The 120,596-nt window shown below is 35.7% G+C and overlaps 6 protein-coding genes and 2 long non-coding RNA genes across 15 annotated transcripts in view; 5 read left to right on the forward strand and 3 right to left on the reverse strand.

Annotated features, from left to right (window-relative positions):
* Positions 1 to 2,176: 2,176 nt before the first annotated feature.
* LOC125665176 (protein white-like) lies at positions 2,177 to 31,408 on the forward strand. 4 transcript variants are annotated; one of them, XM_048897795.2, is made up of 23 exons: positions 2,180 to 4,303; positions 10,794 to 10,889; positions 11,221 to 11,347; positions 14,065 to 14,220; positions 15,358 to 15,406; positions 15,651 to 15,840; positions 16,610 to 16,675; positions 17,150 to 17,248; positions 17,730 to 17,896; positions 18,565 to 18,636; positions 19,817 to 19,919; positions 20,056 to 20,130; positions 22,675 to 22,746; positions 22,931 to 22,950; positions 23,120 to 23,225; positions 25,242 to 25,379; positions 26,066 to 26,158; positions 26,450 to 26,507; positions 26,636 to 26,713; positions 28,914 to 29,019; positions 29,832 to 29,932; positions 30,501 to 30,568; positions 31,253 to 31,408. In XM_048897795.2, exons 3-23 carry the CDS (start codon positions 11,299 to 11,301, stop codon positions 31,352 to 31,354), a joined length of 1,968 nt encoding a protein of 655 aa, XP_048753752.2. In that variant the 5' UTR covers positions 2,180 to 4,303; positions 10,794 to 10,889; positions 11,221 to 11,298; the 3' UTR covers positions 31,355 to 31,408. The 4 variants fall into 4 exon arrangements, 2 of the variants coding, with proteins under 2 accessions (XP_048753753.2, XP_048753752.2); XM_048897796.2 differs by lacking the exon at positions 25,242 to 25,379 and having other exon boundaries at positions 2,177 to 4,303; XR_007366138.2 differs by lacking the exon at positions 31,253 to 31,408 and having other exon boundaries at positions 2,181 to 4,303; positions 28,914 to 29,024.
* On the reverse strand, positions 4,904 to 7,331 carry LOC130051011 (uncharacterized). Its single transcript, XR_008799383.1, has 2 exons — positions 5,252 to 7,331; positions 4,904 to 4,972 (listed from the first exon to the last, which is right to left on the reverse strand). It is a non-coding gene; the product is annotated as an uncharacterized LOC130051011 (long non-coding RNA).
* A 1,587-nt stretch (positions 31,409 to 32,995) lies between the features above and the next one.
* On the forward strand, positions 32,996 to 34,708 carry LOC125666408 (uncharacterized). The gene has a single exon (XM_048899577.2). The coding sequence runs from the start codon at positions 32,996 to 32,998 to the stop codon at positions 34,706 to 34,708; it is 1,713 nt and encodes a 570-aa protein (XP_048755534.2).
* A 3,620-nt stretch (positions 34,709 to 38,328) lies between these two features.
* On the reverse strand, positions 38,329 to 67,663 carry LOC125667484 (uncharacterized). Of its 3 annotated transcripts, none has more exons than XM_048897797.2 (13): positions 67,611 to 67,663; positions 67,380 to 67,468; positions 67,220 to 67,286; positions 62,981 to 63,019; positions 61,167 to 61,364; positions 60,144 to 60,308; positions 59,266 to 59,490; positions 58,865 to 59,065; positions 57,767 to 57,940; positions 57,611 to 57,682; positions 54,441 to 54,531; positions 52,664 to 52,748; positions 38,329 to 39,136 (listed from the first exon to the last, which is right to left on the reverse strand). In XM_048897797.2, the coding sequence occupies exons 3-13, from the start codon at positions 67,263 to 67,265 to the stop codon at positions 39,083 to 39,085; spliced, it is 1,350 nt and encodes a 449-aa protein (XP_048753754.2). In that variant the 5' UTR covers positions 67,266 to 67,286; positions 67,380 to 67,468; positions 67,611 to 67,663; the 3' UTR covers positions 38,329 to 39,082. The 3 variants fall into 3 exon arrangements, with proteins under 3 accessions (XP_048753754.2, XP_048756967.2, XP_056008098.1); XM_048901010.2 differs by lacking the exon at positions 38,329 to 39,136 and adding an exon at positions 50,731 to 51,539; XM_056152123.1 differs by lacking the exons at positions 38,329 to 39,136; positions 60,144 to 60,308; positions 67,611 to 67,663 and adding an exon at positions 50,731 to 51,539.
* LOC130051009 (uncharacterized) lies at positions 39,813 to 43,772 on the forward strand. Of its 2 annotated transcripts, none has more exons than XR_008799380.1 (6): positions 39,813 to 39,824; positions 39,953 to 40,030; positions 41,306 to 41,416; positions 42,224 to 42,324; positions 42,895 to 42,962; positions 43,654 to 43,772. It is a non-coding gene; the product is annotated as an uncharacterized LOC130051009 (long non-coding RNA). The 2 variants fall into 2 exon arrangements; XR_008799381.1 differs by having other exon boundaries at positions 41,306 to 41,407.
* A 3,421-nt stretch (positions 67,664 to 71,084) lies between the features above and the next one.
* Positions 71,085 to 84,862, forward strand: LOC125667480 (neuropeptide FF receptor 2-like). 2 transcript variants are annotated; one of them, XM_048901007.2, is made up of 6 exons: positions 71,085 to 71,152; positions 73,692 to 74,206; positions 76,547 to 76,980; positions 79,009 to 79,110; positions 79,578 to 79,746; positions 84,677 to 84,862. In XM_048901007.2, exons 2-6 carry the CDS (start codon positions 73,852 to 73,854, stop codon positions 84,790 to 84,792), a joined length of 1,176 nt encoding a protein of 391 aa, XP_048756964.2. In that variant the 5' UTR covers positions 71,085 to 71,152; positions 73,692 to 73,851; the 3' UTR covers positions 84,793 to 84,862. The 2 variants fall into 2 exon arrangements, with proteins under 2 accessions (XP_048756964.2, XP_048756965.2); XM_048901008.2 differs by lacking the exon at positions 79,578 to 79,746 and having other exon boundaries at positions 71,095 to 71,152.
* A 16,913-nt stretch (positions 84,863 to 101,775) lies between these two features.
* On the forward strand, positions 101,776 to 108,083 carry LOC125667482 (tachykinin-like peptides receptor 86C). The gene is made up of 5 exons (XM_048901009.2): positions 101,776 to 102,189; positions 104,197 to 104,591; positions 105,312 to 105,419; positions 105,828 to 106,011; positions 107,078 to 108,083. Exons 1-5 carry the CDS (start codon positions 101,847 to 101,849, stop codon positions 107,218 to 107,220), a joined length of 1,173 nt encoding a protein of 390 aa, XP_048756966.2. The 5' UTR covers positions 101,776 to 101,846; the 3' UTR covers positions 107,221 to 108,083.
* Positions 108,084 to 117,029: 8,946 nt separating this feature from the next.
* LOC125666407 (uncharacterized) overlaps positions 117,030 to 120,596 on the reverse strand; it is a 14,391-nt gene continuing 10,824 nt past the window's right edge. The window contains exons 5-7 of the mRNA XM_048899576.2: positions 119,903 to 120,126; positions 119,057 to 119,283; positions 117,030 to 117,587 (exon numbers count right to left, since the gene is read on the reverse strand). Of these exons, the coding sequence (XP_048755533.1) occupies positions 117,542 to 117,587; positions 119,057 to 119,283; positions 119,903 to 120,126 (497 nt within the window). The 3' untranslated portion in view covers positions 117,030 to 117,541. The remainder of the gene's footprint in view (positions 117,588 to 119,056; positions 119,284 to 119,902; positions 120,127 to 120,596) is intronic.

Genomic DNA, 120,596 nt, shown 5'->3' on the forward strand with positions numbered 1-120,596 from the left:
TAGCTCGGTAGAGCACCTGACTAGAGATTCAGCGCGCCCGGGTTTGAATCCCGATCTGGTCGGTTGCATTTTCTCCCTTCCTGCTACATTCTAGGTGCTGTAGACCAGCCTCTGGAACTATATACAGGTGAAAATACCTAACAGGGGATAACATATAAGATGCTGGATTGATGTGGATCTTCTTGTTTAAGATGTTAGAAAAATGAATTAAACGACATCAAAGGATGAAAATATGATAATAAAATTAAATTTAAAAAAAAAAAGGTAAATTAGAATAATCCTCTGAATTCAAGGACCGAGAAATTAACCAAACATGTCCAATTTTAGGAATATTATACCTTTTCGTTGCTGAGTGTGTATCGATTTTTCTTGGCATGTAAATAAAATCCATTATTGGGGAGTGGTCCAGCTAATGACCGGTGTGTTTTATTATTAGGCATGTACATCTGATACAATACACTCCTCTATCAACGTCATTCTTTAACTACATTTTCTTTTAACATGATAAAATCGAGTCAGTAAAATTTACTACGATTTCAGGAAAAGTAATTTGTCCTTTAAATGGCTTTGTTCAATCGCCATTGAACTGTAAATATTCCCTATCCTCGAACATTGTTTACGAATGCAATTAGTCTACGTCAGAAACACCTGAAGGCCGGTCACTGTGTTACGTTGACCGCCATTAATGTCCATTTACACTGGGAACCCGATTTTCGTTTGTACAGGGTAAGTTTTCGTCCATCGTTTCTCACATTCTGTGGTCTATTTGTCTTACAGCTCCCAACGTTTGATCGACTGTGTGCATTCTTACAAACTTAAATCCGAGGGTCTTACGATTTCAAAGCTTCTTAGAAATGAATTTCAATTGAATTTATATCTATCACTGTATTGGAGCAAAAATTTCTTCACACAATTTGATTTGGCTTTACATATAGGGGGAGGCAAGTAAACGACACCTCTCAAACACTCGATGTAAATGATTCAACTTTTTAATAAAATGTACATGCACAGTGATTTCTTTATATCTTTAGTATTTCCGTCAATTCAATAGCACTTTCGTAACTAGTACTTAAGTTTAAATAGCTTAGACTATTTTTAGAGAAACATTTAACCTCAGTCTGTTCTAAATATATACTAATAATGAAATATAAGATGAATAAAAATATAAATATCAGCAATACTTATTTTATTCTACGCTAGCTAAGTGCCTCAGTAGGTTAACGTGTAGACTGCTAATCCGTAGATCATTAGTTCGTGTCACTTTAAACCCCCCCCCCCCCATAAACTATATATTTAAACTAAATAAGGTAAGAAAATTTTGTATTTCAAAATATTATTGTACATATCCTCCCCTTTTCATCCATATTTTTTAAGACGCGCCTTTGCAATCGATTATCAGGTTTACTTTTCCGGGTATAACCTAGTACGGTCGAGAAAACACTGGGCTTTTATACATCTGTATGCATGTATATCCGCTAGGAAGCACTGATGGCTTTGTTATAGTTACATATGTATAGGAATAAAGTAATCGTCACCCCCAGGAATCAGAACAAACCGTTTACCCGGACAGTACTCCGATATTCATCAAATGAGAACAAAGATCCTAGCTGGACAGTACTCCGATATTCATCAAATGAGAACAAAGATCCTACCTGGATAGCACTCCGATATCCATCAAATGAATCTGATTTTCTTGTTCTAAATTAACCCATTACCTCGTAGTTACCCATCCATAAGCAGGTTTTAAAAAAAAATTAAATGGTTCAGCAGAATTTGAAAAAGAAGATGCATCGAAAGAATTGTCATTGTGTACATGCTGCAGTTCGGAATATTGTAATTCATTTATTTTGAACAGATTATAGGTATTTAATAAAACAGAATAGTTTTTGTAGAGATTACCATGCGTAAAATAAATTCGTCATATAAACACCACCCGTATTGCGTGTCGGTAATCTGCTTACCGGTAGTGCTTACATGTATAGTAGACATTTTAGCTTCCATATCAAACGAATGTTTGAAAAAATCCATATACACTATACATCATAAAGCGTACATTAGATCAAAAGTTACTATTGGAATGTTGATCGACACCAAATTCGGATTCACAAACTTTAAGTCGCTTTAAACTGAAACTGTTTTTATTTGATTCAACGCCTAATTTTACACAAAGTATTCAATGGCGTTGTACATGTATAATATAAAAAGCTTTAAAAGAATAAACAATACATCATATACATGCAAACACACTCTACATATACTAACCTAAAAACATGTACATTAAAACTGTCTAAAAAAAATGTGAAACATGGGAAACATCTACAAGAGATATACAGAAGAAAAAGACAACTTAATGATAAATGTAATTAACTCGTATTTCTAAACCGGGCATTCCTTGTATCTTTGATTTAAGGTAGTACTCTACATCGTCATAATGGCTGACTTCCTTTAAAAACATGGATGACAAAATCGATATCAGCAATATTTGACTTTTCCTTTTCCATTTAAATACGTAGCCGAGTAGCTCAGTAGGTTAGAATACCGACTGCTGAACTGTAGGTTGCAGGTTCGAGTCCAGCAAGGGTTTTAAATTTTTTTCAGATTACCTTCTACTAAAACTGTATTTTTTGACAAAATAAAGTAAATTTGAAAATTTTCAAATTCAAAATATTTTTGTACATATCCTACACTTTTTATCTACATCAAATTTCTCTGGTGTAGCATAACTCCTTAACACAATTCAGCCGAAAAATAGACTGACTACCGATCACCAAGAGCAGCTCTATACGTATAGATACAAGGAATGTCCGGTTTAGAAACACAAGGTAATTATATAAATGTAAACGATGTATATAACATAGACATACTACATATATATATATATGAATAAGTATGGATTGTGCGACATTGTAGCCGGATCACTATGTTATATACATCATACATTTATATACATCATATAAATGTAGTATATCCTTATTCTATATATGCCATCATGTACATTATTTAATGTCCCTCTCGAGAATTTTTCACTCATGGATGTGGAGACGTCACCATGGCATTGCCGGTGGAGGGGTGCAAAACTTATGAGCACTGAGCGGGACGGTTATTTATTGTGCCACACCTGCTGTGACATGGGGCCTCGGTTTTTGTGGTCTCACCCGAAGGACCGCCCCATTTAGTCGCTTCTTACATGTACATCAGTATGGTATATTATATTGTTATCATTTCATTGTATAATCTGTTGTAGTATGATATACTTTATACATGCACCTATTAACTGTATGGTTCTTGGTCAATAAACAATACAATACAATACGACAAACAAAGAGGTAGTGAAGACCTATTCTAATCCGGATCAAGCAATGGTAACATCTCCTTGTAAATCTATAAACAAACATAATATATTGGCGAAGGGGTTTCATTTTTAAAATGAGTACATGATTCACGATTTCCCCCAAAATTTTGTTTTTCACTTTTGATGATCAAAATCTACTGTCTTTTGTGTTTGAAATATTTCACATGAAAATTAAGGTTATATATTATCACAGAAGCTCATTTTAGAGAGTTTATTATTTGTTTTGTAAACAAAGATTGCGGTATGCTATTGTTTACAAAATTTTCAAAAGAAATGGATATCGATCAAGTTTATTAAACCTTTCACATTTCAAGCATTTTTGGGGTAAAATGTGTCATCTAAAAGTTAAAATTTGTGACTATGCAAAATTAAGATGCATTATATTACAAAATCAATATTTCACGTGTTTGTTTACATAAAAAGACTCGAGTCTTTGTTTACATAACACAGATTTAAGGCTAAAATATTGCTTTTATTCTGGCATTCAGAAGGTCAAAATTTTGGCTGTCAACATTAAATGAGTTATTTTTTTAATGTTTAACATCAAAAATGAAAAATATTTTTAACAAAAATCGTGAACCAGTCCCTTTAAAGACGGTATTCTTTCAAATTGCTGACATATTTGTGCAAAGTTCCTATGATGTAATAAATGAAATAGGTACACTTAGCGTTTATAAGATGCGCTATATGATATATGTATAGTTCTAGCTTGCGGCTGGTTCCGATAGGAACTGTAGTGTGTGTATAGAGGAAGGAGGATCGATAACACACACGTTGGTCTCTGAGAACACGATACACACTCAGCATGGGTGTTAAATTGAGGCAGACGCGCAGCCAAATAAACGGTACGAAAAATCCATCTACATGACAGTTGTATTGTATAACGAGGTAGTGCCGTGTGATGTTCAGTACGATACACAACAATACATTGAACGCTGGCGTCGGATTGAGGTAGGTTATGACCAACAAATGAACATGCTCACGTGTTTTCTTGTGCGAGTTGGTTTGAAAGTGCTTTCTAATTTATCTCGTTTAGTATTCTATAAACAAAGGGGCGTGACTGATTACAGCCACCTCGACTGGCCGATATCTCCTTAATGCGTCGGGTTTTTGACGGCCCCCTTCCCAAACCAAGATGCTCTGATTATGATTAAAGCTTTTCAAGAACACCTTGAAATGCATACGTGTTGACAGGTCTTACGATGTACCAGCGTATCTAGAGCTCATAGAGCGTTTCCTTCTATTTCATTATATGTCATGACGAACGTAAAATTATTTTGATGCAAGCGCTGTCAACAGGAAGCGGAATTAACTTAGATAACACGGTTGCTCAGTGGCAGAGCGTTCGCTCCTTAATCGGGAGGTCATCAGTGCGAACCCCGTTCGCGTCATTGTCACGTCATACTTAAGACGTAAACATTGGTAGTGATTGCTCCTTTGCCAAACGCTTGGCAATTACGGATCTTTCGGAATGGATGTCCCGTGTCGCGGTAGATGTTGGTATATGTGTAACAGGTTTCTCTTTCCCTTAAGTAATAACAGGAACACCTGTTTGGGTTCTCGACAAGACGTTTATTCAGGAGTTACCATGCAATGCACGAATTGTCCAATGATGAAACCCTATAACAACAATGTTTAACAATTTTAAGTAATATGCTATATAAAACATGAATACTATAATTTCACATAATTACTGATGTACAACCAATATACGATTATAGCATTACATGGGTGATCTATATCAAGGGAGATAACTCTATACCTGTATACATCACATATTAAATCTCCCAAGTCCTATAGACTTTAACTTCATCATAAAAACTTTACAATAATTATCATTATAATATGTATTAACATTATTAATTATTGAATTAAATAAAAACCATATGGTGAGCATACCATTCTATGGGAATAGGCTCGAGTGAACAATATTTACAGATGACACCAAACTGGTCTGATCTATAAATTAATTATGATATCTACAATATCTTGTAAGTCATAAAACATACTTTTACTTTAAAATAATATCACAGTGAGACGAATCATATACATTACTATCACAGATATTTACATTATATAAGTCTCACTCTCACTGATCATTTATTCCAGGAATGTGGCAACAAAAGGAATTTTATGCAAAATTACAGATTTAACATTTAGTAAAGGAATTATAGAATAGATTAGCATTAGTAATAAATTATTAACTTACCATTCAAGAGGAAAAATGTCGGTCTATGTCTAATTGTCAAAATATGTCAGATCTACTGAAATCAACTCTCTTCTTCAAAAACTGAATAAAAACTGACCACAAAGAACAGAACTCTTGGAGGGAAAATCTCCAAGACCAATCCAATGACATGAGACAAACTAAAACACCAATGAAATTAAAAGACACAAGGGATATTTGGCCAAAATATAATTATATACCCCAGGCCATTACACTGGGAAAGTGACCAAATTTATATGCTTGACTGCATGTTTAAATTACATTACCTTGCCTAAGCATTTTATTCAATGAACCGATTCTTTATACATATACCCATCATATTATACAATATACATGTATAATATGAGTCTGTCACATATGTACGTTATGGTAGCTCATTCTCAGTGGCCGAGTGGTTAGAGCATCGCGCTCAAAATCAGACGGCTTCTCACCTCTGTCGGAGCGGGTTCGAATCCCGATCGCGCAGGTAAGTGAGAAAGTTTCCCAGTTTACTTTCGGAAGGTCGGTGGTCTCTTCCCAGGTACATTGTATCTTCCACCAATAAAAACTGGGCGCCACCAGATAACTGAAAAGTTGTTGAGTGTGGCGGAAAACATCAATCAATCAATCATTACACTAAAGTCTTATTCAATGGCTCGTTAAAACACCCTATGAAGCATGATTTCGCCATCGAAAGAGTGATACAAGCTATCATATATTAATTTTTTGTGATTTTTCACGGAATGATAAAAAATGTGTTTTGTTTGCAAATAAGAAATTCTTGAGTCAAATTTCGCTGTGATTTGGTGTATGATAAGAATATCTAATTAAACATGCCTAAAAGATTCAAAATTTGTGGTACTTCGCCTACAACTGGTGACAGTGAAAATTTCTCGAAGGCACGTGAGAAAACAAATAAGAAAAATAATTCAATAATCATTTTGATGGTCATTTTAAACGAGGTCCTTGGGTCACATCAATCGCCTGAGTCATCTTTGCCCTGCTGCTGTTCAGCTATTGTAATTTTAAACAGATTGTTTGGCATTCTTTATTCCCATAAAAACTTTTAAGCTTTTATGTTATGACCCAAACTTAGCCCATTAGTGTCACAACATATAGCCATGAAAGATTTAGTTACAAGGTTAAAAAGCATGCCTTGGTATGAAATGAAAGGTCTTGTAATAAGGCATTTTTATATTTTAAAATACAAAATGTGAAAGCCGTACCTTAAACAGTTCAAAAGATATTGCTTAGGTTAACGTTTCTTAAAAGTAGATCACAATCCAAGGTCAAGATTACAAGGTAAAAAACTTTGATTCCAAAAGAAAGGTCTTACCACAAGGAATACACACATCAAATATGAAAGCTATATCACTCACCATTCAAAAGTTATGAGGATGATTAAAGTTAATTTCTATTCAATTTTGGAATTTGGGTTACACATCAAGGTCACACATAGCATCAAATGATATTTCTTGCCATAAGAAATCTTTGTACAAAATAAGAAAGTCCTACCTAAAACCGTTCAGGAGATATTGCCTAGATTAAGTTTTCTTAAAAGTCCGTCAAATGTCAAGGTCACAAGGTCAAACACTTTGGTACAGGAAATGTCCTCTATCACAAGGAATACACATATGAAATATGAGACCCCTATCACATCGAACTCACGACCTCCCGATTACGAAGCGAACGCTCTACCACTGAGCTACCGCGAACGTGAACAAAAAAGGTCCCTCCTTCATCCTTTATACGTTCGGCAATATTATAAGTGCAAACAAATTGAAAACAATAGTTTTCATTGTATGTTGTTGTAGACCGCAAACTGGTTTACGTTCGTGCTTAAAACAATCGCAATTGTCGGTATTGTCCTGGGATGACAGTAGATATATATATATATATATGTATATATTATTTCTGATACACGTGCACAACAGAAAACGTGCCAGATAACATCGTGTTCAATCTCAAATCAAAATTAGTAGGATGCACTCATCCGGCTTTTCCTAGCCATTCTTAAAATGATTCAAATCTTCATTTGATTCCAGAGAGTGAAGTGATAAAGATATACTTATGAAAGTATACTATGCTGTTTGTTATTATATCTATGTCCTTTTTATGTATTCAATTATTCCTAAGGGTTGTTTTAAATTGTTTCATATGTTATTAGGGTAATCATATCATTACATTGGCGCTATATATTAATAATAATATTTATGCATTTTAATTCTGACACTATGAATATTTTATTCACATGTATGTGCACATCGATTTTATATTATCTTTTCTTTCACATTTGTAATGCGCTTTAGAGAACTAATGTTGGTAGGGCGCTATATAAATCTTTTAATTACAATTACTAGTAAACCCCACCCGAGTACGCGACGTTGTGAACAAAGGGAAAATCCCCTTTGATTTACTAGCAAAATATATTATGCATACTTTTTTCTTAATTCTTGAATCGAAATACGTGGTCATCCTTTTCATTTTCAAAGTTAATTTCTTGACAATTTTTTTTAAAGTACGCAATAAGATAATGCTTCATTTCGACAATCACATGTTAAGAACATTGCAACAGTCTACAATCCGTCGTACTGACCATGTGTCCAGTCCATGTACCTCCCGTGTAATACCTTAACAAGGTGGATTCTAATTACAAAATGCACTCTTCGAAAATATTGATTTTCTTGATATCCATATGAGTGAAAAATTCTCGAGAGGGACGTTAAGCAATAAGCTTGACCTCTAACCGATATGCGAAGGTTACAATGCGCAGACACCCTTATCCCCAAAAAATCAGTAGCGGGTCGGTTTCATGTACAGATTCTTATTGATTTTTGTTTGTACTAATGAATTTCTTAATTATGCAATTTATTACAGACGTAGATTAAAATGAAAATTTCTAAAGAATGACCTGCTTTTTTGTGTCCCACTATTTCCCATAATTCCAATTTCACCGATAGGTGGCGGTTATCCGGAAACGCGAGAAACGGAAGTAGAAATGTAGCGACAAAAATGTGCAATAAGGATATAATTGTTCGCTATAGGACTCTGACCGGACGACTTCCGTTATCTGGATTGCCTCTAAAGCGTTTGTGCAAATGAATCCACATAACTTAGGGATGTTTGCATTTGGATATAATTTAGTGTGGCTTTGCTAGTCTTGAAAAGAATTTGTTTTCATTAATTTCTTGTGTGTTGCCACATCAAACTTTGATATCCAATTATGGCCCCACCTTACTACTGATGCCTACGTATCTCTCATAGAAACTTGTACTGACGAGTTTATCACTCACAGTCCCCGGTCGAAAACGAACCTCAGCACTCTATCACTCCCCACCGCAACCTTGCTCTTCTTCGATAAGTTTTGCTTGGCCCTTTACGTTGGTTGGTTGCATGTTGTTTACCATCCTGCGAAATATAGGCCTATGCTCGGCGCTTACAGCCTTTGAGGAAGGATCGTAATTCATTTAGTCGCCTCTTACGACAAGCAAGGGGTACTGAGGAGTGAAGGGCGGACCTATTCTAACCCGGATTCCCACGGGACAGCCGTTTACGTACGTTGCTCAGTAAGCTATTCACAGCCCCATGACTTTCACTTTCTCTGCTGGAAGTAAATTTCTTCGAGAATTCTCGCAGGTCACGTTTCTAGCCTAATGGACAAACTTGAATTTGCACTATCTGAAGATGCTTGCACCTAAATATAATCAATCATGGCCCTGTTGTTCTTGGTAAGATGTTTGAAACATCAGCATGCAACACATCGATCCCCTTATTGTGACCCCATCCTGCCCCCGCGAGTCATTATTTGAACAAACTTCAATTTGCACTACCTAGGGATCCTTGCATATTAATACGAGTATTCATGCCGCTGCTGTTATTTAGAAAAAGATTGTCTCTATACATGTATATCCCCATGTAAAACTTTGATCTTCATTGTGCCCTATCCTACCCCTGGGGAACACAGTTTGAACAAACTTGAATCTGTACTACATGGTAATGCTTGTACATTAATATGAGTACTCATGTCCCCGTTCTTGAGAAAATTTTCAAAGATGTATCAGTTATTTAGATGAAGATTTATCCTATATACATCTATCCCCATGTAAAAGCTTTATTCCCTATCGAGATGTTTTAAAAACTTCGGAAACAAAAGTACCTGGTTTGTCATTTATTGATTGTCCTATTCAAATTTCTGTCTAGTAGGTACTAGTATATACATGTTGTCATCCTTAAATGATAGTTCTAATTGTTTTTATTATAGGATTAAACATTCTTTTTGAAGAATTTATCGATGTATAATTCCAATGTTATTTATTACAAGCGTTTTGATTGGACAAAAATAAAGCTGAACAAGAGTTTATACATCAATAAATCCGAAAACGCGATGTATTTATACACGCCTGAAAACAAATAACATAGTGCGGGGAAACTATTCAATTTTTTGCAATTGTTAATGAAGTGAAAGAATTGGAATTATAAGAATCAAACATTCTTTTTGAAGAATTTATCGATGTGTAAACTCCGGTCATTTTACTCACAAACTTAACATAAAAGTGCGAAACTGAATAAAAGTGCGAAGCACTTTTATGTTAAGTTTGTGAGTAAAATGTCCGGAGTTTACACATCGATAAATTCTTCTAAAAGAATGTTTGATTCTTATAATTCCAATTCGTTCACTTTATTAACAATTGGAAAAATTTGAATAGTTTCCCCGCACTATGTTATTTGTTTTCAGGCGTGTGTGAATACATCGCGTTTTCGGATTTATTGATGTGTAAACTCTTGTTCAGCTTTATTTTTGTCCAATCAAAACAATTGTAATAAATTATATTGGAATTATGAATATTTAATTATTAACTTACACAAGAAAACAATTACAGTTTATTGGATGTTTCGTGAACTGCCAGGTAATCTAAATCTGCCCACTGGTAACTGCCGAGTGAGAAAGAAAGTTGTGATTAAGTTGAAATACAGTGATGACGCAATGCTTCTTCATTACCCTAATCTGAGGAAAAAGAGATATGAAAGTAATAACTTAAAACTTTACGCTGACTTTGCCCCGTTTGGTTTCGATTTTGGGTTTCGTTTGGTTTCGATTTCCTTTCGCAGTTATCTACATGTATATAATATTTACATCCTTGTATGAATGTGTAGGTAATTAAATGATGCATAATTAATTTCATGCACCTACCAGGTTATGTTTAGTACACACAATCTGACACTGTATATTCGTAGGTCACGGAACACTGGCTTCCTGGTCCTTGAGGACATCAGCTCCGTCATTCGGCCTAACGTGTGATTATCAACAACAAGGACTCGATGTTTCGTAAGGTATTTAGCTGTATATTTCATATCAATGCTTATTTTCATGTTTGCATATTTTACAAGTACAGTTCATTTAATATCACTTTTATATGGATGCTCAGAATACTATACCGTGTGTATTTAAATGTGGATTTAATATAATATAGTAGTTATATTGCCATTTTCCATCTTCATTATGAAATACATCCTGATAAAACATGCGAACATGGAGGTATATTTTCCCTGTATGTTCGGGACGAGCCCTGGGTGACGAATGGTCAACTTTAGCAATGTGAAGTTTATATCTGTAAGTGCATGGCCAACATATTATTTACGATTTTTTTTTTGTTGATAATAGGTTATGGCTGGTCTGTAAATGTATCAACCCTGAGCAGATGTTTCATTTTACCATTTGTTGCTAAACTGACGTGGGACCATGTCGAATGCTGAATGCTTCGATAACACTATATTCGAACCAGCTTTAGGTAAGTGATTTCACTTATTTGTTCCCCGAGTTTCCATGCCAATATATTAGTAATTTACAATATGCCATTACATGTGTTCAAATATAATTAACACATCCTCTATTTGACGGATATCGTTATTTTACACCTAGACAGGAGACCGCATATTTCTACAATCGCCAGCCTATCCAGCTGAGAGCTTTGACTCTTTGTGGGGGTTTTCAAACAAGATCATATGCGAGCTATCTCTGACACCTTACCACATAACTATCAAGAGTATACTAAACCATTGTGAGATACATGATCATACAGATATATTTACTAAAATTATTGTCCGTGAGAAATTTCGCCGGGAGTCGGAAATCTTAAATATCAGTTTGAAGTAAACTTGATTCCCATTGACAGAAACTTTTTCAAATCCCCCCCCCCCCTTCAAAAAAATAAGTTTTAAAATTTCAAAATTAGTCATAAGATAAGTATAATGTCAATATCCGTCAAATACTACTGATATTATTTATCAATTGATCATTTTAGCCTCTGTTTTCTATCATGGTTGACCAGTTCTCGCGGAATCTCGCAACTCGGTGAGATGCAGTTTCTGATTGTGTAGTAGAAAAACATACTCGTCAGAAAGATACATATCTTGGTCTCAGTAGACCATTAAATTGTCATATTGTAATTTATTTGTATTTACACCCAACCAGTAAATTCAAAACCTTTTTGCATGATTCAATTAGATTTTTTTTTTCATTACTTTCTTAATCAATTTAAGTTAACTTTTTATAAAATGTTATAAGAAATCTATAAAACATGGCATTCGATTTTATTTTCAAGCTACATGTGAATGTCTATGAATTTATTGAATGTAAAGCTAACACACTACAAAGAGTTTAACGGATTTAACAAATTATTTAGGATCATAGAAATCTTAACTGTTCCGTACAGGTGACTCTCGATAACTCGAAGTTCAAAGGACCTTGATAAAACTTCGAGAAATCGAGAGTTCGAGAGATCGAAATTCGGAAATTGAAGGACCGCCGGTATGGTTCAGATTTTACAGTAACCGGAAATGTATACCAACAAGATCATATGATATCGTTTTGACATGTTTTCCTTTTGTACTTTGATATCAAAATATAAAACCTTATTTTGCATTAATAAAAACATTTCAAAGTTTATGTATTTATTTGTTCTTTAATCATGCTTAGATAGGCATACAAAACCAAGTTCCGATGACGCTTTACTATCGCAAAATGTTATGTCGCTTTACCCAAAACACAAATTCTAACGAATGAGTAAAACGATGTTTTAGAATAACTTTACACAAAGAACAAACTCGAGAAATTTAACAGTCTGTAGATCTCTAAATCATGTATAAAACTTACTCTCTCGTTGTCACGTCAAAAAAAAATATAGATTTTATTCATAGTCGGATTATATCTAATTTTAATCATCACGACTCGAACCCCCAGTGCAAGGTGTAAACCGACCAATTAGCCAATTATATACTCAAGGGTGTCACCTCCACAAAGAAGCACCGACGAGGTTTCAACTATGTAAACACCTAATTACCCCTCCTGCAGTCAACAAAATACGGGTAAGGTCCAAGCGGAAATTATTACACGCTTGGGTAACGGTGGGTATACGCTACCACCACTTCGAGAGAACGAGAGTGAAAAACTTCAATGTGTTTTATAGGACCCAACTTCACTTCTCGAGATCGAACGTTCGAAAGCTCGATAGTAAATTTGCTGTGTTTTGTAGAGAAAAAAATCAGGACCATGATTTCACTTCGAGAGACCGAGAGTCACCTATATATGCATAATTCACAACCTGTTAGTGTGTATATTATCTCGAGATTCCAAAAATGGTAAAATTTCTTTAGAATATTTGTCAGGAATTTCGGCATGCATAATCCAGACCTTCAAGCTTATTGGTCCATTATGAAAACATAATTACCTTGTTTCACAAACACTTTTTAGTAGGAAATATATTAATTTTGGGCTTTTTATCAGATAAACGTAAAACCATCACTCTAGGGATTAAGATAAGGTGACACTAACAGAGAACGCCATCCTGACAAATTAACATCTTTTGATCAAACTGTTTATTCTCGGGATGAACGGATGTTAACTAAGTAAGTTCTATGTAGCTGCAAGCGGTCTTTCTTTTTAACCTGACATTTATGTAATTATAAATCAAACTTGCTGACAAATTATGAAATTAGTTTTTCTATCACATGACTCTTTTTGGAAATCTTGATTGGCTTTTTAACCAATCTGTCGGAGTTGTCCTCCGTGTCCTCCATGTTGGTTTCTTTTCTTCGATCATTGAAGTTGCGAGCGCTAGAGTACAGGGATTGTTGTCACTTCGTTTTCATTTAAATAGTTAATCAAAAATTAATGTCCCCTGGACAGCTAATTCTCCAATCAACAAAATGCACCCTCCCCACCACCCCACCCCCGAAGCAGGTACCAAACTACAGCTGGATGGTCTAAGACAATGTTGATAAAGTGCCTTGTCCCAGGATATACTAAGTATAGTAACCGTATTGGGATTCGAACTATCGACCTATCAAATGCTAGACTAACCTAACAGACCACTAAACCACATATTTCACATGTATAATAAATAAAGAGGGCGTTCTAGGAACTTGTGCCCAATCCTTTTGTCTTTAATATCTTGTCAATAGAAGATGTTTAATTCGATAAATACATGTATTTTGTGTTCGATTTCAGGGACAAATAACCACAGGTTCACTGATCGAGTGGGAAATAATGTTATACCACAATGGCAACAGGTGACGTTGTCATGGCATGACGTCACTGTAACTTCCATACCCAGGTGCATGCGAAGAAAAGGGGAATCTCCTAATAAAAACATTCTGAATAAAGGTGAGCTTCCAATATGCCATTGCCAAAATCCTAAACAAACTTTTGATGTTCGTCATAATAGCTTTCTTTTTAAAAATTAAATCAATTTGATGACAATATTTGATGGATGACAATATTTGATGGATGTTACCGATGGTGGAGGTTTAATGTTTGGGATGCTCGTTTCACAGCTGGCATGTCACATGTTCGATTCTAGAGTGAAAGCTACAGGTTTTTCATATGTGACCTTAAAAGCAAAAGCCCCGTTTCGCGGTAGTCGTTGCATCGATAAATAAACCTGAATACTATCATGACTTTGAGGACCATGCATTCCTAAAAAATTGTGGCACTTCATCAACAACTGGTGACGTCTCTTTTTTTTTGGGGGGGGGGGGGGGTATTCGTTTGGTCAGGTGGAGATCTACATGAGGGATCCTAACTTGCTCGTTTGCAGCTTGGAGATCTCCCGTAGATCTCTTTCGTCTACTTCTCAAATAGCAAGTAGAGACTGGAGACGTACTGGTGATCTCCTGAACCAGCCGTGGAGATGGGAAACAAACAGACTCAAAGTTTAGGTGTGAATTTTTTTGGAAAGGAACGTAAAATAACAAACGAACGAAAGGCTCTATGGTCACGTGGTTTAAAAATACGTCGTATTTTCCTTCAAAACACTTCATTTTCATAAAATAGACGCCAGTGTTACAGAAACTGTATACCTTTGAATGTTTATCGAGTACATAAAAGTATCCTTGTAATGTATCTGTACGTGAATAGTTTATAGCTTTATTATCTAATTGTCTATCAATAGATAAATTAACCATATTTGACTTGTTCCTTCTTAAATTATCTGTGCATTTTTAAGACAGTTACATGTATACTACTAACTAATCTTGGCATTGCACATGGATTTTACTGCATTGTACAAATGCTCTTTATCGAAATGAATTGCATATCATTATAAACTACAACATCGTGGTTCTTTTAATTGCAGATAAACATGTTCCTCGGTAGAGTGAAAGACCCCATAGACTATTTACCTCGGCCTTTGGCCTTAGGCAATAGTTCATGCATGAGGTCTCCCACACCACACCAGGGCAATAGTTTTGATTGTGTCCCTGACATACATTAAATATCACTTTTCGTACTTGATTTTGACAGTCTGTGGAGTAATTAAGCCGGGAAAATTGGTAGCCATTATGGGAGCAAGGTACATGTAATATAGAGCACGATTTGTTGTCACGGTAATCAATTTGAAATCAATATAAGTTTACTTTGAAGAACTTTGTCTCACGAAGGTCATTTAATATTTTCAGTAAAGCAATTTTTTTAACGATATATGTACATTGAGAACATTAAGCTGCCGTTGTCTGGCTTGTCTTATAATACCAGTATGCCTTTAAAATGTTTTTGGGGTTTCATACATAACACAAGCTACATTTATCACGTGATAGTGGCGCCGGAAAAACAACACTGATGAATGTCTTGACTTTCCGAAACATCCGCTCTTTGTCCGTGTCGGGGGACGTAAAAGTCAATAACAGAGTTGTGGACAGAGAAGAAATAAACAACGTATCCGCTTATTTACAACAAGAGGATCTATTTTTAGGAACAATGACCGTTCGGGAACACCTTACATTCAAGGTAAAAACGCACAAACTCCTACACTCACAAACAAGCTTATTTCAGTTCGTTAACCACCGTTAAATGGCTGAAATAATACCAAAACGGCGTAAAACCATAAACAATCAATCACAGACTATTTAGATTTATGTTTTTGCCGTCCCGGTGATATTTCGGTCATTCTTCAACAGATGCGTAAAGGAATATCCAGTCAGTGTTCTTTTTAGACATCAGTAGCTTATTTGTGAAACAGTTGATTATATACATGTACCACACTATTTACCTGGTGTAAGAATGTAAAACGTATACGGTACCAATTTTGATGCACCAGATGCGCATTTCGACAAATAATGTCTCTTCAGTGATGCTCAACCGAAATGTTTGAAATCCGAAATAACAAAGTTTTAGAGCTATTATAGGGGAAAACAGTGTGCCAAAAATAGTGGAGTCAAATTCGTCTAAGGATAAGAGCTATGTGTGAGGGAGATAATCCTTAATTTTGAAATGATTTTCTAAATTTTAAAACAGCAATTAAATATACATCCGTATTTTCAAGCTAGTAATGAAGTACTTAGCTACTGGGCTGTAGAGACCCTCGGGGACTAACAGTCCACCAGCAGAGGCCTCGATTTAATTTGATAATTTCATTTCATTTCATTCTAATTTGATAAAAATTTACTTGCATGCATCCGCATATTTTTGTGAAAATTTATTAAAATCATTAAAACTCATGACAGTATATTGTCATCTTCGATACTTTTATAATCTTAACTATTTCTGTCTTCTACAGAGCTGTTTACAAGTGAATGCAGATACGAAAGCTAGACAAAGGAAGGTGGACCTAGTCATTGCTGAGGTGTGTATGCATCACGAATAATAGAATTGGTGTATTTCCCATGTCGGATTGATTTAGTACCACAGGAAGTTTTAACAAAACATAATCAGTAGTCATTATATCTCCGAGAAAGACGATTAGGGCAGGTTGTTTTGGTCTGCCCGTTTTGTCTCTCAACAATAATACTTTTTGTAGTAAATAATGTACTTCATGGCATACCAATAAATATAATTTTTGCCGGAATTATTGGTTATTGGAATTCTAGCTAGAATTATTGGCATTTTAGCCAGAATTATTATACTTTTAACAAGAATTATTTAAATTTTATCCAGAATTATTGGAATGCCAGCCATAATTATTTGAATTTTTGCAAGAATTATTGCAATGTCAGCCAGAATTATTGAACTTTTAGCTAAATTATTTGAATTTTAGCCAGAATTATTGAATATTTAGCCAGAATTACTGCAATTATAGCCAGAATTATTGCAATTTTAGCTAGGTTTGACAAAATGCGCCGACTCCATGATAGGCATTCCCTTTTCCAATCAAAGAATATCTGGAGGCGAGAAAAAACGACTTGCGTTTGCTTCAGAGGTAATTAGATTTGAACTTTGTACATGTGTACATTTTATGATATATGTTAAATGCGTCTCTCTCTCTCTCTCTCTCTCTCTCTCTCTCTCTCTCTCTCTGTGTGTGTGTGTGTGTGTGTGTGTGTATGTGTGCGCATGTGTGAACAATATGCTCACTAGAATTTCATTTTTATACATGGTCGCAGAAATGTTGCATTGATCAATATGCGGGCTAGAGAAATCTAAATGTGAAAGATTCACAGATTGAAAGAAGAAGCTAGATATGGGGACTTTTATTAGATCTAAATGTTTTGTTGAATTTTATGCCTTGTTTCATTCTGATATTCATAATATCTTTCCATGCACCAGGTCAGGAAATAGTGGTAAATTTCTAAAGAATAACTCCATGTTAATTGTATGGGAATGTTTTAAACCATTATCTTAAATAAAAAAAATGTACATACATGTGTATTGTCTATGAATAAATTAATTTTTGTTGTCAGTTGCTTATGAACCCACCACTGATGTTCTGTGATGAACCTACTTCCGGTCTAGATTCCTTCATGGCAACAAGCGTCATCCAAAGCCTAAAGATGTTGGCTCACAAAGGTCACACAATAATGTGTACCATCCACCAGCCCTCCTCTGAAGTATTCGCCCTCTTTGATGAGTAGGTACTCTGAATTCATAAATAGCTGACTTTTGAGGTACTACTGTCGGAATACGGTTTTTATCTGAATTCAATATACGTCGTTATATTTTTTAAGGGGGCATGGTCACGATTTTTTGATTGATTGAAATTGACAGTTGTTATAGGTTTATATGTTTATGGATAAGTGGATTAAAATATTTTTACACGGAGCATGTTTTGTATTTACATACAACCCGGCTCCCTTAACCGTGTTTACAAACACGGTGTTTTGAGACGAATGTGCGCGCATTTCATAGGACCGTAAGCCAGTTTTACTAAAGTCAACAAAGGTCTTCGTAATCTAGAATTTTGTATAAAATCAAAATTGGCATGGATTTTATGCAAGGGAGTTATTAATAGGGGTGGGGGTGGGGTGGGGTGTAATATTCAGGAAAAAGCCCACTTTAAGATAGCCAGTACTTCGTTTGGGAGACTTTATAATCGGCAGATTATAACCATGTCTTGATACATGCAACACCTTTTTTTTATTTCATTTACTTTCATCAAATATTTACTGACAATTACACGTACAACATTGAAACATTTCTCATTGCAAGGTTCATAATACTTTCAGTAAGAAAACATACATAAACATATGATTTTATGGGATTTTTCTGATACTTCATGATAAGTTTATTGTATTGTAGGATTTACCTATTGGCAGAAGGACATTGTGTATTTAGGGGCTACACGATGCATGCTTTGGACTTTTTTAAACAGTAAGGCAACATTTATTAAATACTTCTCCGCCTTTAGGAAGGGATGGCAAAGGCCATTGAAAAATAATGGCCCAATGGTTTTATTTACATGTATTGTAACATATCATGAAACTATCAACTGTGATTTTAACCGTAACTATGGTGTTACGAGTGGCGGATCCAGGATTTCCGAAAGGGGGTATGTGAAAGAAGGACAACTTTTGATTTACCAAAAATAGATTCAGAACGATTATATTGCAAGACCTTGACTCTCATTTTCCTGGTCAGAAAACCTAATAAAATTACTGATATGGAAATTGAAGTGAAGGATAATTTGTTTGCTTATATTCAATTAAGTTTCAAATAAGTGTACGTATAATGATTATGTTGCTGTTTTAGAACTTTTGACAGAGGAAATTCAGATTATTAATGTCAAAGCATCACGTGCTTTCTGTAAGCTTAAAACGTATCGTCAATTGTAATAACAGGGCGCCTTTTTCAATAATTACAAGTATATCATTACCTCCCATGATATCGAATTCTATTTTATGAATCGCCTAACACCTAGCTTGCAAGACGAGTTTTGAGTGAGGCCGACGTTTTGAAGTTGAATTGATTTATTTATGGGTAATCCAAACGGATGTTTTCTAAACGCATGTGCATCTTTATAGCGTGTATGCACTTCAAACTATACACCCCTTTAGTCGTTGCAATGAGACGTTACTATATCCCCCATATGTTGTTTATGTCTCATCTGATTCGATACACGAGAACATGTTCTGCGTATGATCAATTTGTAAATGGACCACTCGAAATACCAGAGATGGGATCAGGTGTCTAAGAGGAGTAAGCATCCCCTGTCGACCAGACACACCCGCTGTGAACCCTTAATATCAGGGTGTAAAGAACGACCTCTATTGGTGTGAAACATGTCGGACAGTATTTTACCCAATGATAGGTTGGATTGGTAAATTAAATCGTTATCATAATAACGAACTTAAAATTTGCGAAAGTTTGACTTGAAATAAGACTGTTGAAACCCATGTAATAACTCCTTTTGTCAGTAGGCTGCCTTTATTTAAAAAAAAAAACAACTGCCTATAAGCAAAACAAGCTCTTGCCTATTTAATCAATTGAGAGACATAAACACCATATGTAGGTGATAATGGAATATTGCTATAATTAAAACTTTTGTTTGTAGACATGGGTACCCTTGTCCAGTGAACTATAACCCCGCCGACCATTTTATATTAACACTGGCGACGATCCCCGGACACGAACGGGCATGTCATGCAAAACTTCACGTGAGTTGAATAGTTATTGAATTGAATATTATAGTCTGTAATTTAACGCTCTACTAAAAATTCGATATATACAATGGTGAAAAGCCAAAACTAAGACAAACTGAAATCTTAATTAATAATTTTCCTTTTCCTTTAGAAATTGCGCTGTGAATTTGAAAAATCTCAGACATTGCAACTGGAAAACGGAAAACACGATTCAGCACCTCCCACGGTAAGAACCTTCGTGAAAATGATTTAACAGAAATGCAAAACTAAAATACTTGTATACTTCTACAATAGAAATCTGTATCTGTAAACGAATCATTCATTATAATATCTGTTGGGATTTATTCAGGAGCTCTTACGGTTTGTAGTGAGCTTTTCTGATCACTTTTTGGTCTGGCGTCAGCGTGTTCACCCGTTTACGTTTTACTGTACATTTTCGACTTCTTCTGCAAAACCACAAGACCAATTACCAAACTTGGCACAAAACATCCTTGGGTAAAGGGCTTTACGTTTATTCAAACAAAGGGAAGATGATCATTAAAATGCAAAAATAGGGTAGAGTCATTTAAAACTCTTATCAATAACCACCGAACCAGAAAATTTGAAATTTACATAAAGTCAACGCTTCCTTTAAACGTAGTGTAAATTCAAATTTGTTTAAATCATGGCCTCGGGGCTAAGATGGGGTCACAATAGTTTTACATGTGAAAATTTAAGGAAAAGCTTTAAAAAATACTTTTCTCAAGAAGCAATGGGTCAGAAAAATGAAATTTACATGAAAACAGTTTGACATAGTGCAGATTCAAGTTTATCAAAATCGTGCCCCCGGGGGTAGGGTGAGGCTACTAATGGGCATAAAATTTTTACGCGCAAATATATATTAGGGAAAATCTTTTAAACCTCATGAACCAATTTCTCAGAAAAAACCGAAAGAGCTGGGTACGTTGGGAAGCAAAATCGGCCCTGTCTACAAATTTGATCAAATTAAACACATAAGATATCCACAATATGCCATTGTCAGAACACATTAATTTTTCGCTATGACTCTTGTCGTTTTCTTGTAAGCGTTAGTTAAATATAGCGTTGTTTCTAACAAAAAAACGCACATAACGTCATGACGTCGACGTTTATGAACAACGTTTTGGAAGGCAAAAAAGAACTACTTCAAACTATCTGACCCTAAACGGAATAGAAAGAAATCTACAAAATAAAAGATAAGTGTCTTTAGTTTTAACCGTGGAATTAAGAACTTTACATGAAGGCTTCATGACATAGTGCAGATTCAAGTTTGTTAAAATCATGGCTCCGGGGTAGGACGGGGTCACAATACGGGACTAAAATATGTAGGAAAATTCTCTTTGAAAATTTCTTCTCAAAAACCATTGGGCCTGAAAAGTGAAAATTTAATTGAAAACTTCCTGACATAGAGTAGATTCAAGTTTCTTTAAATCATGGTTCCCTGAGATAGGGTTGGGCCACAATAGGGGATTAAAATTTTACATTCAGATATATACAGCGCATAGAAACTGTATGTAATTTTGCGCTTTATCAATGAATAAAATAATATTAATATATATATATTGGTTTTTAACAATCTTCAAGAATCACTGGGTCAGAAACATGGAATATGAGATCTTCATCGCATCGAGTAGATTCAAGTTTGCCCTTTGGGTAGGGTGGGGGCCACAGTAGGTGATCAAAGTTTATTATGCTGATATATATATAGGAAATATCTTAAAAAAAAAAAAAAAAAAAAATCACTTGAGCTATTTAAGCTAGGGCTTTCATATTTTGTATATGCATTCATCACGACAAAACCTTGCATGCGATCCAATGCTGTGTGCTCTTATGACCTGGACCTGGACGTTTGACCTACTTTTATCAATATTATGACCTATTTCGTATGTTCTGAACTATTTAAGGTAGATCTTTCATATCTTGTATATAAATTTCCGGTGGCAGGACCTTTCCTTTCATATCATGTACGCTGCTTGTATATTGTTTAACGTCCCTCTCGAAACATTTTCACTCATATGGAGACGTCACCATTGCCGGTGAAGAGCTGCACAATTTAGCCCTATGCTTGCCGCTTACGGCCTTTGAGCAGGGAGGAATCTTTATCGTGTCACACCTGCTGTGACATGGGGCCTTGATTTATGCCGTCTCATCCAAAGGACTGCTTCATTTAGTCGCCTCACGCGACAAGCAGGGGGTACTGAAGACCTATTCTAACCCGGATCCCCACGGGACATGTACGTTGAACAGGGTGTTTGACCTACTTTTAAGGAAGCATAACTTATTAAGGTTAACCGGACTGTAGTTTGACCTACTTGGAAGAAAACATGAATTATTAAGTATATCCGGAAGTATTTTAGATAGGACTTTCACATTTTGTATATAGATTCATTTTGGCAAGACCTTGTGATACAATGGTGTTTGATCTATTGACCTTGGAGTTTGAGCTACTTTTAGAAAAAAATTGACCTAATTAATATCTCCTGATCTATTTGAGGTAGGGATTTCATATTTAGTATGAAAAGTGAAGATGGCGAACAGAGGTCAATCTCTCAACTCCTATAAGCAATACAAAATAGAAAGTTGGCAAACACGGACCCTGGATATACCAGAGATGGGATCAGGTGTATAAAATATCTTGATGACAAGATCTTGTTATACTACGGTGTTTGACCTTGTGACCTTGAACAACGACAGGGCCAAGGTGGAACATGTGAACGATGTAGCCATTGGGCCTTTGCTTTTTTTTTTCCAGATTACAAGCAATGGATTGTCCTCTTCGAAAACCAAATCTGAGAATGGCATACTGAGTGTAGAAATCATAAAGGTGAAAACTTTTTCAGTGAAACTTATTCGTTCATTGAGAATTTTAACATATTGTTTCATTAATAAACATTATATTGATGTGTTGTTCTTACTGCTATGATAGTTGTTTATTTTTTAAAAACATTATTTAGATATAAACATTTTGGAGCCATATAATGAATAAAATTTCTGATTTTTATATACAGCATAAAGAGACTTTGCCAAGGTAAATAAATAAAATACATAAAAACTTTTTCAGTAAATACAGTATATTGATGTCATCGAAAACTTTGATGAAATGAATTTAAAAGAAGAATTAGAACGATAGATCTAGAGTGATTATCAACCATGAACGCTGCATGTACAATGTCTGAACTAGAGGACATCTATTTTAGATATGAGGCGCCCTTTTTTAAGCAGTTAAGGTACCTGTTATGGAGGAGTTGGATCAACAACATTCGCAACCCTAACATGGTCATCATTAAATGTGCTCAGGCGATAGTAAGTACGTTAAACTAGTGTCTGGAGTACCGGGCTGTAGATATAGAATTTACCGTCCCCAGGTTTTTATATATGTATGTCGTGCTCGTATTCTGGGTCATTTTTATGCCCATGTATTCTTGGATGATTATCAAAATTAAGGATTATCTCCCTCATGCATAGCTCTTATCCTTGGACGAGTTTGGCTCCACTTTTTTGGCACGCTGTTTTTGGCTATATTTAGCTCTAAAACTTCATAGTTATTTCGGATTTCAAAGATTTCGGTTGAGCATCACTGAAGAGACATTATTTGTCGAAATGCGCATCTGGTGCATCAAAATTGGTACCGTATAAGTTTTACATGATAGAAGTTATGTTGAAGGATGTTTGGCATATGAACAGTCTATAAGCACACAGGGCAGGTCATAAGACTCCTATAATGGATCTCTGTTATTAGTTAACCTACATACAATGCTTCAGTGTATAAGGAAAACATCTAATACATGTGTATTGCAAGTTTCTAGTTTTTGCTAAAATGCTATGAAAGATACCTAATATCTGATATCAGGTGTTTGCATGTTAGGAGATACCGACATCAGGATTCAGATGTACGTGTTTGCATGTTAAGAAATATCAGGATTCAGATGTAAAACTTATACGGTACCAATTTTGATGCACCAGATGCGCATTTCGACAAATAATGTCTCTTCAGTGATGCTCAACCGAAATGTTTGAAATCCGAAATAACTATGAAGTTTTAGAGCTAAATGTAGCCAAAAACAGCGTGCCAAAAAAGTGGAGCCAAATTCGTCCAAGGATAAGAGCTATGCACGAGGGAGATAATCCTTAATTTTGAAATGAATTTCTAAATTTTATAACAGCAATTAAATATACATCCGTATTTTCAAGCTAGTAACGAAGTACTAAGCTACTGGGCTGTAGAGACCCTCGGGGACTAACAGTCCACCAGCAGAGGCCTCGACCCAGGGGTCATAATGTAAAACTTATACGGTACCAATTTTGATGCACCAGATGCGCATTTCGACAAATAATGTCTCTTCAGTGATGCTCAACCGAAATGTTTGAAATCCGAAATAACTATGAAGTTTTAGAGCTAAATGTAGCCAAAAACAGCGTGCCAAAAAAGTGGAGCCAAATTCGTCCAAGGATGTAAGTGTTTGCATGTTAAGAAAATACGGATGTATATTTAATTGCTGTTATAAAATGTAGAAATTCATTTCAAAATTAAGGATTATCTCCCTCATGCATAGCTCTTATCCTTGGACGAATTTGGCTCCACTTTTTGGGCACGCTATTTTTGGCTATATTTAACTCTAAAACTTCATAGTTATTTCGGAATTCAAACATTTCGGTTGAGCATCACTGAAGAGACATTATTTGTCGAAATGCGCATCTGTTGCATCAAAATTGGTACCGTATACGTTTTACATCAGGGTTTGGATGTAAGTACAGTAAGTACATGTGTTTGCTGTCTTGGTATTTTTGACCAGAACAAAATTGATATTATTGCATCTAACATAATTCTGTTCTGTTTGATTACTTTGGGTATTTGATGCAATATGTATTTGATGTTATTTGGGATTGTTTGATTATTGTAGGTATTTGCTGTTATTTTAGGATGGTTTAATTATTGTAGATATTTACTGTTATTTTGGGATTGTTTAATTATTGTAGGTATTTGCTGTTATTTTAGGATGGTTTGATTCTTTTAGATATGTGCTGTTATTTTGGGATTGATTTATTATTGTAGATATTTGCTGTTATTTTGGGATGGTTTGATTATTGTAGGTATTGGCTGGTATTTTGGGATTGTTTAATTATTGTTGGTATTTGCTGTTATTTTAGGATGGTTTGATTCTTTTAGATATGTGCTGTTATTTTGGGATCGTTTGATTATTGCAGGTAGTTACTGTTATTTTGGGATCGTTTGATTATTGTAGGTAGTTACTGTTATTTTGGGATTGTTTGATTATTGTAGATATTTGCTGTTATTTTGGGATTGTTTGATTATTGTAGGTATTTGCTGTTATTTTGGGATTGTTTTACCTGAAGACAGATAATAAATACCAACAAGATGACATAATGAACATCAATGGGTGCATTTTCTTCGCTATAGTGTCACTGAGCTTAGATAGCATTCTGCCTATTTTAAATGTACGTATATTACATATATATAGTTTTTTTTTCTTACGTGAATGTAAAACACTTACAGTCAGATATATTTCCCTTTGTACAAGAATGTAACATGAACAAAGTAAATAACGAGAACATTTTTATTTTTATTGAATCTATAACAATGAATTCCGTAATATCTGTGACATTAATTTGCAAGGAAATCCCAAAATGGGTTGGATGTATTTGTCGGCACATGCATGGACGTCACATGTTTCACATTCAGGAATACGATTTCAAGTCAAGTCACGTGAATTATAAACGATAAATGACTGACAATAAATGGTCATGTCTGATATATATGTACATAGACAACATTACCATTTATAGTATTTATTATTGAATAAGTCTTTTAGTATTTATATTAACGGCAATTACTGGACAAGTTTACAAATCATTACAACCGTTTTACTGATTTTAAAATTCGCATCTGTTATGAATTCCTTCTGTAAAACTTCTCACCTGAAAAGGACAACTGCGGAAAAGTAACTACCCTTTGTCCATACTTTAACATGTATTCCAACTTTACTTACACTTATCAATATACTGTGTACATGTAGATCAGAGTCATTTCACTGGCAATCACACTCCTAAAACTATCCTTGTTTAATGTTTTACTACAGGAGGTTTTGTATATGATGTGAATTAGTTTATATCTTTCGTTTTAGGTCTTTCCATGTGAAGTCCCTGTATTTGTCAGGGAATACGGGGGTAAAATGTACAGGTTGGATGTCTACTATCTCAGCAAAATCATAGTGGAGGTTTGTTTCATCATCTCACTGCACATTCCTTCTCTTCCCCAATTTCACATCTGTTCACTTGGCTCCCGCCCATTTCACCCCTTCTCAATGCTACCTCTTTTCTGCTATCTCCTCCTTCACCTTTCCACATCCCTCCCCCACATATCTTGGTATCGTTCTAGACTAATATGGCGATCCTGGATGACGTTATCAGTTATGAATGTTTGTACTCGGAATAATGAACTAAATTTCTTTGCAAACTAAATACATTGTACGTAGAGATTCAGACGTGCACATTTTCTTTTCATTTAGATCCCTTTCCTGATGATTAGCCCCGCCATTTTTATAACCATTTTGTACTGGATGAGTGGTATGTGTTTGGAAAATGGAATGCTAGTTCACAAGTAGATTTTTTTTCTTGTAAGAATTTAAAACATTTAGCAATAAGTCTCTGTCGATCTGCAACTCTGTATCTTAATTTACACGTGGTTCGTTTAGGTTTTGTGTATGGACTGAGTGAATACTTCAGGGCTCTAGGAATAAGCATTCTGGTTGCAAACACAGCAGCAGGATTTGGTAAATATCTTAATGTTTAAATGGCCAGTATCATTGTGAAAGGTGAAGATAACGAACAGTGATTAATCTCATAACTCCTGTAAGAAATACAAAATAAAGAGTTGGGTAAACACAGACCCCTGGACATACTAGGGGTGAGATCAGGTGCCTAGGAGGAGTAAGCATCCCCTGATGACCGGTTACACTCGCCTGTGTTTCTTTTTCATGTATTACTTCAATTTAGAATGTTACTTTAAGCAATTTGACAAGTGCAGTTCTGGAACCGTTATTATAGTTTGTTATCAATTACGCCATCATTATAAGTGTTTGCATTGATATATATATATGAATACATACACACACACACACACACACACACACACACACACACACACACACACATATATATATATATATATATATATATATATATATATATTATTTCCTATTGTCTGTAAGATAGATATGTTTGTCCTGACGCTGATATTGTTTTCTTTCTCTGTGTGAGGTTCGATTCATTTTGTGGTGTAGGGTATTCGTTTTCTTTCTCTGTGTGAGGTTCGATTCATTTTGTGGTGTAGGGTATTCGTTTTCTTTCTCTGTGTGAGATTCGATTCATTTTGTGGTGTAGGGTATTTGTTTTCTTTCTCTGTGTGAGATTCGATTCATTTTGTGGTGTAGGGTATTTGTTTTCTTTCTCTGTGTGAGGTTCATTTTGTGGTGTAGGGTATTTGTTTTCTTTCTCTGTGTGAGGTTCGATTCATTTTGTGGTGTAGGGTATTTGTTTTCTTTCTCTGTGTGAGGTTCATTTTGTGGTGTAGGGTATTTGTTTTCTTTCTCTGTGTGAGATTCATTTTGTGGTGTAGGGTATTCGTTTTCTTTCTCTGTGTGAGATTCATTTTGTGGTGTAGGGTATTCGTTTTCTTTCTCTGTGTGAGATTCATTTTGTGGTGTAGGGTATTCGTTTTCTTTCTCTGTGTGAGATTCATTTTGTGGTGTAGGGTATTTGTTTTCTTTCTCTGTGTGAGATTCATTTTGTGGTGTAGGGTATTTGTTTTCTTTCTCTGTGTGAGATTCATTTTGTGGTGTAGGGTATTCGTTTTCTTTCTCTGTGTGAGATTCATTTTGTGGTGTAGGGTATTTGTTTTCTTTCTCTGTGTGAGGTTCATTTTGTGGTGTAGGGTATTTGTTTTCTTTCTCTGTGTGAGGTTCATTTTGTGGTGTAGGGTATTCGTTTTCTTTCTCTGTGTGAGATTCATTTTGTGGTGTAGGGTATTCGTTTTCTTTCTCTGTGTGAGGTTCATTTTGTGGTGTAGGGTATTTGTTTTCTTTCTCTGTGTGAGGTTCATTTTGTGGTGTAGGGTATTTGTTTTCTTTCTCTGTGTGAGGTTCATTTTGTGGTGTAGGGTATTCGTTTTCTTTCTCTGTGTGAGGTTCATTTTGTGGTGTAGGGTATTTGTTTTCTTTCTCTGTGTGAGGTTCGATTCATTTTGTGGTGTAGGGTATTTGTTTTCTTTCTCTGTGTGAGGTTCGATTCATTTTGTGGTGTAGGGTATTTGTTTTCTTTCTCTGTGTGAGGTTCGATTCATTTTGTGGTGTAGGGTATTTGTTTTCTTTCTCTGTGTGAGGTTCGATTCATTTTGTGGTGTAGGGTATTTGTTTTCTTTCTCTGTGTGAGATTCATTTTGTGGTGTAGGGTATTCGTTTTCTTTCTCTGTGTGAGATTCATTTTGTGGTGTAGGGTATTCGTTTTCTTTCTCTGTGTGAGATTCATTTTGTGGTGTAGGGTATTTGTTTTCTTTCTCTGTGTGAGGTTCATTTTGTGGTGTAGGGTATTTGTTTTCTTTCTCTGTGTGAGGTTCATTTTGTGGTGTAGGGTATTTGTTTTCTTTCTCTGTGTGAGGTTCATTTTGTGGTGTAGGGTATTTGTTTTCTTTCTCTGTGTGAGGTTCATTTTGTGGTGTAGGGTATTTGTTTTCTTTCTCTGTGTGAGGTTCATTTTGTGGTGTAGGGTATTTGTTTTCTTTCTCTGTGTGAGGTTCATTTTGTGGTGTAGGGTATTCGTTTTCCCCTTTTGTATAGCTTGTGATTTCCTTTGTTTCAACGTCTCCATATGAGTGACAATTTCTCGAGCGGGACTTCAAACAGTACACAACCAACCAACCGTTATACGTCACGTGATTTCCTTGGTTGTGTAGCATTTGATTTCCTTTGTATCTAGGTTATGTGATTTCCGCTGGAGCCCCGTCTATCACAGCTGCACTAGCCCTAGCTCCTTTGTTAATCATGCCGCTGATGATGAATGGAGGATTTTTCTTAAATAGTAGGTATGGTAAGTTTTGAACATAGTAGTAAAAGTAAAAATCATTTTATATATTAAATATGTAGATTTAATTGATGTTTTGAATGATCATGAGAATTTATTATTTTTTACTGACTTTCCACCCCAAAACACACGAGGGCACATATTTATGGCCCCGAGATCGAAGATTGGGGACATATTGTTTTTGTCCTGTCTGTCATTCTGTCTTTCTGTCTGAAACTTTAACCTTGCTGATAAGTTTTGAACAGTAAGTGCTAGAACTTTGATATTTCACATGAGTATTTTTTGTTACAAGGCCTTTCCGTGGGTTCTTACATTCTTACCCTGTGGTCTTGACCTTGGAGCTTGACCTACTTTTTGAAAACTTTAACCTTGCTAATAACCTTGCTAATAGCCTTTGAACAGTAGATGCTAGAGCTTTGATATTTCACATGAGTATTCCTTGTGACAAGACTTTTTAATTTTTTAATATCCGTGACCTTGACCTTGGAGTTTGACCTACTTTTAAAATATTGACATTGGTCATAACTTCTAAATGGTAAATATTAGAGCTTTCATACTGTACATGAGCATTTCTTGTGACAAGATCTTTCTACTGGTACCAATATATTTGTCCTTGCAACATTGACCATCTTTGGAATTGGTCATTATCGGGGGCATTTGTGTTTCACGAACGCATCTTGTTTGAAATATGAAATCTGATGATATGACATGATATTTATGTGCATGTATCTTATTATCATTTTCATATTCTATATTAAGGTGATATTTCAATTTTTGTATTGATCTAAGTGATATATTTGATTCCATTTTAAGGACGGTGCCAGATTACTTCCTGTGGTTGAAATACGCTTCATGGTTCATGTATAGCAATGAGTTAATGATCGTAAACCAGTGGACCAGTGTTCCTCATATAGGTTCGTATGAACCAGATCAGATTCTGGATGCTGATTTAGTATTTAGCTAATATTTTCAGGAATAAAATGTTCTCAAAATCTAAATATTTAACGTGCAATATCTTGGCCATTATTGAAAGAAAGTTCCTTCGTAACGAAAGTCCTGAGACCAGTTAACGTTATAATTGCACTGTAAGTTGTAAACAAAGTTCGCGAATTTTTCAAATCCATTTCGACCTATATTCATCATTTCAATAACTCTACAATACATACTTTGTTAATTATGCATTAATCTATGAAATGTTGGGGGGGGGGGGGGGGTATATGAGGTGCTATTTGACCGTGTATTGGTACCAATTCATCAATACATGAAAAAAGAATTGTTATGTCAAGAATATTTTAGGCCAAAATCTCTCGCCGACCTGTATTGGTCTAGGGACATGGTTTCCATGTTCAAACTTTACATAAACTGAATGCATTACTTCTATAATTTACGTGCACTTTTTGTAGATGATCTTATTCGAAATCTGTGGTAATTCATACTCATCAGCTTGTTAACGGTACTCTTTTGTTTTTGGTTTTTTTGCAGGGTGTACTAACAACGGTACATGCATTCCAAATGGAAACTTAGTCATTAAAAGTTTAGGGTATTCTAAGGTAAGTGCTTTGCCTAAAAGGTTTTTTTTTTAAAAAATATCATAATTGAAATTTGAAAGACGGGAAAGGGAGGAAGTTACTCGGGTGATGTAAATGACCTGAAAGTCTTCGAAATGTGGGCATGTTGAAATGTTACATTTTTCTAAATCGAAGTAAGGATCTCATGATTAGTATAGAAGAGGAAAACTAAGCATGTTAGTGCACGATATGAATATTTACTTTAGTAGATGTCTGCTTAAAACGAAATACTCTATTCCAGTGTAAATAGACATTATAGTTCCAATAATATCGGGGACCACCACGAATAAATTCAAACTGCTTGTGATCTCGCAAATTCTTCTCTATTCATGATTTCATGGTTTTCTTTCTGATTGTTTTAAGTTTTGATATTTTTTTCTGAAATACATGTAAGATGTGATCATTCAGTCATCAGTCAATCATAATTACAAGATAATTGTAAAAGAATTTTATTCAAAAATTGGGATAATTCCAGACATGTCCACAAATGCATTAGTTTTAGACTTCCACGTACGACCTAACATGTTATATCGTGATCCTATTTTTAGAACACGTCTGAGCAAAACTTATAAAGAAAGGGTAATATAAGAAAAAGCAGAAACTTTTGATGTACATGTACCGCGATATTTCACAGCGAAATTGATACAATTTCTTCTTAATTTTCAGGACAACGAAGTCATGGACTGGCTATGTTTAGCTGGGCTAACTATCGCCTTTAGAGTACTTTCATTTATAATTCTATTAATCAAAGCAAAATTATCTATGTGAATAAATGTTTTTAAATTGCGTTTTATTTTGATTAAAATAAAATAAAGATGAAAATAACGGACAGTGACCAATCTCATAAGCCTTTAATAAATATTCAAGACCTGGAAACATCAGAAGTGAAATCAAGTGCCTTGTAGGAGTAAGCATTCCTAGTTTAATCTCGGCTGAGATTCGGCATTGCTGAATATTTGGACTGCGTCACTGAATCTCGGAGTCAGTCCTTCATAATTCATGTATGGAAATGTACTCTTAGTTTCCGCCGGTTTTAGCAATAAATATGCACTTAGGTGACACTGCTGTTCACTTCAAATAAGTGATTTGACTGTTCAACTCTCTATCACTAATATGTTTACGGTGTGACCGTTGAGACGAGCGAAGACCCGATAACAACTTACAACACGACTTGAGGCAATTCATTTAACGCGGGAAATATAACGCGGTTGATATAAACAGTACATTGTGACGTCAGCATTAGCTGCGACTGTTTTTCTTTCAAATCAAGCAATTATCTACAACAAAACGTACGAAAGTATGGGAAAGCTTCTCTGGAATTTAAAATCATTTGCAGTACTTTCCAAATTATTCATTTGTTTTATCTACGGAATTGTCAATGAAATATTCCGCAGTGACGGCGACATTTTTCCGGAAGTATTATGGGTAGTCCCCATCATTTTTCAGCTGATGAAGAGCAAATCACGTGACTCAATTGCGTAATCATTGGAATTTAGTGATAGTTTATCTGAATTTACATACTTAGACGGTACGTAATGCAGCATTAATAGTGATAGAGAGTTAGTTTAACAGTCAAATCACTTATTTGAAGCGAACAGCAGTGTTACCTAATTTTTATACGCCCGTCTTAAGACGGGACGTATTATGGTATGGCGTTCATGTCCGTCCGTCTGTCCGTCCGTCTGTTAGCTTTTTCGTGTCCGACCCGTAACTTAAATACTACAAGGCCTAGAATCATCAAACTTTGTCTGTAGATACATCTTGGGTAGAAGGTGTGTCGCACATTAAAACCAGGTCACTGTGACTTTTCATTAAGAAGATATCCGTCTGTCCGTCCGTCTGTTAGCTTTTTCGTGTCTGACCCGTAACTTACATACTACAAGGCCTAGAATCATCAAACTTTGTCTGTAGATACATCTTGGGTAGAAGGTGTGTCGCACATTAAAACCAGGTCACTGTGACTTTTCATTAAGAAGATATGGCCATATATGGCAAAAACTTGTCCGGCTCATAACTTGAAAACTATTAGACCTAGAATCACCAAAATTGGTCAACTAATGCATCTTAGGTAGAACATGTGTCGCATCCTACTTTAAGGTCACTGTGACATTTAATTAAGGTGATATAAAAAATGTTTTAATGGGTACAATCTATACTGTTAACAATATGTGACGGGCGTATCATGTGCCGTGGCGGTGCACTTTATTGTGGAAGGTTTTGAATACATGTGTACTTTGCATGTACTGACTGTGTGAAACGGGTTATTGCATCGGTTTGTTATCAGACTACGTAACGCTTTTGACCGAAAAAGATAGCTGCGTTATCAGACATCACATGTAGTTTACGAGGAACACAACCAAAAGAACCGTTGCAATGGTTTATGGGGATTCATGAAAAGACAAATTGAAGATGGCGGACGCCCAAGTCCAAATAACCCGCAATTGCAATGGATGCTCGGGAGAAATTTTGAATTATGATCACTACGTCTGCAGGAACTGTCATACGGAACTTTGCGATAGATCTGATTGCCTTGATAGCCATAGGAAACAGAAACATGATGTATTCCACGTCACAAATTCTGGGGAATACAGGGTAGACGAACGTGTTTCTACTTTTTGTGATAGACATCCTGAAAAACCAACTGATGTGTTTTGCCAAACATGCAGAGAGGCAATTTGTGTACGATGTTCTGCTATCAATCACAACAGCCATGATGTTTTAGACACAACTGATGTGCTTGCTGACAAAAAGAGAATAATAGAAAGAGATACTTCAAAACTTACCCGTGGTCCTCTTCAGGCTATAGATACAGCCATATGTTCCTTCAACGACGACATAGATTCAACGACGGGGAATTATGAAGAGATTGAAAAAGCTATTGACCAAATTAATAACGTGTGGATGGCGGAAGTTAATTCGGTTACTCAAGCATTAAAAGCTTCTCTTTTGGAAATGAAAGATGGACATATTGGGGGTTTAAGATCGCAGAAAAAGTCTTTAGAAATGCAAAAGAATACAATAAGTAAAACAATAGGAAATAACCACAATTTATTGAAGGGATGTAATAGTGAAATGTTGAAATACGAATCCGACATTGACGAAATGTTCTCTTTTCCAAGTTTGACTGAAATAAGCTCACCATCCTTTAGGCGTGGCAATATTGAAAGTGCGCATTACAGGTTGAGCATTCTAGGGAATTTGAAATATACCCCAAATCTCACTTTATCCCGAGAAGAAATATCACGCAAATCGTGTCTCTGTTTTGCTGAATTGCTCAGTCCTGAAAGACGAGAGATACCAAGTCACTATATCAAACCAAACGCGCACATTCTTCCGACTCTTAGGCTTACTACGAAGAATGAGTTTAAAAATGTAAAAGACATGAGTTGCGCCAAATCTAGTGCTGTGTGGATCTATGATACGAAAGAAGAAAGCATTGCACTATATAGAGAAAATGAATCGAAGATTACAATGTTTACGAATATCAAGACAGAATTCATTGCTGGAATTAGTGAAACTGAAGTTCTCTACAGTGACAACACAGACAATGCCATCAAGTCGTTATCTGTAAATGGAAACAACACACTGTTTTCCACCGGAGAATGGAACCCTTTCGGAATGGCTATTGCAAAAGACGGAATGATTTACGTTTGCCAACAAAAAGAAGGAGTCGGTAAAGTTTCAAAATATCTGAGAAACGGGGAAATGCTAAGAGATTTTAAGGAAGCAAAAGACAAAATATTATACCAAAAACCATACAGAATTGCAGAAAACATCAATGGCGACGTCTGTACTATTGATCGGGGATCTCCAAATGCGGTTGTCATTGTGAGTAGATTGGGGAAATTTAAAAACCGATACGAAGGTGGAAGTTGGAATTCTCTTAAGTTAATTTTTTCCCCACCGCAGCCGTCTTCGATCTCCACTGACAGCGACGGTAATATCTTGGTATGTGATGGAAACAAAATACACCTTCTTGATATCGCTGGCGAGTTTATGCAGTATCTCGATGTACTTGTTTCTTCGCCGATATTGATTTCTGTAGATAAACAGGATTTTCTCTGGGTAATCGAAAAACAGTCAATTAAAATGATTGAATATCTAAAAAGGGTAATGAATTAAAAGTCAATTCTTCTCAATGATCAATGATACATGGAATTTACTGCCTGTTCTCCCAGATGTGTATGTGTAGAATGTAAAACTTATACGGTACCAATGTTGATGCATCAGATGCGCATTTCGTCAAATTATGTCTCTTCAGTGATGCTCAACCGAAATGTTTGAAATCCGAAATAACAATGACGTTTTAGAGCTATTATAGGCAGAAACAGTGTGCCAATAAAAGTTGAGTCAGATTCGTTCAAGGATAAGAGCTATGCGTGAGGGAGACAATCCTTAATTTTGAAATGAATTTCTAATGTATTGTATATAATTGACGATTTTAAGAACATTAAAAAAGCAAACAAACGCGTCTCTGTTACAATGATATTTTTGGACTTTCTCGTATTTACATGGAGGAAAAGAAACAGATCCTGGGAATGTGTTACAATCCTGATTAATTGCCTGTACTGCAATTGATGATGACGTTCTGCGACAATTGAACTGTCAAACAACGATCTAGCGTCATGTTTTACGACTATCGTACGACTGCCGTTGGAAAAATAAGAAAATTTTATTTCGATGACATAATTTTGATAGATCAAAGATGTAAAAACTCGCACATTTTAAATCCACCCCACCAAACTTGACGTTTAAATTATTCTCTTATTCCACTGCCCTATAAAACTCTTATGACAAAACAAATACCTGGTATAGGTGATGTACGTTTTTGATAAAAACAACCCTGTTTTATAGTGCTTACAATTACTTTGAAATGTCCTGGTACAAGAAGGTGTCAATATGTGCAGATTGTTTTTATAGATATAGAAGATATATAAAAAAAAAATCAATGTCCCATTTTTTAACTAGGACCGAGCAGTAGCCTGAACTTTGAAGTAGACCAGATATTGCTAATCAGCAGTGTACATAATACTAATCTTAATCTACAGGGGTAAAATATAACACATGTTTACATCACGAGTTATCAGAATGGGCATAAAGTGTAAACGCTATTCCTACCCCAAACAATTAATTTACAATGTCTTTCTAGTCATCTAACCCCGAACAATTACAAGATAGTATCGTAAAGATGTTGATATAGTCTTGCAATGTTTATCACATTCGAGAATTTAGGTACGTCAGCAGCTTCCGGTGATTTTGACCTATGCGTGGTGCTTACGACTGCAGCGTTATCGTGCGAACTCGTATAGTGACAAGGGACCTCCTTTTCAAGGTTATATTCGAAACACCATTGACTTACTTCTAATGTCGGATGATTAGAACAGTCAATGCGTATGTTAAACGCCTTAGGACTGATTGGGTGCCGGGATTGAAAATCCAACCTGTGCCTCACGCTTGCAAAACCAGCGCCCTATCCACTATACTTCCACGACCGCTCAGGCAAATAGACAGTACTAAAGAGACCAACATCCTTTAAAACAAAGACGTTAATGACATGTATGAGATTTTTCACTGTTCGCTATCTTCATATTCCCATCTAAACGCAAAACAATGCAAAACAGTGATATTTCTACTTCAGTTTAGTTAAAACTATCCTCTATCAGAGAACCGTATGAAAAACAACCGAAAAGTCGAATGGACTAATCTGGAATTTCGTTGGCTGAATAAGAAAGTGTTTGTAAACGTTTGTTTGTAGCTATTCTTTAAAATAAGACGCCGTGATTTTATAGCCCTTCACCGGCAATGGTGATGGCTCCATGTGAGTGAAGATTCTCAAGATGGATGTTCAATAATAAACAATCAATAAATGATGTACATGTACAACAAAGCACATTATTGCAATACACATGATGAAGAATGAAACTAAGTAGTTGATTGTATCTTGTTTAACGTCCCTTTCGAGAATTTTTCACTCATATGGAGACGTCATCAAGACCGGTGAAGGGCTTCAAATTTAGGCCTATGCTTGGCGCTCAAGGCCATTGAGCAGTGAGGGTTGTTCAGCGTGTCACACCTACAGTGACTCGGGACATCAATTTTTAAGGTCATCTCCAAGGATCCGTGACATTAACACCTGATGCTGAGCGTTTGGCGATGGAACGGTCACTATATTTTTAAATGACTTAGATCTTATTTGAACCCGACCTTCTGCATGCGGGGCGAACACTATACCTCTAGACCACCGCAGTGGATTGACTATACAAGTAAAAAGAATAAAAAGTTGATAGTCTTCATTAACAATATTGGTGACCAGGTCTTCCAAAATTCTGATAGAATCACCATGAGCACCAATTGTGCTCCTTTTATTAGATGGCCTGGTTTCATACTCTTACAAGGCAGAATTTATTCAAAAACGTCTACAAATATATTCATGCAACATTTAACTCGGCATTCAGAGATATCGACGACGTTTTATCTATCAGCAATACTCAATTCCTATACACATTCAATATATCCTTGTGAACTCAAAAAGTCAACAGTCTTCCATACCTACTTCATATTTGGATATTTTATTCAATTTAGATGTTATGGGCAAACTAATAACCAAACTTTATAACAAACACATTACGTCAGCTTCTCCATCGTCAACTTCCCATATTTTTGACGCAATATTGCATGATCGCTTGAATGGATAGAAGATCCTATAAACAATACAAACTTAAGATTAGGGTAAGCACGGACCCCTGGACATACCAGACGAGGTATTTGGTACCTAGGAGGAGTAAACATCCCCCGCAGTGGGCCCTATATCTCGATCAGGTAAACGGAGTAATCCCTAGTCAAAATCATTGTACAAAGAACGACCTGGAATTTTATGTCTTTTAACTGATTCGATACGCAAAAGCATGATCTTCGTTTAATCAATTCTAAAATCGATGCAGGCAAGTTGATGTTACAGGAGATTCAACATTCTCCTCAGCATTTCACAAATTAGATAATCCTTTTAATTTATATATACGGACTCCTGGACATACCAGCCATACTTCCTGTCATTAGATACAATGCTGTCTGCGCTGTTTCGTAGCAATTGTTCGGACATTCTTTGTATGCTGGTTTTGACTGCGGATTACTCTACTTTCCTGATCAAGATAAACGATGTGGTAATTGACGGATTACTTCTTATGCTTAATTTTATATTTCCTTTAACTTTATTATCAGCATCTATCACAAATATTCTGCCCTCCAAGCTAGTTAATGTCCGTGCAAGATAAGATACCAAGCATTTTATTTTTAATAGATACTGTTAACAGTGCAATGCAGCTTTATGGATATTTGCTAGTACATTAAACATATATATTGCTTCGACAAATTTTCTGTATGAAAATATTATCAAATATTACTCAGATGGAGGAAATAGGAGACTAATATTCCCCGATGTAAAGACTTTGAAGACGACGGAAGCAGTTGATCATAATAGAAGAGATTGTAAGCAGCAGAATACACTACAATGAATATTTATCACTTTAGGGAAAGAATGCGAGTGTAAGGACAAGAAATACCTTTTTAAAAAAGGAAAAAAAGGACCACCAACCCCGTGTGTAGCCTCAGGAGATAGTTATTGATGGAATGTCAGTTAAATTGTCCAATATATGTTGGAGTGTAACCTTCTGTCCAGTTTATGTACCAAAGGACACAAAACGATATATCAGCAAGTAGGTAAATAATAAATTCAGTCAACTCAATTTAGATAAGATGATATTTATCTCAAACTGGTTTAACAAGTAGAAACATAAGGTTTTACATGTAAGAGAAATTTGCCAATTACATAAAACATATACAAGGCAGTACTATTACAATATCGCAAAGGCATATAAACAATACATTTAACATAGCATACATGTAGGTACACTAGAATATAACACTAATAAAGGCAAACACACTGTTAATTTTTATTTGCGTAGTTCTTTTTTATGTGATTTACCAAGTCGAATTTATGAGTTACAAATTGGTTGACAGATTTTAATCTCGTACTGAATAGACATTACTGTTACATGTGTTAACTTTTTTTACAGGTGCGTGTACAGAGTGATAACACCCGGTCACCGTTTCAGATAATTAACACCTGAGGTGGGGAGTTTCTACTCGCTGAGTTTTTCGTATCTTGTGAGATATGGTACACAGTTGGTGTAAATTTTATGCGAAATCAATTGTTTGCGATTCAGAAATACTCGCAAAGAAAGTGAAAATTGGATTATCGTGAAAAATCCCATTTTACGGTATATATATTTGATACTCTAGTAAGAATATTTCTACTAGACAAATTAGCAAAAAGCACAGCAAAGATAACAAAGCACAACAAATTGTTTCTGCAAATATGATTTTGATATAGTATCTATATAAAAATTTACATTATGGAGACGGTTCATCACAGAATATAAAGCGATCGTATCCTATCAAAGACGGTTGCAGAACCCCAACAGATACAGACAATGTCATCTATGCATAGGAAATCTTCGCCGATACTGTGCTTTCTGACAAAGGTACAAGTCCCTGAATGTAAAAAGACAGAGAATTATTTTGACATACATTAAGGCGTCGGTATTTCTCGTATGACTATTAAACATGAGGCCCATGGGTCACATCGCTCACCTGAGTCACCTTGGCTCATATTTAAAGCTTTTTCCTATATATTCGCATGCAAAACTTTGATCCCTATTGTAGCCCCATTCAATCCCCGGGAGCCATGATTTTAATAAACTTGAATCTGCACGTAAATCTGCATATAAATCTCAACTTTTCTGGCTTAGTGGTTCTTGAGAAGATTTTTCCCTATATATTTGTATGTAAAACGTTGATCCCCTATTGTGGCCCCACCCTCCCCTCGGGGGCCATGATTTAAACAAACTTCAATTTGCACTATGTTAGGAAGCTTTCATGTAAATATCCACTTTCTTGGCCCAGTAGTTTTTGAGAAGATTTTTAAAGATTATCCCTATATATTTCTATGTAAAACTTTGATCCCCACTTGTGGCCCCATCCTACCCCCGGGGGCCATGATTTGAACAAACTTGAATCTGCACTATGTCAGGAAACTTTCATGTAAATTTCCACTTTCCTGGCCCAGTAGTTTTTGAAAAGATCATTTTTAAAGATTTTTCTTATATATTTGTATGTAAAACTTTGATCCCCTATTATGGCCCCATCCAACCCCCAGGGGCCATGATTTACTGGATGAGTGGTATGTGTTTGGAAAATGGAATGCTAGTTCACAAGTAGATTTTTTTTCTTGTAAGAATTTAAAACATTTAGCAATAAGTCTCTGTCGATCTGCAACTCTGTATCTTAATTTACACGTGGTTCGTTTAGGTTTTGTGTATGGACTGAGTGAATACTTCAGGGCTCTAGGAATAAGCATTCTGGTTGCAAACACAGCAGCAGGATTTGGTAAATATCTTAATGTTTAAATGGCCAGTATCATTGTGAAAGGTGAAGATAACGAACAGTGATTAATCTCATAACTCCTGTAAGAAATACAAAATAAAGAGTTGGGTAAACACAGACCCCTGGACATACTAGGGGTGAGATCAGGTGCCTAGGAGGAGTAAGCATCCCCTGATGACCGGTTACACTCGCCTGTGTTTCTTTTTCATGTATTACTTCAATTTAGAATGTTACTTTAAGCAATTTGACAAGTGCAGTTCTGGAACCGTTATTATAGTTTGTTATCAACTACGCCATCATTATAAGTGTTTGCATTGACATATATGTGAATGCATACATATATATATATATATATATATATATATATATATATATATATATTATTTCCTATTGTCTGTAAGATAGATATGTTTGTCCTGACGCTGATATTGTTTTCTTTCTCTGTGTGAGATTCATTTTGTGGTGTAGGGTATTCGTTTTCTTTCTCTGTGTGAGGTTCATTTTGTGGTGTAGGGTATTTGTTTTCTTTCTCTGTGTGAGGTTCATTTTGTGGTGTAGGGTATTTGTTTTCTTTCTCTGTGTGAGGTTCATTTTGTGGTGTAGGGTATTTGTTTTCTTTCTCTGTGTGAGGTGCGATTCATTTTGTGGTGTAGGGTATTTGTTTTCTTTCTCTGTGTGAGGTTCATTTTGTGGTGTAGGGTATTTGTTTTCTTTCTCTGTGTGAGGTTCATTTTGTGGTGTAGGGTATTTGTTTTCTTTCTCTGTGTGAGGTTCATTTTGTGGTGTAGGGTATTTGTTTTCTTTCTCTGTGTGAGGTTCATTTTGTGGTGTAGGGTATTTGTTTTCTTTCTCTGTGTGAGGCTCGATTCATTTTGTGGTGTAGGGTATTCGTTTTCTTTCTCTGTGTGAGGTTCGATTCATTTTGTGGTGTAGGGTATTCGTTTTCTTTCTCTGTGTGAGGTTCATTTTGTGGTGTAGGGTATTCGTTTTCTTTCTCTGTGTGAGATTCATTTTGTGGTGTAGGGTATTCGTTTTCTTTCTCTGTGTGAGGTTCATTTTGTGGTGTAGGGTATTTGTTTTCTTTCTCTGTGTGAGGTTCATTTTGTGGTGTAGGGTATTTGTTTTCCCCTTTTGTATAGCTTGTGATTTCCTTGGTTTCAACGTCTCCATATGAGTGACAATTTCTCGAGCGGGACTTCAAACAGTACACAACCAACCAACCGTTATACGTCACGTGATTTCCTTGGTTGTGTAGCATTTGATTTCCTTTGTATCTAGGTTATGTGATTTCCGCTGGAGCCCCGTCTATCACAGCTGCACTAGCCCTAGCTCCTTTGTTAATCATGCCGCTGATGATGAATGGAGGATTTTTCTTAAATAGTAGGTATGGTAAGTTTTGAACATAGTAGTAAAAGTAAAAATCATTTTATATATTAAATATGTAGATTTAATGGATGTTTTGAATGATCATGAGAATTTATTACTTTTTACTGACTTTCCACCCCAAAACACACGAGGGCACATATTTATGGCCCCGAGATCGAAGATTGGGGATATATTGTTTTTGTCCTGTCTGTCATTCTGTCTTTCTGTCTGAAACTTTAACCTTGCTGATAAGTTTTGAACAGTAAGTGCTAGAGCTTTGATATTTCACATGAGTATTTTTTGTTACAAGGCCTTTCCGTGGGTTCTTACATTCTTACCCTGTGGTCTTGACCTTGGAGCTTGACCTACTTTTTGAAAACTTTAACCTTGCTAATAACCTTGCTAATAGCCTTTGAACAGTAGATGCTAGAGCTTTGATATTTCACATGAGTATTCCTTGTGACAAGACTTTTTAATTTTTTTATATCCGTGACCTTGACCTTGGAGTTTGACCTACTTTTAAAATATTGACATTGGTCATAACTTCTAAATGGTAAATATTAGAGCTTTCATACTGTATATGAGCATTTCTTGTGACAAGATCTTTCTACTGGTACCAATATATTTGTCCTTGCAACATTGACCATCTTTGGAATTGGTCATTATCGGGGGCATTTGTGTTTCACGAACGCATCTTGTTTGAAATATGAAATCTGATTATATGACATGATATTTATGTGCATGTATCTTTTTATCATTTTCATATTCTATATTAAGGTGATATTTCAATTTTTGTATTGATCTAAGTGATATATTTGATTCCATTTTAAGGACGGTGCCAGATTACTTCCTGTGGTTGAAATACGCTTCATGGTTCATGTATAGCAATGAGTTAATGATCGTAAACCAGTGGACCAGTGTTCCTCATATAGGTTCGTATGAACCAGATCAGATTCTGGATGCTGATTTAGTATTTAGCTAATATTTTCAGGAATAAAATGTTCTCAAAATCTAAATATTTAATGTGCAATATCTTGGCCATTATTGAAAGAAAGTTCCTTCGTAACGAAAGTCCTGAGACCAGTTAACGTTATAATTGCACTGTAAGTTGTAAACAAAGTTTGCGAATTTTTCAAATCCATTTCGACCTATATTCACCATTTCAATAACTCTACAATATATACTTTGTTAATCATGCATTAGTCTGTGAAATGTTTGGGGGGGGGGGGGTATATGAGGTGCTATTTGACCGTGTATTGGTACCAATTCATCAATACATGAAAAAAGAATTGTTATGTCAAGAATATTTTAGGCCAAAATCTCTCGTCGACCTGTATTGGTCTAGGGACATGGTTTCCATGTTCAAACTTTACATAAACTGAATGCATTACTTCTACAATTTACGTGCACTTTTTCTAGATGATCTTATTCGAAATCCGTGGTAATTCGTACCCATGATCAGCTTGTTAACGGTACTCTTTTTTTGTTTTGTGTTTTTGCAGGGTGTACTAACAACGGTACATGCATTCCAAATGGAAACTTAGTCATTAAAAGTTTAGGGTATTCTAAGGTAAGTGCTTTGCCTAGACGGTTTTTCAAAATATCACAATTGAAATGTGAAAGACGGGAAAGGGAGGAAGTAAATCAGACTCAGATGATGTAAATGACTTGAAAGTCTTCGAAATGTGGGCATGTTGAAATATTACATTTTTCTAAATCGAAGTAAGGATCTCATGATCATTATAGAAGAGGAAAACTAAGCATGTTTGTGCACGATATGAATACAATGTATTTACTTTAGTAGATGTCTGCTTAAAACAAAATACTCTATACCAGTGTAAATAGACATTATAGTTCCAATAATATTGGGGACCACCACGAATAAATTCAAACTGCTTGTGATCTCGCAAATTCTTCTCTATTCATGATTTCATGGTTTTCTTTCTGATTGTTTTAAGTTTTGATATTTTTTTCTGAAATACATGTAAGATGTGATCATTCAGTCATCAGTCAATCATAATTACAAGATAATTGTAAAAGAATTTTATTCAAAAATTGGGATAATTCCAGACATGTCCACAAATGCATTAGTTTTAGACTTCCACGTACGACCTAACATGTTATATCGTGATCCTATTTTTAGAACACGTCTGAGCAAAACTTATAAAGAAAGGGTAATATAAGAAAAAGCAGAAACTTTTGATGTACATGTACCGCGATATTTCACAGCGAAATTGATACAATTTCTTCTTAATTTTCAGGACAACGAAGTCATGGACTGGCTATGTTTAGCTGCGCTAACTATCGCCTTTAGAGTACTTTCATTTATAATTCTATTAATCAAAGCAGAATTATCTATGTGAATAAATGTTTTTAAATTGCGTTTTATTTTGATTAAAATAAAATAAAGGTGAAAATAACGGACAGTGACCAATCTCATAAGCCTTTAATAAATACTCAAGACCCGGAAACATCAGAAGTGAAATCAAGTGCCTTGTAGGAGTAAGCATTCCTAGTTTAATCTCGGCTGAGATTCGGCATTGCTGAATATTTGGACTGCGTCACTGAGTCTCGGAGTCAGTCCTTCATAATTCATGTATGGAAATGTACTCTTAGTTTCCGCCGGTTTTAGCAATAAATATGCACTTAGGTGACACTGCTGTTCACTTCAAATAAGTGATTTGACTGTTCAACTCTCTATCACTAATATGTTTACGGTGTGACCGTTGAGACGAGCGAAGACCCGATAACAACTTACAACACGACTTGAGGCAATTCATTTAACGCGGGAAATATAACGCGGTTGATATAAACAGTACATTGTGACGTTAGCATTAGCTGCGACTGTTTTTCTTTCAAATCAAGCAATTATCTACAACAAAACGTACGAAAGTATGGGAAAGCTTCTCTGGAATTTAAAATCATTTGCAGTACTTTCCAAATTATTCATTTGTTTTATCTACGGAATTGTCAATGAAATATTCCGCAGTGACGGCGACATTTTTCCGGAAGTATTATGGGTAGTCCCCATCATTTTTCAGCTGATGAAGAGCAAATCACGTGACTCAATTGCTTAATCATTGGAATTTAGTGATAGTTTATCTGAATTTACATACTTAGACGGTACGTAATGCAGCATTAATAGTGATAGAGAGTTAGTTTAACAGTCAAATCACTTATTTGAAGCGAACAGCAGTGTTACCTAATTTTTATACGCCCGTCTTAAGACGGGACGTATTATGGTATGGCGTTCATGTCCGTCCGTCTGTCCGTCCGTCTGTTAGCTTTTTCGTGTCCGACCGTAACTTAAATACTACAAGGCCTAGAATCATCAAACTTTGTCTGTAGATACATCTTGGGTAGAAGGTGTGTCGCACATTAAAACCAGGTCACTGTGACTTTTCATTAAGAAGATATCCGTCTGTCCGTCCGTCTGTTAGCTTTTTCGTGTCCGACCCGTAACTTAAATACTACAAGGCCTAGAATCATCAAACTTTGTCTGTAGATACATCTTGGGTAGAAGGTGTGTCGCACATTAAAACCAGGTCACTGTGACTTTTCATTAAAAAGATATGGCCATATATGGCAAAAACTTGTCCGGCTCATAACTTGAAAACTATTAGACCTAGAATCACCAAAATTGGTCAACTAATGCATCTTAGGTAGAAGATGTGTCGCATCCTACTTTAAGGTCACTGTGACATTTAATTAAGGTGATATAAAAAAAATTTTAATGGGTACAATCTATACTGTTAACAATATGTGACGGGCGTATCATGTGCCGTGGCGGTGCACTTTATTGTGGAAGGTTTTGAATACATGTGTACTTTGCATGTACTGACTGTGTGAAACGGGTTATTGCATCGGTTTGTTATCAGACTACGTAACGCTTTTGACCGAAAAAGATAGCTGCGTTATCAGACATCACATGTAGTTTACGAGGAACACAACCAAAAGAACCGTTGCAATGATTTATGGGGATTCATGAACAGACAAATTGAAGATGGCGGACGCCCAAGTCCAAATAACCCGCAATTGCAATGGATGCTCGGGAGAAATTTTGAATTATGATCACTACGTCTGCAGGAACTGTCATACGGAACTTTGCGATAGATCTGATTGCCTTGATAGCCATAGGAAACAGAAACATGATGTATTCCACGTCACGAATTCTGGGGAATACAGGGTAGACGAACGTGTTTCTACTTTTTGTGATAGACATCCTGAAAAACCAACTGATGTGTTTTGCCAAACATGCAGAGAGGCAATTTGTGTACGATGTTCTGCTATCAATCACAACAGCCGTGATGTTTTAGACACAACTGATGTGCTTGCTGACAAAAAGAGAATAATAGAAAGAGATACTTCAAAACTTACCCGTGGTCCTCTTCAGGCTATATATACAGCCATATGTTCCTTCAACGACGACATAGATTCAACGACGGGAAATTATGAAGAGATTGAAAAAGCTATTGACCAAATTAATAACGTGTGGATGGCGGAAGTTAATTCGGTTACTCAAGCATTAAAAGCTTCTCTTTTGGAAATGAAAGATGGACATATTGGGGGTTTAAGATCGCAGAAAAAGGCTTTAGAAATGCAAAAGAATACAATAAGTAAAACAATAGGAAATAACCACAATTTATTGAAGGGATGTAATAGTGAAATGTTGAAATACGAATCCGACATTGACGAAATGTTCTCTTTTCCAAGTTTGACTGAAATAAGCTCACCATCCTTTAGGCGTGGCAATATTGAAAGTGCGCATTACAGGATGAGCATTCTAGGGAATTTGAAATATACCCCAAATCTCACTTTATCCCGAGAAGAAATATCACGCAAATCGTGTCTCTGTTTTGCTGAATTGCTCAGTCCTGAAAGACGAGAGATACCAAGTCACTATATCAAACCAAACGCGCACATTCTTCCGACTCTTAGGCTTACTACGAAGAATGAGTTTAAAAATGTAAAAGACATGAGTTGCGCCAAATCTAGTGCTGTGTGGATCTATGATACGAAAGAAGAAAGCATTGCACTATATAGAGAAAATGAATCGAAGATTACAATGTTTACGAATATCAAGACAGAATTCATTGCTGGAATTAGTGAAACTGAAGTTCTCTACAGTGACAACACAGACAATGCCATCAAGTCGTTATCTGTAAATGGAAACAACACACTGTTTTCCACCGGAGAATGGAACCCTTTCGGAATGGCTATTGCAAAAGACGGAATGATTTACGTTTGCCAACAAAAAGAAGGAGTCGGTAAAGTTTCAAAATATCTGAGAAACGGGGAAATGCTAAGAGATTTTAAGGAAGCAAAAGACAAAATATTATACCAAAAACCATACAGAATTGCAGAAAACATCAATGGCGACGTCTGTACTATTGATCGGGGATCTCCAAATGCGGTTGTCATTGTGAGTAGATTGGGGAAATTTAAAAACCGATACGAAGGTGGAAGTTGGAATTCTCTTAAGTTAATTTTTTCCCCACCGCAGCCGTCTTCGATCTCCACTGACAGCGACGGTAATATCTTGGTATGTGATGGAAACAAAATACACCTTCTTGATATCGCTGGCGAGTTTATGCAGTATCTCGATGTACTTGTTTCTTCGCCGATATTGATTTCTGTAGATAAACAGGATTTTCTCTGGGTAATCGAAAAACAGTCAATTAAAATGATTGAATATCTAAAAAGGGTAATGAATTAAAAGTCAATTCTTCTCAATGATCAATGATACATGGAATTTACTGCCTGTTCTCCCAGATGTGTATGTGTAGAATGTAAAACTTATACGGTACCAATTTTGATGCACCAGATGCGCATTTCGTCAAATTATGTCTCTTCAGTGATGCTCAACCGAAATGTTTGAAATCCGAAATAACAATGACGTTTTAGAGCTATTATAGGCAGAAACAGTGTGCCAATAAAAGTTGAGTCAGATTCGTTCAAGGATAAGAGCTATGCGTGAGGGAGACAATCCTTAATTTTGAAATGAATTTCTAATGTATTGTATATAATTGACGATTTTAAGAACATTAAAAAAGCAAACAAACGCGTCTCTGTTACAATGATATTTTTGGACTTTCTCGTATTTACATGGAGGAAAAGAAACAGATCCTGGGAATGTGTTACAATCCTGATTAATTGCCTGTACTGCAATTGATGATGACGTTCTGCGACAATTGAACTGTCAAACAACGATCTAGCGTCATGTTTTACGACTATCGTACGACTGCCGTTGGAAAAATAAGAAAATTTTATTTCGATGACATAATTTTGATAGATCAAAGATGTAAAAACTCGCACATTTTAAATCCACCCCACCAAACTTGACGTTTAAATTATTCTCTTATTCCACTGCCCTATAAAACTCTTATGACAAAACAAATACCTGGTATAGGTGATGTACGTTTTTGATAAAAACAACCCTGTTTTATAGTGCTTACAATTACTTTGAAATGTCCTGGTACAAGAAGGTGTCAATATGTGCAGATTGTTTTTATAGATATAGAAGATATATAAAAAAAAAATCAATGTCCCATTTTTTAACTAGGACCGAGCAGTAGCCTGAACTTTGAAGTAGACCAGATATTGCTAATCAGCAGTGTACATAATACTAATCTTAATCTACAGGGGTAAAATATAACACATGTTTACATCACAAGTTATCAGAATGGGCATAAAGTGTAAACGCTATTCCTACCCCAAACAATTAATTTACAATGTCTTTCTAGTCATCCAACCCCGAACAATTACAAGATAGTATCGTAAAGATGTTGATATAGTCTTGCAATGTTTATCACATTCGAGAATTTAGGTACGTCAACAGCTTCCGGTGATTTTGACCTATGCGTGGTGCTTACGACTGCAGCGTTATCGTGCGAACTCGTATAGTGACAAGGGACCTCCTTTTCAAGGTTATATTCGAAACACCATTGACTTACTTCTAATGTCGGATGATTAGAACAGTCAATGCGTATGTTAAACGCCTTAGGACTGATTGGGTGCCGGGATTGAAAATCCAACCTGTGCCTCACGCTTGCAAAACCAGCGCCCTATCCACTATACTTCCACGACCGCTCAGGCAAATAGACAGTACTAAAGAGACCAACATCCTTTAAAACAAAGACGTTAATGACATGTATGAGATTTTTCACTGTTCGCTATCTTCATATTCCCATCTAAACGCAAAACAATGCAAAACAGTGATATTTCTACTTCAGTTTAGTTAAAACTATCCTCTATCAGAGAACCGTATGAAAAACAACCGAAAAGTCGAATGGACTAATCTGGAATTTCGTTGACTGAATAAGAAAAAGTGTTTGTAAACGTTTGTTTGTAGCTATTCTTTAAAATAAGACGCCGTGATTTTATAGCCCTTCACCGGCAATGGTGATGGCTCCATGTGAGTGAAGATTCTCAAGATGGATGTTCAATAATAAACAATCAATAAATGATGTACATGTACAACAAAGCACATTATTGCAATACACATGATGAAGAATGAAACTAAGTAGTTGATTGTATCTTGTTTAACGTCCCTTTCGAGAATTTTTCACTCATATGGAGACGTCATCAAGACCGGTGAAGGGCTTCAAATTTAGGCCTATGCTTGGCGCTCAAGGCCATTGAGCAGTGAGGGTTGTTCAGCGTGTCACACCTACAGTGACACGGGACATCAATTTTTAAGGTCATCTCCAAGGATCCGTGACATTAACACCTGATGCTGAGCGTTTGGCGATGGAACGGTCACTATATTTTTAAATGACTTAGATCTTATTTGAACCCGACCTTCTGCATGCGGGGCGAACACTATACCTCTAGACCACCGCAATGGATTGACTATACAAGTAAAAAGAATAAAAAGTTGATAGTCTTCATTAACAATATTGGTGACCAGGTCTTCCAAAATTCTGATAGAATCACCATGAGCACCAATTGTGCTCCTTTTATTAGATGGCCTGGTTTCATACTCTTACAAGGCAGAATTTATTCAAAAACGTCTACAAATATATTCATGCAACATTTAACTCGGCATTCAGAGATATCGACGATGTTTTATCTATCAGCAATACTCAATTCCTATACACATTCAATATATCCTTGTGAACTCAAAAAGTCAACAGTCTTCCATACCTACTTCATATTTGGATATTTTATTCAATTTAGATGTTATGGGCAAACTAATAACCAAACTTTATAACAAACACATTACGTCAGCTTCTCCATCGTCAACTTCCCATATTTTTGACGCAATATTGCATGATCGCTTGAATGGATAGAAGATCCTATAAACAATACAAACTTAAGATTAGGGTAAGCACGGACCCCTGGACATACCAGACGAGGTATTTGGTACCTAGGAGGAGTAAACATCCCCCGCAGTGGGCCCTATATCTCGATCAGGTAAACGGAGTAATCCCTAGTCAAAATCATTGTACAAAGAACGACCTGGAATTTTATGTCTTTTAACTGATTCGATACGCAAAAGCATGATCTTCGTTTAATCAATTCTAAAATCGATGCAGGCAAGTTGATGTTACAGGAGATTCAACATTCTCCTCAGCATTTCACAAATTATATAATCCTTTTAATTTATATATACGGACTCCTGGACATATCAGCCATACTTCCTGTCATTAGATACAATGCTGTCTGCACTGTTTCGTAGCAATTGTTCGGACATTCTTTGTATGCTGGTTTTGACTGCGGATTACTCTACTTTCCTGATCAAGATAAACGATGTGGTAATTGACGGATTACTTCTTATGCTTAATTTTATATTTCCTTTAACTTTATTATCAGCATCTATCACAAATATTCTGCCCTCCAAGCTAGTTAATGTCCGTGCAAGATAAGATACCAAGCATTTTATTTTTAATAGATACTGTTAACAGTGCAATGCAGCTTTATGGATATTTGCTAGTACATTAAACATATATATTGCTTCGACAAATTTTCTGTATGAAAATATTATCAAATATTACTCAGATGGAGGAAATAGGAGACTAATATTCCCCGATGTAAAGACTTTGAAGACGACGGAAGCAGTTGATCATAATAGAAGAGATTGTAAGCAGCAGAATGCACTACAATGAATATTTATCACTTTAGGGAAAGAATGCGAGTGTAAGGACAAGAAATACCTTTTTAAAAAAGGAAAAAAAGGACCACCAACCCCGTGTGTAGCCTCAGGAGATAGTTATTGATGGAATGTCAGTTAAATTGTCCAATATATGTTGGAGTGTAACCTTCTGTCCAGTTTATGTACCAAAGGACACAAAACGATATATCAGCAAGTAGGTAAATAATAAATTCAGTCAACTCAATTTTAGATAAGATGATATTTATCTCAAACTGGTTTAACAAGTAGAAACATAAGGTTTTACATGTAAGAGAAATTTGCCAATTACATAAAACATATACAAGGCAGTACTATTACAATATCGCAAAGGCATATAAACAATACATTTAACATAGCATACATGTAGGTACACTAGAATATAACACTAATAAAGGCAAACACACTGTTAATTTTTATTTGCGTAGTTCTTTTTTATGTGATTTACCAAGTCGAATTTAAGAGTTACAAATTGGTTGACAGATTTTAATCTCGTACTGAATAGACATTACTGTTACATGTGTTAACATGTTAACAGGTGCGTGTACAGAGTGATAACACCCGGTCACCGTTTCAGATAATTAACACCTGAGGTGGGGAGTTTCTACTCGCTGAGTTTTTCGTATCTTGTGAGATATGGTACACAGTTGGTGTAAATTTTATGCGAAATTAATTGTTTGCGATTCAGAAATACTCGCAAAGAAAGTGAAAATTGAATTATCGTAAAAAATACCATTTTACGGTATATACATTTGATACTCTAGTAAGAATACTTCTACCAGACAAATTAGCAACAAGCACAGCAAAAATAACAAAGCACAACAAATTGTTTCTGCAAATATGATTTTGATATAGGTATCTATATAAAAATTTACATTATGGAGACGGTTCATCACAGAATATAAAGCGATCGTATCCTATCAAAGACGGTTGCAGAACCCCAACAGATACAGGCAATGTCATCTATGCATAGGAAATCTTCGTCGATACTGTGCTTTCTGACAAAGGTACAAGTCCCTGAATGTAAAAAGACAGAGGATTATTTTGACATACATTAAGACGTCGGTATTTCTCGTATGACTATTAAACATGAGGCCCATGGGTCACATCGCTCACCTGAGTCACCTTGACTCATATTTAAAGATTTTTCCTATATATTCGCATGCAAAACTTTTATCCCTATTGTAGCCCCATTCAATCCCCGGGGGCCATGATTTTAATAAACTTGAATCTGCACGTAAATCTGCATGTAAATCTCAGCTTTTCTGGCTTAGTCGTTCTTGAGAAGATTTTTCCCTATATATTTGTATGTAAAACTTTGATCCCCTATTGTGGCCCCACCCTCCCCTCGGGGGCCATGATTTGAACAAACGTGAATCTGCACTATGTCAGGAAACTTTCATGTAAATTTCCACTTTCCTGGCCCAGTAGTTTTTGAAAAGATGATTTTTAAAGATTTTTCTTATATATTTGTATGTAAAACTTTGATCCCCTATTATGGCCCCATCCAACCCCCATGGGGCCATGATTTGAACAAACTTGAATCTGCACTATGTCAGGAAGCTTTTCAAATAAAATTCAGCTTTTCTGGCCCAGTGGTTCTTGAAAAGATTTTTAAATGACCCCACCCTATTTTTGCATTTTTGGGATTATCTCCCCTTTGAAAGGGACATGACCCTTCATTTGAAGAAACTGGAAAGCCCTTTACCCAAAAATGTTTTGGCCAAGTTTGGTCGAAATTGGCCCAGTGGTTCTGGAGAAGTCGAAAATGTAAAAAGTTTACAGACAGACGACGGACAATATGCGATCAGAAAAGCTCACTTGAGCTTTCAGCTCAGGAGAGCTAAAATCATTGCGAAGAAGCCGAATTTTCTTGCAAGGACTTCATTGATTTCGATGTATTTTGATTTTTTCTTCCAAAACTGCTTACAGGGATGAGTATCAGAAATTTGATAAGTGAAAGTACATACATGTACGCTATGTACTTACACTTCCAAAAGAGATCAAACTTAATAGAAGTATATCTTAGAAAATATTTCCAGAATCAGACAACAGCAATTAGGCTGAAAGACGACACATACCTTTAATCAGTGAAGCCCAATTCAGGCTCTGATTCCTGTTAATGATATGATTTCATTTACCTTTTTGTGACTTGGAGTGCACCCACACTTCTCACTAAGACGACTGAAATGGTCATCCCAAGTACAGGAGTTTAAGACTGTTTTCCTGAAGTATAATTTTTTTTACGTTTGAATATATGAGCAACCGATCATTGGTAGAAATATTAGATTACATCTTGTGATCAGTCATCCAGAAAAAAGACTTTAATAAGTAACCATTCTAATTCTACGCACAAGAAGGTCGAACGTTTTCTGGCGTCCAACTGCTTGACTGTTCTTTTTATTCTGATTTTGACTACGGAATACTTCATTTCTCTGATCAAGGCAGAGGGTCCATGGTTTGTGTGACCAGTTAACAGGGGCTGCTTATTCATATGACCTGGTGTCCCCAAAACAATATTAAGCGAGCTTTTATTATACTAGCCCATCGTGCAAATCTGCATATCTAACTGCAAATAATTCGCAATATTGGTCGGAAACTAATCCAAACAGTCAAACGTTACACTATTTCTCTGCAAAGTTGAATGGCGGGAACATAGAATTCTTACTCCTAATGTCATCCCTTCCTCTCCCCTGGTCGTAGATGAAACAAACCTGTATCTACACAACCTGTTCATCTCTATGCACAGTTTTGCAGTGTTTGATTTCTATAGATGAAATCTTAGGTATAACTTTCAACATTAATTCCCACCCTGTGTCCAGACGATGGGGTCATGGTTGAACAAATATGAATCAACAGTTGGTGAGGATTTGTTATCGTAGACAGTTATATAAGAAAGGGGTTTTATTCCGAAACTGAGAGGTTATTGAAAATGGTCCGAAAAACCGTGTATGCAATAATAAAACGGTGTGGAATTTGGGAAGTGTGGAAAATGTTTTAAAATCGGGACACCCTAGAAAACCTGACATTAGAGACGAGCGCTGACAACTGTGGCTTGTTTAAATTTTAAAAAACAAAACATAACAGGACAAGTTCCTATATCCGAAATATCAATTCATTGCCATTTGTCAAAAAAATAAGTACAGTGTACCATCGACGTGTATTCAAAGGGGGGGGGGATTCGCGAATAAAATTGGAAAAACTGCATGACATGGACGAGAGGAAAATGGCCTCGAACTGTTGACCTTAACTAATCAAAAGTGATCTTTTCTGATGAATGTAAAGTTGTTTTGGGACTAACTTATAGAGTTCACATTTGACGAAAAACAAGAGAAGAATGGATATCAACGTGTATCAGTCCCGGTGCACCACCGAAACCTGCTATGAGTTTGATGTGGTGGGGCTGCATTACCTGGGAAGGGGTTGACACACTAACAGTGCTTAAAGGTAACATTAATGTGAATGAATATATTGACAATAATAACGATTACATATTGCAAGATGGCGATGTCCCGGTTCACTGAACATAAACAAATAAACAGAATCTCATGTATGTTTATCACATTTCATGTTTGATATGAGTGTGAAGAAACACGTCTTATTGATGAAAATTAATTATAACCCAGTAAAAATATCCTACGTGGATTTGTGTTATCAAATTGATGGTTCAAAATATAATCCTCAATAATTTTAACACTCCAAAGTAATTTTTGTTTCAAAAGCAGTTTTGCAATTGGTCGGGTATTCGTACAGGGATGAATATCAGAAAATTAATCAGTGTATATGCAAACATCTGCCATTATCCTGGCCCTAATGCCTTATTCTGAAACATATCTAGTTTGTACTGATATTTTGAAAAACAGACAACCACACTAAAGCAGAGAGAATACATGGTACATTGTAAGCGATATACGTTACCTCCTTAGGATTAGTAGTGTGATTATACTCAAACTAATCAATATGACTGCTACAATGGCAATCACAACCACAGAATTGTGCGACAGCTTTCCTGAAATACAAAGAGTTTACTTTTAATATACGAGTACTTGGTCTATTATTCTCACTCCGGTATTCTTTTGGTAATATATATATATATATATATGCAAGGTGAAGATAACGAACAGTGATCAATCTCATAACTCCTACAAGCAATACAAAATAGATAGTTGGGCAAACACGGACCCCTGGACACACCAGAGGTGGGATCAGAAGTATGGAGGAGTAAGCATCCCCTGTATATATATATATATATATATACATATATATATATATATATATATACATACATATAAGAAATAAGAAAATTACTATATTCCTTATATAATTAAATGAACGAAGGAAGATGAAAAACAGTTATAAATGGCATAAATCCTACATGTATATGCATACAAAATCAAGATAAGCGTAAACACGGACCCCTGGACCCACCAGAGGTGGTATCGGGTTCCTAGGAGAAAGAATGCCCTGTTAAACGGCAACACTCAGTGTGCGGCCTATATCTTAATTAGATAAACAGAGTAATCCGTAGTCAAAATCAGCATGCAAAAACGGGCTAACAATTGGTATGAAACACGTCAGACAACATTCAACCCAGCGATAGCTTGTATTTGTAAATTAGATCATAATGAACTTGCGAAATGCTGACTCAAACTGTTTAAACCCCTGTAACATCACCTTTGTTAATGGCCTGCCTCGGTTTAAAAATTGATCATATTCAGATCATGTTCTCGTGTATCGAATCAGTAGAGAGACATAAACATAGATGTATCTGAAAGACACTATTATCCACACAGAGATTCAAGTTGTTACAATCTGTATTTCAAAATGGCTTTTGTAGGCGAGATTTATATTACCAACTCATAATATTGTTCTGCAGAACATTCTCAAGATGATGGTCTGAAATCAAGTTTCTCTTTTCAGTACAAGAAAGTACGTGTTTGAAAAGCTGGCACTGATCCTACATCCAACCTCAGGCGAGTTCTTTACCATGTGATCCGTCATCAAGAAAAATGCTTTAAATCGATTCTAAGTAGTAGTAGGTCGAACGTTGTCTAATGTGTTTCATACCAAGACTGATTTTTTCATACTGATTTTAACTACGGATTACTCCATTTCCCTGATCATGACAGACGATTCATGGCGGATGTACCGGCTTTGATCCAATGCCCCCAATGGAAGTGGTAGTCAATTTACACTATACCTCCCTAAAGTTCATTGACAAGAATAGTGGACATATGTCCACACCCCTAATTGCATCTTTCCTACTCACAAATTAAGGTAGGTCCTTAGTCCTGGATTTTTGGGGTTTAGGTAGCATTTTTTTGTTTGGAATCAATAAGTTAACATTCAGAGTAATGGAAAAAGGCAAAACAGTTAAGGGTTTCCATATTAATTTTCATTACATACACCACTAAAGTCATATACCCCGACGTAGATTTTTATGAAATTCATTGGAAACAGTTATTTGTTGTTATTTTAATATAAAAAACAACAAAATATTTTTTGAATTGCATTTATTTATCGGGAAACATGTCAATAACTAAAACACATGTCATTTTCAATATGTTTATTAAGTTTTAGAATAATATGTGGAAAATTATTGAATTAGTGTTATTCTCCAAAATGTTAAAAAACAAACAAATGTGGACGCATTTTCCTTATAGCATGGTTTACATATCATTTTTTCTGTTTATATTAGTAGAGTTTCATCTGTTATAGTTATTCATGGGAAAAAATCCATACCTTTCCTTAATAATTTCAAATCTATAGCTTCCAGATTATGTATACCCCCATCAAAAACTGAAGTCTGGCACCATACAGCTGAGCTATTTAAATCACTCGGGATTAAAATTGTATGTAATTTCATGAAAAAACACAGATAATGATTCCTTATCACCTTGGTAAAATGTTTGTCAAAAATAAAGGAAATATATCACATTATGGACTTGATAAATAATTGAATGAAAACAGAGTTATTGTCCTTGGATTCAATATTTTGAAACATATCATTGACTATTCAAATATAACTAAGAATTTTGAAATATTTTATGGCTAACAAGATTTTTTACAATAACTATTGAAAAAGATTCCAACAAAATTTATGTTCCTATCATTAAATTATTGACTTTGCAAAATCCTATGACGTCACACGAGTGTGGAACTACGTTAAACAAATCTGCTTCTACACAACATCTTCATCTCTATATCAATTTGTTAGCCGTCCTTGATATAAATGAAATTAAATCATCCAACGGGGAATTTTAAGATATACTGGGATAGTTGTATCTGGTCTGTTCTCAACGTTAGCTTCTAGTATTTTGTTTACTCACTGACTGGATTTCTTTACAGAAATGTTCTTCATGCATTTCTAAAATTTACAGCTTCCATTGCACACAAGTTTCTGGAAAGAGGAGTCGGGGCTTATACGTACACTAGATGAAGCGGTGTTTTTGTGTGATTTAGAAGATAATTTGTTCTATCATTAGTATTAGCACATCTTCTCATCTTAACATTAGCTATGTCTTAAAGCGAGTTGGTACCCTCAATGTCGGATTCTGTGCACTTTTTAATTTGCTATGAATTTATGGTACAAATCGTATTTTGAAAACCTTGATGAGGCCTCCGCATTTAGGTTATCCCAATCGGACTGAAGTTGATTTCTTTATTCAACCCGTCACAATTGTTGTTTTACCTATTTCTTCCCGGGACTCAAAATTTGATTAAACTTATATTCAATATGAAAGGAAATTCACAAGTCATGTCTTTCCTGATTCATCAGCTTGTGAGAGGACGAATGATAGTATTTGATAAGCTTATTCTTCACAGGCGCTTCATCCCATCATTGATGTGTCCAGGGGTCCGTGTTCGCCCTGCTTTAAATTTTACAATCCTTCTACGATTTATGAGAGTGATCACTGTTCGTTATATACAATTTATAGTTAAAGTGATAGTTGGAAAGTTTATGATATTGTAGGGCAATGACAAGGAGAGTTTTTAAGATGAGGTGAAAATGAGAAATGTTTGCAGCAGAAATACTGTTACAGAGACAACGAACAAAAATTGACCCGAAAAGTGTATTCATGACTAACTTTCAGGCTTGTATTGTTGTAGGATAATTCTATCTGCATCATCTGTATACTCAGAACAGTCTGCGTGCTTTCCTAAAAGAAAAAATGATATAATAATTGAGCATATTTGCATTGAATTGGCTATGCGAAAAAATGTCCACTTTTTTTAATAAATACCGAAGCAATATCGTTCCTCGCACTTTTTCAATGGCCACAAACAATACGCCATATAACCTCCACAATTTTTCACAAAAATGTTTTCTCGCTGAAGGCAACACTCATTTCTTCCCCGAAACCCAGCAGTGCAAATTTCTCGTCGCACAAGTCCGTCATTTTCTTTGGGATGTGATCCTACAATTTAAACTGAATTATCTTCACATTTTCATTGAAATAATACAATGTCATTCATGTAAATCCAAAATGAAATTAATGATATATGATGGAATGATATGTATATTGTTCAACGTCCCTCTAGGAGGACGAATTTTATGTCCGGGTAGCGCTCTCGATTCTCACCGCTGCGAATGGAGTTCGATCCCCATGATCGGCAGTGGTTGTTTGTGAGAGGGTATGGCGGTCACCCGCTCGGACACGTGGGTTTCCTCTGGGTACTCTGGTTTCCTCCCACATAAATGACACCCTAGCTCAAACATCCGTGCATCAAAGGACCCCATTGGAAATAAGCTTTCGAGCTTTCATGGGTTATCCCTGGTATTTATGTATGTATGTTTGTATGTATGTTTAAACCAAATAAACATTTTATTCATTCACATGAAGACGTCACCATTGCCGGTAAAGGGCTGAAAATGTAGGCCTATGCTTGGCTCTTACAGCCTTTGAGCAAGAGGGTCTTTATCGTGTCACACCTGCTGTGACACTGGGCCTCGGGTTTTTTACGGTCTCATTCGAAGGACCGCCCCATTTAATCGCCTCTTACGACAAGCAAGGGGTACTGAGGACCTATTTTAACCCGGATCCCACGGGAAACTAATGATATAAAAGCTAGGAATTTTTGCAAACTATTTTGATAATGATGTAAGCTTAGCATTTTGGTCATTTACTTGCACTCATCGAGGCATTAAAGTATAGAATCCCACCTTTACTGCTAAAGGTTATTTCATTTATAGATCTTTCTAATCCCGCAAAAACACCATGAAACTTTTAAACTGACGATTCTCAAAGTCACAATTTTGAAAATTATCATAATCAACCAAATCTGGGTTAAGAGTTTTAATTCTTTAAATAGACAGACTTTTCGAAGAAATCAAAACATACCATTCATCCAAACAGGGTGTATTGCGCCACAGGACAGAGCACCTGGACATGTGTTTAGAAGTGTTTTTTCTTTCCCCTCAGCCCTATACCATCCTGGAGACAAATCGCGGTCACATGATTGCAATAAAGAAGTGTACTTGCAATTCTCACTTCTGTCCATTGGATTGAGGATATTCGGAAGGTTATTCGCAGAGCAGGGATCTGAAAGAGGGGAGATAGAACATTATACACCGAATAGGAAATGTGAAAATACCAAAATATCATTCGCGAAATTCCAAAATACAGACAATACGTCATGAACACGCTTCACATGATAAACGTCTTCAGTTCCGCATGCTTTCGTTAAGGAAATAGAGATGTATCTTTTACATAATCATGCCAAATTATTCTTTATTTCAAACCTGACGAACAAAACTGTGACACAAACGGGAACTGAGTAGTTGTCTTGGGATGAGGTCGTTTGGTAGGTGCTGGGGTCTGTGTGACAGCGGGGGTGGTGTTAACATCGGCTGTAGTGGTAGGTGCTGGAGGCTGCGTGACAGCTTCAGTGGTGTAAACATTGACTGTAGCGGTAGGTGCTGGGGGCTGTGCGGGGGTGGTAGCTTCACAGGCGGCGTCGCTTTCACCTTTATTATGTATATAATGCATCGTTAAAAAAGGGGGAAGATGCTTTGAAATACACATGTAACTAACAAGTAGCGATTATACGAATGTTCTGTCATTTGCAGGACACGTGTTTCGTACGGATATAATGTAAGAAATGGTGTTAAACAGCAGATAATGTTATATCGTTTTATGCTCAAAAGACTACTAAACATGCAATGTATGAAATTGGTTCAATGTGTAAATTTGATGAAATATTAAAACCTTAAAATGATAAACTGAACGACAATTAACGGTTATCTTTGACTTTATTTCACCACTGGAGAAATATATGTTGCTTCCATTACTAGCGACTGCACGTTGAAGATACAAAAATATGTTAAAGTCTCAACAACCGTAGAGCTGTTTAAACGCGTGAAATTTTGATGTAATAATTCATCGAAATTAATCATAGCACTATACATCTCGCAGACAAAAATCACAATGGTATTTCTCTACCAGTTGCTGAAAAAAAAACCCAGCAATTAATTCAATACTACCGGTATCTAATATGCAACAAAGGAGTACCATATTGTAATTGTTTCCTATGCAATTAAACTGCTGTAAATCTTTTAGAAAATAAAGCATATATATATATATATATATATATATATATATATATATATATACACTATACCGAAACAGAATCTTTCGGAACAGCTGTCCAGCGCCGGCAGACAGTAAGCCTTGAAGGATCCACAATGTTTTATTTTGATAGCTACTTTCCTGACGCAGGAATCCCTGAAGCCAACTTTACAAACCGTTCTCTCGACTTCTTCTCCTTCTACTGTTGGCAGAGTACCTAAAATATTCATTTTCCTAAGCATGTATCAACTAGATGTGTCGGTACAATACGAATATCCCCGCCTGTAGTACTTAAAGTCAAATGTAGTAAATCCATCAAAGTATTGCATTGAATGTGCATGGTATTCAGATTGTATTTTACACACATTTAGTCCAATGAAGAACTCAACAACAATCCTTTATATGTTTTAACAGCAATAAAATAAATATATTAATTTTTCTACGTTAAAGTGGCGCAACTCCATCAAAATCAACGAACAGGAACAAAACTAAAACTTGATCTCTAACCCATCAATATACACCTGCATATAAACAAATCAGTTTAATGTCTTAAGGCGTTTAGAAAAAAGTCCGGAAAAGTGGGTGTTGCGGAAGGACGGACAAGGGTAAAACCATCTGCCCCGACCACTTGGCGCCGAAAATGTGTGTGTATAATAATAAATATATATATATATATATATATATAGTGTGTGTGTGTGTGTGTGTGTGTGTGTGTGTGTGTGTGTGTGTGTGTGTGTATAAATAAAGCACAGAAAATTTCACTTTATTTGGATACCCATTTCCACCCCTACCCAGGGTTGAACTCACGACTTGCCTAGATGGTCGAGCGGTCTAGTGCGCTGGTTACATGCTGCTAGGAGATTTGGTTCCGCAGGTCGTGAGTTCAACCCCGGGTAGGGGCGGAAGTGGGTATCCAAATAAAGTGAAATTTTCTGTGCTTTATATTAAATATTTCTTCACTTAGGGCAGTTATGTTCATTTAAGAGTTCGTTGCTATTTCCGTACTTTATATATATATATATATATATATATATTGGATGCCGTATACATGTGTACATTTAATTTTAATTTTTACCATTCAGCCAGGACGGATAGACGGCCGCACAGCTCAATAACATTGGAGGGTGATTTAACATGTCCTGTGCGAATCTGTACCACCCAGGGGTTATATAGCGGTCACATAACTGTCTACTGGCATGATTCACGTACTGACAGTTCTCAGCACGAAAGTCCGGTTCAAATGGTTCAGATGTGTTCGCAGCATGACAGGGATCTGAAATATAACGAGGTAATATACAAGCAGTATACACATGTACATGAACGCGCAGCGAAAATGACATTATATACAACATAGTTAAGTTTTTATGACGGCATACTTGAGCATTGATCGGCAGTTGTTGTGTAGATAAATGTTCACAATAAAATCTTTTAGTATGTTTGAAATTAATTGATCGATTGATATTGTCATGTCGCTGTATGAATTCTTTTGGCATGAAATACATATTTTGACCTTTTATTTTCATGTGCTTTAGAAAAGTATTCTAGAAAATCCAAAAGAATTCAAATATTTCTCCAGAAAAATGTCAGTCATTGAGTTTAATTGGTTAGATTGGCATTGAAGTACCATAGACATGCACAGATCAAGAGTTTCTATGAGGGGTCAATCCATGGCGGGTTTTCCAGAAGGGGTCCAACTTATACCAAGGATCTAACAATTAGTATTCCACTACTGAATGTGCATAATTGATATATTTTTGCATTAATCTCAGCATGTTCGGACTCCATGCCCCAACCTGTTGACTTGACCTTGAAGGCATTTGCTGTTTGTTATCGTCAATTCGCAAAAACGTAAAATTGCAATGACGGTACTCTGAGGGACTTAATTCTACATAAATTTAAATTTTAGATGAATAAAAAGTTTGACTGATCATTTTCCCAGAACGGAAAACTGATTGGGGTGCATGCTTTGCAAACAACAAACGTTTAGTAGTGACTGTTTCTTCTCCAAGCAGCACAACATTAGAAGTGAAAGCCGTGGTTCCCTCAGATCTTGTAATTTAAAGTCGGGGGTCCCGTTGTACGATAGGTGTTCGCACGATAAAAAGCCCTACTTCAAAATTTGTGGAACTTTATATGAAGCCGATGATGTTTTTGCACTTAGTGAAATATTTTCAAATGGGACATACATCATGTAACATCAGAAATAAACGAAACAATTGATTTTCCCTAAGCGGCTTCTTGTAAAATATTACAAATACTGTAGGTCGGGTAATTTTTGCGGGGTTTTTTTTGCAAAAACTCATTTTACAATCTTGGCGCATTATATTTTGGCTCAATTTCATGTAACAAGTGTGTCATTCACATTATTAGAATTATTGGTGCTTTTATATTTGGCAAATTTTTCTCATCCGCCAAAAAGATCAAAATTACCTGTATACATCTATATCATGAAATCTGCAGTATATGAATTCGCATATCTTAATTGACCACGATATAGCAAAAGCAGTAAAAGAATCACTCCCGGTAACAACGAAATAGAAAAAGACTTCTTGATGTGATGATCGATTGATTGATTGATTGATGTTTTCCGCCACACTCAACAATTTTTCAGTTATCTGGTGGCGCCCAGTTTTTATTGGTGAACGAGAGAACCCAGATACAATGTACCTGGGAAGAGACCACAGACCTTCCGAAAGTAAACTGGGGAACTTTCTCACTTACCGGCACCAGCGGGATTTGGATCCGCGCCGACAGAGGTGATAGGCCGAGTGATTTTGAGCGCGATGCTCTAATCACTCGGCCACAAAGGCCCTTTGATGTGAAGAATTATCCGAAATAAAATATGTCACTGCGTTTTTGTTATTCCGGGAGGATATGATAATTTCTTACCCGTAGAATCACAGAACCAAAAACTCGCTGTGCCTGAAACTAAAAGAAAACAAAATTAGCTGAGAATATCTCAATAAATCAGTACTCGGATATCAAAACAAAATTAGCTGAGGATATCTCAATATCTCAGTACACAGATATCAAAACAAAATTAGCTGAGGATATATCAATATCTCAGATATCAAAACAAAATTAGCTGAGGATATCTCAATATATCAGTACTTGGATATCAAAACAAAATTAGCTGAGGATATATCAATATCTTAGATATCAAAACAAAATTAGCTGAGACTATCTCAATATATCAGTACACAGATATCAAAACAAAATTAGCTGAGGATATCTCAATATCTCAGTACACAGTTATCAAAACAAAATTAACTGAGGATATCTCAATATCTCAGTACACAGATATCGAAACAAAATAAGCTGAGGATATCTCACTATATCAGTACTCAGATATCAGAACATAATTAGCTGAAGATATTTCAATATTTCAGTACACAGATATAAAAATTTACTGCTGTTTTAAAAATGCATAGTAATATAATATCATATGAATACAATCTTAGCTCTGTGGCTACGTATGCAAAAGTGTCATTGGTAGGACCCGCCATCGAGTAATTTAAACCAAGGGCATCTTCATATCGCATTACAGAGAAAACACCAAGGGATGTATTTCAAATGCTTTGCATTTGTGTTTCTGAAAAGACATGAAAAATGCCACCCTTTCATGGTGGGATATTCGTCAATATTTCATTAAAATACATTGAAGTGTAATTTTCTTAATATGCATCTTATGTTTACAACGTATAATTTGAATGTGTAAAGATTGTCATTGGTTATTGACTGTGAAACAATTCCGACATCCTGTTCACTTGTGTGTGGAAAAAAAAACCACGATGGATGTGGATGAAATGTAAGATTATGATAGTTTGTCGAAATCACACATGACCGTCGTTTGTTTCTAAACTATGATAAATAAATAAAATGAAATATTTAAAAATATGAATGATGGAGGAAGAAAACACAAAGACCCATCATTAATTAACTATTGTGTTTATCGTGGAAATGTTTGCTTCTCAATGAATTAAACGGTAAGTAATACGAACATATCAAGTTTAGTAAGAGTTTACAGGTCGACCTGTTAAAAATAATGAGAGAGGCGTCTCCCAATCTGGTTAAGTTTCAGGATTATATTGCTTTAAAAGGACATTTGCATAGGCTTTTGTGAGACCTCGTAAAACCCGTGTATTTGATTCAAAACTCAGGTGGACGGGTAACGGAAAGTATTTACACAACCACACAACCACAAAAATATATTTACAACCCAAGAAGACGGATAAAGCCACAGACAAGAATTGTCCGAATCACATTTGGACCAATATATTGCTTCCTGTATTCTTTGTGAGTTTCGTGTCGCTTTCTTCACTTTCTTTCAGCTCAAGCATCATCTTCAGCGATTGGAATCTATCAAACCAGCCCTCCATCCCCCATCTTTTCTCATTACTATGTTATTATTACTATGTTATAATAGATGGCTTCAGACCACAAGGAGTATGACATCATATCAAAGTCATCTTTTGCTTAGTCTATTGTTATAGGTCACAAGAACCCAAATACCAGCAAAAATCAATAACACGATCCAAAGATTTAACAATCAATTAGCAATTTCTTAAGTACAATAAAATACATCAATGAAAAATTTCATTTCACAAATCAGTATGCGTTTGGTTACCCCTGAGCTGAATTTTCACTCGAGAACCATGCATTAATAAGCCTGTATGTGTAACGTTGTCAAAATTAGTCGTTAAGTCCTGTCCCCAGTAATGCAATATCCACCATAATTCTACATAATTCTCTTACTACATAATTTATACTATTTATACTCAAACTAACTTCTAGAGAATTCTGTGTCAATGCAGGATATTATCTTTCTACGAATAACCTTTGGACTTTCCCCTCAAAAATCCCGTTCTAATCAAAGTACAGAATATACTTGTTGGAGTTCATTCAAAGAAATAAATACCGTGTATATCAAATGACAATCTGATTAAAATAAGATCTTTGATCCACTCCGTTACTGTTATATTGCTACCTTTGTGTAGCGACATAACAATAGCGGAGCGGATCAAAGATCTTATTTTAATCAGATTGATCAAATGACAACCTTATACTCTCTCTCTCTCTCTCTCTCTCTCTCTCTCTCTCTCTCTCTCTCTCTCTCTTCTATATTGTTATGATTTGTACATTGTGCTGAATTCACTCAGTATTATGCTTAATGACTATACTGCATTGTGTTGAATTTTCAAATAAATATTGTCCACCCCCCCCCACCCCCACCCCAAAGAAAAAGAAATATCAATATGAAAAGATGACGATAACGAACAGTAAGCAATCTCATAACTCCTATAAAGAATATATGAATACATTAGTCAACTGACTCTCTCTCTCTCTCTCTCTCTCTCTCTCTCTCTCTCTCTCTCTCTCTCTCTCTCGTATATTATTATGATTTGTACATTGTGTTGAATTCACTCAGTATTATGCTTAATGACTATACTGCATTGTGTTGAATTTTCAAATAAATATTGTCCAACCAAAAAAAATAATTAAAAAATACCATGTATATGTATATCAAATGCAATGCCGCTGGGTTTATCATTTACTTTCTCTAAATTTGGCAGCTAACACTTGTTCAATGAATTGATATTTTCATTTTCTTACAATATGCAGAGATGGAGTGTGTCTTGACCTTTCACCCCTCTCGTCAGCAACAAACTCTTCCATGTGATGCTTAGCGTGCGATGTTTGTTTACAAATATAAAAGGAAAAATAAACTCGTTCGAATAGACCTTTTCCAATCATTTTGTAAATCGAATGTATTCCTCTCAGAGGTCCAAAAGTCATATTTTCTTCTGAGCATTTTAAATTTGATCATGTATATTTAAGTAAATTATAAAATAACTATTGTAGCTTCTTTTGCTAGATAAACAAGTACGACGGACAGTATATTCAAAGGCAACACATTACTGTCTTATGACAGCATCAAGTTTATGTAGTTGTTGATAGATTTTTGATTGATTTTAACGATTCGATAGAATAAAAAGGATTTAAAGATATTAGAGAAACGCCTTATCCTAAATACTCAGGGTCCTGCTAGACAGCTCTAAGTAAAATAAATCAGTCAGCCATTTAAATGTCTACCCATTATTTCATAAATTGAATAATAATCAAATTGATAATGATAATTTCATGCATCACAGCATGACTGCCGGACGTGCAATCTTCGCTTCCAATTTTCGGAAAAGCAGAAAAATATACAGAGCATCTAGGGACAGTTTCAGAACTCGGGTATTAGAATTAATTGAATATATTTCCATATATTCTCACAAGTTGAAATTCTGGCCCGGATTTCTCGAAATAAACTTAAGTCGAAATTTTGACTTAAGTTTGAGATGTTCTTCAAACATTGACTGCTAAAATAAAAGAAAACTTTAAGTTTGAGATTTTTTTTTTTTTTTGTTTTTTGGTTTTTTTTGAGGAATTCAAGCCTGATTACTGATCACTCAATACCAGCAAGGGCAGCTAATGATCGATACCACTAATGACTAGAAAACTCGGCACTAATGATCGCCATTAGGGCAAACAGAAGACAGATATAAATCATGAATCCAAGTTACATAACCGGTGGAAGATAGTGACTGGTTGTTTTTTTTTTTCAAACTCAAAGTGTTTTATTTTTATTTCAATTTTACTTTTCAAGAGACACGAGGCTTGCCACTGCTTACTCTCCCAGTATTTGTTTTCATGTTCAGTTCTCAAATCAGGGCCGTAACTGCCGATGAGGCAGACGAGGCAACTGCCTCGTCTGATTTTTTGGCAAAAAAGAAAATAAAATTATATAAATGTTATATTATAGGATATATGTTTAAAATGAAGACAAGCACCTTTGTCTTTGACACCATATTACGATTCTTTACATAGTACAAATGAAACACAAACATGATAAATTGGGATTTAAAAAGTGTCATTTTCAGTCGTAAAGTCAATCGGCGGCCCCCAATCCCCTGCCTCCCCTGATTTAGAACCCTACTTACGGCCCTGCAAATCAAATATAAACACAACGTTGGTATGGTTTCAACTGCATTTTATATAGTATTAACACATTGATGACATATATATATATATATATATATATATATATATATATATATATATATATAATGTAAATTTACTCACCTATCAACGATAAACAAATCGCAAAGAATAACGGATTGATTTTCATGGCGAGGAAAGAAAATGCCCTCTGAAAACAAAACAACATTTCTACCAAATTTAGAATATAGACAATTAAAGTCACTGAATGTAAAGAAACACAGCATAGTCGTGGTTTTGTTACCTTGGTATTCAGAATGAAGCACCACTTATGGCATAACGGCCGCCATTCATCTTTCTCGCAACGAGGAAGTAAACAACATTACCTCAATTCTAAGTATAGAACAATTTACTAGAAATTCAATTTTGAGATATAAAGCGGAGATTTAAATGTTTCATTTATTTATTTTTCAAAAGAACCGTTTTGGTTCACTAGTGCTCTGCATTTTGTATTATTGTATTCATTCATACATACCGACGGGTCATGCTGATCGATATCTACATGCACCTTCAAAAATCAATACTGTTGTTACAGAAAATTCAACAGAGCGCAACGTTTAGTCACACTTCGTAATTTTGAAAACATCACAAACCCAGGTCTCGCTTTAAAATGTTACTCGATTGCTATAGTACATGTATTACTAGTATATTGATATAGTATAAACATTAACTTGTATTTAGAATCAGTTATACGGACAGCATCACGTGATATATCATTTTCATTACAGAGAGTGAGATTATTAGTGCGTACGTAAATGAATATATATACATTGTATTTCATTTTCAAATAAGGAAATGCTGAGAGAGAGAGAGAGAGAGAGAGAGAGAGAGAGAGAGAGAGAGAGACTTTGAACAGTTTGTATACAACAATTCCTTCTTGATAGAAGAATATCACATGATTTTACCTGTAATGTGCAAAAGTATCATATGTCACAGATTTCAATATGCAGGTGCTCTGTTTGTTCTCAGTTTTTGTACTTTACGTTTAGTGGTAGTTTGCATTTTTATTTTATTTATTTAGTTTTTATTGTAAATATTCTGTCGTCCTGAAGAAGGGATAGCTCGTCCCGAAAATTTACAATTTCATATTGTTTGTGTCGTTGGTCAGTTTTAGTTTCTCTCTCTCTCTCTCTCTCTCTCTCTCTCTCTCTCTCTGCTTTGTGATATTTTATGATACTACCGTTTCTGTGGATGTTTCTATACTTATTTCTGAATAACATTATATGTTATGTTGTAACGATCTGATTTACAAATACATGTACAACCTGTCATTAGGTTGAATGCTGTCTGACGTGTTTCATACCAATTGTTAGGCTGATCTTACTCCTCCTAGATACCTGATTCCACATCTGGTATATCCAGGGGTCCGTGATTGTCGTAATCCCTATAGGAGTTATAAGACTGATCACTGTTCGTTATCGTCACCTTCTACGATATTGGCACGTGGAGATCAGGGTTAGAATAGGTTCTCAGTACCTTGCTTATCGTAAGAGGCGACTAAATAGGGCGGTCCTTCGGATGAGACCGCAAAAACCGAGGTCCCATGTCACAGCAAGTGTGGCACGATAAAGATCCCTCCCTGATCAAAGGCCATAAGGGCCGAGCATAGGCCTAAATTTTGCAGCCCTTCATCGGCAGTGGTGACGTCTCCATATGAGTGAAATATTCTCGAGAGAAACGTTAAACAATATTCAATCAATCAATCTACGATATTGGGGTATCAAAAGGGTCTTGGCGAAGGACCCTCACCGTAGAAATGAAATATAGGGGAAATGAAAAAAAGAGAAATATCAACGAAATGAAAAAAGGAAATCGGTGGAAATGGAAATGTTGGAAAACACCTGGAGATGGGGAAAGTTACTAGCGGCCAACAAAATGGAGGAGTCTGGTGTCCGCCATACATAATGTATGTACCACAGGACAAGAAGAGGAAAGGTTAGAAAGCAGTTACGTGTATTTAAGATACTACCCTCCGCTGGGTACAGAAATCATTCATCTATAGAGTCACATACAATACCCTCCGCTGGGTACAGAAATCATATATCTATAGGGTCACATACAATACCCTCCGCTGGGTACAGAAATCATATATCTATAGGGTCACATACAATACCCTCCGCTGGGTACAGAAATCATATATCTATAGGGTCACATACAATACCCTCCGCTGGGTACAGAAATCATATATCTATATAGGGTCACATACAATACCCTCCGCTGGGTACATAAATCATATATCTATATAGGGTCACATACAATACCCCCCGCTGGGTACAGAAATCGTACATCGAGTCACATACAATACCCTCCGCTGGGTACAGAAATCAAATATCTATAGGGTCACATACAATACCCTCCGCTGGGTACAGAAATCATATATCTATAGGATCACATACAATACCCTCCGCTGGGTACAGAAATCATACATCTATTGGATCACATACAATACCCTCCGCTGGGTACAGAAATCATATATCTATAGGGTCACATACAATATCCTCCGCTGGGTACAGATATCATATATCTATAGGATCACATACAATACCCTCCGCTGGGTACAGAAATCATATATCTATAGGATCACATACAATGCCCTCCGCTGGGTACAGAAATCATACATCTATTGGATCACATACAATACCCTCCGCTGGGTACAGAAATCATATATCTATAGGATCACATACAATACCCTCCGCTGGGTACAGAAATCATATATCTATAGGATCACATACAATACCCTCCGCTGGATACAGAAATCATACATCTATAGAGTCACATACAATACCCTCCGCTGGGTACAGAAATCATATATCTATAGGATCACATACAATACCCTCCGCTGGGTACAGAAATCATATATCTATGGGATCACATACAATACCCTCCGCTGGGTACAGAAATCATATATCTATAGAGTCACATACAATAGAGTGAAATGTTACTCCATCACGTGTTCTACCGGCACCTCCCATTCTTTTGACTATCCCCATCCTGTTTTTGATATTTGATATAAACAATAAGTTAAAAAAAAACATTTTGCAGTTAACAGAAATGTGTAGTGAAAACTCATCATATATCAGTTAGATTTCTGAGTAGTTTAGTAGATTAAAACATAAGAATGCCAATCTATACAAATACTTCTGTATATTGTACGCTTCATTCCCGCAGTGTTTTGAGGAAATATTTCCGGTAGCTATTCTTTCGTGTTTTTCTTTTATAGTATATATTTTTCAACTATTGTTATTCAAAAATATTTATAGACGCTTTCCTTGATGTGTATTCCACAGGATTGCGGGGTAAGAAATTGAGAAAGGAAGCACAGCAAATCGCCTTGAATTTAATAGATGAAAACATTGTATGCAACACAGATTTTCCAAATAACTCACAGGCACCTGAACTGTGAATAGTTTGTAAAGATCTTATGCACATACCCCCTTCTAGAAATTATATGTACATTAGTATCTCACAAGTGGTCATCTCTAAAGCTTACAGAAGGTTGAAACTGACTATTCAGAACGACTTATGAGAGTGATCGGTGGGGAAATAACATATTTTGGATAAATTATTGGTTCTTTCTAGAAGAAGATCTGTAAGATCTATACAAGCTATCCACATTTCAGGTTTTCCTGTGAATAACTCTGAACTAAACATAACTGCAAGAAGTGAAAAAAAATATTTGATGGGTATCAATTTACCAGAGCGCATACCGGGTGACAAAATAATGAAGATGCACGGAGACCCCAACCCGTTTAATGAGGAGGAACCTAAAGAGTTGAAAGAACTCTTAAGTACAAGGATATTGTTATTGTAATTTTGGTTCGGACTTCAGTGTTTTGAAGCAGTTCTATTGGAATAAATACAAATGCCACGTACTAGTCCGTGTTACATTGCAGTAACTTTCTAGATCGTCACCGATAAGTACATGACGTGGGCTGACCCCCTTGTCTCACGCCCTGTGTGACCTCACTAGACAACATCCACTAAAGATAAGCTGAGGAGGTGACATTGGGAAGTACGGTAAGACAAAGTTTGTTTTCAGTTGGCAGAAATACTTTATTCAAATGTAAACTGGCGTTTATAGAATTTATCAAAATTAATAATTAATTTTAAATGCATGGATACATTGGGATACAAATAGATAACAGCTAGGAATGGAATACACGTGCATTCTGTCGTGCACTTAGTTATTAATGAATAATGCGGTAACTAAAGTTGATGACGGTGGGTAGGGTGGCATATCATTAAAGAAATTCAAACTTTGCTCATGCAATTCAGCACCAGCAGGAATGCATGCTTCTTACTGGCTCGTCTTCATCATGCTTGGGCCCTGCACGGTGTTTAACAAGCGCGCCAGTATCAATACATAGCGTCAAAATTACATAGACCCGGCTTCTCATGAGGCATTCTTGATGTGGCAGTAAGTTGTCAAACTGGGATTATCTGCGATTTCTCCCTGCGACAGGATCAGGATAGCTTGAACATCCCATCGGGATCCCGGTTAGAATAGGTCCTCATTACCCCTTGCTTGTCATAAGAGGCGACTAAATGGGGCGGTCCTTCGGATGAGTCAGCAAAAACAGAGGTCCCGTGTCACATCAGGTGTGACATGATAAAGATCCCCCATGTTCAAAGGCCGTAAGCACTGACCATAGGTCTAAATTATACAACCGGCAATGGTGACGTCTCCATATGAGTGAAAATTCTCTAGAGGGACGTTAAACAATATATAATCAATCAATCAATTCAGTGTGTCAGATGTGTAGAACGAGTTCAGATTGACTCATAGTCCACTGAAAGAAAATTCAGGGGTTAAATAAATTTAAGGTCACTTTGTATTGTAGACCGATGAGAGTGTCAGAGATGAAAAACAATACTTTCACTGCCCCTAATGGAGATGATGCAACAAATACAAAAGCCTTCCTAGCTGTGTTTAACCTAATCTGAAGCCTGTATTTACATGGTACAAGTTAAAAAACAAGAAACTAAACAGTTTATGAGACAATTGAGGTTCTCACTACGTAACTGCATTTGAGGGATTGATAGAAGGTAGAACAATTTCATGATGACATGGTTATTGTACATGTAGTTCAGTCAGAGAAGGATTGATAGAATTTCCATGGGCACTAATTGTGCTCCTTCATTAGCTGACCAGTTTTTATATTCTTCCAAGGAAGATATATCGACGACGTTTTATCTGTCAACAATAATCATTTTATTCATTTATTGATTCGATAAATCCCAGTGAACACGAAATAAAAGACACCACAGAGTCTTACAAATATGCTTCATACTTAGATATTTTATTTAACATATATGTTAACGGTAAATTAACAACTCAACTTTATGATAAATGGGGTGACTTCAGCTTTTCATCGTCAACTTCTCATATTTAGGTAGCAGTATTCCATTATCACCTGCATATGATGTTTATGTCTTTCAACTGATTCGATACGCAAGAACTTACAAGTATGGTCACTTTTTAAATCGAGACATGTTACTGAAAAATAAGTTTATATTACAGGGGTTGCAACACTCTCGCTTAATGTCAGCATTTTGCAAATTTTGTGGTCGTTATTGCGCTCTACCAATTCAACCTGTCATTGGGTAAAATGCTGTCTGACATGTTTCATACCAATATGCCGTTATTTACACACTGATTTTGAATACAGAGTACCCCGTTTTCCCAATCGCGAAAAAGGGTTCACGGCGAGTATGACCAGTCGACATTAACTGGTTACACCCGCCATTAGCCCTATATCTTGATCAGGTAAGCGACGTAATCCGTAGTCAAAACCAGTATCGAAAGAACAGCCCAACAACTGGTATAAAATACATTAGACAACATTCGACCAAGTGATAGGTTGTATTTGCAAATTAGATCATTATAACAACCAGAGAATTTGCAAAATGTTGACATCAAACGAGACTCTTGAAAAACCTATAGCATAAACTATTTTTACAATAGCTTGCCTAGATTTAAAAATTGATCATACGCAGAACATGTTCTCGTGTATCGAATCAGTTGAGAGACATACAGTGATAATGGAATATTGTTACATAAATATGGGAAGTTGACACTGGAGAACCTGAAGTCATCTTGTTTGTCATACTGTTGCGTTGTTGGTTTTCCGTTGACATCTATGTTTAATAAAATATCTAAGTATGAAGCATATATTGATGACTTTGTGGTTTCTTTTATTTTGAGTTCACTGTAATATATGAACGAAAATCAATATTGTTGATATATACATTTGTATCTCGGTTCTAAGAAAGTTAAAAAGACACTAGACAAATATAGGTCTAGCACGATCATCCCATATCAACTGAAGTAAATGATATAGGGCTCACGGCGGGTGTGACCGGTCGACTGGGGATGCTTACTCCTCCTAGGCACCTGATCCCACCTCTGGTGTGTCCAGGGGTCCGTGTTTGCCCAACTATCTATTTTGTATTGCTTGTAGGAGTTATGAGATCGATCACTGTTCCGTTATTTTAACCTTTCATTCGGCATCGAAGAATTATATGAATTGATAATGCTATAGAATTTTTATTTCAGACGATCTCGAATTGAAATAAAAGCAACCCGTCAACTGGATGAAGTTCCCTCAATAAACGGAAATGGACTGAAGCTCTCATATTTCCCTTTAACTGGGAATTGTTACGAATAAATCCACTTTCGCTATAAATGATTGTGACGCTGGTCCAGAGAAGAAAGAATGTGGCCGAAGTGTACCAGTGTTGCTGGTCAGACAGTCATTTTGACAGTCAACTATACACTGTATGCCAATACTGACGGGGCTCCAATCAAGCCTATTCCTTACTTGGAAATTTTCTTGAAAATTTTCTTCTACCTGCTAGTTTTCTTGTTGGACCTTATAGGAAATTCAGTCGTTATATTTACTATTTATGCAAACAAGCGGATGAGGACATCGTCCAACATTCTCATCGTAAACTTGGCTGTATCCGATATTCTGGTTGGCTGTTTCTGTATGTGGGTACACCTTGGGAACCAAGTCAGTCACAACTGGCCTTTTGGATCGTTCCTCTGTAAATTTGAAACCTTTGTACAGGGTAGGTATATCCTTTGAAATTACTTATGAACGTAGAGTGTGTTGACTTAATTATTGATAGCTAATTATCTATAGGTCTGTGTGTGTTGCATTTTGTTAGTTGATCAATTAATTTTCAAAAGATAGGAAGGTAATATCATTTCTTAATTAGTGCTATATACGTCATCGATTAATTGTTATTAGTCCGATATCAATATTGGTGGAAAATAATACAACGTCACAAATTACCTTTTCTGCTAGACTCTTCCTTGCTAAGATACTGGTCACATATGACTATAATGAACTATTACCATGATTAATCAATAGTATCCATGTTTCACTAGACTATAGCTAATCAAAGTATCAGACTTTGTACTTCTATAGGTACATCTGTATCTATGGTTTCCTGTAGTATTTATGTTATGGTACCCTGGAACCTGTTTGTACATATGCATGTTTGTGTAAACCCTTTGTTTTCTCATGAGGATACAGGTTAAAATAGATTACCAGTACTCCTCGCGTATTGTAAGAGGCGACTAAATGGGGTGATCCTTCGCATGAGACCGCAAAACTCGAGGCTCCGTATCACAGCAGTTGTTGCACGATACTCGAAGGTTGTAAGCCGCCAGTGGTGACGTCTCCACATCAGTGAAATATTCTCGAGTCGCACGTTAAACAGTATACAACCATCCAACCTATTATTAGACTAAGAGTAAAGGTCATTAAGCATACTATTAATAGTATCTAAATGAGAGGTCATGCCCTCCTCTGTTGGGAAATGATTTAAAACATAGGAAATTCAAGTTGTTTACATGATGGGACGGATCTTTTCCACTGGAAGATAATTAGAAACTATGAAATAAACCTGTGTATTAAAATCTTCGTAAGAACCCCTGCACTAGAAAAGTCAAAACGTGCATGAAGGTTTTTCTTTGATAATGAAAAGTTCGTTCAAACTATGACTCCAAAGCTTTGGATAAAACCACAATAGGTATGTAAACTTGTACAATGAATATTTGTAGAAAATTCTCAAGATCTAATGCTTGTAAATATAGACAATTTCAATGCAAAATTAAGTATTGTCATATAAATTCAAACCATGTTTTCAGGAACAAGGGTAACTGCAATAGGGATTTAAAGCTTTATTTGGAATATACAAAATAATTCATTAGAATAATCTCCTGATAATCCAGACTACAGTTTGTCCAAGTTTGTTCAACTGTTCTTTTGTAGTATTGTTTAAACTATTTACATAATCTTTTCTTTAAATCTTATTTTGAAAAAAAACTATACGATTAGAATTGTCAAACTAATATTTAAGCGATGATCTTGTAGTGTAGATAAAAATTCCGAAGATTCTTTAAAGTATGGACGTTTTAACTTCTGGGTTAACAACTTAACAGAAAATGGAAATGATAAGACAGCGTATCAGGTTTCAACAGTTTCGTTTAAAGTCAACATTTCACAAATTCTATGTTCATTTTTATGATCTAGTTTGCCAATACAACCTATCATTAGGTCAAATGCTGTCTGGCGTGTTTCTTACCTATTGTTAGGCCGTTCTTTATACACTGATTTTGACTACGGATTACTCCGTTTACCTGATCAAACTATAGGACTCATGGCTGATATGACTGGTCGACAGGAGATGCTTGTTCCTCCTAGGCATCTGATCCAACCTCTGATGTGTCCAGAGGTCCGTGTTTGCCCAACTTTTATATTCTTTGTGGGAGTTATGAGATTGATCATTGTTCTTGTCTATTTTCAAAAACGTTTAAGTATGAAGCAGAAGTGGACGACTCTGTGGTGTCCTTTATTTCGAGTTCACAGGGATATGTCGAATTGACATGAATGAAAGATATTATTGTTAGTGGATAAAACGTTGTCGATATATCTAAATGTCGAATTGAAGGTTACAGCAAGATATTTGTTCTTCTCATGTAGACGTTTTTGAAGAAATTCTGCTTCATATGAATATAAAAACAGGTCAGCTAACAAAGGAGCACCATTCTTGCCCATGGAAATTCCAACAGACTGTTGACAGATCTGATCACTAAAGATCACGAAAATATTGTCAATGGGGAACTCTAGCATATTTTTTATTTCAACTTCAGAGTACTTGTGCGTGGGATCAGAGTGGTGTTTAACAAAATAATTTTTTGGATGACTGATCACTAGATATGAATATTTCCATTATCCAGTTTTGTTGAAAAAGCAACTGTCTATGATGTCAAAATGTCTAGTCTTTAATTTCTCGTGAGGAATGGTCGTGTAAAGTGTTGAAAAGTCATTTGTTTTGATGTTGTTGTTTATTGTTACTTTCATTTTGATGATATCACATTTATAAAAATTTCTCTTGCAGTTGTCGCCGTTGTTTCTAGCGTGGTGACGCTAACTTCCTTATCCATCGAGAGATTCCTTGCGGTAATGTTTCCAATGAAAGGTAAACTATCCAATAAAATGTTGACATTTTTAGTAGTATTCTCTTGGATAGCCGCCATTGGAACAAGTGCACCAAATTTGAAGGTACGGCAAAAACTGGAGGTTCAGTGGCGGAATCGCCGAGATGTTTGGTGTGACGAGATTTGGCCGAGATTTTACACAGACACAAAATGTAATTCTGACCAGCCTGGTCGCAGGAGTTATTACGTTTTCCTATCTGTGTTTATGTATTTTATTCCCATGATTGTGATGATGGTAGCATATGGATTGATGGGATTAAAGCTTTTTCTTAGACGAATTCCGGGACATGAAATCCATGCAACAAACGAAGCTCACTGTAATGCTCGTAAAAAGGTACTGTAATGTATTGCATGCTAATGAAAGTAATCCGTTTAATGCTCACAAGTTGAGTTCTTTCATAACTTATCTTTAATTTATTCCACATTAATCAATATATCATTCACATTGTAATACCTGTCCTATCAGTCACATTGTAACATCTGCCCTATCATTCACATTGTAACATCTGTCCTATCAGTCACATTGTAACATCTGTCCTATCAATCCCATTGTAACACCTCTCCTATCAGTCACATTGTAACATCTGTCCTATCAGTCACATTGTAACATCTGTCCTATCATTCACATTGTAACATCAGTCCTATCATTCACATTGTAACACCTGTCCTATCATTCACATTGTAACACCTGTCCTATCATTCACATTGTAACATCAGTCCTATCATTCACATTGTAACACCTGTCCTATCATTCACATTGTAACACCTGTCCTATCATTCACATTGTAACATCAGTCCTATCATTCACATTGTAACACCTGTCCTATCACTCACATTGTAATATCTGTCCTATCATTAACATCGTACCATCAGTCCTATCAGTCACATTGTAACACCTGTCCTATCAGTCACATTGTAACATCTGTCCTATCAATCCCATTGTAACACCTGTCCTATCAGTCACATTGTAACATCTGTCCTATCAGTCACATTGTTGCATCTGTTCTATCAGTCACATTGTAACATCAGTCCTATCATTCACATTATAACATCCGTCCTATCATTCACATTGTAACATCTGTCCTATCAGTCACATTGTAACATCTGTCCTATCAATCCTATTGTAACACCTGTCCTATCAGTCACATTGTAACATCTGTCCTATCAGTCACATTGTAACATCTGTCCTATCAGTCACATTGTAGCATCTGTTCTATTAATCCCATTTTAACACCTGTCCTATCATTCACATTGTAACATCAGTCCTATCAGTCACATTGTAACACCTGTCCTATCATTCACATTGTAACACCTGTCCTATCATTCACATTGTAACATCAGTCCTATCATTCACATTGTAACACCTGTCCTATCAGTCACATTGTAATATCTGTCCTATCATTAACATCGTACCATCAGTCCTATCAGTCACATTGTAACACCTGTCCTATCAGTCACATTGTAACATCAGTCCTATCAGTTCCATCGTAATATCTGTCCTATCATTAACATCGCACCATCAGTCCTATCAGTCACATTGTAACATCTGTCCTATCAATCCCATTGTAACACCTGTCCTATCAGTCACATTATAACATCTGTCCTATTAGTCACATTGTAACATCAGTCCTATCAGTCACATTGTAACACCTGTCCTATCAGTCACATTGTAACATCTGTCCTATCAGTCACATTGTAATATCTGTTCTATCAGTCACATTGTAACATCTGTCCTATTATTCACATTATAACATCTCTCCTATCATTCACATTATAACATCCGTCCTATCATTAACATCGTACCATCAGTCCTATCAGTCACATTGTAACACCTGTCGTATCAGTCACATTGTAATACCTGTCCTATCAGTCACAGTGTAACATCTGTCCTATCAGTCACATTGTAACATCTGTCCTATTATTCACATTGTAACATCTGTCCTATCAGACACATTATAACATCCGTCCTATCATTAACATCGTACCATCAGTCCTATCAGTCACATTGTAACATCTGTGCTATCAGTCACATTGTAATATCTGCCCTATCAATCACATTGTAACATCCGTCCTATGAGTCACAATTTAATACCGTCCTATTAGTCACATTATAATGTCAGTTATATTATTAACATTGTAACATCTGTCCTATCAGCCAAGTTGTGCGAGTAGCAATTGTCTGTTGGTTACGGAATTCGCTACGTAACCTTGAGGTTCGGCTTCGATCTTCAATTTTCAATTCTTGAAATATTAATATGAATGATGTGATAAAATAAAAGATGGTGGCTATAAATAAACTTCCTTAATCCCTACTATTTTTTGCCATAATAGCTCTGGAAAACGAGGGTTAAATCTTTTACAGGTACTTCGAATGTTCTTTGTGGTATTAACGGCCTTTGTCGTCTGCTGGACTCCTCAACAGGCGCTCATACTATACATGGTGTACAGAGACACAACGCTAATGGTAAAGTATTCCTATTTGTATATCATTTCCCAGGTGAACCATTACATTAAGCGTTAATGTTTTGGGAAGTCATTCGAAACTGATCTTTATATATGTAAGGATAGGATAGGAACTATCTAGGTTGCCGATACAACCTGCCATTGGTTCAAATGCTGCCTGACATGTTTCATACCAATTGTAAGGCCGATCTGATTTTGACTACGGATAACTCTGTTTACCTGATCAAGATAGAGAGCTCACTGCGGATGTGACTGGTCGACAGGGGGTGCTTACACCTCGTAGACACCTCATCTCACTTCTGGTATATCCAGTGGTCCGTGTTTGCCCAACGCTCTATTTTGTATCCTTTATAAGACTTATGATATTGATCATATTATCTTCACCTTTTCATAACAAGTGTTTTAGAAGACATGTTCTATTCATAAGATGATAGAAGTATACATAATACCGAAAGCTGTTCTTTTTAGGTCCCTTCTTTTCTGAAGGATGTGAAATATATGGCACTGTTTATTGCGTACAGTAACAGTGCTATTAATCCTATCATCTACGCTGGAATGAGTGAAAAGTTTAGGAAAGGCTTCCAGGACGCTACAAAGACTATTCACAGATGGTATGGAAGAAACAGAATTCTACCAGGTAATTGCGCATACTCAGAAAAGAAAGATTGATCTGAAACATAACATCAGTTTAGCAATCCGCAGGTCTTACTTTTTAATGTAAAGCAAAACAAATTAATGAACCCACAACAGCATTTAAGGTATTTAATGTATAACGATCATATTTTACATATTAAAAATGAAAAAAAGTAGAAAAAATTGAAGATAATGAACAATGATCAATCTTATAAATCCTATAAAGTATACAAATCCGAGAGTAGGGCAAACACATCGGAGGTTGAATCGGATGTCTTCGAGGAGTAGGCATTCACTGTCAACCGGTTACACTCGTCATGAACCATATATCTTTATGGTAGAATATTTTGACAAGGAGTAATATACAATTCTTATTGTTCATTTTAAACTGTTTGTTTATTTTTAAAAAATGAAAATAACGAACATTATTCAATCTAGTAATACCTATAACGTACTATACAAAATTACATGTAAGAGTAGGACAAATATGGTATTGAAGAATTAAGGGAAAATGATATCATAGTCGAAACATCGATGCAAAAATTCTAAACCTTTCTATGAGACACGAAATTAATCTCAATCGAACCCTGATAATAGAGGAAGCGACGCACTGGTGGACATTACGTGTAAAGTCAGAAAACGATGAAATAAAATCAATCAAAGCCAGCTGTAAACAGTAGACAACAACGTCCATCACTCTTTGCCTTGTCCTATCAATGTTATCGGATAAGAAGACAGAGGTGGAGTAGTTTTAGCAATAAATTCAGAATATATTTGATACTTGACAAAAGGGGATGCTTACTCCTCCTAGGCACCTGATCCCACCTCTTGTATGTTCATGGGTCCGTGTTTGCCCAACTCTCTATTTTGTATTGCTTATTGGAGTTATGAGATTGATCACTGTCCGTTATCTCTCACCTTTCATACTTGGCAAAAGTCTTGCAAATGCTTTCTACACGGGATACTATAACCACCCCACATAGGTTATGTAATTTGGCGGTATCGTAGTTGAAAAAGGAACAACTCATACCTGTAATGAAACCCATAACCACTGCATAAATAGCTTGACCGATGCCCACTGTTCATCTTTCTCATCACCACCACTACCACACAGAAAATGTTGACTTTAGGGTTAATACGCATTGGTCAAAAGTAATTTTCAATTTAAAAATTAAAAAAAGATCTCCGTGACATAGCATATTGTCCAAGATAGTTCGAAGACATTTTGGCGACAGAACAAGGATTAGGTCACCTTCCAAACATTGTTTTGAAATGTAATTGCTATAGACTGGTACCGATTTTCCAAGACATTTTGAACATTGGAAAATATTCCGTGAATTTGAAAACGAACTGTATACATGTATCGATCACATTACAGGGACCATCTTGTGAAATACATTGGTCCCAACCACACTTTCATGATATGGACATGGGATACCTAGAATGAATATTCTATCAAAACCATTCATTTTATACGAACTCGGTTATATTACAAGTTCCTCGTGATTTATTATCTGCGAGCGCAGTAATTGTTAGTATTGTTGGTTTCTCTTCATTTGGATGTAAAACTTATACGGTACCAATTTTGATGCACCAGATGCGCATTTCGACAAATAATGTCTCTTCAGTACGGCGGCGTAGAGAGGCCAAGTAAAAAAATATATATTATTCGTTCGGACGAATTAGTAATTCGTTCGGACGAATTAGCAATTTGTTCGGACGAATTAGCTATTCGTTCGGACGAATTAGCAATTTGTTCGGACAAATAAGTTATTTGTTCGGACATATAAGTTATTTGTTCGGACGAATTAGCAATTCGTTCGGACGAATTAGCTATTTGTTCGGACAAATTAGTAATTCGTTCGAACGAATTAGCAATTTGTTCGGACGAAGTAGAAATTCGTTCGAACGAATAAGTAAATTTGTTCGGGCAAATAAGTAATTTGTTCGGACGAGTTAGCAATTTGTTCAGACGAATTTGTAATTAGCTATAAGGTAACGCCAATGCCGCAGTGAAACATCATAAAGTGGTGGTTGGGAGGCACAAAACTTAAATTGGGGCAGATACTAAAATGAGATTCAATTCCAAAATTTTCCATATAAACATCATGAAGATGGCGACGGTAAATACAGTAAACTACATAACCACCCCAACCCCTGAAATAACAAGCTAAAAATGACAAAAAAAATTCGATAGGACAAAATGATATATGCTGTCTTTATAGAGAGCTCTGTAGATACATGTACATGTAGGTACATGTATACATACCTATACAGAGTTCTATAAGCTTGTAGGGAGGGTTGGCAGCGGATACTCGTCAGGGACGTAGCAACAGGGAGGGAGGGGGACAGGAAGGGCCTGGTCCTCTCCCCACTTTTTATCTTTTTGGTCCGGCTGACCCGACCCCACCCCCCCCCCCCCCCACTCCTTTTTGGCTGGCCCCAAGCTTCCCCCTTTTAAAAACGATGCTACGCGCCTGCTCGTGTCCCCATAACACTTTCAAAAGTAGGGAGTGGGACAAGAGTATGTTTGTGCCCCCTCCTTACACTTCTGGGAAATTTATGTTCTAAAATTGTTGGGCCCCTAATTGCTATAAAGAAAAATTGGTATAAAATTTGGATATCCAGATTTGCGTTGACAAAACTTTGATAGGCTCTGATTGGCGCATAATTGCATTATTGTCGTCCTATACAAAACTTTAGTTTCTTATTGAATGTGTTACACTCCGTTGTACAGAAAATTTTCATTTAATTTACTTTTGCCCGGGGAGGGGGTTTGAGGCCTACCTCAAACTTTTAAGACTGAGCAAGGTGTAGAGATTCCCACAATTGTTATTTCAGGGGTTTGGGTGTGTGTGTGAAGTTTACTGTATTTACCGTCGCCATCTTCATGATGTTTATATGGAAAATTTTGGAATTGAATCTCATTTTAGCATTTGCCCCAATTTAAGTTTTGTGCCTCCCAACCACCACTTTATGATGTTTCACTGCGGCATTGGCGTTACCTCATAGCTAATTACAAATTCGTCTGAACAAATCGCTAATTCGTCCGAACAAATTACTTATTTGCCCGAACAAATTTACTTATTCGTTCGAACGAATTTCTACTTCGTCCGAACAAATTGCTAATTCGTCCGAACGAATTACTACATGTAATTTGTCCGAACAAATAGCTAATTCGTCCGAACGAATTGCTAATTTGTCCGAACAAATTGCTAATTCGTTCGAACAAATTGCTAATTCGTCCGAACAAATAACTTATTTGTCCGAACAAATAACTTATTTGTCCGAACAAATAACTTATTTGTCCGAACAAATTGCTAATTCGTCCGAACGAATAATATTTTTTTTTTACTTGGCCTCTCTACGCCGCCGTACTTCAGTGATGCTCAACCGAAATGTTTGAAATCCGAAATAACTATGAAGTTTTAGATCTAAATATAGCCAAAAACAGCGTGCCAAACAAGTGGAGCCAAATTCGTCCAAGGATAAGAGCTATGCATGAGGGAGATAATCCTTAATTTTGAAATGAATTTCTAAATTTTATAACAGCAATTAAATATGCATCCGTATTTTCAAGCTATAATTCTTGCATTATCTTTATCACACTGCTAATTGGTTAGACAAGGTAGGAAATGTAGGTTCATTGCATATGGTATTTCTCTCATAGAACGGAAAGCTTTTTTTTTTTTTTTGCTCCTCCGGGTTATTTACATTAGCGTGATCCTCCGATTTGGAAGGAAGATAACTAAAATGCGTGGATTATGGACATGTTTACAGTTCCACTGTGTGGCAATGTTCATCTTCCATTGAAAGAGCAGAGATTGCACAGTGTGCGCCAACTCTTTCACGGTTTTACCTGTACTCTGGTGAATAAGGACATGTGTACATACAAACACAACGTTGTGAGATACTGAAAAAACTACCGGGTTACATAACATTGACAAACACAAGTTCTGTTCTGTTTTATACGCAGTGAATACGTGAAAGATGAGACTAGTAACACATAAAATGCTTTTCGATTCAACAATGAATACAGTTATAACATTATTAATGTAATATATGCTCTTCATCATCGTTTGGACAATCTTTGTCATTCATGGGAAATAAAATAAGGATATCGATCCCATGTTGTGATGAACTAGAATTACTTCTAATGCACATATTCTTTTTAAATCTCTCGACCTTATGCAAGGCAATGATAACGAAAAGTCGCACAGTAATTTGGAGCCTCTAAGATTTCATTCAGTGCATAATAATTTTATTTATTACTGGACGGTCTACAGGAGGAAACGACCGTCGATTACATGTCTTTGAATTCTAAAAAAAAAAAAATGAACCTCAAGTTGGAGTTTTCTTTTATTTGAGCCGTCAAAATTTGAGCAAAATCTTCGACTTAGGTCCAAGTTTTGAACGAAGTTTCTCTTGCAGAACTGCTCGAATAAGACAAGAAGTGCTATGTTTTCGAGTATTTCTGGAAGGAATGTGATTGAATGCCAGAGGTGTTATAAATCTATGCTACTAGGTACAAATGTTGTTAAAACGACAATATGAATGCGATGGTATGTGCTAGACAATCATTGACCACAGGAAGCAATTCTTATACAAAACAATTCACAAGAAGGACCTTAAACTACATCATATAATCATTTAAAAGCATGTTAATCAACGCATTAAAGAGGGAAATGAATTATGCAAGATTTCCATTGACAAAAATATCTACATTAAAATTTCTTAGACATTTAGAAAAGTAATTTTGTGAAACCAGGAACGATGGCAATGCAGTATTTTGCATACGTAGAAAATATTTTGCCTCTATTCCTCACAGATGCGATACGTTTGAAACTGATCGTCACACTTTATGGAAGTTCTGAGGATATTAATCTTGTTTTATCAAATCATAATGCAGATCTAATGTGTCCTATTTTCTGCAGCTAACAATAGCGATAGAAGCAGACGTCACTCTACCCTTAACGTTTCCATGGAGGAAATATTCCACTCAAGCAAGGAGAAAGATGGCATCTCTTCCAGCAATACTATACCAGAATAGATATATTCAGTTAAATTCACGGTAGAATGTTTTGACAAGCAATAATATACAATTCTTTTCATGAAATAAATATTGTTCATTTTTACTGGGTTATGAAAAAGTGAAGATAAAGAACAGTTATCAATCTCGTAATTCCTATAAAGAACAACATTAAGAGTAAGACAAACATGGACCCCTGGACATGATGAGGTGGAATCAGGTGTCTAGGAGGAGTAAGATCAGCCTAACAATTGGTATGAACCATGTCAGACAGCCTTCAGTCTAATGACAGGTTGTACATGCATTTGTAAATTAGATCGTTATAACGACCATATAATTTGCGGAAAGCTGATTTCCAACGAGACTGTTGAAACCCCAGTAACACCATCGTATTTTTTCAGTTCCCTGTTTCGATTTGGTAACTGATCATACACAGAACATGCTCTTAAGTATCGAGTGAGTTGTGAGAAGTTTAGCAATGTTTTATATCTATTTTTTGTATATTTAGTCTCTGATGAATCTCAGATAGAGCTAAATTCAAACTAACTTCATACAAGCCAGCTTTGTGAATTGATGAATTACCCTTGTAATAAAAATGACAAAAATACCCCAGATCCAGTTAAACAAAAGCTTGGATCATTTTTGCCGTATATGCAAATGACAATGCTCACGTCAATGAATAGGCTATATTTAGAAATTGTAAGACTTCTTCCCTCCAAATGACCTTGACATATGCCTGCATTATATGTGCGCTCATTTCAGACTTGTTGCAGATCCCAATGATTCCATGTTGACAGCATGACATATTTGCCAAACATTCTTTTACCATGACATTATAAGTCTGATCTTATATTTCTGAACTTGAAGCTTAAGTAACTCCATACTCGCACTATCATGAGTTCAAAGTAGGAAATATGTATTGATTTTTACTTAGTGTAGTTTATATCAATGAATGATACAAGAAACTTTTATGTGCGTTTTAGAGATGCCTGACACATACAAAGAAGTATATATCAACTAAGGAAAACGCACATCTTGGTTTTACAGCAAAATAAAAATACATAAAACCTGGTTGAAATAACAAAATTGTAATTTTAACAGTTTAAAAAAAAACCAGTAAATCAATAAATATATATAACTATTTTATTGATATCAGGGAAATCATTGTAGAAAGAAAATATTAGAACATTTTTTGTTACTGAAGACGCATTCAATTTCGTTGAAAAAAATTCGTTGTTTTTGTAGAGAACAGGATTTCGTGTGGATTAATGTTCGTTGTTTGTGATAACTTAAAATTATAAATCACGCATACACAGTATAAACACGTCGCAATATCTGTAATCCTAACTTGCTTAAATACGATACACACCACTTACATACCATTTGTTCGACGAAGCTTTCCGTCGTTAGCATCTATTCACAAAGAAAGCATTACTCATATGATCTGTGTAAGCTTGGGCATTAAAAGATGTACTCAACCCATTAGAATGTTTAAAGCGTTTATAATGTATTCTGTTTCTCAATACAATTCGTTTCCCGTGGGGATCCGGGTTAGAAAAGGTCCTCAGTACTCCTTGCTTGTCGTAAGAGGCGATTAAATGGGGCGGTCCTTTGGATGATATCCTAAAGTTGAAGTCCCGCGTCACAGCAGATGTGGCACGATAAAGATCCTACCCTTCTTTAGGGCCGTAAGCACATAGCATAGACCTAAATTTTGCAGCCCATCAACGACAATGGTTATGAATGAAAGATTCTCGAGAGGAACGTTAAACAATATACAATCAATTAATTAAATTCGTAAAGAAATTGGACGTACCTGGAGAAATAAGTCTTGTGTCTTCGCCCTGCTTGATGTTCATTTGGCACACCAGGAGAGAAATTTCCTCGACCTGCTACTAAATATCCATATCCAAACAATTGCGACCGGAATCAGTATAATAGGGGCAGTAACTCCGGTTATCGAACGTACAAAAATGCTGTACATTGCCTCTAATAAAGGTGTAACCCAAGTAAGGGGATTCCTGAACTATGTTCAGCGAATCGGAATGAAAACACCAGTAAAGGTTTTATAATGTATTAATGATATAGAGTTGATTTATAAAGTAATTGGTAACACGTTCCATACAAAAAAGAACAAAGCGTAAAGCGTAAAATTGAAATAAATCAATAAAAATTAAATATTCTGAATTTTTAGTATGAATTAAGTAAGTAAATTAGCGAATAGGACTCAATGATATGAGAAAAAATCTGTAAGGAAAGGCAAGGTAATGTGGTAATGTAACGGAGTCAAAAATGAAAGATAAGGAAAGTGTGCGCTAACCGAACATATATTATATCAACTTATTCAACTATTTATAAGTATACACGTGGGGGAAATTTACGCGCATATATCGTGACCGCGAAATTAGTGTAAATTTCCCCCACGCATAAATAACCAATTTACAGAACTACACCTTCAAATAGGACTTGGTAAGGGGAACTTAATAAACTGAAAAACTACATCTAGTACATTTAAAAAAAATCCATTATATACCCTATCAAAAATATACTATTGACTTTTGATAACCTTGTTTTAGCAGTCCCTAACTCCTATCCTTGAAAAACATGCTTATTTCATACTAGAAACTATTCAGAGCTTTAAAACATCAGGGTTTACTTGGAATAAAAGAAAACAAAACTAACCATATTGTCTGTGCCTAACCAAGTGAGTAAACCTGATCAAACACAACCTTATGTAACCTGAATTCTATTCACGAACTTAAGCCAATCAAAATCAGAGAAAATATCCTGACTTATCTAATCGGGAAACAGTAACTTATTCACTTAGGAAGGAACGACAACAGGGCGGACACTCCCTGTCTGATACAAAAACGTGGAATATATAAACCATAAGTACTCAAAAATAAGTGCTAGACAGTAATTGAAATGAACATTAAACGTAACGAGAGGCTGATTTAACAATCACACTCCTGCAATTCTATGCCCCCAAAGATCCAACACACAATATTTAACCCCCAAGCTGTACGGAAGAACATCACCCACTTGACCGTACAGTTAACTGTAAATTAAAATTCATTGCAAATAATAAATTCATGATGTGGTATGCGGTTCCAGTATCGGATCACCAGAAGAAGGGCGGGGATACTGGCGTTGTGCTGTTGGATCTACTGATATCTTAGAAAGGACATTGAATGTGATCTAGATATCGGTTTCCCCTCAGCGGCGTATTAGATGCGCTGTCTGCATGAGCAATTAGCTGAAATTCGTAGATCTATCTGGACATTAGCATTTAGTTTTATACACTTATTTTAAATTGAACTTTGCTGTTTTGATAGTATTTGTTCTTAATTGCATTGATTCTTTTATTTATGCACTTGAGTATTTTTGCAAGAACTTGACTAATTAATTTAAACAATATTTTATTCACTTATGAGTGAATGGGATTGGGCAGCAGTGCATAACCTATTTCAGCCCCCTCCCTTGACTTGACTAACTATATATTAAGACGTACATCTACCCATAAGGAATACAATGATGACGATTATGGTACTGGCGAAATATGTTATATATAAATGGATGATGAATAACAGATATAGATCATAAAGATTTTCTGAAATCAAAAAATTCCTGTTAATATCGTTGTTTTCTTCTAAACACGAAAATTACGAAATTAATTCTGACACGAAATTAAATACATGTACGTCTAAAACACAAATAATTGATTATTTATAGAAAGTATAACTTTTAATTTTCTATACTTTTTATTGTACCCATCGAATAAGAAACAAAAGGTCTATTTTTATAATATACAAAGTTTAATTGATTAAAGATTTTTGCAAAAAATAGTTTCTACTAGATTCAAACAACGCCCAATACCTTAAAGTGTCGGATCCACAAAGTGGACACAAGCTCAATTACAAAAAAAACAAAAACATAAAGCGCTGAAATGACCAACGACACGAATATTTTCAGGGCGACCTGTCCCTTCCTACGGACAAATGAAAACGTTTTACACGAGATGGTTAAAATTGGTAAAGATGCACACACAAAACTGACACTAATTAATCTATACTGAAATCCCATGTTTCCTAGGGAGAAAATTTGAACACTTCTAGAATCAATGACCAGGGTATCCGATGATTTCTCTACATACATGTGTCTGTAAAGTCCGGGTTATTATCATGATTAGGTGTGTACTTATCGCACCATTTTGCAATGTGTACGATCCAATGGCACTTCATTTACAAATAAGCTTTGTCGTTTCTGTCCAAAAGAATAGGTGTGCTTATCCGTTATTTTCACATTTTGCATCCCAGTATATACATTATGTAATCAGTAGTGGATATAATGCAGAAAGTCGTCACAATAATATGAACTCTGATCAATGGTGCAATTGTTATCATCGTCTACAAAACAGTTTGTTATTATAATATGTTTGAAAGATATGCATTGCCAAGTGCGTTGCGAAATAAGAGTCAAATTGCTACATATTTTGACGCAACTACGATTTCGTTAATTTCCAATAGTTTCTTATTTAGAACGACTGCCATGATACAAATTGTATATATTTCTAGATTTATTTATATATGATTATATATATTGAACATTACCAATTTCACAAATAATTTTGATTCTTTTTGGCAATGTGTAAATAGAAAAACACATTCATGACTCTTTTACCACGTCAAGTGTTTGTAACATTTGTAACCAGGTTAACATGATAAATGAAGTAAGTTTATTTCGATCTTCAGAACACTATCATCCCGCACTGTCGTTTAATCAACACTGATGTCCTTCATGACTTGTGTCGAGTTGCACATGTCAAAATCGTGTCTTCTATATCGGCATTTCTACTTCCTCTTGACCAGATAACCATAAACAGAATCAGATTTACATGACAGCTGACGAAATTCCGCAGATTTTATCCCATTCCCACTGAAACTGAAATAATATCGTCTATATATTAGAATATATATGTGAGGGATTTTTTTTATAGATCGTAACTTGATTAAATACTTATACAGCTTGCAAAGGTGTACTAAACTTGACAGGCTACAGTTTTATCTGGAAACAAAAATGCCATTGTACCTTGTTATCTCCCCGCTCTTCCGTCTGTCACACTTTCTTGTCATTTGAAAAAGAAGTAGTTAAAACGATTATGATAAATTCGTTTTGCACATGATTTGGCATATCTTGTAAATGAGAACGATATAGCTATAAAGAATCGTGAGCAATCTCATAAATCCTATAAAGAATACAAAATAAGAACAGGACAAACCCAGATACCTAGGAGGAGTAAATATCATCTGTTTACCGGTCACACCCGTCGTGAACCTTCTTTCTGGATCAGGTAGACGAAATAATCTGTAATCAAAATCAGTATACAACAATTGGTATGAATCACGCCAGGCAGCATCTGATCTAGTACAAGATTGTATTTGCAAATAAGATTTTATACCCATATACCAATTATCAAAGGCTTATGTCAAAAGACATAAAAGTTATGGCACGCAGTGGCGGATTTAAGGGGAGGGGGCGCAGCCGTATAAATTTTCAAATTTAAGGTAATTCATGGTATCTTGTTTAGAAAACTGTACTAATCGATAAGAGAAGCAATAATTTCTACCACTCCCTGAGAAATCAATGACAAAATATTTTGATTTCTTGAATTACTTTATTGGGAGATCTTAACTTTTTTCAAAAAAATCCTTAAAATTTGCGTCATTTTACAAATTTCACATGATCAAAAATGATAGAAAATAGTATAAATGACTTAAATAGGAGACATATTTCAAGCCCTATAAAATTTATAAAATTCAGGAGCTTCCGGGGCTTTGCCCCCTGAGCCCCCACCACGGCTTCGCCCTGGACCCAGATTCCCTGCCTCATAAAGTGGCTCTCCCCCGTAACCGCAATTCCTGGATCCGCCCCTGGCACGGACAAACTTTATATAAGAAGAATCTCTCTAAAGGAGAGAAGAAACAACTAGAAAAGTGGAGCCAGTCAAGGATGTCACCAACCCTTCAGACGTGACATTTAATTGGTTACCTCAGTTCCAGTTTTCTCTTCCTCAAGAAAAGGATCTGTCACGCAATGGAGACATTTTACGATGGATTCAATCAAAGTTTTAAATGGCTCGAAAGAGTGTGTCTCTCATCGCATCTACATGTAGTCTTACATAAAATAACAGCTTATTTCAGTAGATTCAAAGCCTCTTGAACATTCTGAAAGAATCTTTGATGTTTTCGAGAGTCATAAAAAACACCATGGGTGGCAGGGGGTATACGTCAAAGTCAGATTATAACAGACTAATGAAAAATCATATTTCCCTTTTATGTCAATACTAGTATTTCATATTAGTGTAGTAAATAAATTATGACCCTAAATTACATGCAATTTATACATACTGGTGCTGGTGCACAAAACATGTTCTGGGCAAGTGTTCCTTTTCTCTCATTTTGGGCTAATCCACACAACCTACATATCATCACAGTACCTAACAAGTACATTTAAAACATGACTCTGACAGTGTGTGTATATAAAGCAAGCTTTTCGAGATTTGTCCTTGACAGCGTTGTGTCTGCTGCACCAACGTATGCTTGTCCCCTCCAAACGTAATATGTTCTCTTCAAGTATCTAAATGGTGTTTATATGATATTGCTATTCATGTAGTTCATTATTGGTACAGAAAAGCAAGGAACGCCTCTTTGATAACCCCGTTCCTGTAAATCCATTTCTGCTGTACCATCGTATGTTTGTCTCTTCATTCTCTCCAAACGTAATCTATTATCTTCAAGAATCCGAATGGTGTTTATATGAGATTGCTATTCCTGTACTTCTTTATTAATACAGAAAATCAAGATACTTGAAGAGAACATATTACGTTTGGAGGGAAGCATACGATGGTGCAGCAGACACAAGGCTGATAAGTACAAATCTTGAAAAGCTTGCCTTATATACATACTGTTTTAAATGTACGCAGTGTCTCTGTCTTCAAGGTGATCTCAGTGAAGAACATGATTGGCACAGTCAACTCTGTGGTTGCAGGGGACAGTTTCACACTATAGACCCGGTCAACCTTTTAAAATGTAAATACCTCATATTTGAAGTGATATTACATTTGTAAAATTGTATACAATAATTTCATGATATATAAGGAATGTCTTCTTTACACATACTGTGAGGATCTCTTTATTTAAAATCGTCAGTTACTTAATCTTCAACAACAGAATAATATAAACCATTATCGTCAGTTACTTAATCTTCAACAACAGAATAATATAAACCATTATCGTGCAACCTTTCAAACTTTTCGCTACAATCTGGATTATTTCGTTTTGATTTGTCTTGCTTGTATAAGTGGCATTCTTTTTCTAGACTTGCCATTGTAAGATGACCAATATTTTCCATGACTGATGAAAGTTTGGTTTTGTATGTACATGTAATAGACGTCAACAAGTTCAAATATCTAGGAGCAATCGTTCCAGATGAAGGATTCAAGCTTTAATTTCTGTAAGATTAGTCCAGGCCACAACAGCACTTGCTAAACTTTAAACTGTGATGTCAGGAATATAGCTGTCAGCTCAAACTGATGTGTTATCATATCAATGAAAGGTGAAGATAACGAACAGTGATGAATCTTATAACTCGTATAAGGAATACAAAATAGAGAGTTGGGCAAACACGGACCCCTGGATATACTAGAGGTGGGATCGGGTGCCTTTGAGAAGTAAGCATCCCCTGTTGGTTGGTCACATCCACATCTAACAGAAGATCTAGAAAGGATACCGACCATGGAGATGAGCTGCTTCAGAAGGTTCCTCGGCATCATATACAAAGACCACACCTCCAGAGAAGTATAGAACAGAACATCCGGTAAGTCACTTAACCCTATGAAGACCTACTGAGCATCAAATGGGGCTTAGTGGAAAGAATTGTTCTTACAATTAATACTATGTTTTACAAGTTTGTGCAAAGTTCAATACTTACGAATTTACGAGTTTTCATATCGATTTATTGATGATGTTATTGGTGTTTTCACATTCCATGAACATGTTTAGGTCACATTTACCGGTAATGTTAAGCTAGAATTAGAAGATGCTGGTAACATCATCCATTCACGCTGTGACTGTTAAGCTAGCAGGCGGGAGTCAAGGGGGGGGGGGAGTCAGCAATTAAGAAGAGTGTTACTGATGTTACACTATTTTGCTGCAGACAGAGCTCGAGGATTGTGGATAAGCAGATCATGCACTAGGACTCAGTAGACTTTTCATAGCCTAAAAATTCGTATTCAGATGAATGGTTATCCCAAGCTAGAAAATGATTTTACTAACTGCGTGTAAGTAAAATATGGCTAAGTTGGGAAGTCTTCAACAATTCATTGGACTTTTATTTTTAACGAACTAAAGTTATATTACTGTCATTTGTTATGTAAGCTGTGATATAACTAAAGTTATTGTGCTGTCATTTGTTATGTAAGCTGTGATATAACTAAAGTTATTGTGCTGTCATTTGTTATGTAAGTTGTGATATAACTAGAGTTATTGTGCTGTCATTTGTTATGTAAGTTGTGATATAACTAGAGTTATTGTGCTGTCATTTGTTATGCAAGCTGTGATATAACTAGAGTTATTGTGCTGTCATCATGTAAGCTATGATAAAACTAAAGTTATTGTGCTGTCATTTGTTATGTAAGCTGTGAGATAACTAGAGTTATTGTGCTGTCATTTGTTATGTAAGTTGTGATATAACTAGAGTTATTGTGCTGTCATTTGTTATGTAAGCTATGATATAACTAAAGTTATTGTGTTGTCGTTATGTAAGCTTTGATATAACTAGAGTTATAGTCCTGTCATTTGTTATGTAAGCTGTGTTATAACGAGTTATTGTGTTGTCATTGGTTATGTAAGCTTAGGAACTAGATTTATTGTGATCTTTTGTTATGTAAGCTGTGAGATAACTAGAGTTATTGTGTTGTCATTATGTAAGCTGTGCTATAACTAGAGTTATTGTGCTGTCATTTGTTATGTAAGCTGTGATATAACTAGAATTATTGTGCTGTCATTTGTTATGTAAGTTGTGATATAACTAGAGTTATTGTGCTGTCATTTGTTATGTAAGCTGTGATATAACTAGAGTTATTGTGCTGTCATTTGTTATGTAAGCTGTGATATAACTAGGGTTATTGTGCTGTCATTTGTTATGTAAGCTGTGATGTAACTAGAGTTATTGTGCTGTCATTTGTTATGTAAGCTGTGATATAACTAGAGTTATTGTGCTGTCATTTGTTATGTAAGCTGTGATATAACTAAAGTTATTGTGCTGTCATTTGTTATATAAGTTGTGATATAACTAGAGTTATTGTGCTGTCATTTGTTATGTAAGCTGTGATATAACTAGAGTTATTGTGCTGTCATTTGTTATGTAAGTTGTGATATAACTAGAGTTATTGTGCTGTCATTTGTTATGTAAGCTGTGATATAACTAGAGTTATTGTGCTGTCATTTGTTATGTAAGCTGTGATATAACTAGAGTTATTGTGTTGTCATTTGTTATGTAAGCTGTGATATAACTAGAGTTATTGTGCTGTCATTTGTTATGTAAGCTGTGATATAACTAGAGTTATTGTGCTGTCATTATGTAAGTTGTGATATAACTAGAGTTATTGTGCTGTCATTTGTTATGTAAGCTGTGATATAACTAGAGTTATTGTGTTGTCATTATGTAAGTTGTGATATAACTAGAGTTATTGTGCTGTCATTTGTTATGTAAGTTGTGATATAACTAGAGTTATTGTGCTGTCATTTGTTATGTAAGCTGTGATATAACTAGAGTTATTGTGCTGTCATTATGTAAGCTGTGATATGACTAGAGTTATTGTGCTGTCATTTGTTATGTAAGCTGTGATATAACTAGAATTATTGTGCTGTCATTTGTTATGTAAGCTGTGATATAACTAGAATTATTGTGCTGTCATTTGTTATGTAAGCTGTGATATAACTAGAATTATTGTGCTGTCATTATGTAAGCTGTGATATAACTAGAGTTATTGTGCTGTCATTTGTTATGTAAGCTGTGATATAACTAGAATTATTGTGCTGTCATTTGTTATGTAAGCTGTGATATAACTAGAGTTATTGTTTTTGTCATTTGTTCTGTAAGCTGTGATATAACTAGAATTATTGTGCTGTCATTTGTTATGTAAGCTGTGATATAACTAGAGTTAATGTGCTGTCATTTGTTATGTAAGCTGTGATATAACTAGAGTTATTGTGCTGTCATTTGTTATGTAAGCTGTGATATAACTAAAGTTATTGTGCTGTCATTTGTTATGTAAGCTGTGATATAACTAGAGTTATTGTGTTGTCATTATGTAAGCTATGATATAACTAAAGTTATTGTGTTGTCATTGAGTAAGCTGTGATATAACTAGAGTTATTGTGTTGTCATTATGTAAGCTGTGATATAACTAGAGTTATTGTGCTGTCATTGTGTAAGCTGTGATATAACTAGAGTTATTGTGCTGTCATTTGTTATGTAAGCTGTGATATAACTAGAGTTATTGTGTTGTCATTTGTTATGTAAGCTGTGATATAACTAAAGTTATTGTGCTGTCATTATGTAAGCTGTGATATAACTAAAGTTATTGTGCTGTCATTTGTTATGTAAGCTGTGATATAACTAGAGTTATTGTGCTGTCATTTGTTATGTAAGCTGTGATATAACTAAAGTTATTGTGCTGTCATTTGTTATGTAAGTTGTGATATAACAAAAGTTATTGTGCTGTCATTTGTTATGTAAGCTGTGATATAACTAGAGTTATTGTGCTGTCATTTGCTATGTAAGCTGTGATATAACTAGGGTTATTGTGTTGTCATTATGTACGCTGTGATATAACTAAAGTTATTGTGTTGTCATTATGTAAGTTGTGATATAACTAAAGTTATTGTGCTGTCATTTGTTATGTAAGTTGTGATATAACTAGGGTTATTGTGCTGTCATTATGTAAGCTGTGATATAACAAAAGTTATTGTGCTGTCATTTGTTATATAAGTTGTGATATAACAAAAGTTATTGTGTTGTCATTATGTAAGCTGTGATATAACTAAAGTTATTGTGCTGTCATTTGTTATGTAAGCTGTGATATAACTAGATTTATTGTGATATCATTTGTTATGTAAGCTGTGATATAAATAGAGTTATTGTGTTGTCATTTGTTATGTAAGCTGTGATATAACTAGAGTTATTGTGCTGTCATTTGTTATGTAAGCTGTGATATAACTAAAGTTATTGTGCTGTCATTTGTTATGTAAGCTGTGATATAACTAAAGTTATTGTGCTGTCATTTGTTATGTAAGCTGTGATATAACTAAAGTTATTGTGCTGTCATTTGTTATGTAAGCTGTGATATAACTAGGGTTATTGTGCTGTCATTCGTTATGTAAGTTGTGATATAACTAGAGTTATTGTGCTGTCATTATGTAAGCTGTGATATAGCTAAAGTTATTGTGCTGTCATTTGTTATGTAAGCTGTGAGATAACTAAAGTTATTGTGCTGTCATTTGTTATGTAAGCTGTGATACAACTAGAGTTATTGTGATGTTATTTGTTATGTAAGCTGTGATATAAATAGAGTTATTGTGCTGTCATTTGTTATGTAAACTGTGATATAAATAGAGTTATTGTGCTGTCATTTGTTATGTAAACTGTGATATAAATAGAGTTATTGTGCTGTCATTTGTTATGTAAGCTGTGATATAAATAGAGTTATTGTGCTGTCATTTGTTATATAAGTTGTGATATAAATAGAGTTATTGTGTTGTCATTATGTAAGCTGTGATATAAATAGAGTTATTGTGCTGTCATTTGTTATGTAAGCCGTGATATAACTAGAGTTATTGTGCTGTCATTTGTTATGTAAGCTGTGATATAAATAGAGTTATTGTGCTGTCAATTGTTATTTAAGCTGTGATATAACTAAGGTTATTGTGCTGTCATTTGTTATGTAGTCTGTGATACAACTAGAGTTATTGTGCTGTTATTTGTTATGTAAGCTGTCATATAAATAGAGTTATTGTGCTGTCATTATGTAAGCTGTGATATAACTAAAGTTATTGTGCTGTCATTATGTAAGCTGTGATATAACTAGAGTTATTGTGCTGCCATTGTGTAAACTGTGATATAACTAAAGATATTGTGCTGTCATTTGTTATGTAAGCTGTGAGATAACTAGAGTTATTGTGCTGTCATTTGTTATGTAAGCTGTGAGATAGCTAGAGTTATTGTGCTGTCATTTGTTATGTAAGCTGTGATATAAATAGAGTTATTGTGCTGTCATTTGCTATGTAAGCTGTGAGATAACTAGGGTTATTGTGCTGTCATTTGTTATGTAAGCTGTGAGATAACTAGAGTTATTGTGCTGTCATTATGTAAGCTGTGAGATAACTAGAGTTATTGTGCTGTCATTGTGTAAGTTGTGATATAAATAGAGTTATTGTGCTGTCATTTGTTATGTAAACTGTGATATAAATAGAGTTATTGTGCTGTCATTTGTTATGTAAGCTGTGATATAAATAGAGTTATTGTGCTGTCATTTGTTATGTAAACTGTGATATAAATAGAATTATTGTGCTGTCATTTGTTATGTAAGCTGTGATATAAATAGAGTTATTGTGCTGTCATTTGTTATGTAAGCTGTGATATAAATAGAGTTATTGTGCTGTCATTTGTTATGTAAGCTGTGATATAAATAGAGTTATTGTGTTGTCATTATGTAAGCTGTGATATAAATAGAGTTATTGTGCTGTCAATTGTTATTTAAGCTGTGATATAACTAAGGTTATTGTGCTGTCATTTGTTATGTAGTCTGTGATATAACTAGAGTTATTGTGCTGTTATTTGTTATGTAAGCTGTCATATAAATAGAGTTATTGTGCTGTCATTATGTAAGCTGTGATATAACTAAAGTTATTGTGCTGTCATTATGTAAGCTGTGATATAACTAGAGTTATTGTGCTGCCATTGTGTAAGCTGTGATATAACTAAAGATATTGTGCTGTCATTTGTTATGTAAGCTGTGAGATAACTAAAGTTATTGTGCTGTCATTATGTAAGCTGTGATATAACTAGAGTTATTGTGCTGTCATTTGTTATGTAAGCTGTGAGATAACTAAAGTTATTGTGCTGTCATTTGTTATGTAAGCTGTGATACAACTAGAGTTATTGTGATGTTATTTGTTATGTAAGCTGTGATATAAATAGAGTTATTGTGCTGTCATTTGTTATGTAAACTGTGATATAAATAGAGTTATTGTGCTGTCATTTGTTATGTAAGCTGTGATATAAATAGAGTTATTGTGCTGTCATTTGTTATGTAAGCTGTGATATAAATAGAGTTATTGTGCTGTCATTTGTTATGTAAGCTGTGATATAAATAGAGTTATTGTGCTGTCATTTGTTATGTAAGCTGTGATATAAATAGAGTTATTGTGTTGTCATTATGTAAGCTGTGATATAAATAGAGTTATTGTGCTGTCAATTGTTATTTAAGCTGTGATATAACTAAGGTTATTGTGCTGTCATTTGTTATGTAGTCTGTGATATAACTAGAGTTATTGTGCTGTTATTTGTTATGTAAGCTGTCATATAAATAGAGTTATTGTGCTGTCATTATGTAAGCTGTGATATAACTAAAGTGATTGTGCTGTCATTATGTAAGCTGTGATATAACTAGAGTTATTGTGCTGCCATTGTGTAAGCTGTGATATAACTAAAGATAGTGTGCTGTCATTTGTTATGTAAGCTGTGAGATAACTAGAGTTATTGTGCTGTCATTTGTTATGTAAGCTGTGAGATAGCTAGAGTTATTGTGCTGTCATTTGTTATGTAAGCTGTGATATAAATAGAGTTATTGTGCTGTCATTTGCTATGTAAGCTGTGAGATAACTAGGGTTATTGTGCTGTCATTTGTTATGTAAGCTGTGAGATAACTAGAGTTATTGTGCTGTCATTATGTAAGCTGTGAGATAACTAGAGTTATTGTGCTGTCATTGTGTAAGTTGTGATATAACTAGAGTTATTGTGCTGTCATTTGTTATGTAAGCTGTGATATAACTAGAGTTATTGTGCTGTCATTTGTTATGTAAGCTGTGATATAACTAGAGTTATTGTGCTGTCATTATGTAAGCTATGATATAACTAAAGTTATTGTGCTGTCATTTGTTATGTAAGCTGTGATATAACTAGGGTTATTGTGCTGTCATTGTGTAAGCTGTGATATAAATAGAGTTATTGTGCTGTCATTTGTTATGTAGTCTGTGATATAACTAGAGTTATTGTGCTGTCATTTGTTATGTAAGCTGTGATATAACTAGGGTTATTGAGCTGTCATTTGTTATGTAAGCTTAATAACTAGAGTTATTGTGTTGTCATTTGTTATGTAAGCTGTGATATAACTAGGGTTATTGTATCTTTTAATATCTCAAAATAATTAAAGGATCTACAAGGGACAATGAAAATAAATGTTGATTATTTTAATGATCCCGGCCAAAGTAAAATGGTCCCAGGTCGACTGATAAAGCCAGAAGAGTGTTCATCAATTCCTGTTTCAACACATCAGTAAATTTTACCAACAGTTCGAATCCCGGCCGCGACAGACCGAAGTCGTTAAAACAGGTAGTGACAGTTCAATCGCCAAACGCTCGGCATCAGGTGTGAATGTCACAGGTCCTCGGAGATTACCTTAAAAACGGATGACCCGTGTCACAGTAGGTGTGGCACGCTAAAGAACACTCACTACTCAATGGCCATAAGCGCTGAGCATAGGCCTAAATTTGAAACCCTTCACCGGTCTTGGTGACGTCTCCATATGAGTGAAAAAATTCTCGAGCGAGACGTTAAGCAAGATACAAGATACCAACATATATCGTATTGAGAAAGCAAATTCACAGGTTATCTAAAGATAAGATTTATTGAGACATAAAATTTGCAGGTTAGTTAAAGTAAAAATATTCTGATGTTCATTACAATTCACGTAGATACCAGCAGCTCTGTGAATAAAGCACTTGCATGGTTGACAGATCCCTGTGTGTTCCGTCAGTTCTCTTTGCCTGTTGCATTTTATGGTAATATGTTCTTTTTAAAAATTGAATAGATAGAAAAATTAAGATAAATGAATCAATATTGATGATTTGTGTTCATGAGCTGTTTCGGAACATTCGCAATCATTTAGCAGCTACAAATGATAATGACTACCCAGGCAAGCCATTTACAGAATATTGGATCGAGAAGGCAATTCAGGTGTGAAGTCAGTTGGGGTATTTTTGTCGGTCTTTTTAATATTGCTTTGTCTGTGCTGTATTAAGTGTATTTACAAGTACATTGACTTAAGTATTTCTGCAAGATAAACAGGGTTGATAAAGATGAAATGTACTCGAATGCCCAAATTTGGTTTCCACTTATAAGTATTCAAGAAATTTCCTTCTGCCAGGGGTATGTAGATATCAATTTGTCTTCAAATCATTCCTTTTTCATTTAGTCCACCATGACAGGAGCTCTGGTGCTTGAGGAGAGAACTAGAGCCCAATCTTCATCACAAGAATGATCCAGAGATAGATCTTGGCGTATCACTGCTTCACGATTTGGCGACATTTTATTTGACCACAGGGATAAGAGACAAACTAATATTTTACCCATCTCTACATTAGCTTTCGGTGACGTCAACTGTTTTTGTGTGTTGGAAGACTAATGAGAGACTAGCATTGGAAAGCTTTGCGGATTGATCGATTGATTGATTAATTGTATATTGTTTAACGTCCTTCTCGAGAATTCTTCACTCATATGGAGTCGTCACCATTGCCAGTGAAGGGCTGCTAAAAGGTCTATGCTCGGCGCTTACGACCTTTGAGCAAGGGATACTGAGGACCTATTCTAACCTGGATCCCCCACGGGACAAGCTTTGAGGAAGAAACGATTTAAGAGTGAGCAGGTGTTACTTGTATGTAAATATCGGACTTATCTAGGGGTTTTTCATGATGGAGAGATAGAAAGCAGTAATTGTGGAAGTTAAGTGCTCTTTCACAGGCCGCACAGAGGAAATTCGACCAGAGAAACACTTCTCTTTCTTGACTATTGATAATGAATTCAATGAAATTTTATTGAAAATGAATTCATAATTCAAGGTCAATTATATACCTCTCAAAAAGAAACATGGCTATACATTCAAATATTTGTTCGTCTAAAATATAAGGTTTGATAGGGAGCATTGGGAAATTCTGTTTCCTAAATTGGATCTTTTCTATTCATGTTATTATTGGGCTTATTCTGCATATAGATTTCTCTTGTAACACACACATATATATATATATATATATATATATATATATATATAGGAGTTAGATTCATTCTAGCTACAATTCATATATAATTATGAAATATATGTGTATGCCTCTGATTTAGCGTGGTAGAATGTACATGTATGAATAAATGAATTTGCTATTCTTGCCACGCTGTGGACGCGAGTATCCAAATTATAATGAATTTCTATTATTTAGGCAATTATGTTAATTTTTAAAAGAGTTCATTGCAATCTTCGTGCGTTATGAAATGAATTTATGTTCAGTTGAAACAAAACGGGTTGAAAAAAACGAAATATCAAGCAGAAGAATAACAATTAGAAATGTGACACGTTATACTGTATATGTACTGTTTGTAATATACGAGTACAAAGATATATCGTTTAAACAGATTGATATTTCATAATCGTATTTCACATTGATATAATCTGGCATGTGTTGAGTGACAATAAAACTACACAATCATTAGAAATCGGTTTCTGTAGCACAGAATTTTTTAGGAGAGAGGTCTGAAATAGAAATCCCTTTTGCACTTCGATCTGAGCAGGGCCGTCTTATCGTCTCACCTAAACATAGACCTGATATAAGACAGGAACAGCCCAAAATAGATCACCCCTTCTGTCTTATCTAACAGTATAAGAATTTGGTCTTCATAAAATTATTTAGTGTTGACATTGAGGATCTGTAACTTCTGAAGGAACTATTACTCTTCTCGTGTACATCATGAATCTATCTCAGTCAAACTTTTCAATGTATCAATTTTTAAGAAAGTCGTCGGTTCATTTGAACAATGGTGACAGTGAAACTTCAGATTCCGAAAATACTTTTCAAATTTATTTATATGCATTCACGATGTTCCTGTCCTTCTTTGCCAACATGACGTTGGTTTTCATAATCCTTAGCACCAAAAGTCTACGGACAAAATTTAACTTTTTCGTGGTGAACTTTTCTCTTGTGAATTTACTCATCCCAACGTTTTGTATGTGGCTTCATCTTGTGTACCATCTGGACAAGGGGCAATGGAGGTTTGGTGCATTTTTCTGCAGAATAAACAAATTTATACAAGGTAGGTTATTTCTGCTCTGCACGTGTCTTCCGTAAACAATGTGTGTAATTGCAACCTGCATACTTTAACCTTCTAACAGCATATTTATATAAATTTCTTCCATATTGGATCGAAATTCTTGGTCTGAGACTCGTCTGCCATTTCTGCTAATAAAAACAAACAACACTGGTGCTTATGTATCCAGTGAATATGTATTGGGTAAAAAACTATTTTTTAAAAAGTCTATACTACTAACACCAGGATGACGTACTTGGTGCATGAAATAACCCTTTCAAAATATGCTTTTCAACGTTTGCAAATCAAAAATACATGCATACATTGTATATCAACCTGCACAACTGACCTTACGTTGGACTTGTGTATTTTTAATTTCTCGTAATTGTTCAGTATTTTACAAAACCTTTAGAATATTAACTGATCGAACGTGCTGACGTTGATGTTATGCATCTAATTCGAATATGTCTTTTTCACAAGATATTGACAAAAATGTTTTGTTGAGAATTTCTTGAATGTTGATATCAGCTTCATGAAGAATACAAAAATACACCAACGCTCCCGACGCGAAGGCTAGCTCTTAAAATGTATTTTCTCTTATTTCAATCAACTGTAATTAATGATTTATTCATCTATTTATTCATTTATTACATAAGAATATTTTCTAGTAGAAATCTATCATTAGAAATTTAATCTGGCACTAAGGATAATTAACTCGATCATAGAACATGTATCATTCTATTTGTAATTAACATGTATATTAAAGGTTAATCAGTGTCGTAATGTAATTAGTGCCCCATTCTTTATTTGTCCTTCCGGTATCTGAATTTCGTAAAATATGAAATGATTCGTAAATGTTGAAATAAGGTTGACTGTCATTTTTTCTCTTTTATCAAAAGAAAGAAACAATTTTTTTTCTTAATTTTTATTTTTACTTCTATCTCATAAGTGAAGCTTCAATATTCGACATCTGCAGCAGAAATTTACCGTGTTTTATATATATAGAAAGTTCACTTTGGATTTGACTAATAAATCAATTGTATCTTTATAAGGTAGATAATCATGCAGCCCAGTTTTAACAGTAATATTGATGAACAAAGGAACTGCTAGGACGAACAATGAAAATTTTACTCGTGCACCCACCACGGAATTTAAATAGAGTTCCAGTTTTTAAATGCATTTCAATAACTATTCAGGGAGGAATCGAGTGTATGAATTGTGATGGAAGGGTTCAGTACAAAATATACTAAACACTTCAAACCTTGGTCATCTGAATTTATTTTGTTTTAATTAATTTTTGTTTTTGACATGAATTAATCTTGAATTACAAATAATGACAATAAGATAGATATTGGTTTCGTGGGCGTTGGACCGCTGCTGCTCTAATTCATTGATAATGTACTTTACGGTTATTAGCCGATATCAAAACGTGACGTCCCAATCAATATCAGACAGCTGACATACCAACGCTAATCGTGAACGTGGGAGTACCGAGATTTTAAACATTCAAATCTTCAATGAAGTCTGTCAAATTTATATCTCTTATAACTCTTATGCTCGTCCAAATATATCACAACCGAAATGAATTATTTTACTATCTACAACTTGGACTTTAAACGCTTTCTCGCCCCTCCTTGATACATCCATTGTAATGATTTCCACCCAACAACGATTGAAAATAAAACGTATCTAGAACATAGAAAGCCAAACAATAAGAAATTGATAGTGAACGAATTACCTTTAAATGTCCACCCCCAACTTGTATGATTTCTTTCTAAATAAAACCGGTGGGTTTTGTTTGGCTTCTTCCTCTGTCAGATTGTTTTTATAAAATGAAAATTTGCTGTCTTTTCTTCGTTGCTCCCAACGTAAGCTTCCTGTGCGCCTAATATGATAATTACAAGCGATATTAGAAAACTTTCAATATATCTTTAGAATTATAAGCTGTTACATTAGTATTACTTATTACAGTAATACATCATTAAATGTATATGTATTTCAACATTTTTTCAGTTCTTGTCGTCTGTGTCAGTAACTTCACCTTGGCGGTGACCGTCCTTGACCGATTTCTAGCAACTCTTCAATCACCACTCCTGAAATACACCCAAGGTCACCAGACTATCGTAATGCTAATTGTGTGGATATCCGGAATCCTTCTGTCCTTGCCGTTCATTCTGTACACAAAATTTCTGGAATTCGATTGGATTGGGGGTCACGAAACAATATGCAGTGCTCATTTTCCCTCCATAGAGGCTAGGCGAGCTTATATAACGACATTGTCGCTGCTGGGCTTCGTTCTCCCTATGCTGGTCATGTTCTTCCTCATCAGTGTTTCTCTAAGAAGACCAAGTGTTTCAACTGACAACATGGCGAGAGAGGAAAGACTGAGATATCAGATGAAGCGCAGGGTAACATTTCAATATCTGTCTACACATTATAATTGTTGCATTTAAACGAGGGTAACATTCGAAATTATTAACCTTAGAAAGAAAACCTCTGTCAAGTAATGTCCATAACGTAATATCCATTGCTAAATGATTATATCACCCACCTCACTGCTTGAATTTAATATATATATATATATATCAATCAGTTGTAGTCCTGGTATTGGTATACATAAGATTCTCACTGGGACGTTAACCCCAAACAATTACTCATTACTTTACACATAAATACAGTAAAACATGGTTATAATGAACACTATTATAACGAATTCACGCATATTCGGAAGTGATATTTATTCCTGTAGCAGAGTAAAAACGAAACTTTTATTGGATGAAAGGTGAAGATAACGAACAGTGATCAATCTCATAACTCCTATAAGCAATACGAAATTGAGAGTTGGGCAAACACGGACCCCTGGATACACCAGAGGTGGGATAAGTGCCTAGGAGGAGTAAGCATCCCCTGTCGACTGGTTACACCCGCCGTGAGCCCTATATCTTGATCAGATAAACAGAGTTATCCATAGTAAAAATCAGCGTGCCAAGAACGGCATAACAATCGGTATGAAACTCATCAGATATAATGAAGTTTGGTTATAACGAATTGTTTTCGCTATAACCGTATGTTACTGTAAATCTAGCTACAGTTGATTTAGGTTATATATCTTGTGCTTTTATTTGTAGGCCTTGCACTACGTATTTACTGTTCTTCTAGTCTTCTTCTTATGCTGGTCTCCTCAGCAGTTCCTCATGCTTTGGGACGTGTTCAGAGAACGAAATATACAGACCAAGGTAAATTTTACCTTCTTACACATAGCTATTGTAATTGAATTCATTTGTAAGACGATGGACACTGTTCTGAATGTGCAGATAAAATTACAGTAAGATTTGAATAATGATGGAAAGTTCATTGCAATTGGCATACAAAGTTTCTGTTTCCATATACATATAAATACAGTTCCATTTGATACTCGTCAGAGAGAGTCCACACCTCTATATCGTTTGCTATAGTCTATCCGTGTAGAGAACGGAGCTGAATAGCAAAACCCGAAACTTTGATGATGGAGAAACGTGTTCGATGCAAAGTACATGCTTGTTAAAGTTCATTATTCGAACTACACATTTTCTCAATGATTTAAACGTTATGTGGATTTGAATATTTTTTCCTGGTGGTACATTGTCAGTTTTCCCTTTATTCAGCTACCGAAAAACATACGCCAGTACAGTTTTTATTCATACTATGTGGCATACGCTAGCAGTTGTGTATACCCATTCCTATACATAACATACAACAAGGGCTTCCGGTTTGCTGTCAATCAAATTCTGAGTTGCAAACGTCGACGTGATGTTACCAGTGACAACCCTACCAATACAGAGATGGGAGGTACATATAGTTCTCTCTCTCTCTCTCTCTCTCTCTCTCTCTCTCTCTCTCTCTCTCGTGTAGAGACTATGTATTTTGAGTAAATTTGGTGTCGGGAATGTTTTTCGGCTTTTCCTCAACAAAGTTCTTTAGCAACCTTTGTCAGCTTAGTATTTGCATTTTTATGCTCCCCAAATTTCGGGGAAGCATATAGTCGCTGCAATCTGAATAAAATTAGATCTTCTCTAACCTTACATTGGAAAAGGAACTGACAGCATTGTATATGAGGTCATGTTATTGACCCCATTTTAGTGAATAATTCAGTAAATATTCGACCAATAAAAGTAACAATAACTTGACAAAGAAGTCAGGACCAATCAGGAATAGTTTTACTGAAGCGTATTCGGTCTGCAAATTCACAACAAAAATGGTGTCAATCCATGAAACGTTTATACGAATTCCAAATATCAGCGTTAAAGGAAGAGCAAAGCAAATGGCTTTCGGAGAAAGGTCACTCATTTTCTAAAGGTCAAGATCACGCAGAACATATGCCTTATATATGAAAAAAAACTCACTTCAACAATATTTCAACAGTTATTCGTCATTGTACGATTGACTTTCGGAGAAAGGTCACTCAGGGCTATTTTGTAAAGGTCGCGGTCACTCAGAACCTATACCTTTTATATGAAAAAAATAATTTGAACAATATTCCAAGTCATTGATCATTATGTGCATGACGTTTGGACAAAAGTCACTCAAAACAATTTTGAAAGGTCATGGTCACTCAAAACAGCTTGTATTTGAAAAAAAGACCTCTATTTCAACAATTTATCATACGCCTGAGCACTAAACATTTGCTTGACAGGTGGAAACATATCTGAACTCTAAACATTTCCTTTAAAAGTAGACTCTTTATCAAATCATGCATTCATCATATGAAGCAGTACGCTGGTTACATGCACTTCAGGGAGATCCATCAGTTTTATTGATATTTTTGTTTATTTGAAGGAAATGAGATTTACACCATTATAATCGCTCCAAAAAAGTAAGCAGTTCCCATTTCTTAATCGTGAACATTTTCTTTCAGTTGTAGAACAAAATGATGGACATGAAAATACGGTCTTCTGCTTAGATACCTTAGAAAAAGAATTTAGCGTTGGACCGTCACAACCGAAGAACGAAGAACCGACAGTGATCACTGTTGATATACATGGACAAGCACTCAGCTAAAAAAGGACTAAATCTTTATTTTTTTCACTTGGTAGTGAGCATTGTGTGCAAGCAACTTAAATGGAGAAATCTTATACGGTGAAAACTGCCTAATCCAACGCCTGTGCACCCCGTTCCACTGGGCACTCCGACCCCTATTTTCAATTTCAGGTGTTTTTTTATTGTTTTGCACACTATTTATACAAACACACTGTGTATTACAACAAAACATATCTCCCAAAGCATGTCGGATTAGGCAGGTTTCGCTGTATTTGTATGAATATATGTGTTTGCGTAGCGACGACTCTTTTTTTTTTCTGCCCGTATAATGGATGTATTAGGATTGATATAGGGTTAGTAATAGCGCAAAAACCTGAATTTCGATATAAGGTCACTGAGACAAAAATGGTTATTGTCCTGAATAGCTACATATATGTATGCACAAGCTTTGTCCATTGTATCTCTAGGTGTTTAGTTTCCCAAGAACAGTATGTTATAGAATGTATGTTATTTAGACTCAATGTTGAACAAAATTATTTTATTTGTGTAAAATATTGCAAAAATCAATTTCAAAGAATTAAAACAGCGGAAGTGTTAAGATATATATAACAGGTATGTAATAAAATGTCAGGTTAATCAAAAAGTTTAGCAAGAAAAACATGGGGCTAAAATGAATCATTTTTATACGCATACTATATGAAATGAATCTATTTGTAAAGTAAATGGCATTGAAAACATAATGTGTAAGCATGAAATATTGTATATAACTAACGCTTATTTATTTAGCTTATATATATTGTGTATATATATTGTGCTAATTTGTACAATTTCGCGTAACCATAGAACAAATAAAGTAACATGATCAAATGAAAGTGTGCAATACAGATTGTGTTCTATCTGATTTTTTTTCTTAAGTTTCTTTTTATACGTCGGTATCGCCGTACAAACGGACAGATCAAGATGACGTCAGAATACTTTTATAATCTGTCGGTACCAGAAACGGACATAACAGTTAAAACCAGGTAAAAATACATATCATTTCGTGTATATTGAGTGATTGAGTCATTGTTTTACGTACCGTCGAGAATTTTTCACTCATATTGAGACGTCACCAGCTGTTGGTGAAGTATCACAAATTTAGACCAATCTGATATTTGTTTGCATAATTCAATAAATTTACCCATTGAAATTATAGGTATTTCCTCGTCAATGTAAACAGTGCGCGTATGAATCTTGATGAATATAGTACGACTATTTCAACAGCAGGGGATGTTCCGACAGCAATGAAAGTAAAATGTAAATATAAAACATGAATTCCATTTCTAATAATACATAAGGGCATGAACAGCTTTACATGAAGCGCTACGATATTCCTATCAATCCAGATTTGCTTTTCCATTATCCGTTTCATAAGATCGTCTTCAAAACTGATCACGTTCTGGTGCGAGCTTATTATATATTTTGTATACTGATTTAAAAATCCGTTGATACGGTTTTTTGACAGTAGTGACTTTGTATGCAACCACCAGCTGACAATTCCTGTAACAACTTCAGGGTCTGTAAGGAAATCAAGAAGGTAAAAGATTGGCTAGAATAGAGGAAACTACCGAAAAATGATAGAATCTCATCCGAATCTGTTGTTACATTGTAAATCTCTCTGTTCTCAGTGGGGCCGAGTGGTCATTGAAAATGAAATAATACCGGGTATATTGATTGATTGATTATGGTTTTACGCCGTTTTGGCAATATTTCAGCCATATCACGGCGGCGGTCAATTTTTTATTTGGTTGTGGAGTTTCCCTGACGGCCCCCAGTGAACCTACTCTTTTTTCGAAAATCGGGGAAACGATCTTTTGAATAGAATAAAATTTACTTGTGTCACAGAACTCCCAATATATTTGCCAAAGAGAATCTACGTACGGTTTTATAAAATATTTTAAATCAGTGTAGGAAATTTTAAAGTGTACAATATCACATTGAAGTGCATTTTTGCCACTTTGTCTGCTTTGTTTTTGCTATGGATACCGATATGACTTGGAATCCAGCAGACCTCAACTATTCTATTTTGTTTCGTTAGAAGATAGTACTGGTTTAAAATGTCTAAAATGTATGGATGATCAATATTGAATTTATTGATTGACTGTAGAACAGATAGGAAATCTCAGAGTATAGTAAAATGTCATTAGAAATTTTTATGTACTCAAACGGAAGTTGTGCATAGAAAACGTCGTTGGTGATTACAACAACAGCAGCGACTTTATTTTGGTCTTATGAACCATCTGTATAAATGTAAAACTTATACGGTACCAAGTTTGATGCATCATAAATATCAATTGTAGATTGTTTGATATATAGATGATGAATTTCAGCTTCTCCATCGTCAACTTCCCATATTTATGTAACAATATTCCATTATCACTGCATACTGTGTTTATATCTCTCAACCGATTTGATATTCAACAGTCTCGTTTAAAGTCAGCATTTCGCAAATTCTATGGTCGTTATGATGATCTTGTTTGCCAATATAATCTACCATTGGGTCACATGCTATCTGACGTGTTTCATACCGATTGTTAAGCCGTTCTTGGCACACTGATTTTGACTACGGATTACTCAGTTTATCTGATCAAGATATACATATATGTAGGGTTCACAACGGGTGTGACTGGTCGACAGGGGATGCTTACTCCTCCTCGGCAACTAACCCCACCTCTGGTGTGTCCAGGGGCCCGTGTTTGCCCAACTCTCTATCTTATATTCCTTATAGGAGTTGTGAGATGGATCTCTGTTCGTTATCTTCACCTTTCACAAAACGGGATACATCACAGGCCATCGTACCAAATCGGGAGCGAGGAAAGGTTCAAGGGCATCAGGCCATCTTGGTATTCATAAGACACTGGCCAGAATCCGTCAATATTATTATTGGCCAGGTCTCCAGAGAGATATTTATTCTTAAATTGTTGGCTGTGAAGTGTGCACCAAGAGAAAAGCGCAAAGACAAACTAACAAAGCTCTGATGCATTTAGTCTTCACGGGGTATTCAATGGAAAGGGCGGCAACTGATCTGTCAGACGAACTACCAATGACATCCTTGTGGGGGCAGACTATTTTACGAAGTGAACTGAAAGCTTTGTGTTGCCAAACATGGAAGCAGAAACAGTTGAGACAAAGATTGTCGAAGGAGTTGTTTCAAAGCTGTGATACATTCTGACCAGGGTCCACAGTACGAAAGCAAACTTTTCCAGGAAATGTGCAGTGTTGGACATACAAAAACCCCACACCACTCCGTACGACTCTCACTCAGACGGAATGGTAGATCGGTTCAACAGAACTCTAACAGCAATGCTTAGTTAATGAACACTACACGGACTGGGATGTCCATCTTCCTTTCATAATGATGGCATATTGAAGTTTGGTGCACGAAATCACAGGAATAGGATGATGTTTTGGGCGATAGGTGTCGACACCACCGGATTTGATGTATGATGTGCCCAACAATAAATGGCCCTGGTATTTACAAGAACGCCTAGAAAATGCTCATAAATTGGAAAGAACGAGAATGAATCAGGCAATGGTCAGGCAAAACATTACCACGATTGAAAATTGAAATGGCATAATTTTGAAGTTTTTGGACTGTTCGTCTGTCTGTCTGTGGCAAAAAACTTTAATTGGTCATGTCGTTTACACCATAAGATGAAAGGTGAAGGTAATGAACAGTGATTAATCTCATAACTCCTATAAGTAATACAAAATAGAGAGTTGGGCGTCTTTCATATTTGGTATGTGTATTCCTTGTGGCAAGACCTTTCCATTGACACCAAAAGCTTTGACCTGGTGACCATAACATTGACAGAGGTATTGTTTTTATATTAAACAAGTGCATTTTTCTTGTGAGAAAACCTTTCGAACGATACCAGATCTGGTGACCTTGTCAATGACCACTGACCTTTCTCTTGGAAATTTTCAACATTTACAACAACAAAAAAACAACTTTAACCTTGGTCATATCTTTCACAACATAAAAGATAGACCTTTCATATTTAGTATGTGTATTCCTTGTGGAAGACCCTTTCCATTGGTACCAAATTTGAAGACCTTGAAATCGACTTTTGACCTACTTGGAAAATTGTTTACGAAAATTAATTCCACTTTGTCGTAATCCGGGGCATCACTGTTTCACAAACACATCTTGTTTAAAAAATTGTAAGAAGATGATGTTAAAGTTGTATCGACAAATAAGATAATTTACACTTAACGTGCCTCGGTCATCTCAGTCAAAACTGTTGTACAAGATATCTGGCACAGATAGTGTTCACCAATTTTCAATTCTATTTGTTTGAGTCATTTTGTCACTCATCTTTAAAACAGTTTCACCATGCAAAATTATATTTTGATTTATTGATTTTTACATGTGGAACGCATGTCATCAGATGCGTGGGTAGTGTAGTATTTCGGAATTTTATAGTGTGGCCATTCCGGTTCAGCCATAATGTATCAGATGCAACAATCCGATTCCGGTATCGATCTCCATCCCAGTGCAGATTGTTGTACATGGAAGACGTATTAATATGTTGTACGGTGTGACCGTTGAGACGAGCGAAGCCCATTAACATCTTGCAACACGACTTTTATCCGCCTCTTCATTTAACGCGGGAAATATAACGCGCTTGGTGTAAACAGTTACAAATTGTGACGTCACATTAGCTGCAATGTTTTTTCTTCTCTCAAACCAAGCAAAAACAAAAATTTTGAAGCTATGAGAAAGCTTGTCTGGAATTTAAAAACGTTTATGGTACTTTCTAAACAATCTAATTATTTTAATTACGGGTTTGTCAATGAAGTATACCTCAGTGACGGCGACATTTTTGCAGAAGCATTATGGGCGATACTCATCTTTTTTCAGCTGAAGAAGAGCAAATCACGTGACTCATATGTGTAATTATTGGAGCGAGCTCGTCGCGTCGCTTCGCGACGCGAGCTTCGCTCGCTAAAAGTACAGAAATGACATAACAAAGTCAGCTCACAATGGTACAAGTAAAGTCTGAAAGAATTCCACTGAAAAGGCTGTCGTGTGTTGAGTGGGACACAACTCATAGGCTAACCAGCAACAGAGGTTAGCCACCAGGAGTAACACACAATTCATCCTTTTGACCAATCTGGCGACCCGACTGTTGTGTGCAGTGTGCCAATGTTAATAAGGCTTGCAGCAACAGCAGATGATGAAATGTTTTATCCTGAATTAGGCTGCAGTATTAGCGGTAGTCCTTGGTTGGCCATTGTAAGGCTGACAGTTAATCTACCCATTGCAAATTAGATACTAATTAGATATTTTTTTTCATACTGACTTGGTGATTATTAAATCAGCTAGGGATAGACCATACTATTTTAATATATTTGCAGACTTTTGTTTTCGATCATCTTGCTAATCATCTTATGAAGGACAATTGTTATATTGAAGTCATTCCCCAAACCCTTGAATTGACAAGGTACGATTCCGGGTAGGCGCTGGCGTATAGGTAAATACATTACACATTGCTATTAAAAAAAAATACATGAGTAACTCAAATGAAACATAGACAAGATCGATGTCATAAAGGTGTTGGAAATAGTGGTCAATGAACAAGAAAATAAACGAAACAAAAACCAACATGTCTACATTTATTAGACTTTTCCTAACATAAACGTATAATCTATATACTATGAAATGATTTTATGAAAACAAAGAGGATAAAAGAAAACAGAATTTGACTTTTTGTGTTTTATTTTTAAGATATTTTCTTTGTAGTGGTAATCCTTTGCGGTATCATCCCATAACTTCAAACGGTGATTTCATATCGATACTGTATAAAGAAAACAAATCAGTCATTATCTACCACAGCGTCACTCATCTCTACCATCAATAAATAACACCATGCATTTATAATTGTAATCTATGTCTTTGTAGGTAAGCAGTTTATTACGCGAAATTCCATGTCTGTATCATTTTAACCACGATGCTATCGACAATAAGATAATTATGGACTGGGGGCCATAAAATTTAGACGGGCTCACTTTTGATCTCGCTCTCATACTTTCACTTTTATAAAAGTAAGGCTTGGATCAAAGGTGAGCTTGTTTACGTTTCCTGACCCCTGGGCTTTTCCAAGTTTTCTGGGCTTGTACAAAAACGTGACCTTATTAGCAACATCAAAAAAGATTACTTAAATATATACAAATTTAGTGTGGATTCTCATTCTAAATAATTACATGCAACGAGTGTACTAATTGAAAAAAAAAACAATATGACAGCAAAACACATACACTGGACCCCCTAAAGGAAAGAAATGGGTCAGAATATGTATCAATGTTTCAAAGCAAAAAGGCATACCATTTTTTTATTTTCTGATTTCTACATCTCATAAAATGCCTCCTCCCATTAATAATGACATGTACTTGATTAAAACATAAAAATTTCGACAGGCCATGATTAGCAGTTAGATATCATTAGGAAACTGTTTGGTCTTCTTCCGACCTACGTCATATGTGACGTCATCTGTTATCTATAAACGGCTTTCAAAATCTTTCAGAATTAATACCTGCTTCAAGGAAGAATTCTTTTCATATTAATTGGACGCGTTGAGATGTGATATTTTGTATACAACCACCAATAATGCGTACACTTTTTGACACAAAGAAAGGAGGATGTCGCAATTCTTTTTCGTTTATTTTTTATCATTTGGGCAAGGTCATTTCAAAGTCATTCTTCTCATACCAAAGGACCTTGAAATTCATTACAGCAAGCATAAATTGTACCATCGTTGCACGCCACGGCTGAAACGTATGCTCTTTTTCCCTTTCGCGTGAAAGGGAAACGGAGCATACGTTTCAGTCGTGGGGTGCGACGATGAAATTGTACATACATTATTGAAACATGTTAACTATGTATGAATATATTTCTGTCTGTATGCATTGCAGAACTAATAAGAACTAATAAATTCAATAAGATTTACCACAGACTGAATTTTCTCTGATAATTTAGGCACATTGATCATAATTTCTGTCATACATCTTAATTTTGTTTGGTCGATTTCATATCATAAAACTGTGAAATAAGACAATAATATACAATAAAGTAAGAAAAAGAAAATCGATTTTCTCATATATATTTTTTTTAATTAAGTAAAGATCAGGAGCAGGGCGTTTAAAGTTACTCCAAAAGAGGGTAGCAAGTTGAAGATATTATGCAAACTTACTATACTAAACCCTGTTACTTATGTCATTTACGTTTTATACCCATAGTTATAAAAATCTTTCCCCTTGCCTGTCGTAAGAGGCGATTAAATGGCGCGATCTTTCGGATGGAACAGCAAAAAACAAGGTCCCGTGTCACAGCAGGTGTGACACGATAAAGATCCCTCCTGCTCAAAGGCGGCAAAGTCTAAATTTTGCAGCCCATCACCAGCAATGGTGATGTCTCCATATGAGTAAAAGTTTCTTGAGCGTTAAAGTATACACAACCAACCAGCTTGTTGCAATTTTGTTGTACTGGCGACAAAATTCAATACTGTATTTTCAATTTTTTTCAAATAAGGAAAAAAATCTTTTTACTATGACCCAATGAAAATATAGACTTTTATAATTTTAGTTCCCCAAACTCCATCTTTGCATTAAATGTTACAAAGTAAGTAAAAAATGCACAAATGGGGTGATATTAAGAGTCCATCCTTAAGCGACCCCCTAGTCTGACCTGGTTAACGACAGCAATGCCCCTTACCATTATATCATAAAGCGTGCCTCTGAGGACGTGATTCCTTAATGAATACATCACTCAAGAGCAGTTATCAATCAATACAGGTGTAGCGTGTAACACATTACTGCATGATCATGACATTTTTATATATAATAATTACAGTATGCACATGTACAGTCTTCCAATATAACTAGCGGAGTCACGTGTCCCAGTTTCTCTTGTATTAGGCCAAGAAAGAAATATCCCTGTTTCCTGCCCCCCCCCCCCCGGACCAACCCTATATTTTAGTGTTCATAGTTTAGCATATTATCTCACTGGTCCAGTAACGATACAGATTTACTTGTCCTGTACCAGATTCGGTTGTCCTTCTGGCGACGTAATATATTACGTAACTTTTACTATAAAAGAATATTAGAATGCAAGTTTTGATATATTCTAACAGAATTTCAGAAAAAGTACACAGTGATGAATCAAAGTCGTCATTCTCGGTTACTTTCGAATGAAAGGTGAAGATAACGAACCGTGATCAACCTCATAACTCCTAACTCCTATAAGCAATACAAAATAGATAGTTGGGCAAACACGGACCCCTGGTCACACCAGAGGTGGAATCAGGTGCCTAGGAGGAGTAAGCATCCCCTGTCGACCGGTCACACCCGCTGTGAGCCCTATATCCTGATCATGTAAACGGAGTTATCCGTAGTCAAAATCAGAGTGCCAAGAACGGCCTAATAATCGGTATATCAATAACAAGATACTATTCACCTACACCATCATTACGAACACAGTGGACATCTTGGTACGTAGACTTTTAAACACTTTTCTATTGAAATCGGAAGTAATTAATCACTTAAATTTTACTTGGTCTAGTATGGGTGCATCTTCGCTGACAAAAGAGAAATACCGTGGAGCGTCACCCTTGGCTAACGAAGATGATATGGGTGAAGGTCTAATTTTTCAGAAAGTAAACATGCTTTTTACCGGCATTACGGACAGAGGGTCGTGTTTCTGATATATCGATCCTCTCGGGCAGACGGATAAACGTTAAGTCACACACTGCCTCTGACCCTAAATTTTTATGGCATTTTTTTTCAGAAAGAGTTGTGATCGACTGTAAAATATTTTTCCAATAATTGAAATACCCACAATTTTCCCCAGTTTAATGAACAATACCTTTGTATGTTCTCTCTCTCTCTCTCTCTCTCTCTCTCTCTCTCTCTCTGAGAAATACAATGCGTCGCCCTACTCTTCATAAATCTCCATCATCTAACTGTACTGCTTTATGTGTCCTTAATCTTTTATGATTTTAAAACACTCAAAAAGTATCGCCAACTTTTCTATAAATCCAAATTTCTGAAGACAATTTTAATCTTATGACAATATGCGTTATTATTTATATAGATTCACTAAATCTTTCAACTTACTAAATCGACTTGAGAGTTAAAAGTAAGGATAATAACTTATTTCATATAGGACAATATATTTTTTCCAGCGCATTTGGTGTGGAAATTGGAAACTGGTGCTTTATCAGCTTCAATGTTACATCTATCCAAATACATATAGATAATTTCCTGTAAAACCTTTTCTTGGCTGTGGACAGGAAACAGTAATATGTATACTGATATTTGACATTTTTAAAAGTTCCGTTGAAAGGTCGTTGAATTCAGGTTTGACTGTATATGGAGTTTTCAGTCTATTGATACTAAGTGTTAATGTGGTTAAGTGTGAAGTTCGCGTCTATCGTAAGCCAAATACTTTCTATACTGTTAGTATCAAACTACGAACAGCGAGACCCCTACAACCTCACAGGGCAAGGTCAATTGCTCATTAGTACTAATTTACTGTTGCAAGCATTATTCTACCTCTGAATGGCATGTAATAGGATTTTGAAAGTTTTCATATCTACATTTCCAATGTTTTTGCCTTCTACATCTTTTCCAATTGACATGATAGCCATTTACTCATGAATATGAACAATGTGCGTATGAATCTTGGTAAATGTAGTATGACTATTTCAAAGGCGGGGAATCGTCCGAAAGAAATGAAAGTAAAAGGTAAATACAAAAATTTAATTTTATTTTTGATAATACATGAAGGCGTGAACAGCAGCTAGTGTTTCGAGCCAGCATACATGTACTTTGATGAAGCGCGTTAGCGTTTCATGAAGTATGTTGGCGTAAAGCGCCTCGGTTCATTCAAATAGTATGCATTTTCAAAAATGAAATTCTCTTCTTGAATAACAAAACATGGGAGATTATGTATATATCTAACTTTAATAAGTTTCTTGAATCATATTTTACTATAATTAGAAAACATCGTTTCCATGACCAAACCAGCTAAGCCATACAGCAATCACAAGGCTTCAGACAAACCCCCTACAATAGTATCACGTGACCGACATACTGTTACATAATGAAAGCAGTGCGACATCTCGATACAAAACGTTTGATTTGTAACTAATACACGTGTAGGAAAATAATACACGGAGACACACAGACTGATGAAGAGGTGGATATGATTGACTACAATGTTCATGGTTGCCGATGATTTCGAATTTCCTCAGCACCGTCCTTCCGAGCTGATAGTCCACTTCGCATGTTACAGTGACACAAGTCATCCTGCGAAGTTCAACACATCGTAGGACGATGTTAGTGCACCGCTGTAACAAATAATCAACCTCCAATCAAAGCTTTTGTAATCAATAGCCCTATTTAAAACATTTTTTGTTATGTTTTTTCCCGAAATTTATCATATATCAATTTTTTAGGAATAGTTTTTTGGGTTTTTTGTTGTTGTTGTTATTCTACTGATCCAAAAATAATATACAAATGAAATACAAGCCACATGTAAAACAACTCAGGAAAAACTCATCCACCTATACCAATGGCAATGAAAAGAACAATGTTCATGCTTACATATACATGTATAATTGCAAAATGATTAGTCTTGCTTTTCCCCAGAATCTCGCTCTGGTACGATTCCTATTCTATTTTGTTATTTCAAATCGAGAATTATCGAGAAATCGGTATTGTTTCTGATTGGCTGATAGGGAAACGTGGAGGAACTGAAGGTCGTCGCAACTGTCGAAGTTTGTTTACAAAGGCAAAATTTAGATTTTCAACTGAAAGACTTTCAGTTATCAATTATACTAAAAAGACATTTTGGTTCAACACACAATAGAATATATCTGTTTGCTTTGTAACTAACAACAAACCCATATATCCGTATCAAGAGTAGCCATTGTTATTTTTTGGTTTAACGCCCTCTACTGGCCACAAAGTTTGAATAGGAATCGTAACAGACTCTCGCTTGAGCAAAGTATCGAGAGCGAGAGTTTGGAGAAAGCGAGACTACGAAATGATGGACATGAAGTTGTGGAACGTTGATGCAAAATAAATACATACCCATACACGAGACGACAATACATGTGTACGTGTGATACGGAGACGATAAAGCACGTGCGAACGCGTGTGAGATTGAGCAGATTGCACGTGCGAGATTAAGGCAACAGCGCGTGAGAGATTAAGCAGGCTGCCGCCCTAGTTGACAGGTTAACATATCCATTACTTTATACAACAATTAACTAAAATATCTATTACAAGCATTTGTGACTTTACTATGTTTTTCGTCCCGCATGAAGCATAGTTCCCAACGGCAACAGCAAACACACATTAGCAAGCCATGATTATAATTGCATGCACATTGATCATAATCCACCATCAAGCACCCTACGAGCCTCAGAAATGAAATTTCAGCATATGCGATAAATATGGTTGATTCACAAAATGAGAAATCGGTGTTATGCGAGTTGGTGATATTTTGTATTCCAGTTTTCTGAAAGAAAGAGTTGATTGTAAATGATGTAATTACACATAGCTGTAATTATATATATAGCTAATATCAGAATAAATTAGAACTATGAATTTAAAAAATAACGTTTCTTAACAAAAGCATACAACTTTACAGATGTGTTAAATAATGATAATATATGCTTATCATAAATATATATTCCGCTTTGTATATACATTTACATCACCAATGTGTTGACTACAGTGTCAAAACATGCAAGCAAAACACACAAGCAAATATAAGCCATGCACAGGAGAGAAACCCGCGGAGGATTGTTACCTATTTGACTTCGTTGTTATCCTGGCTTTCTTTTTAGGTTTGGCTATCCTGACAACTTTTCCGAGCCTGGCGGAAACACCTTTCAGAATGTCTCCAGGGCACATCGGGCACTCCGGGCACACGAAAAATGTTTCGGGTGTGTAAGTCTTGACGGGATTTCCACAAGCTAGGGGGAATGGACACTGCTTAGTGGGGCAGACCATGTTCTGCAGGCTCGGCTGTACACCCTAAAACGACAACATCCTCATGAACCTTAATACGGGAAATCGGCTCATAAAAGTCATTTCTTATTATAGATTTTGGGAGGACCTCTTTTAAAGTTACGAACTTTAATTAGATATCAACAGAAAACATTTTACTTGGGGTTGTATATCTGCATATCTATATGTCACGCGTAGTAATACACATTCTATGCTGTTGCTAAAGCATTGCATATCCCCTACAAGTCCGATGGAAAACGAGGTTTATGGGAAGGGAAACACCTATTGTAAAAGTGTATCAACCGTGGCACCCCCCCCCTTCAAAGCTGATGCATTTGTTCACTAGAAGCTTCGCAGCGAGTTCCGTGTCTCAAAGCATAGCGAAAGAAGTGCGAAAACGAGTACTAGTCTAAGGACAAGTCCTGTACAAACCTGTCAATCCCGACTTTATCTGTTTTAATTGAACACTTACCCAATGCAAGAGAGCGAGAGTCCGAGGAAAGCGAGACTATTAAGGACTCATATTCATAACTACACATCTGATCCAAAAAAAATATGTGTTTTTGACAAAATAAATCCGTGTACATGTACAATACATCGATATTCTATCTATCATTTTTGGAGTAATTGGATGAATCAAACTTACAATGCCGTCCTTCGCCAGCTCCAGCATTTTTGCAACGGGCAAGCTTGGGTTAAGGTTGCTGGGCTTAAGAGTTTCTGAAAACACTGCGCCGAGATTTCCGTTAGGAACTGTTTCTATGGCAGCTGAGGCGGCCGCCGCCACTTCTTTCTTTTTTCTCCTTAACTGAAGCCTTTTGATAAGATCTGCGAGTGACTGCTCTTTTCCAAGCGTGGCGGAGGAATCACCTTGAAATTTGAACATACAGAAATAAGGCAGAGGAAATGCAGATATCGTGTTATAATCAAATCACGCCCCCTTGTTATCTTCCAGGAAAGGGCATCCCCACTCACCCAACCCTTTGTATGGATGCACAACTTAAAACATGTATGTATGTATATGAGGGGATTTTTATCTATGTAAAGTGAACTTTTAAGACAATATCTCGAAAATACCATAAAAGAATAGTTTCCGTTTCTTCTACATTTAACAGCATGTATCTGCAACAGCTGTACATGTATGGAGGACTGAGTCACTCTTCTTAATTCTCAATATTTTCATTAGAGCAATACCGCTAGATTTAATTCCGTGGATTAGGTGTTGAGTAGTGACAGTACGATAAAGGTACATATTTTAGATGAAAACGCATAGACTGTTTTAGTTGCTAATGAATAATTTTCAAAATTGAAAAGTTTCAACACGAAATTCACTCGTCATT

The sequence above is a fragment of the Ostrea edulis genome, chromosome 10 (genome assembly GCF_947568905.1).
Source record: "Ostrea edulis chromosome 10, xbOstEdul1.1, whole genome shotgun sequence".
Classification (NCBI taxonomy): domain Eukaryota; kingdom Metazoa; phylum Mollusca; class Bivalvia; order Ostreida; family Ostreidae; genus Ostrea; species Ostrea edulis.

Excerpts from the sequence above, each read along its gene's own strand:
- LOC125667480 (XM_048901007.2), top strand. The coding sequence starts at position 73,852 with ATGTGGCCGAAGTGTACCAGTGTTGCTGGTCAGACAGTCATTTTGACA. Across the intron at positions 79,111-79,577 it reads ACAGAGACACAACGCTAATG|GTCCCTTCTTTTCTGAAGGA; the intron begins GTAAAGTATTCC and ends TGTTCTTTTTAG. Across the intron at positions 79,747-84,676 it reads AAGAAACAGAATTCTACCAG|CTAACAATAGCGATAGAAGC; the intron begins GTAATTGCGCAT and ends TATTTTCTGCAG.
- LOC125665176 (XM_048897795.2), top strand. The coding sequence starts at position 11,299 with ATGTCGAATGCTGAATGCTTCGATAACACTATATTCGAACCAGCTTTA. Across the intron at positions 16,676-17,149 it reads TGGACCTAGTCATTGCTGAG|CTAGGTTTGACAAAATGCGC; the intron begins GTGTGTATGCAT and ends TTGCAATTTTAG. Across the intron at positions 23,226-25,241 it reads TTAAATGTGCTCAGGCGATA|GTATTTGCTGTTATTTTGGG; the intron begins GTAAGTACGTTA and ends TGATTATTGTAG.
- LOC125666408 (XM_048899577.2), top strand. The coding sequence starts at position 32,996 with ATGGCGGACGCCCAAGTCCAAATAACCCGCAATTGCAATGGATGCTCG.
- LOC125667482 (XM_048901009.2), top strand. The coding sequence starts at position 101,847 with ATGAATCTATCTCAGTCAAACTTTTCAATGTATCAATTTTTAAGAAAG. Across the intron at positions 102,190-104,196 it reads AATAAACAAATTTATACAAG|TTCTTGTCGTCTGTGTCAGT; the intron begins GTAGGTTATTTC and ends ACATTTTTTCAG. Across the intron at positions 105,420-105,827 it reads AACGAAATATACAGACCAAG|CTACCGAAAAACATACGCCA; the intron begins GTAAATTTTACC and ends CCCTTTATTCAG.
- LOC125667484 (XM_048897797.2), bottom strand. The coding sequence starts at position 67,265 with ATGAAAATCAATCCGTTATTCTTTGCGATTTGTTTATCGTTGATAG. Across the intron at positions 60,309-61,166 it reads CTATCCGTCCTGGCTGAATG|GTACTCTGCCAACAGTAGAA; the intron begins GTAAAAATTAAA and ends TGAATATTTTAG. Across the intron at positions 57,941-58,864 it reads ACACCCTGTTTGGATGAATG|GATCACATCCCAAAGAAAAT; the intron begins GTATGTTTTGAT and ends TTTAAATTGTAG.